This window comes from Ranitomeya imitator, chromosome 2 (genome assembly GCF_032444005.1).
Source record: "Ranitomeya imitator isolate aRanImi1 chromosome 2, aRanImi1.pri, whole genome shotgun sequence".
Lineage (NCBI taxonomy): Eukaryota > Metazoa > Chordata > Amphibia > Anura > Dendrobatidae > Ranitomeya > Ranitomeya imitator.
Window position 1 is genome coordinate 37824617 of NC_091283.1, and position 144179 is coordinate 37968795.

The 144179-nt window shown below is 44.4% G+C and overlaps 3 long non-coding RNA genes across 3 annotated transcripts; 2 read left to right on the top strand and 1 right to left on the bottom strand.

Annotated features, from left to right (window-relative positions):
- Positions 1-12363: 12363 nt before the first annotated feature.
- On the top strand, positions 12364-43114 carry LOC138667148 (uncharacterized). The gene is made up of 3 exons (XR_011318615.1): positions 12364-12424; positions 17116-17214; positions 42792-43114. It is a non-coding gene; the product is annotated as an uncharacterized lncRNA (long non-coding RNA).
- Positions 43115-55263: 12149 nt separating this feature from the next.
- On the bottom strand, positions 55264-55977 carry LOC138667150 (uncharacterized). Its single transcript, XR_011318616.1, has 3 exons — positions 55823-55977; positions 55487-55597; positions 55264-55305 (listed from the first exon to the last, which is right to left on the bottom strand). It is a non-coding gene; the product is annotated as an uncharacterized lncRNA (long non-coding RNA).
- Positions 55978-58098: 2121 nt separating this feature from the next.
- Positions 58099-58822, top strand: LOC138667151 (uncharacterized). Its single transcript, XR_011318617.1, has 3 exons — positions 58099-58253; positions 58489-58599; positions 58781-58822. It is a non-coding gene; the product is annotated as an uncharacterized lncRNA (long non-coding RNA).
- Positions 58823-144179: the final 85357 nt, after the last annotated feature.

A 144179-nucleotide genomic window follows, 5' to 3' on the forward strand; every position in this document is an offset into this window, starting at 1 on the left:
TTTAAGTGTATTTTTTATGGGATTTTTAATAATTTTTGTACTGTTGTGCTTGATTGGTATGTACAACAAAGATTGAGATTAAAAATTGATTAGATTCTATAGATTTTTTTTACTGCTCTACTTGTTGGTAATAGGTTTGACATGGTATCTTTGTTGTCTGTATGATACTGATATGGGTTCATATTTCCATTTATTGGTTCTCATTGACCCTAATCCTCCCTACTGTCGGTAAAACTACAACATTGTCACTAAAAAGGCATGTCACAATACACATTACACATTACAACAATACATGTGTCTTCAAGGGGGAACGTGGCCAGCATGTCTATCTTTTCGAATCTTCATATCGCAAAGACTTCAGGATTCTCAGTCACTTAGCTGGCATCAGGAAACCCTTTAGGTTTTGGGACAAATCCAAGAGGCAAAAATGCAACGTGTGCACACAGTCTTAGTCAAATTGTTGTGTCTTGCTTTACCTGTTGATTAAAGTGCTCTTGTTCTTGAGTTCCTATTTTGTTCAACTCCTAAATTTGATCCTGGCCTTGGACTTGTCCCTCGCTGTCAATCTACGTCATCCTTTAGAATTTTTATACACCTAGCTCTGATTCCTAGATCTGTTCCTGACCACTCTCCCATCTCATCCTCTGACCTGATGCATTCTGATAGACCTCCTGGTACCAACCTTCCATCTCTGTTCCTCACTCTGAAGCTCCATCAGCAATACCAATTCTAATCTCTGATTATTTTGAGGTCCATAACCAGGTAGCGCACACATCTCTTTATGATCTGGGAATTTTAAGACTCCACAACCCAATCTATCCAGTGGAAAAAGGATTGTACCTTAGAGAGTCCACAGACTGCCGCGACCCAAGAAACTATTCTCCCACAAAGTGACGCCACACATGAATATTTAACTATAACTTGTTTATTTTATGAAATAATTTGTTCATATAAATTCAATCTTTTTCTTTTGGCTTAAAGTTAGGGTCGCAGCTTAAAACCGGCAAACTTTGCCAACCAATCGGGTGTAGGGAGATTGTCTGCCTTCCGGTCTCCCGGTGCAGGTATCCTCACAACCATAATCTCCACCCATTCCGCCACGGAGTAGCCCGTGAATCGAGCTACGACCCACCCAAAGAATGGAGCGCCTGAACCACCCCTTCCCGAAGACCATCCAGGAAGATATCTAAGCCGGCGTCATTAAGACGGACCCCATCCGGTAGGAGAAAACCTGAATTATCCCCCTCTAATCGGTGGTGCCTCACCACCACACCACTCTTAAACCTGATGAAGCGAGATATCCGCTGGTTTAAAGTGCGTTGAGATCTTTCCATGGCGCTCAGCTCCCTGGCGCCTCGCCAAACCAATCTAGGAATCACCTCCGACCAAACTAAACGCATTGCTGGAAAGAAACCTGGAAATTTGTCCAAATCAGCTCTCATCAGGGTCAACAGTTCAGCGAGAGGAAAAGAAGCCAGGTCGTTCCTTCCGGCATGAATAACCACCACTGTCGGGGAAGACGCGACTCTTGCGATACGCACAACTTCCGGAAGGACTTGGGACCAGGTAAGCCCCCTCGTTCCACACCAAATAACTTCCATTCCTGTAAGACCAAGCGATCGACCTCCTGGGCGTAATTCCGCACGCCGTGCTGCCCAATATAAGTAAGAATGACCCACAAGCCATATGCTGGGCCGCATACCATCTGAAACCAACAAAACAAAAAGTATTGTTAAGCAAGGCGAAATGCAAGCTAGGAAAAAGAAAACGTAAGCAAACCGCATAAAAGTATTATCTTGACAAAAACTCTTACAGGACTAATTCGGGCCTGATATATCTGGTGAAACAGCGGGACCTCCATCTACCAACCCTCTGAATATCTGCTTCGAAAAGACCCGCCCTGGAGGCTTCAGTCGCTGCGCCGATCCTAAACGAATGGGTACCGAAATCTGCCGCGGGCAGACCTAAGAATGACACAGCGTGTCTAAGGACCGCCAAAAACTGGCACGAAAAAAGGGGGGAGCCGTTTTCGTTGATGAACAATTGTGACCCGCTGCTCCTGACCTGCATGAAACTTTTGATCAATGCTAAAGGGCAAATCGCCCCCCCGATGGCAAAGAGAGGGAACCAAGTGCCCCTGCCTTCCTGATCGGTTTTGGATCTGCGCACCCTCACCCTCAACCCGTCGTCGCAGATCACTATGTTGTCCAGCTGCAGGCTGCCTGCCCTGCGACGGGACGAGGGGAGTATCTCGCTGACCCGCATGGCCCCGAAAAAAGCCAGTCCGAAAGCCGCCGAGATCAAGGTGGCTTTGTAAACGGAGTCACAAACATTAACCGAAGCCTTAACCAAACTGGACAGTAGATGGAAGGAAATAGGCCTCCTTTGGTCGTTCCGCACGCTTGCCCGAAGCCAGCCTTTTAGTACTTGCCCGATCAAAAAATGCTTGGTTGAATCGGGCCACCCGCGTAGTTTAAATTGGAAAGCAACGCCCGATAAGCGATTACGAGCCACTGCTCCCGAAACCCCGTAGGCCTGCAATTGCGCCAGGAAAGCCAAAGTGACCTGAAGCCTCAGGGAGTCTGAATTACCTACCGGTTTCTCAGCTGCCAAGCTGCACCACTCATCCCATGCCTTACCGTATGCTCTCCAGGTGGACGGAGCGATGGAAGACCTTATCAGGGGAATTAATTCTCCGGGACATCCCAAACCGAAGGAGGGCATTCCAGGATTCGCTGTTGTTCCCTCAGCTGCCGGCCACACCACACCTGTGAATCAGATCGATGTTTGACATTCGTAAAACAGTCATTCATACTGTTATAGGCGCTCGCCTTTATCCATGTGTTGGACTCCAAGCATTTTAACACCGTAAAACCGATGACCTTTATGACAGGTAAAGAGGAAGATGACAGGAAATTAATGGCATGTATAGCCTTGTCCGTCCTGAGCTGCAGTCGGATACGCTTGTTGCATAAAAACTGTCCCCAAAGTTCCATGGCTGCCGCCAGGGGGAACAACTCAACTAGGACCGGGTCCTGGGGCCATGCTCTGGCAACCCAAGATTCAGGCCATGTACCCACGCACGCCTGGTCCCCAAAACTGATGCTGAAGCCTGCTGAGTCCGCCGCTCCAAAACTTAGGCCCAGGCTGTCACTGTCGCATTCCTCCTCCTGAAAACACGTTTTGCCGTTGTAGGAAATTAGAAAACGCTGCCATATGATCAGATCCCTGCGCAGTTGAGCAGTGATCCTAATCCTGTGGTGAGGTTGCCTCACGCCTCTCGTGGCCAGAATGAACCTGCGAGAAAAGATTCTGCCCATCGGCATTATTTTACAGGCGAAATTCAGTGATCCGAGAACAGATTGCATTTGAACTAGGGAAACCTTACCGACCGATAAGCACCCCGCGATTACGTCTAACAGCTTTGCGATCTTGTCTTGGGGCAGCCTGAATTCCATGGCGACAAAGTCAATTTCGATCCCAAGGAAGGTGATTACGGGGACAGGACCGACCGCTTTTTCCGGAGACAAGGGGACGCCGAAAAGGGACATGACATCCTTAAATTGGGCCAGGGCCTGAGAACACGATTCCGAATTGGCCAGGCCCACGAGCAAAAAATCGTCGAGGTAGTGCGTAATCGATGGCAAACGCGTTACCTTGCGAGTGACCCATTCCAGAAATGTGCTAAACATTTCGAAATAATGGCAGGAAATTGAGCATCCCATAGGGAGGCATGTGTCGTAGTAGTATCGGCCCTCGAACATGGCTCCTAACAAGTGGTAGCAGTCCGGGTGAACCGGGAGCAGCCGGAAAGCGGATTCGATATCTGATTTGGCCATAAGGGCACCCGGCCCAGCTTTTCTGACCATTTCGATGGCTCTGTCGAAAGGTATATACGGTACCGCGGTGTCGTCTCCCGGGATGCCGTCGTTCACCGATCTGCCTTTTGGGTAGGACAAATGGTGGATCAGCCGGTATTTTCACGATTCTTTCTTGGGAACTATGCCCAAAGGGGAAACCCGTAAGTTAAAAAAGGGGAGGGTGTCGAATGGGCCCCGGAAGCGTCCTGCTTGAATTTCCTTATTCAATTTTTCGTACAGGATGACTGGGAAGTCCCTGGCAGATTTTAAATTGGGGGATGACTGGGGTTTGTTCGAAAAAACGAAAGGGATGAAAAAACCAAAAGAAAAACCAAAACTGAGTTGTGCCGCAGCCGGTTTATTGGGGTATCTGGCCAGCCACGGTTCCATGTTTTTTACGCTCACCGGTGTCAGATGGTTCACCCCCTGTGGGTATCTTGTTGCTATTCGCTTTTTGAGGGGGTCTGGAGCATTTTGATGCAGAGTGAGTTCCCCCACACACGGAACATTCGTGCTTGTATTTGCACAAGCCGTAGAATTTGCAGTGGCCCTCATTGAACAGCCAACAAGTGCCAGGTCTTCGTATAACTGCCGACCCTGTACTGCTGGCCGGGCCGGCGGGTGACCCGGGATAGGGCTGCAAGGTTTTCTGAGCCATCATCAATCGCAACCATGAATCGGTGGCTTTGACCTCCCACCCCAAGTGTGGGTTAATGGCTAGCCGGCGGCGGAAATCTTCATCATATTTCCACCATGCCGAACCGCCATGAGACTTGTATGAATTGTAGATGCTGTCTAAATAAATGAAGAGCTCGGAACAGCGTTCCGGGTGCTTCTCTCCCATCACGCACCCTAGAACCGCGAAAGCCTGCAGCCAATTGTTAATAGTTTTGGCTACTTTCGGCTTCCTGTCGTACACTTTTTTGCCTACCCGTCTCTCCTTATCCACCAAGTGCTGCTCGGTGGATACGAGGGACCAAATGTCGATGAACTCGTTAGCCCAAATTTGTTCCTTCACGCTAATGTCTAGATGTGACCCTAGGGGTGGAACACCGCAAAAAAGTCCATCTTTGTAAATGTCCGGGCGGGGAGGGGGGAGGGATGGTCTAGGTGGCGCCGCCGGTTGCAGCAACCTGGGATTTACAAAAATCCTGCCACCGCCCGCGCCAAACGGGATCGCGTCCGCTAAATTCACCGTCTTACCCCTATCACCGCCCCAAGCCCCCGTAAAGGCATACTCACCGGGTTGCATACTAGGTTCCGGGCGACTCTGCTCTTGAGTTCCGTGGGTGGTAGCACTTCGCCACTCCCCCTGGGATGCGGACCTGTGTCGTGATGAATCGTGTTGGCGAGACCGGCTGGATGAACTATCCGACGAGGATGGAGATCGCCACCTTGATGACCTAGACCGCCTGCTGCGACGGCTTGATCTGGACCTATGGGAATGCCCCCTGCTACCGTAGTGCTCCCTACGCCTTTTTCGGCGTCGGCGACAGTGTCCGGATGACGACGAAGAGGAGAGGCTGCGCGCGGAGCGGTTACACCCTGTGTAGGAGGTCCAACACTGGTTGCCACCAGCGATACGACTGCTGAGGCGTTCTGATGTTCTCCTGCTCCTGCTGCTAACTGTGATGGAACTACTTGCCCCCAGGAATTAGTGAAGGGGGTGTAGTAAAAATCAATGGGCATGAGGGGAAAGGGGATTCCACTCTAACCCCTGTGTGCCCAGCTACAGTTTGCTGCCCGGGTACTGAGGCAGAACGTATCTGATGTTGGGCTGTTATTAACGCCTCCCATCCCCTCCCTGTATTATTGCTACTTTCTCCCAATGATTGTGGAGTCGGGGAAACTATCTCCTGTGATTCTTCTACCCCCTCAGCTGCCTGCGAAGACGCAGATGACCCCTGAACCCCCCCATATTAGCAGCAGTTAAAGGACCTGACCCAGCTATGGTGCCCGGCGGCTGATGCTGTGCACCCCCTCTGTTATGATTAGGTAATTCAGAACCACAATGGACCTTGAAGTTCAGAGCACACAAGTGACCTGACAAAACCCACAAAACATAGGACGAGCTCTGAGACGTGGAAACTCTGCTGACCGCAATCCCTAATCCTATCATACCACACTAGAGGTAGCCGTGGAGCGCTCCTGACCAGACCTAGGCGCCTCAGGCACAGCCTGAGAAACTAGCTAGCCCTGAAGGAAGAAAAATAAGCCTACCTTGCCTCAGAGAAATTCCCCAAAGGAAAAGGCAGCCCCCCACATATAATGACTGTGAGTAAGATGAAAATACAAACACAGAGATGAAATAGATTTAACAAAGTGAGGCCCGACTTACTGAATAGATCGAGGATAGGGAAGAGAGCTTTGCGGTCAACACAAAATCCTACAAACAACCACGCAGAGGGGCAAAAAGACCCTCCGCACCGACTAACGGTACGGAGGTGCTCCCTCTGCGTCTCAGAGCTTCCAGCAAGCAAGCAAAACCCAAAAAGCAAGCTGGACAGAAAAAATAGCAACAAAATAAAACACAAGCAGAACTTAGCTTATGCTGAGCAGACGGCCACAGGAACGATCCAGGAGGAAGCAAGACCAATACTAGAACATTGACTGGAGGCCAGGAGCAAAGCACTAGGTGGAGTTAAATAGAGCAGCACCTAACGACTTCACCACATCACCTGAGGAAGGAAACTCAGAAGCCGCAGTACCACTTGTGACCACAGGAGGGAGCTCTGCCACAGAATTCACAACAGTACCCCCCCTTGAGGAGGGGTCACCGAACCCTCACCAGAGCCCCCAGGCCGACTAGGATGAGCCACATGAAAGGCACGAACAAGATCGGCAGCATGGACATCAGAGGCAAAGACCCAGGAATTATCTTCCTGACCATAACCCTTCCACTTAACCAGATACTGGAGTTTCCGTCTCGAAACACGAGAATTCAAAATCTTCTCCACAATATACTCCAACTCCCCCTCCACCAAAACCGGGGCAGGAGGATCAACAGATGGAACCATAGGTGGCACGTATCTCCGCAACAACGACCTATGGAATACGTTATGGATGGAAAAAGAATCTGGAAGGGTCAAACGAAAAGACACAGGATTAAGAACCTCAGAAATCCTATACGGACCAATGAAACGAGGCTTAAATTTAGGAGAGGAAACCTTCATAGGAATATGACGAGATGACAACCAAACCAAATCCCCAACACGAAGTCGGCGACCCACACAGCGTCTGCGATTAGCGAAACGTTGAGCCTTCTCCTGGGACAAGGTCAAATTGTCCACTACATGAGTCCAAATCTGCTATAACCTGTCCACCACCGTATCCACACCAGGGCAGTCCGAAGACTCAACCTGCCCTGAAGAGAAACGAGGATGGAACCCAGAGTTGCAGAAAAACGGCGAAACCAAGGTAGCCGAGCTGGCCCGATTATTAAGGGCGAACTCAGCCAAAGGCAAGAAGGACACCCAATCATCCTGATCAGCAGAAACAAAGCATCTCAGATATGTTTCCAAGGTCTGATTGGTTCGTTCGGTCTGGCCATTAGTCTGAGGATGGAAAGCCGAGGAAAAAGACAAATCAATGCCCATCCTAGCACAAAAAGCTCGCCAAAACCTCGAAACAAACTGGGAACCTCTGTCAGAAACGATGTTCTCTGGAATGCCATGTAAACGAACCACATGCTGGAAGAACAATGGCACCAAATCAGAGGAGGAAGGTAATTTAGACAAGGGTACCAAATGGACCATCTTAGAGAAGCGATCACAAACCACCCAAATGACTGACATCTTTTGAGAGACAGGGAGATCCGAAATAAAATCCATAGAGATATGTGTCCAAGGCCTCTTCGGGACCGGCAAGGGCAAAAGCAACCCACTGGCACGAGAACAGCAGGGCTTAGCCCGAGCACAAGTCCCACAGGACTGCACAAAAGAACGCACATCCCGCGACAGAGACGGCCACCAAAAGGATCTAGCCACTAAATCTCTGGTACCAAAGATTCAAGGATGACCAGCCAACACCGAACAATGAACCTCAGAGATAACTTTATTCGTCCACCTATCAGGGACAAACAGTTTCTCCGCTGGGCAACGATCAGGTTTAGTAGCCTGAAATTTTTGCAGCACCCGCCGCAAATCAGGGGAGATGGCAGACAAAATTACTCCCTCTTTGAGAATACCCGCCGGCTCAGACAAACCCGGAGAGTCGGGCACAAAACTCCTAGACAGGGCATCCGCCTTCACATTTTTAGAGCCCGGAAGGTACGAAACCACAAAGTCAAAACGGGAGAAAAACAGCGACCAACGAGCCTGTCTAGGATTCAACCGTTTGGCAGACTCGAGATAAGTCAAGTTCTTGTGATCAGTCAAGACCACCACGCGATGCTTAGCTCCTTCAAGCCAATGACGCCACTCCTCGAATGCCCACTTCATGGCCAGCAACTCTCGATTGCCAACATCATAATTTCGCTCAGCAGGCGAAAACTTCCTGGAAAAGAAGGCGCATGGTTTCATCACCGAGCAATCAGTACTTCTCTGCGACAAAACAGCCCCCGCTCCAATTTCAGAAGCATCAACCTCGACCTGGAACGGAAGCGAAACATCTGGTTGACACAACACATGGGCAGAAGAAAAACGACGCTTTAACTCTTGAAAAGCTTCCACAGCAGCAGAAGACCAATTGACCACATCAGCACCCTTCTTGGTCAAATCGGTCAATGGTTTAGCAATACTAGAAAAATTACAGATGAAGCGACGATAAAAATTAGCAAAGCCCAGGAACTTTTTCAGACTCTTCAGAGATGTCGGCTGAGTCCAATCATAGATGGCCTGGACCTTAACAGGGTCCATCTCGATAGTAGAAGGGGAAAAAATGAACCCCAAAAATGAAACCTTCTGAACACCAAAGAGACACTTTGATCCCTTCACAAACAAAGAATTAGCACGCAGGACCTGGAACACCATTCTGACCTGCTTCACATGAGACTCCCAATCATCCGAGAAGACCAAAATATCATCCAAGTATACAATCAGGAATTTATCCAGGTACTCTCGGAAGATGTCATGCATAAAGGACTGAAACACCGATGGAGCATTGGCAAGTCCGAAAGGCATAACTAGGTACTCAAAATGGCCCTCGGGCGTATTAAATGCAGTTTTCCATTCATCGCCCCGCTTAATACGCACAAGATTATACGCACCACGAAGATCTATCTTGGTGAACCAACTAGCCCCCTTGATCCGAGCAAACAAATCAGATAGCAGCGGCAAGGGGTACTGAAATTTGACCGTGATTTTATTTAGAAGGCGGTAATCTATACAAGGTCTCAGCGAACCATCCTTCTTGGCCACAAAAAAAAACCCCGCTCCCAATGGCGACGATGACGGGCGAATATGACCCTTCTCCAAGGATTCCTTCACGTAACTCCGCATAGCGGCGTGCTCAGGTACAGATAAATTAAACAGTCGACCTTTAGGAAACTTACTACCAGGAATCAAATCGATAGCACAATCACAATCCCTATGCGGAGGTAGGGCATTGGACTTGGGCTCATCAAATACATCCCGGTAATCAGACAAGAACTCTGGGACCTCAGAAGGGGTGGATGATGAAATAGACAGAAATGGGACATCACCATGTACCCCCTGACAACCCCAGCTGGACACAGACATTGATTTCCAATCTAATACTGGGTTATGGACTTGTAGCCATGGCAACCCCAACATGACCACATCATGCAGATTATGCAACACCAGAAAGCGAATATCCTCCTGATGTGCAGGAGCCATGCACATGGTCAGCTGGGTCCAGTACTGAGGCTTATTCTTGGCCAAAGGCGTAGCATCAATTCCTCTCAATGGAATAGGACACTGCAAGGGCTCCAAGAAAAACCCACAACGCCTAGCATACTCCAAGTCCATCAAATTCAGGGCAGCGCCTGAATCCACAAATGCCATGACAGAATAAGATGACAAAGAGCAGATCAAAGTAACGGACAAAAGAAATTTTGACTGTACCGTACCAATGGTGGCAGACCTAGCGAACCGCTTAGTGCGCTTAGGACAATCGGAGATAGCATGAGTGGAATCACCACAGTAGAAACACAGCCCATTCTGACGTCTGTGTTTTTGCCGTTCAACTCTGGTCAAAGTCCTATCACACTGCATAGGCTCAGGTTTATGCTCGGATAATACCGCCTAATGGTGCACAGATTTACGCTCACGCAAGCGTCGACCGATCTGAATGGCTAAAGACATAGACTCATTCAGACCAGCAGGCATGGGAAATCCCACCATGACATCCTTAAGGGCTTCAGAGAGACCCTTTCTGAAGATAGCTGCCAGCGCTCCTTCATTCCATTGAGTGAGCACGGACCACTTTCTAAACTTCTGACAATAAATCTCTATCTCATCCTGACCCTGACACAGAGCCAGCAAATTTTTCTCTGCCTGATCCACCGAATTAGGTTCATCGTACAGCAATCCGAGCGCCAGGAAAAACGCATCAGTATTACATAATGCAGGATCTCCTGGCACAAGGGAAAATGCCCAGTCTTGAGGGTCGCCAGACTCGCCACGTAATAAAGAAATAATGATCTTAACTTGTTGAACTGGGTCACCAGAGGAGCGAGGTTTCAAAGCCAGAAACAGTTTACAATTATTTTTAAAACTCAGAAATTTTGCTCTATCTCCAGAAAACAAATCAGGAATAGGAATTCTTGGTTCTAACATAGAATTCTGAACCACAAAATCTTGAATATTTTGTACTCTTGCAGTGAGATGATCCACACATGAAGACAGACCTTTAATGTCCATCACTACACCTGTGTCCTGAACTACCCAAATGTCTAGGGGAAAAAAAAGGCAAAACACAGTGCAAAGAAAAAAAAAAAGGTCTCAGAACTTCTTTTTTCCCTCTATTGAGAAGCATTAGTACTTTGGGCCTCCAGTACTGTCATGATTAGGTAATTCAGAACCACAATGGACCTTGAAGTTCAGAGCACACAAGTGACCTGACAAAACTCACAAAACATAGGACGAGCTCTGAGACGTGGAAACTCTGCTGACCGCAATCCCTAATCCTATCATACCACACTAGAGGTAGCCGTGGAGCGCTCCTGACCAGACCTAGGCGCCTCGGGCACAGCCTGAGAAACTAGCTAGCCCTGAAGGAAGAAAAATAAGCCTACCTTACCTCAGAGAAATTCCCCAAAGGAAAAGGCAGCCCCCCACATATAATGACTGTGAGTAAGATGAAAATACAAACACAGAGATGAAATAGATTTAACAAAGTGAGGCCCGACTTACTGAATAGATCGAGGATAGGGAAGAGAGCTTTGCGGTCAACACAAAAACCCACAAACAACCACGCAGAGGGGCAAAAAGACCCTCCGCACCGACTAACGGTACGGAGGTGCTCCCTCTGCGTCTCAGAGCTTCCAGCAAGCAAGCAAAACCCAAAAAGCAAGCTGGACAGAAAAAATAGCAACAAAATAAAACACAAGCAGAACTTAGCTTATGCTGAGCAGACGGCCACAGGAACGATCCAGGAGGAAGCAAGACCAATACTAGAACATTGACTGGAGGCCAGGAGCAAAGCACTAGGTGGAGTTAAATAGAGCAGCACCTAACGACTTCACCACATCACCTGAGGAAGGAAACTCAGAAGCCGCAGTACCACTTGTGACCACAGGAGGGAGCTCTGCCACAGAATTCACAACACCCCTCCCCACGAAACAGTACCCGCCGAGAGAGCGGCGCCGAAAGGTTTCAGGATGGCCCCCTCCTGTGCCTGCCCGACTGCTGCTGCTGAGCCACGCCGTCTGCCGCCCACGTGTGAGGAAGCGCGCGCACTTGCGCCACGCGCGCTCCTTTTTGAATGTAATGGCGTGCTCAGGCGAGCCGGTGGCCGGGAGGCTCTGCCAGATCGCCGCCCGCCCGACGGCATCGCCTGGCTCGCTGCAGGGAGGGAGCCACTTGCAGCCAATAGGGCCGCTAGCCAGTCGCTGCCCTCCCTGCTAATCTTCTCTTTCACCGCCTCCTGGAGCAGATCCATGGTGCCGGCAGCCCCAAACAGGTCCGGGTCCAAGTGAGAGGATCCGGAAACGCAGAGGGGTGCGCCAGCCCCTTTTCAAACGAGGCCACGCCCCCCCCCCCGGCGGCGCGGCCTCCAATCCCCAGCGCCGTCACCCCGTGGGAGACCGGGGAGGAGCCATTTAGAGGCCCGGCAGTCAGGGGACAGCGGGACTGCCGCAGTGTCCCTCATTCTGCAACGTGACCACGCAGTCATCAGACATTTGGTGTATATCTATTCTTGGCTTTTATATGAATGAAGCTTGCAATAGCCTATAACGTTCTTGTTTTACAGATTTTTTCCTCATACTTTACATTTTAGCTATGAGTAAAAAAACTACAATGTCAATAAACTAACATTTTATAGAGCAACAGTCTGTTGTATATAAAGACACAAGTGGTGATGAAGGCATAAGAGGCACTAGAAGAGAAAGCGATGAAAACAATCATCTCACTCGTGTATTCTCCTTATGAGCAGTCAAATGGGTAAGTCAAAATGTACTTATTGTGTGAGGAGGAGATGACACTGCTGTGTGCACTGTGCTGTGTATACATGTCATGGTGTAATAGTGTGAGGACATGACACTGCTGTGTGCTTTGTGCTGTGTATACATGTCATGGTGTAGTAGTGTGAGGAGGAGATGACACTGCTGTGTGCACTGTGCTGTGTATACATGTCATGGTGTAGTAGTATGAGGAGATGACACTGCTGTGTGCACTGTGCTGTGTATACATGTCATGTTGTAGTAGTGTGAGGAGATGACACTGCTGTGTGCACTGTCCTGTGTATACATGTCATGGTGTAGTAGTGTGAGGAGATGACACTGCTGTGTGCACTGTGCTGTGTATTCATGTCACGGTGTTGTGTGAGGAGGAGATGACACTGCTGTGTGCACTGTACTGTGTATACATGTTATGGTATTGTGTGAAGAGGAGATGACACTGCTGTGTGCACTGTGCTGTGTATACATGTCATGGTGTAATAGTGTGAGGACATGACACTGCTGTGTGTATTGTGCTGTGTATACATGTCATGGTGTAATAGTATGAGGAGGAGATGACACTGCTGTGAGCACTGTGCTGTGTATACAGATCATAGTGTAGTAGTGTGAGGAGATGACACTGCTGTGTGCACTGTGCTATGTATACATGACATGGTGTAGTAGTATGAAGAGGAGATGACACTGCTGTGTGCACTGTGCTGTGTATACATGTCATGGTGTAGTAGTATGAGGAGATGACACTGCTGTGTGCACTGTGCTGTGTATACATGTCATGTTTTAGTAGTGTGAGGAGATGACACTGCTGTGTGCACTGTCCTGTGTATACATGTCATGGTGTAGTAGTGTGAGGAGATGACCCTGCTGTGTGCACTGTGCTGTGTATTCATGTCACGGTGTTGTGTGAGGAGGAGATGACACTGCTGTGTGCACTGCACTGTGTATACATGTCATCGTATTGTGTGAAGAGGAGATGACACTGCTGTATGCACTGTGCTATGTATACATGTCATGGTGTAGTAGTGTGAGGAGGAGATGACACTGCTGTGTGCACTGTGCTATGTATACATGTCATGGTGTAATAGTATGAGGAGGAGATGACACTGCTGTGAGCACTGTGCTGTGTATACAGATCATGGTGTAGTAGTGTGAGGAGATGACACTGCTGTGTGCACTGTGCTATGTATACATGACATGGTGTAGTAGTATGAAGAGGAGATGACACTGCTGTGTGCACTGTGCTGTGTATACATGTCATGGTGTAGTAGTATGAGGAGATGACACTGCCGTGTGCACTGTGCTGTGTATACATGTCATGTTGTAGTAGTGTGAGGAGATGACACTGCTGTGTGCACTGTCCTGTGTATAGTGTGCAAAGCAGTCATCAAAGCAAAAGGTGGCTACTTTGAAGAACCTAGAATATAAGACATATGTTCAGTTGTTTCACACTTTTTTGTTAAGTATATAATTCAACATGTGTTAATTCATATCTTTGATGCCTTCAGTGTGAATGTACAATTTTCATAGTCATGAAAATACAGAAAAATCTTTAAATGAGAAGGTGTGTCCAAACTTTTGGTCTGTACTGTATGTTGATGCTGCTGGTTTAGAGGGCATAGCTGACCTGACAGAATCCCTTTAATATGGAGTTGGCCTTTCTGCATATATAACAGCACCTGATCTTCTGGAAAAACCTTTCTACAGGAATTTGGAGGTGTCTGTGGAAATTTTTGCCAATTCATCCAGAAAAACATTTGTGAGATCAGACCCTGATGTTGAGGGGAGGCCGAGCTCACCATCTCCTGATCTTGGATGCGGCTGAGGATGCGGCTGGTCAAATTCTTCCACCAAACTCTACCTTCTATGTCTATATTAACCTTGTGCACTGAGCACAGTCATGAGGAACAGAAAAGAATCTTTCCCAAACTCACAAAGATGGAAGCTACAACTGTCCACAATGTCTTGTGCTGAAGAAATAAGATTTTGCCCCTATCGACATAATGGGAAAAAAGTGAAAGCAAAAGTGTTGGAGGCAAATTGACAGCTGCCAGATGTGAACAAGGGGGACTTAAAGAATGAGAGCGATGGCGCCAAAGAGTATATACCGTACAGTTGCTAAGGTGGGGCCCCGACATGGGATATTCACCACACACGGGGATATGAACACACACACAAAATGCGCCACACACTACCACGTGCTTGAACACATATCACCCTCAGCACACATTTCACCACACATACACCAACCTCGCCACATAAAAGTCGAAACACAAAAGTCGCCGCTCAAAACTCGCCATGCGCAAAACTCGCCACATGCAAAACTAGGCTCACGCAAAACTCGCCACACGTGCAAAACTCACCTCATGGAAAACTCGCCACACGCAAAACTTGCACACGCGGAAAAATTGCCACATGCACAAAAATTGCAACACATGTAAAAGTTGCCTCACACAAAACTTGCACATACTCAAAACACACCACACATAAAACTCGCCACGCGCAAAACTCGCCATGCGCAAAACTTGCTGCACACAACTTGCTACACTAAGGCTACGTTCACATTTGCGTTGTGCGGTGCTGCGTCGGCGACGCAACGCACAACGCAAACCAAAACGCATGCAAAACGCATTGTTTTGTGACGCATGCGTCCTTTTTTGGCATGATTTTGGACACAAAAAAATGCAACTTGCTGCGTCCTCTGCGCTCTGACGCGTGCGCCAAAAAAGACGCATGCATCACAAAACGCAATGCAACGCATGTCCATGCGCCCCCATGTTAAATATAGGGGCGCATGACGCATGCGTCGCCGCGGCTGCGCCCGACGCAGCCCGGCAGAACGCAAATGTGAACGTAGCCTAACCTGTCACATGCAACTCGACACACAAAAAGTTGCTACACGCATGTCGCCACACAAAACTCATCTCACAAAAGTCGCTACATGCATGTTGCCACACGCAACTCAAAACACACAACTTGACACGTGAAACTCGCCCTAAAACACACACAAGTCTGGTATTATCCTTCAAAAATAAAAATCTGATTAATAAGCAGACAAACTACAAGAGCAACAAATGTACCATATAGGAAATACGGCAGCTGTCAGTCACATGACCTGTCTATTATGTGTATGTGTGAGCGAATATATACTGCCAGGGGGAGGGCTTTCTGTTGGCTGGGGATTTATCAGGCTGCCAATTTAGCTTACAAATACTGAGGTAAAAATACTGACCAAATAACGTGTGAACGCGGTCTAATACAGGAGATGACACACAGGTATATACTGTATACAGGGGAGATGACACACACAGGCATATACTATATACAGGAGAGATGAAACACAGGTATATACTATATACAGGAGGAGATGACACACAGGTATATACTATATACAGGAGGAGATGACACACAGGTATATACTATATACAGAAGGAGAGGACTTACAGGTATATACTATATACAAGAGATGACACACAGGTTTATACTATACAGGAGGAGATGACATACAGGTATATACTATATACAGGAGATGACTTACAGGTATATACTACAGTATATACAGGGGGAGATGACTTACAGGTATATACTATATACAGGGGAGATGACACACAGGTATATACTATATACAGGAGGAGATGACACACGTATATATACTATATACAGGAGGAGATTACTTACAGGTATATACTATATACAGGAGCAGATGACATACAGGTATATACTATATACAGGAGGAGATGACATACAGATATGTACTATATACAGGAGGTGATGACATACAGGTACATAATATATACAGGTGAGATGACACACAGGTATATACTATATACAGGAGCAGATAACACACGTATATACTATATACAGGAGGAGATGACATACAGGTATATACTATATAAAAGAGATGACACATAGGTATATAGAGGAGGATATGACATACAGCAGGTATATACTATATACGGGGAGATGATATACAGGTATATACAGGAGATGACATACAGGTATATACTATATATAGGAGATGACATACAGGTATATACTATATACAGAAGAGATGACATACAGGTATATACTATATACAGGAGGAGATGACACATAGGTATATACATTATACAGAGGAGATGACATACAGCAGGTATATACTATTTACAGGGGAGATGACATACAGGTATATACGATATACAGGGGAGATGACATACAAGTACTGTATATACTATCTACAGGAGATGACATACAGGTGCATACTATATATAAGGGAGATGACAAACATGTATATACTGAGGGGAAAATGAGAGGTGTGAGGTGAAAATGAAAGGTGTGAGGTGAAAATGAAAAGGTGTGAGTGCAAAATGAGATGAGTGAGGGAAAATAGTGGAATGATCGGAAAATTACAGATGGGATGTCGAAATGACAAGTGTTAGGGGGGAATGAGAGGAGTGAGGAGCAAAATAAGAGGAGTGAGGGGGAAAATAAGAGGAGTGAGGGGGAAAATGAGAGGCATGATGGGAAAATAAGAGAAGTAAGGTGCTATAACTAACCACAGATATTTACTATGCCCAGGCAATGCCAGGGTCTTAAGCTAGTATGATATAAAAAGACAACAACAAACGGTGGAGCCGCAGTTTCGCTCCTGGTTTATATTATGCATTTTTTTAATTTCATGTAGATATTTTCTCTTTGCAGTTTCTCCCCTGAGGTGCTTTATATGTCAAGACTGTGGCGAACTATGGACAACCACCTGTTCTGAGGGAAAAATCTGCAGATCAGTGTCTTATTCAGTTGGTGAGTACATATAACTAGGGTTGAGCGACTTTTAGTTTTTTAGGGTCGAGTCGGGTTTCGCGAAACCCGACTATCTCAAAAGTCGAATCGAGTGGAATCGGCCGATTATCGCGAAAAGTCGGGGATCGACCGAAACACGAAACCCAATGCAAGTCAATGGGGGAGCATAGGCGGCAGTGAGTGGAGGCCAGGAAAACACCTACACTGCCCATTTTAATGGCAAAAACATCCATTCTTGTTACTGAAGCTTGTCAATCTTAATTTACCTTATAATAATAGTAAGGCATTGGAAATTGGGGGTCATTTGGCTAAAGTTGTGGGGGGTAGGGCTGGTTCAAGTATTTAGTGGGCCCAGGTAATCTGGAGCACCTCAGGGCAGTGGAGCAGGGAGAGGGAAGTATTTAAACTTTGCAAGTGCTGTGATCCTGAGCAAGCAGGGGGGGCCCACTCGTTGGCATTGGCACTGGCACAGGGCCCCTCAAAGTACGGCGGTGTGTTTGCACGGCGGGGGCGCATCCCACCGGCAGCGACACTTTTGCGTACTATGAGGGGCCCTGTGCCAGTGACGTTGCCAACGAGTATCCCCCCCCACCTGATGAAGGAACCTGCACTTTCATCTGCACCTTCCTCTTTGTCCCCGTGTAAGGTGTTATGGTATGCGGGAAGGGGAACCTGACTTTCAGCAGGGTCACATTCTTGGTGTGTAGCGTGCACGGGGAATGTAGCGTTCTGGGTCAATGTACCAGCAGACTCTTCTATCACTGGCTGGGCAATGGGCAGGATGAGGAGGAAACAAAGATATAGACCCAAAGAATAAAGTGGGCTAAATGCAGTTCAAAATTGGTAACAGGACTAACCAGGGGGCATTGCTTTGTTCAGTGGAGTACAACTGTAATGAGAGGCTGACACAGTGAGTAGGCCCAAATCAGTAAGTAGGCTAAATGCAGTTCAAAATTGGTAACAGTAGTTAACAGGTGGCACTGGTTTGTTCAGTGTAGGAGAACATCAAGGAGCGGCAGACACCGTTGGTAGGGCCAACAAAACAAGTAGGCCAAATGCAGTGTTATATTAAAAACAATTTAACTAGAGCCTGAAGATAGAAGCTAGGGAAAGGCAACCTGGAGAACACCTTGGAGCGGAAGACACCGTTTGTAGAACCCAGACCCAACTTGTAGGCCTAATGCAGTGTTGTTTCAACAACTATTTAACGAGAGCCTGAAGATTGAAGCTCAGGAAAGGCAACCAGGAGAACACCTTGGAGCGGCATACACTGGTAGTAGGCCCCAACCCAACTAGTAGCCCCACTGCAGTTGTTCCATTAAAAAACTATTTAACGAGAGCCTGAAGATTGAAGCTCAGGAAAGGCAACCTGGAGAACACCTTGGAGCGGCATACACCGTTAGTAGGCCCCAACCCAACTAGTAGGCCAAATGCAGTTGTTCCATTTAACAACTATTTAACAAGAGCCTGAAGATTGAAGCTCAGGAAAGGCAACCTGGAGAACACCTTGGAGCGGCATACACCGTTAGTAGGCCCCAACCCAACTAGTAGGCCAAATGCAGTTGTTCCATTTAACAACTATTTAACAAGAGCCTGAAGATTGAAGCTCAGGAAAGGCAACCAGGAGAACACCTTGGAGCGGAAGAATCAGTTTGTAGACCACAACGAAACTTGTGGCCCCAATGCAGTTTTATAATTCTGACAAGCTGAAAATCAGCCTTTTTTTTTTTTTTTTTTTAGAGGAGAACAGCTGTATTAAGTGACGCAGACAGACACTGCTAGTAGGCCTTACACCACAAAGTTGGCTCACTGCAGGTTGAAAAAAAGGTACATGGGTACACGGTCGGCATTGGTGTGCTCAGCGGAGGACAAATGGAAGGATGGACCGCAGACAGACTTAGTAGGCCTACAATAAAGAAAGTAGGCTCTATGCACTTTTAACCCCTTCGCGCCACGCGCCGTACTAGTACTGCGCTGCCGGCACTGCATTTGTGCCAGCAGCAGTACTAGTACGGCGCACCGATCACCGCGGTCTCGCGCTGAGCGCCGCGGTGATCGGGTGCGGGTGTCAGCTGTATATGACAGCTGACACCCCGCAGCAATGCCCACGATCAGCGGTAGCGCCGATCACGGGCATTTAACCCCTCTGATGCCGCTGTCAGTAGTGACAGCGGCATAGAGGGGGATCGCGCAGGGACGGGGGCTCCCTGCGCTCTCCCACCGGAGAAACGCGATGAGATCGCGTTGCTCCGGTGACCCGGAAGGAGTCCCCGGATCCAAGATGGCCGCCGGACTCCTTCCGGGTCATGAAATGACCTGGCTAGCCGGCGCTTGCTGAGAGCAGGCGCCGGAAAGCCAGCTAAGCTTGTCTGTCAGATCGTTGATCTGACAGAGTGCTATGCACACTGTCAGATCAACGATCTGATCTAATACAGTGATGTCCCACCCTGGGACAATGGTAGAAAGTAAAAAAAAAAAAAAAATAGAATGTATAAAAAAAATTTAAAAAAATCGCCAAATAAAGAAAAAAAAAAATTTCCCAGTAAATCCATTTATGTAAATTAAAAAAAACAATAAAAGTACACATATTTAGTATCGCCGCGTCCGTAACGACCCGCTCTATAAAACTATCCCACTAGTTAACCCCTTCAGTGAACACCGCAAAAAAAAAAAAAAAAAAACAAGGCAAAAAACATTGCTTTATTATCATACAGGCGAACAAAAAGTGGAATAACACGCGATCAAAATGACGGATATAAATAACCATGGTACCGCTGAAAACGTCATCTTGTCCCGCAAAAAAAAAAGCCGCCATACAGCATCATCAGCAGAAAAATAAAAAAGTTATAGCTCTCAGAATAAAGCGATGCAAAAACAATTATTTTTTTTATATAAAATAGTTTTTATTGTGTAAAAGCGCCAAAACATAAAAAAAGATATAAATGAGGTATCGCTGTAATTGTACTGACCTGAAGAATAAAGCTTCTTTATCAATTTTACCACACGTGGAACGGTATAAACGCCCCCCCTAAAAGAATTTCAGGAATTGCTGGTTTTTGTTCATTCCGCCTCATAAAAATCGGAATAAAAAGCGATCAAAAAATGTCATCTGCCCAAAAATGTTACCAATAAAAATGTCAACTCGTCCCGCAAAAAACAAGACCTCATATGACTCTGTGGGCCAAAATATGGATAAATTATAGCTCTCAAAATGTGGTGATGCAAAAACTATTTTTTGCAATAAAAAGCGTCTTTTAGTGTGTGACAGCTGCCAATCATAAAAATCCACTAAAAAACGCTATAAAAGTAAATCAAACCCCCCTTCATCACCCCCTTAGTTAGGGAAAAATAATAAAATGTAAAAAAAATGTATTTATTTCCATTTTCCCGTTAGGGCTAGGGTTAGGGCTAGGGTTAGGGTTGGGGTTGGGGTTGGGGCTAGGGTTAGGGTTACCATTGGGATTAGGGTTAGGGGTGTTGTTGGATTAGGGTTTCAGTTAGAATTGGGGGGTTTCCACTGTTTCGGCACATCAGGGGTTCTCCAAACGCGACATGGCGTCCGATCTCAATTCCAGCCATTTCTGCTTTGAAAAACTAAAACACTGCTCCTTCCCTTCCGAGTTCTCCTGTGTGCCCAAACAGTGGTTCCCCCCAACATATGGGGTATCAGCATTCTCAGGACAAGTTTGACAACAACTTTTGGGGTCTAATTTGTCCTGTTACCCTTGGGAAAATAAAAACGTGGGGGCTAAAATATCATTTTCGTGGAAAAAAAAATATTTTTTATTTTCACGGCTCTGCGTTATAAACTGTAGTGAAACACTTGTTGGTTCAAAGCTCTCACAACACATCTAGATAAGTTCCTTGGGGGGTCTACTTTCCAATATGGGGTCACTTGTGGGGGGTTTCTACTGTTTAGGTACATCAGGGGCTCTGCAAATGCAACATGACACCTGCAGACCAATCCATCTAAGTCTGCATTTCAAACGGCGCTCCTCCCCTTCCGAGCTCTGCCATGCACTCAAACGGTGGTTCCCCCCAACATATGGTGTATCATCATACTCAGGACAAATTGGACAATAACTTTTGTGGTCCAATTTCTCCTGTTACCCTTGGCGAAAAAAAAAATTGCGGGCTAAAACATCATTTTGTGGAAAGAAAAAATGATTTTTTAATTTTCACACCGCTACATTCTAAACTTTAGTGAAACAATTGGGGGTTAAAAGTGCTCACCACACATCTAGATAAGTTCCTTAGGGGGTCTTCTTTCCAAAATGGGGTCACTTGTGGGGGGTTTCCACTGTTAAGGCACATCAGGGGCTCTCCAAATGCGACATGGGTTCCGATCTCAATTCCAGCCAATTTTGCATTGAAAAGTCAAATGGCACTCCATCCCTTCCGAGCTCTGCCATGCGCTCAAACAGTGGTTTATCCCCATATATGAAGTATCGGCGTACTCAGGACAAATTGTACAACAACTTTTGGGGTCCAATTTATCCTGTCACCTTTGGGGAAAAAAATTGGGGGCAAAAAGATCATTTTTTGTGAAAATTAATAAGAATTTTTTTTTACGGCTCTACATTATAAACTTCTGTGAAGCACGTGGAGGTTCAAAGTGCTCACCACACATCTAAATTAGTTCCTTAGAGGGTCTACTTTCCAAAATGGTGTCACTTGTGGGGGTTTCCACTGTTTAGGCATGTCAGGGGCTCTCCAATCGTGACATGGGCTCCGATCTCAATTCCAGCAAATCTTGCAGTGGAAAGTCAAATGGCACTCCTTCCCTTCCGAGCTCTGCCATGTGCCCAAACAGTGGTTTACCCCCACATATGGGGTATCGGCGTACTCAGTACAAATTGTATAACGACTTTTGTGGTCCAATTTCTCCTGTTACCCTTGGTAAAATGAAACAAATTGGACCTGAAGTAAAAATTTTGTGAAAAAAAAGTTAAATGTTAAATTTTTTTTAAACATTCAAAAAATTCCTGTGAAGCACCTGAAGGGTTAATAAACTTTTTGAATGTGGTTTTGAGTACCTTGAGGGGTGCAGTTTTTAGAATGGTGTCACTTTTGGGCATTTTCTGTCATATAGACCCCTCAAAGTCACTTCAAGTGTGAGGTGGTCCGTAAAAAAAATGGTTGTGCAAATTTTGTTGCAAAAATGAGAAATCGCTGGTCAAATTTTAACCCTTATAACTCCCTAACAAAAAAAAATTATGTTTCCAAAATTGTGCTGATGTACAGCAGACATGTGGGAAATGTTGTTTATTAACTATATTGTGTGATATAACTCTCTAATTTAAGGGCATGAAAACTAAAAGTTTCAAAATTGCTAATATTTCATAATTTCTGACAAATTTTTGTTTTTTTCACAAATAAATGCAAGTCATATCAAAGAAGTTTTACCACTTTCATGAAGTACAATATGTCACGAGAAAACAGTGTCAGAATCACCAGGATCCGTTGAAGCGTTTCAGAGTTATGACCTCATAAAGTGACAGTGGTCAGAATTGTAAAAATTGGCCCTGTCACTTAGGTGAAAACAGGCTTTGGGGTGAAGGGGTTAAATAGGTTCCAGGGGTACACAGGCAGCATTGGTGTGGTCAGCAGAGGACTATTGGAAGGAGGGACCGCAGACAAACTTAGTAGTCCTAAAATAAAAAAAATTAGGTTAAATGCAGTTCGAATTATCTTGCAGGGGTATACAGGCAGCATTGGTTTGTTCAGCGGAGGACGATTGGAAGGAGTGTCTGACACAGTTAGTACTCCCCAAAAATAAATAGATGTTAATGTCTCTCAAAGCAACTAAACGAAAAAACAAAAGGGTGGCATACTTAGGTACAGGGTTGGGTTCCTCTGCTGAGTTTCAGACATAGTAATTTGGCGCCGCTAAGTATTTACTGGTGTAAATATAGGACACTGACCCTGACTATTTTAACTAGCATCATACATGTCAACAAATTGGTATTGTCAGTGCCAGGCATTGAAGGATGTCAGCGCATAGACTAAACATTGGTGGAGCTGTGAGATAATTTTGCAAGTGGTAGAGCACTGTTTGAGCTGGGGGGGGGGGGAAACTCTCTTGTGGCCGGTGGTACAGGCAAAGGGCCCTTCATGTTACAACGGTGTGTCTGACGTTGGTTGCGCGCCACCACCACCAGAGACATTTTATTGTACTATGAGGGACCCAGTGGCAGTGCCGTCGGCCAAAAGCGGGCACACCCACCTCTTCAGACAAACGGCACTCTCACGGGTGCTTGCGCCAAGTGGCGAGACCACGGCCCAGTGGGGGGGAGTTAGCGCATTTAGGGAGGTGTAAACATGTTGTATGCTGGACAAACAGCTGCTGCAAATTAAGAGATTGAAGTGCCGCTTTGCACGAAACGGCCGTCGTCCGATCTTTGTCCACCCCCTTCCCTGCTTTTTGTACAAAGTCCTAATAAAGTGGTGACTATTTTACCTGGGTAAGTGCGCTCCAATTTTTTTCTTGTTTTTTTCTTCATGAACTCTGTATGCTTTTGTTGGATGCAGCACCCCGTTGGTAATGTTAAAGGATATTATCAGCCATACATGCCCATTATATGTGGTCTAAGGTGTTGTGCACTTTGGGGTCAGCTAATCGTGGCAGTGCGGAAGTAGAACTTTCTTTTACTTCAAGACTCCTATATAGTAAGACGAGTCCACAAGCAAGACCTTTTTATAGGAAAGCTAGGTGTCAGCCGGGAAAGGTGGGGCAAAATAATTCAAAATCCATGAGTGGTTCATTTTAATGAAGGTTAGATCATCAACATTTTGGGTAGCCAGACGAGTCCTTTTTTCGGTCAATATTGAACCAGCAGCACTGAATACTCTTTCTGATAGCACACTAGCTGCTGGGCAAGCAAGCTCCTGCATTGCATATCCTGCCAATTCTGGCCAGGTGTCTAATTTGGATGCCCAGTAATCAAATGGGAATGACGGTTGAGGAAGAACATCGATAAGGGATAAAAAATAGTAACCATACTGGACAAATGTTGTCTCCTGTCACTTTGAATTGATGCTGCAGTACCTGTCCTGTCTGCGGTCATAGCAAAATCACTCCACAACCTGGTCAGAAAACCCCTCTGTCCAACGCCACTTCTGATTTGTGCACCTCTAACACCTCTGCCCTGTTGCCCCCTGCAGCTCGTGTGAGAACCATCACCGGCACTGTGTGCTGGGAATGCCTGAATCAAATGGTCTACCAGAGTTGATTGTTTGGTTGCTAATATTTGTTCGAGGTTCTCATGTGGCATGATATTTCGCAATTTGCCTTTATAGCGAGGATCAAGGAGGCAGGCCAAACAGTAATCATCATCGGTCATCATTTTAATAATGCGTGGGTCCCTTTTGAGGATACGTAAGGCATAATCTGCCATGTGGGCCAAAGTTCCAGTTGTGAAATCTGCGGTTGTGCTGGGTTGAGAGGCAGTTTCAGGCAAATCTACGTCACTTGTCTCCCTCAAAAAACCTGAACCCGGCCTTGCAATGCCAACAGTTTCTATTGGCCCCTGAGAAGCATCCTCATTCAAAAAATACTCATCCCCATCATCCTCCTCGTCCTCCTCCTCTTCGCCCGCTATCTCGTCCTGTAGACTGCCCTGACCAGACAATGGCTGACTGTCATCAAGGCTTTCCTCTTCCTCGGCTGCAGACGCCTGCTCCTTTATGTGCGTCAAACTTTGCATCAGCAGACGCATTAGGGGGATGCTCATGCTTATTATGGCATTGTCTGCACTAACCAGCCGTGTGCATTCCTCAAAACACTGAAGGACTTGACACATGTCTTGTACCTTCGACCACTGCACACCTGACAACTCCATGTCTGCCATCCTACTGCCTGCCCGTGTATGTGTATCCTCCCACAAATACATAACAGCACGCCTCTGTTCGCACAGTCTCTGAAGCATGTGCAGTGTTGAGTTCCACCTTGTTGCAACGTCTATGATTAGGCGATGCTGGGGAAGGTTCAAAGACCGCTGATGGTTCTGCATACGGCTGGAGTGTACAGGCGAACGGCGGATATGCGTGCAAAGTCTGCGCACTTTGAGGAGCAGGTCGGGTAACTCCGGATAACTTTTCAGGAAGCACTGCACCACCAGGTTTAAGGTGTGAGCCAGGCAAGGAATGTGTTTCAGTTGTGAAAGGGCTATGGCAGCCATAAAATTCCTTCCGTTATCACTCACTACCTTGCCTGCCTCAAGATGTACAGTGCCCAGCCATGACTGAGTTTCTTTCTGCAAGAACTCGGACAGAACTTCCGCGGTGTGTCTGTTGTTGCCCAAACACTTCATTGCCAATACAGCCTGCTGACGCTTGCAACTAGCTGTCCCATAATGGGACACCTCGAGTGCAACAGTGGCAGCTGCGGATGGAGTGGTCGTGCGACTGCGGTCTGTGGACGAGCTCTCGCTTCTGCAGGAGGACGAGGAGGAGGAGGAGGGGGGGCGAACGCCTACAGCCAACTGTTTCCTAGACCGCGGGCTAGGCAGAACTGTCCCAATATTGCTGTCCCCTGTGGACCCTGCATCCACCACATTAACCCAGTGTGCTGTGATGGACACGTAACGTCCCTGGCCATGCCTACTGGTCCATGCATCTGTTGTCAGGTGCACCTTTGTACTCACAAATTGCCTGAGTGCATGGACGATGCGGTCTTTTACATGCTGGTGGAGGGCTGGGATAGCTTTTCTCAAAAAGAAGTGTCGACTGGGTAGCTCATAGCTTGGTACAGCGTAGTCCATCAGGGCTTTGAAAGCTTCGCTTTCAACTAACCGGTAGGGCATCATCTCTAACGAGATTAGTCTAGCTATGTGTGCGTTCAAACCCTGTGTACGCGGATGCGAGGATGAGTACTTCCTTTTCCTAACGAGAGTCTCATGTAGGGTGAGCTGGACTGGAGAGCTGCAGATCGTGGAACTAGCGGCGGTGCCGGTGGACATGGCAGACTGAGAGAGGGTTGGAGATGGTATTCTTGCTGGTGCCCTACATGCAGTGTTTCCTACCACGAACCTGGTGATTCCCTGGCTGCTTTGGCCTGGCGACGAAACCTGCACATTTACTGCAGGTGGTGCGGTAAACGGTGGGCTTACATTGACGGAAGGGATCTAGTGTTGCTGACTAGCTTCATTGGCCGAGGGTGCTACAACCTTAAGGGACGTTTGGTAGTTAGTCCAGGCTTGCAAATGCATGGTGGTTAAATGTCTACGCATGCAACTTGTATTTAGACTTTTAAGATTCTGACCTCTGCTTAAGGTAGTTGAACATTTTTGACAGATGACTGCGCTGATCATTTGGATGTTGTTTAAAAAAATGCCAGACTGCACTCTTTCTACTATCGGATACCTTTTCAGGCATTGCACACTGAGCTTCTTTAAACGGATGGCCACGCTGTCCTACAACTGGTTTTGCCACGCGTTTTTGGCCAGATACGGGCCCGGCAGATGGAACCTGTTGCGATGTTGATGCCTGCTGCGGCCCCTCCTCCTCCTCTGCTTCAGAACTACTGCCGCCTGCACCCTGTTCCCCCAATGGCTGCCAATCGGGGTCAACAACTGGGTCATCTATGACCTCCTCTTCTATCTCGTGTGCAACTTCGTCTGTGTCACCGTGTAAGCCGGTGGTATAGCGTTTGTAACGGGGCACCATAGTCTCATCAGGGTCTGATTCTGGATCAGTACACTGCGAGGGCAATGTGGTGGTCTGAGTCAAAGGAACAGCATAGTAGTCTGGCTGTGGCTGTGCATCTGTGCACTCCATGTCCGATTCAACTTGTAATGGGCATGGCCTGTTAACTGTTTCACTTTCTATCCCAGGAACGGTATGTGTAAAGAGCTCCATGGAGTAACCCGTTGTGTTGCCTGACGCATCCTTCTCTGTTGTTTTTGCTGAACACAATGGAGCGACTTGTCCCTGACTGTGAACATCCACTAACGACGCGCTGCTTTTACATTAACCAGTTTTAGAAGAGGAGGCAAAAGAGCTAGAGGCTGAGTCAGCAAGGAAAGCCAAAACTTGTTCTTGCTGCTCCGGGTTTAAAAGCGCTTTTCCTACTCCCAGAAAAGGGAGCGTTCGAGGCCTTGTGTAGCCAGATGACGAACCTGGCTCAACAACTCGAGACTTAGGTGCTATATTGCTTTTCCCATGACCACCTGATGCTCCACCACCACTACCATCATTACCAGCTGGCAATGACCGCCCACGGCCACGACCTCTTCCACCAGACTTCCTCATTGTTTGAAAAACGTAACCAAACTAACGGTATTTGTTACTGTAAAACCAGTTACAAGGTGAGCTCAAACTTCTGTTGGATTTATATATCCCTTTACAGGTGGGTGAGACTGCAGGGAAAATCAGGCCCAATGTATAACAGTACACAGCTTCAGTGGCAGACAGATATGCAACTAACAGGACTGACGCTGATATTGAAGAAATGTGGCCCACTCTTATACAGTATATGTTCTGTGGCACAAAATTAGAGACAGATGCCACACACAGCACTGGCACTGAGGCAGAATTGCCAATCTTAATCTCCCACTATTTGTTTTTTTTTTTCCAGGGAGAATTTAAAAGAAATCTGGCCCAGTGTTACACACTAGGTTTTCTGTGGCACAAAATTTGAGACAGGTGGCACACACAGGACTGGCACCGAAGCAGTAATGCCAATCTTAATCTCCCACTATTTTTTTTTCCAGTCAGAATTTAAAAGAAATCTGGCCCAGTATTACACACTAGGTTTAATGTGGCACAAAATTAGAGACAGGTGGCACACACAGCACTGGCACCGAAGCAGAAATGCCAATCTTAATCTCCCACTATTTTTTTTTTCCAGGGAGAATTTAAAAGAAATCTGGCCCAGTATTACACACTAGGTTTAATGTGGCACAAATTTAGAGACAGGTGGCACACACAGGAATGGCACCGAAGCAGTAATGCCAATCTTAATCTCCCACTATTTTTTTTTTCCGGGAGAATTTGAAAGAAATTTGGCCCAGTGTTACACACTAGGTTTAATGTGGCACAAAATTAGAGACAGGTGGCACACACAGGACTGGCACCGAAGCAGAAATGCCAATCTTAATCTCCCACTATGTTTTTTTTTCCTGGGAGAATTTAAAAAAAATCTGGCCCAGTATTACACACTAGGGTTTCTGTGGCACAAAATTAGAGACAGATGCCACACACAGCACTGGCACCGAAGCAGAAATGCCAATCTTAATCTCCCACTAATTTTTTTTTTATTTATGTGAGAATTGGCAAGAAATCAGGCCCACTGTTAGGCCGGCTTCACACTTGCGAGTTTTACGGACGTAAGAGCGCAGAAACTACGTCCGTAAAACTCGCAAAACATACGGCACAATTATTCTCTATGCCCCTGCTCCTATCTGCCGTATTAAACTGATCAGTATTATACGGCTTTCTACGGCCGTAGAAAATCGCAGCATGCTGCGTTTGTCACCGTATTGCGCAAATTAAACGTCAATGAAAGTCTATGGAAGCCCCAAAAATACGGATTACACACGGACCAGCAGTGTGACTTGCGAGAAATACGCAGCGGTGTTAGCGAGAAAAGCCGGCAATTCATTGCGGTGTACAGTAAAATCACACTGACAGCTTCCAGTAGAATAGGTAGAATAAATGTGTACACATAGAATAGGTATATATATATATATATATATATATATGTCAGTGAGACACATATATATATATATATATATATATATATTAATATTTCTTCCAGCGCTAGACAGCTTTAAAGCCGGTAATTCAATTACCGGCTTTTGCTTTCTCCTTCCTAAACCCGACATGATATGAGACCTGGTTTACATACAGTAAACCATCTCATATCCCCATTTTTTTGCATACTCCACACTACTAATGTTAGTAGTGTGTCTATGCAAAATTTGGCCGTTCTAGCTAGTAAATTAAGGGGTTAAATGGCGGAAAAAATTGGCGTGGGCTCCCGCACAATTTTCTCCGCCAGAGTAGTAAAGCCAGTGACTGAGGGCAGATATTAATAGCCTGGAGAGGGTCCACGGTTATTGCCCCCCCCGGCTAAAAACACCTGCCCCCAGCCACCCCAGAAAAGGCACATCTGGAAGATGCGCCTATTCTGGCACTTGGCCACTCTCTTCCCATTCCCGTGTAGCGGTGGGATATGGGGTAATGAAGGGTTAATGCCACCTTGCTATTGTAAGGTGACATTAAGCCAAATTAACAATGGAGAGGCGTCAATTATGACACCTATCCATTATTAATCCAATACTAGGAAAGGGTTAAAAAAATACACAAACACATTATTAACCCCTTAGTGACAGAGCCAATTTGGTACTTAATGACCGAGCCAATTTTTGCAATTCTGACCACTGTCACTTTATGAGGTTATAACTCTGGAACGCTTCAACGGATCCCGCTGATTCTGAGATTGTTTTTTCGTGACATATTGTACTTCATGTTAGTGGTAACATTTCTTCGATATTACTTGCGATTATTTATGAAAAAAACGGAAATATGGCGAAAATTTTTAAAATTTTGCAATTTTCAAACTTTGTATTTTTATGCCCTTAAATCAGAGAGATATGTCACGAAAAATAGTTAATAAATAACATTTCCCACATGTCTACTTTACATCAGCACAATTTTGGAAACAACATTTTTTATTGTTAGGGAGTTATAAGGGTTAAAAGTTGACCAGCAATTTCTCATTTTTACAACACCATTTTTTTTTAGGGACCACATCACATTTGAAGTCATTTTGAGGGGTCTATATGATAGAAAATAATGAAGTGTGACACCATTCTAAAAACTACACCCCTCAAGGTTCTCAAAACCACATTCAAGAAGTTTATTAACCCTTTACGTGCTTCACAGGAACTGAAACAATGTGGAAGGAAAAAATGAACTTTTAACTTTTTTTTGCAAACATCTTAATTCAGAACCATTTTTTTTATTTTCACAAGTGTAAAAACAGAAATGTAACCATAAATTTTGTTATGCAATTTCTCCTGAATACGCCAATACCCCATATGTGGGGGTAAACCACTGTTAGGGCGCACCGCAGAACTTAGAAGTGAAGGAGCGCCGTTTGACTTTTTCAATGCAGAATTGGCTGGAATTGAGATCGGACGCCATGTCACGTTTAGAGAGCCCCTGATGTGCCTAAACAGTGGAAACCCCCCCCAAGTGACACCATTTTGGAAACTAGACCCCTTAAGGAACTTATCTAGATGTGTGGCGAGCACTTTGAACCCCCAAGTGCTTCACAGAAGTTTATAACGTAGAGCCGTGAAAATAAAAAAATCGCTTTTGTTTACACAAAAATGATCTTTTTGCCCACAAATTCTTATTTTCACAAGGGTAACAGGAGAAATTAGACCACAAAAGTTGTTGTGCGATTTCTCCTGAATACGTCGATACCCCATATGTGAGGGTAAACCACTGTTTGGGCGCACCGCAGAGCTTGGAAGTGAAGGAGCGCCGTTTTACTTTTTCAATGTAGAATTGGCTGGAATTGAGATTGGACGCCATGTCGCGTTTGGAGAGCCCCTGATGTGCCTAAACAGTGGAAACCCCCCACAAGTGACACCATTTTGGAAACTAGACCCCTTAAGGAACTTATCTAGATGTGTGGCGAGCACTTTGAACCCCCATGTGCTTCACAGAAGTTTATAACGTAGAGCCGTGAAAAAAAAAAAATCGCATTTTTTCTACAAAAATGATCTTTTTGCCCACAAATTTTTATTTTCACAAGGGTAACAGGAGAAATTAGACCACAAAAGTTGTTCTGCAATTTCTCCTGAGTACGCTGATACCCAATATGTGGGGGTAAACCACTGTTAGGGTGCACCGCAGAGCTTGGAAGAGAAGGAGTGCCGTTTTACTTTTTCAATGTAGAATTGGCTGGAATTGAGATCGGACGCCATGTCGCGTTTGGAGAGCCCCTGATGTGCCTAAACAGTAGAAATCCCCCACAAGTGACCCCATTTTGGAAACTAGACCCCCCATGGAACTTATCTAGATGTGTGGTGAGAACCTTGAATGCCCAAGTGCTTCACAGAAGTTTATAATGCAGAGCCGTGAAAATAAAAAATATTTTTTTTTTCCACAAAAAAGATATTGTAGCCCCCAAGTTTTTATTTTTACAAGGGTAACAAGAGAAATTGGACCCCAAAAGTTGTTGTTCAATTTGTCTTGAGTATGCTGGTACCCCATATGTGGGGGTAAACCACTGTTTGGGCGCACGGCAGAGCTCGGAAGGAAGGAGCGCCGTTTTGGAATGCAGACTTTGATAGAATGGTCTGCGGGTATTATGTTGCATTTGCAGAGCCCCTGATGTACCTAACCAGTAGAAACCCTCCACAAGTGACCCCATTTTGGAAACTAGACCCCCCAAGGAACTTATCTAGATGTGTGGTGAGAACTTTGAATGCCCAAGTGCTTCACAGAAGTTTAGAATGCAGAGTCGTGAAAATAAAAAATATTTTTTTTTTCACAAAAAAGATTTTGTAGCCCCCAAGTTTTTATTTTCACAAGGGTAACAGGAGAAATTGGACTGGAATAGTTGTTGTCCAATTTATCCCGAGTACGCTGATGTGCCATATGTGGGGGTAAACCACTGTTTGGGCGCACGGCAGAGCTCGGAAGGGAAGGAGCGCCTTTTTGGAATGCAGACTTTGATAGAATGGTCTGTGGGCATTATGTTGCGATTGCAGAGCCCCTGATATACCTAAACTGTAGTAACCCCCCACAAGTGACCCCATTTTGGAAACTAGACCCCCCAAGGAACTTATCTAGATGTGTGGTGAGAACTTTGAATGCCCAAGTGCTTCACAGAAGTTTAGAATGCAGAGTCGTGAAAATAAAAAATATTTTTTTTTCACAAAAAAGATTTTGTAGCCCCCAAGTTTTTATTTTCACAAGGGTAACAAGAGAAATTGGACCCCAGAAGTTGTTGTCCAATTTATCCCGAGTACGCTGATGCCCCATATGTGGGGGTAACCCACTGTTTGGGCGCACGGCAGAGCTCAGAAGGGAGGGAGCACCATTTGACTTTTTGAGCGCAAAATTGGCTGTCGTGTTTGGAGACCCCCTGATGTACCTAAACAGTGGAAACCCCCCAATTCTAGCTCCAACCCCTAACCCTAATCCCAACCTGATCCATAATCCTAATCATTAACCCTAACCATAATCACAACCCTTACCCCAAAACAACCCTAATGTCAACCCTAACCATAACCCTAATCAAAACCCTAAATCCAACACACCCCAATCCTAATCTCAACCCTAACCTCAAACCTAACCCTAATCCCAATACACCCCTAATCACAACCCTAACCTTAACCCTAATCCCAAACCTAACCCTAATCCCAAGCGTAACCCTAATGCCAACCCTAACCCTAATACCAACCCTAATCCAAACCCTAAACCTAATCCCAGCTCTAACCCTAACTTTAGCCCCAACCCTAGCCCTAACTTTAGCCCCAACCCTAACCCTAGCCCTAAGGCTACTTTCACACTTGCGTTGTTTGGCATTCCGTCGCAATCCGTCGTTTTGGACAAGAAACGGATCCTGCAAATGTGCCCGCAGGATGCGTTTTTTGCCCATAGTATTGCCGACGGATCGTGACGGATGGCCACACGTCGCGTCCGTCGTGCACTGGATCAGTTGTGTTTTGGCGGAGCGTCGGCACAAAAAAACGTTCAATGAAACGTTTTTTTGTACGTCGCATCCGCCATTTCTGACCGCGCATGCGTGACCGTAACTCCGCCCCCTCCTCCCCAGGACATAGATTGGGCAGCGGATGCGTTGAAAAACTACAGCTGCTGCCCACGTTGTGCACAATTTTCACAACGTGCGTCGGTATGTCGGGCCGACGCATTGCGACGGCCCCGTACCGACGTAAGTGTGAAAGAAGCCTAACCCTAAATTTAGCCCCAACCCTAACCCTAAATTTAGCCCCAACCCTAACCCTAAATTTAGCCCCAACCCTACCCCTAACCTAACCCTACCCCTAACCCTAACCTAACCCTACCCCTAACCTAACCCTAGCCGTAACCCTACCCCTAACCCTAACCTAACCCTACCCTAACCCTAGCCGTAACCCTACCCCTAACCTAACCCTAGCCCTAACCCTACCCCTACCCTAACCCTACCCCTAACCCTAACCCTACCCCTACCCCTAACCCTAGCCCTAACCCTAACCCTACCCTACCCCTAACCCTACCCCTAACCCTAACCCTACCCCTAACCCTAACCCTACCCTACCCCTACCCCTAACCCTACCCCTAACCCTACCCCTAACCCTAACCCTACCCCTAACCCTAACCCTAATTTTAGCCCTAACCGCTGTTCTCCTGCCGGCCGGCAGATGGAGACAGATGGCGGGCGCACTGGGCATGCGTCCGCCATGTTCTTCTGCCGGCGGCCAGGAGGAGCAGCAAGAGGATCCAGGGACCTAGGTGAGTATGCTAGGGTCCCCGAATCCCCCTATTTCTCTGTCCTCTGATGTGCAATCACATCAGAGGACAGAGAATTACACTTTACTTTTTTTTTTTTTTTTGCGGTCGCCGGTAAACAGTTAATTACCGGCGATCGCAAAACAGGGGTCGCTAAAACCGACCCCCGATCATGCTCTTTGGGGTCTCGGCTACCCCAGGCAGCCGAGACCCCAAAGATTCTCCCGGTGCCGGCCGGCGGGCGCACTGCGCATGCGCCTGCCATTTTGAAGATGGCGGCGCCCACCGGGAGACACGAGGAGCATCGGGGGAGCTAGGTGAGTATTGGGGGGCCACCTGGGACCCCTTTTCTCTGTCCTCCGATGTGCGATCACATCGGAGGACAGAGAAATTAAAAAGAGATCGCTTTTTTTTTTTTTTTTTTGCGATCGCCGGTAAACGGTTAATTACCGGCGATCGCAAATGCGGGGAGGGTTAAAAACCCCCCGAATCATGTTCTCTGGGGTCTCGGCTACCCTCGGCAGCCGAGACCCCGGAGAAAATCGGCCTGTGGGGGGCGCTATACACTTTTTCCACAGCGTCGTTAATTAACGGCGCTGTGGTTTAAGTACCCTTAGCGGCCGCCGTTAAAAGGCGTATCGGCGGTCGCTAAGGGGTTAAACATTATTTTAATGAAATAAAAACAAAGGTTGTTTTAATATTTTATTGAACGCCCAATCCAATCACTGAAGACCCTCGTTCTGTAACAAAAAAAACATAATAAACCAACAATATCCTTACCTTCCGCAGATCTGTAAAGTCCAACGATGTAAATCCATCTGAAGGGGTTAAAATATTTTGCAGCCACGAGCTTTGCTAATGCAACATTGCTCATGTCTGTAAAACCCCGGGGAATGAAGGTAAAGTAGGTCATTGACCTATATTTACCTGCATTTGCGGTGAGGCGCCCTCTGCTGGCTGTTCCTAGATCGTGGGAACTTTCCTAGAAAGCTCCCAGGCTCGAGTTCATATGACAACCAGCAGAGGGCGCCTCTTATGATCTCGAGCCACTAACTGACATTAGTAGTGTGGAATATGCAAAAAAATGGTGATATGAGATGGTTTACTGTATGTAAACTATGTCTCATATCATGTCGGGTTTAGGAAGGAGAAAGCAAAAGCCGGTAATTGAATTACCGGCTTTCTGCTATATCGCGCTGGATGAAATATTAATATATATACATATATGTGTCTACTGACATATATATATATATATAGACAGTATATATATATATTTTTTTTTTTTAACACATGGATCCCTTGTATATCCGTATGTCGGTTTTGCAAGCCTGCGATAAAAACACGCAGTACGGATGACATGCGGATTACATACGGAGGATGCCATGCGCAAAAAACGCTGAAACACCCTGCCTACGGAGGAGCTACGGACCACTATTTTTTGGAACTTTTCAGCGTATTACGGCCGTAATATACGGACCGTATTTTCATACGCTGAGTGTGAAGCCGGCCTTAGACTGTATGTTTTCTGTGCCAGAAAAATGAGACACAGATGCCACACACAGGACTGCCACTGATGCAGATTTGTCAATTTTAATCTGCACCCTTTTTTTTTTTCTTCAGGGAGACTAGTGAATAAATCTGGGCCACTGTATTAGAGTATATTTTCTGTGGCAGAAAGTGGCTTGAAGAGATATAATGAAAAAAAAAAAAAAAGGAACTGTCCTTCAATTACTATCTCCCTGCAGTAATCTCAGCCAGGTATGGCAGGCAGCAATAAGGAGTGGACTGATGCACAAATTAAATAAAAAGTGTGGACAAACCAAAAAGATAGCTGTGCAGAAAGGAAGGAACAAGAGGATTTGTGCTTTGAAAAAAGCAGTTGGTTTGCACAGCGGCGTACACACAGCAATGCAGCTATCAGGGAGCCTTCTAGGGCAGCCCAATGAGCTACAGCGCTGAGGGGGAAAAATGTAGCTTCCACTGTCCCTGCACACCGAAGGTGGTGTTGGGCAGTGGAAATCGCTACAGCACAAGCGGTTTGGTGGTTAATGGACCCTGCCTAACGCTATCCCTGCTTCTGACGAAGCGGCAGCAACCTCTCCCTAAGCTCAGATCAGCAGCAGTAAGATGGCGGTCGGCGGGAACGCCCCTTTATAGCCCCTGTGACTCCGCAGACAGCAAGCCAATCACTGCAATGCCCTTCTCTAAGATGGTGAGGACTGAGACCTATGTCATCACGCTGCCCACACTGTGCATCCACCTTCATTGGCTGAGAAATGGCGCTTTTCGCGTCATTGAAACGCGACTTTGACGCGAAAGTCTCGTACCGCATGGCCGACCCCGCACAGGGGTCGGGTCGGGTTTCATGAAACCCGACTGTGCCAAAAGTCGGCGACTTATGAAAATGAACGACCCGTTTCGCTCAACCCTACATATAACAAAAACCCCATATCATATTTCATACTACACCTCTTTACATGCCCCTTATTAAATCAAATGAGGAGTCCCCTGCTCTGGACCCCCAACCTCTATGAGCTACTGCATATATAGTTAAGAGAACCTGTTAGTGCATTTTTACATATGGAATTTGTGATTGTGTGGATGATTGTCTGTTGTGAATTCTGTGGCTGAGTTCACTTCTGTGGTCACAAGTGGTATTGCAGTCTCTGGGCTTCCTTCCTCAGGTGTTTTGGTGAGCTCGTTGGCTGCCTTGCTATTTAGCTCCACCTGAGTCTGTCTTCCTTGCTCCTTGTCAATGTTCCAGTGTTGGATCTGAGCTACTGCATCTTTCCTTGGGCCTGCTGCTCTGCTAGATAAGTGCTTCTAGTTTGTTTTCTGTTTTTTCTGTCCAGCTTGCTATTAACTTTTGCTGGAAGCTCTGAGAAGCAAAGGGGTGCACCGCCGTGCTGTTAGTTCGGCACGGTGGGTCTTTTTGCCCCTTTGCGTGGTTTTCGTTTAGGGTTTTTGTAGACTGCATAGTTCTCTTTGCTATCCTCGCTCTGTCTAGAATATCGGGCCTCACTTTGCTGAATCTATTTCATTCCTACGTTTGTCTTTTCATCTTGCTAACAGTCATTATATGTGGGGGGCTGCCTATTCCTTTGGGGTATTTCTCTGAGGTAAGTCAGGCTTGTATTTCTATCTTCAGGCTAGTCAGCTCCTCAGGCAGTGCCGAGTTGCATAGGTAGTGATAGGCGCAATCCACTGCTGCTTATAGTTGTGTGAGGATAGATCAGGTACTGCAGTCTACAGAGATTCCACGTCTCAGAGCTCGTCCTATTGTTTTTGGTTATTGCCAGATCTCTGTATGTGCGCTGATTACTGCACGCTGTGTTGCCTGATTGCCAGCCATAACAGTACAAGGAGCCACGCCAATGATTCCCAATAGAGGGAAAAAAGAAATCCTGACAGCATTTTTTTTTCTTAGCTCTGTCTTCAGTCTTTTTTTTCCCCTAGACATTTGAGTGCTTCAGGACACAGCTGTGGACATGGATATTCAGGCTCTGTGCTCCTCAATGGATAATCTCGTTGTAAATGTACAAAAGATTCAAGATACTATTGATCAGAAATCGATGCTAGAACCAAGAATTCCGATTCCTGATTTGTTTTTTGGTGACAGAACTAAGTTCCTGAGCTTCAGAAATAATTGTAAGCTATTTTTGGCCTTGAAACCTCATTCTTCTGGTAATCCTATTCAACAGGTTTTGATTATTATTTCTTTTTTGCGCGGCGACCCACAGGACTGGGCGTTTTCTCTTGCACCAGGAGATTCTGCATTGAGTAATGTTGATGCATTTTTCCAGGCGCTGGGATTGCTTTACGATGAGCCTAATTCAGTGGATCAGGCTGAGAAAAATCTGCTGGCTTTATGCCAGGGTCAGGATGATGTAGAAGTATATTGTCAGAAATTTAGGAAGTGGTCAGTACTCACTCTGTGGAATGAATCTGCACTAGCGGCTTTGTTCAGAAAGGGTCTCTCTGAAGCTCTTAAGGATGTAATGGTGGGATTTCCTATGCCTGCTGGTTTGAATGAGTCTATGTCCTTGGCCATTCAGATCGGTCGTCGCTTGCGCGAGCGTAAATCTGTGCACCATCTGGCGGTATTGTCTGAGAGTAAACCTGAGCCTATGCAGTGCGACAGGACTATGACTAAAGTAGAACGGCAAGAACACAGACGTCTGAACAGACTGTGTTTCTATTGTGGTGATTCTACTCATGCTATTTCTAATTGTCCTAAACGCACTAGGCGGTTCGATAGCTCTGCCGTTATTGGTACTGTACAGTCCAAATTCCTTTTGTCCATTACCTTAATGTGCTCTTTGTCATCGTATTCTGTCATGGCGTTTGTGGATTCAGGCGCTGCCCTGAATCTGATGGATTTGGATTATGCTAAACGTTGTGGATTTTTCTTGGAGCCTTTGCGGTGTCCTATTCCGTTGAGAGGAATTGATTCTACACCTTTGGCCAAGAATAAGCCTCAGTACTGGGCCCAGCTGACCATGTGCATGGCTCCTGCACATCAGGAAGTTATTCGCTTTCTGGTACTGCATAATTTGCATGATGTGGTCGTGTTGGGGTTGCCATGGCTACAAACCCATAATCCAGTATTGGATTGGAACTCTATGTCGGTAACCAGCTGGGGTTGTCAGGGAGTACATGGTGATGTTCCATTTTTGTCTATTTCGTCATCCATTCCTTCTGACATCCCAGAGTTCTTGTCGGACTTTCAGGATGTATTTGAAGAGTCCAAGTCTGATGCCCTACCTCCGCATAGGAATTGTGATTGTGCTATCGATTTGATTCCTGGTAGTAAATTCCCTAAGGGTCGTTTATTTAATTTGTCCGTACCTGAACACACCGCTATGCGCAGTTATGTGAAGGAGTCCCTGGAGAAGGGACATATTCGCCTATCGTCGTCACCATTGGGAGCAGGGTTCTTTTTTGTAGCCAAGAAGGATGGTTCGCTAAGACCGTGTATTGATTACCGCCTTCTTAATAAGATCACTGTTAAGTTTCAGTATCCCTTGCCATTGATTTCTGACTTGTTTGCTCGGATTAAGGGGGCTAGTTGGTTTACTAAGATTGATCTTCGTGGTGCGTATAATCTGGTGAGAATCAGGCAGGGAGATGAATGGAAAATGGCATTTAATACGCCCGAGGGTCATTTTGAGTATCTGGTGATGCCGTTCGGACTTGCCAATGCTCCATCTGTTTTTCAGTCTTTTATGCATGACATTTTCCGTGAGTATCTGGATAAATTCTTGATTGTTTACTTGGATGACATTTTGATCTTCTCAGATGATTGGGAGTCTCATGTGAAGCAAGTCAGAATGGTTTTCCAGGTACTGCGTGCTAATTCCTTGTTCGTGAAGGGATCAAAGTGTCTCTTCGGTGTGCAGAAAGTTTCATTTTTGGGGTTCATCTTTTCCCCTTCTACTATCGAGATGGATCCGGTTAAGGTTCAGGCCATCCAGGATTGGACTCAGCCGACATCTCTAAAAAGTCTGCAGAAATTCCTGGGCTTTGCTAATTTTTATCGTCGCTTCATCTGTAATTTTTCTAGCATTGCCAGACCATTGACCGATTTGACCAAGAAGGGTGCTGATTTGGTTAATTGGTCTTCTGCTGCCGTGGAAGCTTTTCAGGAGTTGAAGCGTCGTTTTTGCTGTGCCCCTGTGTTGTGTCAACCTGATGTTTCTCTTCCGTTCCAGGTCGAGGTTGATGCTTCTGAGATTGGTGCAGGGGCAGTTTTGTCACAGAGAGGTTCTGGTTGCTCAGTGTTCAAACCATGTGCTTTCTTTTCCAGGAAATTTTCTGCTACTGAGCGTAATTATGATGTGGGCAACCGAGAGTTGCTGGCCATGAAGTGGGCATTCGAGGAGTGGCGTCATTGGCTTGAGGGTGCTAAGCATCGCGTGGTGGTTTTGACTGATCATAAGAACCTTACTTATCTTGAGTCTGCCAAGCGCTTGAATCCTAGACAGGCCCGTTGGTCGTTATTTTTTGCTCGTTTTGATTTTGTGATTTCATACCTTCCGGGCTCTAAAAATGTGAAGGCGGATGCTCTGTCTAGGAGTTTTGTGCCCGACTCTCCGGGGTTATCTGAGCCGGCGAGTATCCTCAAGGAAGGAGTCATTGTGTCTGCCATCTCCCCTGATTTGCGGAGAGTGTTGCAGAAATTTCAGGCTAATAAACCTGATCGTTGTCCGGCCGAGAAACTGTTCGTCCCTGATAGGTGGACTAGTAAAGTTATCTCTGAACTTCATTGTTCGGTGCTGGCCGGTCATCCAGGAATCTTTGGTACCAGGGAGTTGGTTGCTAGATCCTTCTGGTGGCCATCTCTGTCACGGGATGTGCGTGCTTTTGTGCAGTCCTGTGGAATTTGTGCTAGGGCTAAGCCCTGCTGTTCACGTGCCAGTGGGTTGCTTTTGCCCTTGCCGGTCCCGAAGAGGCCTTGGACACATATTTCGATGGATTTCATTTCTGACCTTCCCGTTTCTCAAAAAATGTCGGTCATTTGGGTGGTCTGTGATCGCTTTTCTAAAATGGTCCATCTGGTGCCCTTGGTTAAATTGCCTTCCTCCTCTGATTTGGTGCCTTTGTTCTTCCAGCATGTGGTTCGTTTACATGGCATTCCTGAGAATATTGTTTCTGACAGAGGTTCCCAGTTTGTCTCGAGGTTCTGGCGAGCCTTTTGTGGTAGGATGGGCATTGACCTATCTTTCTCCTCGGCCTTCCATCCTCAGACTAATGGCCAGACCGAACGAACCAATCAGGCCTTGGAAACATATCTGAGATGTTTTGTTTCCGCTGACCAGGATGATTGGGTGTCATTTTTGCCGTTGGCTGAGTTCGCCCTTAATAATCGGGCCAGCTCGGCTACCTTGGTCTCTCCATTTTTCTGCAATTCTGGGTTCCATCCTCGTTTCTCTTCAGGACAGGTTGAGTCTTCGGACTGTCCTGGTGTGGATCCTGTGGTGGACAGGTTGCAGCAGATCTGGACTCAGGTAGTGGACAATTTGACCTTGTCCCAGGAGAAGGCTCAGCTTTTCGCTAATCGCAGACGCCGTGTGGGACCCCGACTTCGTGTTGGGGATCTGGTTTGGTTATCTTCTCGTCATATTCCTATGAAGGTTTCCTCTCCTAAATTTAAACCTCGTTTTATTGGTCCGTATAGGATTTCTGAGATTCTCAATCCGGTGTCTTTTCGTCTGATCCTCCCAGACTCCTTTTCCATACATAATGTATTCCATAGGTCGTTGTTGAGGAGATACGTGGCACCTATGGTTCCATCTGTGGAGCCTCCTGCCCCTGTTTTGGTGGAGGGGGAATTGGAGTATATTGTGGAGAAGATTTTGGATTCTCGTGTCTCTAGACGGAAACTCCAGTATCTGGTCAAATGGAAGGGTTATGCTCAGGAAGATAATTCCTGGGTTTTTGCCTCTGATGTCCATGCCCCAGATCTTGTTCGTGCCTTTCATGTGGCTCATCCTGGTCGGCCTGGGGGTTCTGGTGAGGGTTCGGTGACCCCTCCTCAAGGGGGGGGGTACTGTTGTGAATTCTGTGGCTGAGTTCACTTCTGTGGTCACAAGTGGTATTGCAGTCTCTGGGCTTCCTCCCTCAGGTGTTTTGGTGAGCTCGTTGGCTGCCTTGCTATTTAGCTCCACCTGAGTCTGTCTTCCTTGCTCCTTGTCAATGTTCCAGTGTTGGATCTGAGCTACTGCATCTTTCCTTGGGCCTGCTGCTCTGCTAGATAAGTGCTTCTAGTTTGTTTTCTGTTTTTTCTGTCCAGCTTGCTATTAACTTTTGCTGGAAGCTCTGAGAAGCAAAGGGGTGCACCGCCGTGCTGTTAGTTCGGCACGGTGGGTCTTTTTGCCCCTTTGCGTGGTTTTCGTTTAGGGTTTTTGTAGACTGCATAGTTCTCTTTGCTATCCTCGCTCTGTCTAGAATATCGGGCCTCACTTTGCTGAATCTATTTCATTCCTACGTTTGTCTTTTCATCTTGCTAACAGTCATTATATGTGGGGGGCTGCCTATTCCTTTGGGGTATTTCTCTGAGGTAAGTCAGGCTTGTATTTCTATCTTCAGGCTAGTCAGCTCCTCAGGCAGTGCCGAGTTGCATAGGTAGTCATAGGCGCAATCCACTGCTGCTTATAGTTGTGTGAGGATAGATCAGGTACTGCAGTCTACAGAGATTCCACGTCTCAGAGCTCGTCCTATTGTTTTTGGTTATTGCCAGATCTCTGTATGTGCGCTGATTACTGCACGCTGTGTTGCCTGATTGCCAGCCATAACAATTGTCCCCAATAAAAATGACAGCTTTTTTTGTAGAGCTCCGATGTGCCAGTCATGAGAAATGTAGTGTAGATTCCAGACGTAAATTGTGCTGCAAGTGCACTGAGGGTGTGTCAGTGCACCTGGACTGCTTCTTCCAAGTGCACTGACACGCCCCAAGTGCACTTCCAGCCTGATTTACATATGGCTTGTACACTAGATTTTTCATAACTGGCACATCGGAGCTTTACCAAAAAGGTATCATTTTAATTGAGGGACAATCATCTGCACAACCACTACTTCCACACGTAAAATTACATTGGTAGATTCCCATTAATCCCATTTCCAGTTGTCCATATATTAAATGAACACATTCATCTCAATGATGCCGCATAAAGTGCCCCGCATCACTCTCGAGAATGGGGTTCTGAAATTTTGTGTTAAAATGGTGCAGCGGCTGAGCAAACAGGTCACCACTCCATTCATTGTCTACAGGATTGCCGGAGCTAACTAACGTATCACAGTCTCATAGACAATAAATGTATATGCAAAGCAAATTCAGAGCCACCTTTTCAGGATCAGTGGTGGTCCCAGTGGACGGACCCCCCCTTCCCAGGATGAGAAAGTAATTACCTACCCTATGCCTAGCTGATAACCTGTTGAGCTGGGACTAACCCCTCTTTATTATTGCATCTCTGCAGTGGATTTCTAGATCTGTATCCAAAAAACAGATCACAACCACGATCATGGATGATGGTTTTAAGTGAATTAAATATTTACTATAAATTCCATAAATCAGCGTCTGACAGTGTGTGTTCTCTCTTTTGCAGTTGGTGTTGAATCTGTAGTAAAAGGTTGCTATAATAAATAATAAATGTGATGAACGCCCTTCTTATATACCAGATGGTACTTCATATGAGTCAAGCTGCTGTGATTCGAATCTGTGCAACTCTGCCATCACTATCAAGATGTCCTTCGTTGCTGCCGGCGTCCTGGTCCTGGTGTCTCTATATGCTTCCAAGTTTTGACCTGGATGAGTCGGATGAGCTGATTCACCAGCTACTATTGCACCCAACGCCTTCTTCTGCGACGTACTGACATACATATGCCAGACATGTATATTCGTATTACCTATGCTTATCCAATAAAATAAATTCTGTATGGTATTTTGTTTTTGCTATTGCATATACAGTGCCTTGCGAAAGTATTCGGCTCCCTGGAACTTTTCAACCTTTTCCCACATATCATGCTTCAAACATAAAGATACCAAATGTAAATTTTTGGTGAAGAATCAACAACAAGTGGAACACAATTGTGAAGTTGAACGAAATTTATTGGTTATTTAAAATTTTTGTGGAAATTCAAAAACTGAAAAGTGGGGCGTGCAATATTATTCAGCCCCTTTAACTTAATACTTTGTTGCGCCACCTTTTGCTGCGATTACAGCTGCAAGTCGCTTGGGGTATGTCTCTATCAGTTTTGTACATTGAGAGACTGAAATTCTTGCCCATTCTTCCTGTGGGTTGCAAAAGTCTTATGAATACAATGTACAAGCCGTCGATAAACCGTTGATCTTTGCAGGTTTTTATTGTTAAAGTGGCGTGATGATGTGCCCTTCATAGTTGCCATCCCAAAAAATGAGAACATCATCAATGTACCTTACCCAAAACAGAATGTGACTGGTGTAGTATGATAAATCATCACAAAATACAAGTGTATCTTCCCACTACCCTGAAAGAAGATTTGCATAAGTGGGGGCACAAGTCGTGCCCATAGCGGTACCTTTAGGGGAAGTTAGTGGTTCTTGTTTTTTAATAGCATGTATGATGGCAGGCCTATATTTATGCATGTAGGATTGGGATCAGAATATACTGTGGTGGTCCGCAGCGATCAATTACCTTCCTGTGTTTGGGGATTATTTTGACTGGGAAACTCTTATAAAAAATATATTAATCTTTTCTATACATCGCACTATGTTTTTTAATTTTTTAGTACACTTCTTCCAAACTATTATTTGATAGAATAAAAGTTAATTTTTAGTCTAGATCTTTAGTTTAGGGGTTCTTTATGCCTTTAGTAATACGTAATTATGTAATGAATTACCTCTACGCTGACTGAGGAGCAGTGATCTCTTTCTACACTCACAGCTGAAAAACACACTAATGTCTTACTCCAGGTTCAGACAATTGAATTTCATGGTCCATATACAGATCACAATGCCAGTATTATCGTGGGTCTAATGACTTGAACTTCCAGCCTCATTGGCTTATATGAAGATGGAAGGTTGGGTCAGTAGACCCTAAGTCAATTTGGACACTGTGGTCTGTATTCAGACTGTGAATGTACCCAGCCTTAAAGGAACCCTGACACATGCAGAAACATGTTTTACCTACACATATAGGAGTAATTTGCAGGCAGATAGCAGGCTTGCAGGAGTAGCGGCTACAGTGAATAAATGAAGTTATGTCCTCACTGCAGCCGGTCGTTTCTAGCCATAGCTTGCTATAATCACTCCCTGGCACTTTGATTGACATCCTACTCTGAACATACACATGACAAACCCACACCGTAGAGCAGCCCATCAATCAACGTGCCAGGGAATGATTACTGCGCATTCACTATTTAGTGAGCAGTAGCAAGCAGCTGCAGGGAGAATAAAACTTCATTTTCTCAATCTGCAGTGTAGTGCACAATCAATGTAAGCCTATGCGAGCCACAGACTTGTTGTGCACCTCTGTTGTGCAGAACTGCAGCGTTTCTGCACCCTTAGACTTGCATTGAGTCGGGCACATCCGCAGCAAAACCGCAGATGTAAAAAAGATCTGCAGTTTTGCTGCGGATGTGGGTCCAAGAAACGCTGCAGTTCAGGAGGAGGGAAGTGTGTGGGCGGTGACTGTGCATGTATGTGTGTGTGGGCGAGGTCTGTGGGCTGTTCGGATGTGTGCAGTGCTGTGCGGGACTGTTCGGGTGTGTGTGGGGCTGTTCGGGTGTGTGTGGGACTGTTCGGGTGTGTGCGGGGCTGTTCGGGTGTGTGCGGGGCTGTGCAGGTGTACGGGATTTTATCTCTTGCAGAAGCACACATGTAGTGTATGCAATATTTTGCCCTTGCGGCTTCTACTATATAGGTAAAACTTTTCGCCCGCTTTTTGTGCGCATACGGGAACATTTTAACTCTGTACGAACCGGCAAAGGGGTCCCTCGTCTCATTCATCATGTCAGACAGTTTCACAATGCCGATATTAAGTTGCTTTCGTTTGCAGGTTTAGAAAGAGTTTCACTGCCACCTGGTGGCGGAGACTTGAATAGGACTCTTCTGAGAAAAGAAGCGATGTGGATCATACGCACAAATGCACAAGGACCGTTGGGACTTAATGAGAAGATCGACATGTCGGTCTTCTTGTGAGAGTTTTTTTCCTGCCGTTATTGCAATTACTGTTTATACTGTTTTATGAGTCGTCTGTATCCTTGTTTTATTTATATTATACACTTTGTTTGCTATATTGTCCAGTAGGGGGGGGGCTGCGGGTTGCGGCCGGGGCGCGTCCGAGGGTGAGTATATGCCTATTAGGAATATGCTCGCCCTCAGACGCGCCCTGGTTGTGGCCCGCAGCCTTCCTTCCTGGGAGCCGGCGCTTGGGGGGCCTTTCGGTGGCGTCGCGGCTTCTGATTGGTCGCGTGAGCGGTCACATGGGCGTCGCGCGGCCGGTCGGAGGCCGTGGCATCGTCGGGGGGTCCTTCGGGCGCTGATTCTTGGGAGGGAGGGCTCCCGGTTGCAGCCGGGGCGCGTCCGAGGGTGAGTATAGCAATATTTTTTGTTTTTATTCTTTATTTTACACTTAAATCTGAATTCCAATACCAATTCCCGATATCTTAAACATATCGGGAATCGGTATCGGAATTCCGATTCCAGATTCAGAAGATCGCCGACTTCATGGCCGACCCCACACAGGGGTCGGGTCGGGTTTCATGAAACCCGACTTTGCCAAAAGTCGGCGACTTCTGAAAATGGCCGACCCGTTTCGCTCAACCCTAGTTATTAGCCCTCTGTGTCTGTACTGTTACATACTAAGGCTGATAACTGGTTCATGCAGCATTACATGAACACCCGATCCTTACACTATGGCCGGTCCGAACAACTAAAGCAATTGTTACCATCCACCTCTCGTGTCTCCCCTTTTCCTCATAGTTTGTAAGCTTGCGAGCAGGGCCCTCACTCCTCTTGGTATCTGTTTTGAACTGTATTTCTGTTATGCTGTAATGTCTATTGTCTGTACAAGTCCCCTCTATAATTTGTAAAGTGCTGCGGAATATGTTGGCGCTATATAAATAAAAATTATTATTATATAATATGTTAGGTGTTTCACAGTTGGTTCAATGGGAGGTGTCAGGTGTGGTGTCAGAGGTGGGGAGGTGTTAGGGCTGCTTTATTAGTTGCCTCACTTCCCCCCTCTGACATCGGGATCTGTGGAAGCGCATGTGGCGCGAAACAGCTGTCATCCTCCAGACATCATGTTCTCCCTGTCCATGTCCAAATAAAGACTTTTTACAGCATTGGGTTTGGTGAGTGCTAACCACTTTTTTTCTTTTGCTTTTGAATTTTATATCTTTTTGGTTGAGCACCCCTTATGCCCATGCATTGAGTAGGAGGTATAGGGGCTGGTACAGCATATTATAGCACGCCAATAGGTGATAGCGTATGACAGCAGTGCGGGTATACTTTGTTTCTTCTTTTTTTGGACTTGATAGCTATAGATACATATATGAATAGATAGATGTATGCATCTATAGATCTATCTATATGTAGATCTGTCTATCCATCTCATCTATCATCTACTATCTGTGTGTAAGGCCAGTCTCACACGTCCAAATAATTCCGGTACCGGAGAAATCGGTACCGGAATTATCCGTGTCCGTGTGCCGGTGCGTTTCTGTGGCACATCAGTGTGGCACACGTGTGCCGCCCGTGTGCCCACTGGGTACCACACGCACCGTGCCGGAGACAGCGCTAAAGTTTAGCGCTGTCCCCGGCATCGTGCTGAAGCCCCATTCATATGTTCCCTGCAGCAGCGTTTGCTGTAGAGAAGATATGAATATTAGTGTGTAAAATGCCTTTCCAGGTCCCCTGTTGTGAATTCTGTGGCAGAGCTCCCTCCTGTGGTCACAAGTGGTACTTCGGCTGATTCTCTCTGTGAGCTTCTGTTGGTGGAGGGAAGTGGTACTGCGGCTTCTGAGTTTCCTCCATCAGGTGATCTGGTGAGGTCGTTAGGTGCTTCTCTACTTAACTCCACCTAATGCTTTGATCCTGGCTTCCTGTCAATGTTCCAGTGTTGGACTTGCTTTTCCCTGGATCATTCCTGTGGCCTGCTGCTCTGCATAGCTAAGTTCTTCTTTGCTATTTGTTTGCTATTTTTTCTGTCCAGCTTGTCTATTTTGTTGCTGGATGCTCTGGGACGCAAGGGTGTACCTCCGTGCCCTTAGTTCGGTACGGAGGGTCTTTTTGCCCCCTTTGCGTGGTGTTCTTTAGGGTTTTGTGTAGACCGCAAAGTTACCTTTTCTATCCTCGATCTGTTAAGAAAGTCGGGCCTCACTTTGATGAATCTATTTCATCTCTACGTTTGTCTTTTCATCTTAACTCACAGTCATTATATGTGGGGGGCTGCCTTTTCCTTTGGGGTATTTCTCTGAGGCAAGGTAGGCTTATTTTCTATCTTCAGGCTAGTTAGTTTCTCAGGCTGTGCCGAGTTGCCTAGGCAGAGTTAGGCGCAATCCACGGCTGCCTCTAGTGTTGTTTGGAGAGGATTAGGGATTGCGGTCTGCAGAGTTCCCACGTCTCAGAGCTCGTTCTATGATTTTGGGTTATTGTCAGATCACTGTATGTGCTCTGACCGCTATGTCCATTGTAGTACTGAATTGCCTTTCATAACAGTACAGGAAGCCAAAAGTACTAATGATTCTCAATAGAGGGAAAAAAGAAGTTCTGAGACCATTTTTTTTTCTTTGCACTGTGTTTTGCCTTTTTTTTCCCCTAGACATTTGGGTGGTTCAGTACACAGGTGTAGCGATGGACATTAGAAGTCTGTCTTCATTTGTGGATCAGCTCTCGGCAAGAGTACAAAAGATTTAAGACACTATTGATCAGAAAGCTATGTTGGAACCAAGAATTCCTATTCCTGATTTGTTTTTTGGAGATATAACTAAGTTTCTGAGTTTCAAAAATAATTGTAAATTATTTCTGGCCTTGAAACCTCGCTCCTCTGGTGATCCACTTCAACAGGTTTTGATTGTTATTTCTTTTTTGCGCGGCGACCCTCAGGACTGGGCATTTTCTCTTGCGCCAGGAGATCCTGCATTGAGTAATATCGATGCGTTTTTCCTGGCGCTCGGATTGCTGTACGATGAACCTAATTCAGTGGATCAGGCAGAGAAAAATTTGCTGGCTCTGTGTCAGGGTCAGGATGAGATAGAGGTATATTGTCAGAAATTTAGAAAGTGGTCCGTGCTCACTCAATGGAATGAATCTGCGCTGGCAGCTATGTTCAGAAAAGGTCTCTCTGAAGCCCTTAAGGATGTCATGGTGGGATTTCCTATGCCTGCTGGTTTGAATGAGTCTATGTCTTTGGCCATTCAGATCGGTTGACGCTTGCGTGAGCGTAAATCTGTGCACCATTTGGCGGTATTACCTGAGCTTAAACCTGAGCCTATGCAGTGCGATAGGACTTTGACCAGAGTTAAACGGCAAGAACACAGGTGTCTGAATGGGCTGTGTTTCTACTGTGGTGATTCCACTCATGCTATCTCTGATTGTCCTAAGCGCACTAAGCGGTTCGCTAGGTCTGCCACCATTGGTACGGTACAGTCAAAATTTCTTCTGTCCGTTACCTTGATCTGCTCTTTGTCATCGTATTCTGTCATGGCATTTGTGGATTCAGGCGCTGCCCTGAATTTGATGGACTTGGAGTATGCTAAGCGTTGTGGGTTTCTCTTAGAGCCCTTGCAGTGTCCTATTCCATTGAGAGGAATTGATGCTACGCCTTTGGCCAAGAATAAGCCTCAATACTGGACCCAGCTGACCATGTGCATGGCTCCTGCACATCAGGAGGTTATTCGCTTTCTGGTGTTGCATAATCTGCATGATGTGGTCGTGTTGGGGTTGCCATGGCTACAAGCCCATAATCCAGTATTAGATTGGAAATCCATGTCGGTGTCCAGCTGGGGTTGTCAGGGGGTACATGGTGATGTTCCATTTCTGTCAATTTCGTCATCCACCCCTTCTGAGGTTCCAGAGTTCTTGTCTGATTACCGGGATGTATTTGATGAGCCCAAGTCCGATGCCCTACCTCTGCATAGGGATTGTGATTGTGCTATCAATTTGATTCCTGGTAGTAAATTCCCAAAAGGTCGACTGTTTAATTTATCCGTGCCTGCGCAGTTATGTGAAGGAATCCCTGGAGAAGGGGCATATTCGCCCGTCATCGTCGCCATTAGGAGCAGGGTTCTTTTTTGTAGCCAAGAAGGATGGTTCGCTGAGACCTTGTATAGATTACCGCCTTCTAAATAAGATCACGGTTAAATTTCAGTACCCCTTGCCATTGTTATCTGATTTGTTTGCTCGGATTAAGGGGGCTAGTTGGTTCACCAAGATAGATCTTCGTGGTGCGTATAATCTGGTGCGAATCAGGCGAGGAGATGAATGGAAAACTGCATTTAATATGCCCGAGGGTCATTTTGAGTATCTAGTGATGCCATTCGGACTTTCCAATGCTCCATCAGTGTTTCAGTCCTTTATGCATGACATCTTCCGAGAGTACCTGGATAAATTCCTGATTGTGTACTTGGATGACATTTTGATCTTCTCGGATGATTGGGAGTCTCATGTGAAGCAGGTCAGAACAGTTTTTCAGGTCCTGCGTGCTAATTCTTTGTTTGTGAAGGGATCAAAGTGTCTCTTTGGTGTGCAGAAGGTTTCATTTTTGGGGTTCATCTTTTCCCCTTCTACTATCGAGATGGATCCTGTTAAGGTCCAAGCCATCCATGATTGGACTCAGCCGACATCTCTGAAAAGTCTGCAAAAGTTCCTGGGCTTTGCTAATTTTAATCGTCGCTTCATCTGCAATTTTTCTAGTATTGCCAAACCATTGACCGATTTGACCAAGAAGGGTGCTGATTTGGTCAATTGGTCTTCTGCTGCTGTGGAAGCTTTTCAAGACTTGAAGCGTCGTTTCTCTTCTGCCCCTGTGTTGTGTCAACCAGATGTTTCTCTTCCGTTCCAGGTCGAGGTTGATGCTTCTGAGATTGGAGCAGGGGCTGTTTTGTCGCAGAGAGGTTCTGATTGCTCAGTGATGAAACCATGCGCTTTTTTTTCCAGGAAGTTTTCGCCTGCTGAGCGAAATTATGATGTGGGCAACCGAGAGTTGCTGGGCATTCGAGGAGTGGCGTCATTGGCTTGAAGGAGCTAAGCATCGCGTGGTGGTATTGACTGATCATAAGAACTTGACTTATCTTGAGTCTGCTAAGCGGTTGAATCCTAGACAGGCTCGTTGGTCGCTGTTTTTTGCCCGTTTTGACTTTGTGATTTCGTACCAGTAGTGTAGCATCCATATGTTTCGTCAAACTCAATCTGACAGGTGCCCCGCCCCTATCAAAGTGTATCAAAGTGTGTAACCCCTCCCCTCCTCCTGTCAGCCAGCTGTCCCTGAGGCTGGCTGATTTCCCCTTTTGATATCGTTTGATATACTTTAATTTGTTGTAGTTTTGATATTATTCCTCGTATTTTGTTTTTATACGTAGTCCGAGTTTGATTCTGTAAGCTGTGTTTTGAGAACTTATATAACACATGTTTATAATTATAGCCTAGTCGTGTATTTATTTTACACGTGGTTTATAACACCTTTCTCATTTGTTTTATATTAGATTTTATACGTAGCCCGAGTTTGATTCTGCAAGCTGTGTTTTATTCAGTGTATTCATATAGTGGAGAACTTAAAGCTGTCTATTTGTTTTTGTAAATGGTGAACACTAACTAAATGGTGAACATTACATAAATGTTTAGGTTAACTGCGGTTCAGAGGTTTATAACACCTAGGTCAATTGTTGTTGTATTTGCGTACCCAATAAATGTTTATTTTCACAAGCAGAAGAGGCAGCTTTTCTGTTTGTACATGTATTGTACCTGAAGGTTATTGCGGGTCATGAGCCCAGGCATTGGTTTTTATAACGCCGAATGTTTGATATTTGCTTTCTCTTTTTTGTGTCCTGAAGATGGCATCTGAGAAGTTATTTAGATGTTATCTGTGGGGCATTGTAAGCTGTGTTTATTCACAGTGTAGCAGATTTTCTCCTTGTGGCTGCTTTATATACACAATATATATATATATATATATATATATATATATATATAATATGCCACAATGTTACAACACAAGCAAGTAAGAAGCGGTATTTTATACGAATATAAATTTTATTTCTCACAATAAAACAACAGCTCAAATTTTAAGTTAGCTAACAGCATGATGCTGACAAATGCATCTTTGCGGTATCTGATAATGACACGATGAACATTAATTCTGCATTATTTTATCACATGATGAAAATAGCCATTTTATATTGAATTACTGCAGATCGCCGGCATGACTGAGTGTAATATTGCACTCAATACTGTGCAAAGGGTCTGAATACTTATGTCCGTGTGATATTTCAGTTTTTCTTTTTAATAAATTCGCAAAAAAAAATCTACATTTCTGTTTTGTTCAGACATGATGGCGTGCAGAGTGTACATTAATATATATATCTCAGAATGCAACTGAATAGTAATGCTAATTAGTCCATATAAATAGAAAATTATGTAGAAACCCAAAGTTTTGATAAGTGTATGAAAATACACCAATATTAACTATTTTCGCCCGCATTTTATATAAAATCTGCATAAAAAAATCTTCTTGGCTGCACCAAAACACGTAAGAAACAAATGTACAACTTTTAGCGCTACTGCATCCGCAGATATTATTCCAGCGTTCTTTAATTCTACATTATTTTATCACACATTAATTTCACAACTTTTATATGATATTTATAACACATTCTCATTTATAAGGGATTTATAACACAATATTGTAAAATCATTTATTGGTTCGCGGCCTTACTAATATCCTTTGAAAATAAATTCAGCATTATTATTCCATGCTGTGACATTTTTATTCTGCAGCAACCTGTTTAGTAAAAATTCAGCATTCTTTTTATATCTTTGGTTTATATTATATTAGCTTTTTGTCATAGGTCAGGGATTTTTTGCACTTTATTAATATGCGGTTATTAGTCATTTAGGACTTATGTTATCATGTTTTTGCACTTTATTAATATGCTGACCACATAGGTCAGGGATTTTTGCACTTTATTAATATGCGGGCCACATAGGTCAGTGATTTTTGCACTTTATTAATATGCTGTACACATATAGTATTTTTGATATCTCAAAAGGGTGTGACACATTCACATATATTATTCCAGCTTTCTTTAATTCTACATTATTTTAGCACATATTAATTTTACAGGGGCCTGTGCTGTCTATAATTTGACTCCTTTTTATTCAAAGACATCTAACATATACAGACTTTTAATGTTTTTGTGTAAAATCGCGGGCAGACAGGCACGAACACACACACACACACACACACACACACACACACACACACAACACAGAACCCACACACAACAAACACACAGAACCCACACACACAACACATACAACACACAAGAAATAGACATTTAGGACTTATTTATGATTAATATGCGATTATTAGTCATTTAGGACTTATGTTATCATGTTTTTGCACTTTATTAATATGCTGACCACATAGGTCAGGCACGAACACACACACACAACACAGAACTCACACACAACAAACACACATAACATACAAAACACACACACAACACATACAACACATACGACAAACATACACACACACACAACATACAGAACACATACAACACATGCGACACACACACACAAACAACACACACACAACAAATACACATGATTTTTTGCACTTTATTAATATGCGGGCCACATAGGTCAGTGATTTTTGCACTTCATAGGTCAGGGATTTTTTTTTTTGCACTTTATTAATATGTGGTTATTAGTCATTTAGGACTTATGTTATCATGTTTTTGCACTTTATTAATATGCTGACCACATAGGTCAGGGATTTTTGCACTTTATTAATATGCGGTCCACATAGGTCAGTGATTTTTGCACTTTATTAATATGGTGTACACATATAGTATTTTTGATATCTCAAAAGGGTGTGACACATTCCCATATATTATTCCAGCTTTCTTTAATTCTACATTATTTTAGCACATATTAATTTTACAGGGGCCTGTGCTGTCTATAATTTGACTCCTTTTTATTCAAAGACATCTAACATATACAGACTTTTAATGTTTTTGTGTAAAATCGCGGGCAGACAGGCACGAACACACACACACACACACACAACACATACAACACACACAAGAAATAGACATTTAGGACTTATTTATGATTAATATGCGATTATTAGTCATTTAGGACTTATGTTATCATGTTTTTGCACTTTATTAATATGCGGTTATTAGTCATTTAGGACTTATGTTATCATGTTTTTGCACTTTATTAGCATAATCAATTACTTATCACGGCCACTAGATGGCATAATATCATATTAATTATACATTGGGGTATACTTTTGAAAACTTACAAATTCATTGGAAATTTTTAAACCATTATTGCTTAGGCAAATACAGAATATAAAAAGTAAAAACATTAAATAGTACAAAAATGTTTTATTGTCAGAACTAATTGGAAATAAAGAACACATTTTAAGCTAACCGCACTCACTTTACACAATCAGAAAAAAGGAAACACACTTTAAGTTAGCTAACAGCATGATGCCGACAAATGCATCTTTGCGGAATCTGAACACAACACATACAACACACACGACAAGCATACACACACAACATACAGAGCACATACAACACATGCGACACACACAACAAACACACATAACATACAAAACACACACATCACATACAAAACACACACATCACATACAACACACACGACAAGCATACACACACAACATACAGAACACATACAACACATGCGACACACACACAACACACACAACAAATACACATGATTTTTTGCACTTTATTAATATGCTGTTCACATATAGTATTTTTGATATCTCTTATTTCCCTGGTGTAAAATCTCGTTGATGGCTTACAAAGACATTTCAATACTATAAAAATTCTTACAGAATATAAAAATGGTTTACTGGCAGTACTATACTGCGACTGGCTTATTTTTGTACAAATTCAGGCTGTTTGCTGATCCCCTTTCTGTATTTGCAAACCGTGCAATATATCTTTATAGAAATAACACTTCTGCACCCACGGGCGCTTCTCAGCCAACCAGGCATCCGGTACGCATCAGGCACTGTGAAATAATGCAAAAATACAGCTGTGTGCGGCTGGCTGCAGCAACATTTTGCTATTATAAGTTTATGGTTTGTAAAGAACACGCATCACATACAGAACTCACACACACAACACACAACACGCACATATGAAAAATGACAATCATTGTATGTGATTTAAAAGACTTTAGTTAGATTTATCAGGGGTGATTTAGTTTGAAAGCACGCAGTTCCGCGGTAATGGCAGGTGTTGGACATGCATTTAACAGTCTTTCATATGTATCGCAGAAAGATTTTAGTCCCATCTGTGCGAGTTTGCTTTGAGCGTACTGCGCAGACATGTCAGTAAACATTTTGACATGGGCAGCATCCCACGAAGGACGACATGTGTAAGGTGTATGTACAGCAACTTTCTGCTTTCTATCTACACGGCGCCGGGATACGGTGCGTTTCTTTAGAGGTAATACAGGGGCAAAAACGCTAGAAGAGCCTGCAAGAGCAGTATCTGCAGATTGCACAGTCTGGCACACAGGTATATTGAGGGGGTCTATGGGTGACCACATACCCTCGGAGAGCTGTTCAATTTCTCTGTTTTCAGGAGTAACTTGTGGTATGGCGTCTGGGCTATTGGAGGGCCGTGTTATGCGGGTCCTAGCGTTCTGCGCTGCCCGTTTCTCTCTTGAAACGCGCGTATATTTCTGATGTGAAATCTTGGGGCTTGGATTCCCGGGTTGTTTTGGTGCCGCGGAGCATTCATCACGATCCACAACACAGATGGGCGAAAGAGATGTTGCGCGCACCGCCGTATTAGCTCTTTGCGGTTGATTCTCTGCAGCGACGTAATTACGCCGGTGCAAAACTCGTTGCTGAAGAGGCGACGTATCTAAAAGAAAAGATACAAGTGGCGGTTAGCCGCGAAACGGATCAAAATTGGAAAAGCTAAACGGCGACGCATAGCTATGATACTGCGTAATATTTGAAAAGTTAACGGGGTCAGCTACCCATGAAATCATTGTAACAATATTTACATAAACATGTATAGAGCAGACCAGATATATACTTACAAGTATGAAGCGGGAATTGTTCCACAACAGCTCCTGATTTAACGGGCGGCGCAATGCTCAAACTCGCAGAGGCGGGAATATTCTCTTTTTCAAGCTGTATTTTCCGGGCAACTAGATTAGCGGGTGTAAGTAAAAATATAACGATTAGCGAACATAGAATTGATTTTCTACACAAAACTGCAGCATTGAGACGTTATATATATATATATATATATATATATATATATATATTTTTTTTTTTCAAAAATGAATTTTCTGACAGTTAGCTAGCAGCTGTAAGTAAATAAGAGCATTACACAAAAGTGAGAATCGCCTGTATTCCAGGTGAACAGATACCTTTTCTATTCTTGAAACACCTGCGTAACGAGCTGCCGCGTCTTTTAGGCGCATCGGGTGGCGATGAAATTGCAGGGTTCTTGACATCTATGATCTCCACGTCGGAACCCAGCGTATCGCATGGTTCGGGAACACACCAGTTTTCAGGCATATCGTGCGATGTCTCAGTGTCAGTATCTGTATGTGAAATTGCGCGTAGTTCGTGTTTACATACAAAGGATTAAAGCAACTGACGTAGTATAATATAGTTTTACGGCATAAACATATTTGCGGTGTAAATTAATATAGCAAGACTTATGCCGCTATATATTAATAATTCAGTATTATATTGGTGGCTACCGCTATTATCTATTGTATTACACAGATTAGAATGTAGAATGTTAGCCCGCAAGGCCTGGGTCCTCTGTATCAGTCTGTCATTGTTAGTTTGTTTACTGTATGTGCTATTTGTAACGTGTATGTAACCCCGTCTCATGTACAGCACCATGGAATCAGTGGTGCTATATAAATAAATAATAATAATAATAATATATATATTTAGCTTTCTTACATGTGATACATGAAAGATAAATATCTTTGTACCGTGTTACAATGAAATTTCTCCCTATCTAAAAGCAAAAAGGCGCGCCTAATTACCCATGATGAGGTGAAGAGCAGGGCCATTATCGGTTAGCGGCTCCACGGCTTCAATGCGCTCATAATTCTGCGTTATGAAATTATTGCGCCAATCGGGCGACATACACGGCTCTTAAATAAGAAAGAATGCGTGAATATATAATTAATATAAATTACTTATAATATAATGACTCAATCAGAATGAGTCAATACTCTGCACATTATACGCGTATAATACTGAGTTAATACATGCATTAATTGCATGTATGGTTGTGTTCTGGGTGTTAACAGAAGGCGTTCGGTGGGTCGTAACTGGGTGTGTTTCTGGGTGTTAACAGCTGAGTTGTTTTCTGACACTCAGGATAAATACAGCTGGCTGTACCACTATAGTACAGCAGACATTCACCAGAAGCCAGACTAGACTAAAAGAAGAACTATTCTAAATGTAAGTATATAAGACAGTTGGCTTATTATTCGCAATTGCTTAATTATATTTAACTATGCATCTCTAAAACCATAATTAAGGATGTTATTTGTTTAATAAGTTAGTGTTATACTGTCAGCTAGATGCATTGGCGGGGGCATAACCACCATTGCTATCTGACATGTGTTAGCAATTAGTCACGGGTGCCGTATAATGCGGATTCCCTGTAGGTGTGGTCACGGTGGGTGGTAATTTCTCTTTAAATACATGAATAGTTCCTCCAAGCTTGAGAAGCAGAATCTTAAACAACGTTTTTCTGGGCCTCTGAACAGCGGCGCTACTCTCTGAAAAAGTAAGTGTTACTGTTTTATTTGCGGCATAATATTATCATTGCCTGTAACGCATATTTTTGTAACGTAGTTTTAAACTGTATTTATTGGCGGAGCAGTTATAGATAAAACTTTTCCCCTATTTATTTAAGATGGACGCCCAATACCCTCGCGATCAATGCAGCCCCCTTCTTGCAAGCACACAACTAGGTATTATACGCGTATAATGTGCAGAGTATTGACTCATTCTGATTGAGTCATTATATTATAAGTAATTTATATTAATTATATATTCACGCATTCTTTCTTATTTAAGAGCCGTGTATGTCGCCCGATTGGCGCAATAATTTCATAACGCAGAATTATGAGCGCATTGAAGCCGTGGAGCCGCTAACCGATAATGGCCCTGCTCTTCACCTCATCATGGGTAATTAGGCGCGCCTTTTTGCTTTTAGATAGGGAGAAATTTCATTGTAACACGGTACAAAGATATTTATCTTTCATGTATCACATGTAAGAAAGCTAAATATATATATTATTATTATTATTATTTATTTATATAGCACCACTGATTCCATGGTGCTGTACATGAGACGGGGTTACATACACGTTACAAATAGCACATACAGTAAACAAACTAACAATGACGGACTGATACAGAGGACACAGGCCTTGCGGGCTAACATTCTACATTCTAATCTGTGTAATACAATAGATAATAGCGGTAGCCACCAATATAATACTGAATTATTAATATATAGCGGCATAAGTCTTGCTATATTAATTTACACCGCAAATATGTTTATGCCGTAAAACTATATTATACTACGTCAGTTGCTTTAATCCTTTGTATGTAAACACGAACTACGCGCAATTTCTCATACAGATACTGACACTGAGACATCGCACGATATGCCTGAAAACTGGTGTGTTCCCGAACCATGCGATACGCTGGGTTCCGACGTGGAGATCATAGATGTCAAGAACCCTGCAATTTCATCGCCACCCGATGCGCCTAAAAGACGCGGCAGCTCGTTACGCAGGTGTTTCAAGAATAGAAAAGGTATCTGTTCACCTGGAATACAGGCGATTCTCACTTTTGTGTAATGCTCTTATTTACTTACAGCTGCTAGCTAACTGTCAGAAAATTCATTTTTGAAAAAAAAAAAAAAATATATATATATATATATATATGTATATATATATATATATATAACGTCTCAATGCTGCAGTTTTGTGTAGAAAATCAATTCTATGTTCGCTAATCGTTATATTTTTACTTACACCCGCTAATCTAGTTGCCCGGAAAATACAGCTTGAAAAAGAGAATATTCCCGCCTCTGCGAGTTTGAGCATTGCGCCGCCCGTTAAATCAGGAGCTGTTGTGGAACAATTCCCGCTTCATACTTGTAAGTATATATCTGGTCTGCTCTATACATGTTTATGTAAATATTGTTACAATGATTTCATGGGTAGCTGACCCCGTTAACTTTTCAAATATTACGCAGTATCATAGCTATGCGTCGCCGTTTAGCTTTTCCAATTTTGATCCGTTTCGCGGCTAACCGCCACTTGTATCTTTTCTTTTAGATACGTCGCCTCTTCAGCAACGAGTTTTGCACCGGCGTAATTACGTCGCTGCAGAGAATCAACCGCAAAGAGCTAATACGGCGGTGCGCGCAACATTTCTTTCGCCCATCTGTGTTGTGGATCGTGATGAATGCTCCGCGGCACCAAAACAACCCGGGAATCCAAGCCCCAAGATTTCACATCAGAAATATACGCGCGTTTCAAGAGAGAAACGGGCAGCGCAGAACGCTAGGACCCGCATAACACGGCCCTCCAATAGCCCAGACGCCATACCACAAGTTACTCCTGAAAACAGAGAAATTGAACAGCTCTCCGAGGGTATGTGGTCACCCATAGACCCCCTCAATATACCTGTGTGCCAGACTGTGCAATCTGCAGATACTGCTCTTGCAGGCTCTTCTAGCGTTTTTGCCCCTGTATTACCTCTAAAGAAACGCACCGTATCCCGGCGCCGTGTAGATAGAAAGCAGAAAGTTGCTGTACATACACCTTACACATGTCGTCCTTCGTGGGATGCTGCCCATGTCAAAATGTTTACTGACATGTCTGCGCAGTACGCTCAAAGCAAACTCGCACAGATGGGACTAAAATCTTTCTGCGATACATATGAAAGACTGTTAAATGCATGTCCAACACCTGCCATTACCGCGGAACTGCGTGCTTTCAAACTAAATCACCCCTGATAAATCTAACTAAAGTCTTTTAAATCACATACAATGATTGTCATTTTTCATATGTGCGTGTTGTGTGTTGTGTGTGTGTGTGTGTGTGAGTTCTGTATGTGATGCGTGTTCTTTACAAACCATAAACTTATAATAGCAAAATGTTGCTGCAGCCAGCCGCACACAGCTGTATTTTTGCATTATTTCACAGTGCCTGATGCGTACCGGATGCCTGGTTGGCTGAGAAGCGCCCGTGGGTGCAGAAGTGTTATTTCTATAAAGATATATTGCACGGTTTGCAAATACAGAAAGGGGATCAGCAAACAGCCTGAATTTGTACAAAAATAAGCCAGTCGCAGTATAGTACTGCCAGTAAACCATTTTTATATTCTGTAAGAATTTTTATAGTATTGAAATGTCTTTGTAAGCCATCAACGAGATTTTACACCAGGGAAATAAGAGATATCAAAAATACTATATGTGAACAGCATATTAATAAAGTGCAAAAAATCATGTGTATTTGTTGTGTGTGTTGTGTGTGTGTCGCATGTGTTGTATGTGTTCTGTATGTTGTGTGTGTATGCTTGTCGTGTGTGTTGTATGTGATGTGTGTGTTTTGTATGTTATGTGTGTTGTATGTGATGTGTGTGTTTTGTATGTTATGTGTGTTTGTTGTGTGTGTCGCATGTGTTGTATGTGCTCTGTATGTTGTGTGTGTATGCTTGTCGTGTGTGTTGTATGTGTTGTGTTCAGATTCCGCAAAGATGCATTTGTCGGCATCATGCTGTTAGCTAACTTAAAGTGTGTTTCCTTTTTTCTGATTGTGTAAAGTGAGTGCGGTTAGCTTAAAATGTGTTCTTTATTTCCAATTAGTTCTGACAATAAAACATTTTTGTACTATTTAATGTTTTTACTTTTTATATTCTGTATTTGCCTAAGCAATAATGGTTTAAAAATTTCCAATGAATTTGTAAGTTTTCAAAAGTATACCCCAATGTATAATTAATATGATATTATGCCATCTAGTGGCCGTGATAAGTAATTGATTATGCTAATAAAGTGCAAAAACATGATAACATAAGTCCTAAATGACTAATAATCGCATATTAATCATAAATAAGTCCTAAATGTCTATTTCTTGTGTGTGTTGTATGTGTTGTGTGTGTGTGTGTGTGTGTGTTCGTGCCTGTCTGCCCGCGATTTTACACAAAAACATTAAAAGTCTGTATATGTTAGATGTCTTTGAATAAAAAGGAGTCAAATTATAGACAGCACAGGCCCCTGTAAAATTAATATGTGCTAAAATAATGTAGAATTAAAGAAAGCTGGAATAATATATGGGAATGTGTCACACCCTTTTGAGATATCAAAAATACTATATGTGTACACCATATTAATAAAGTGGAAAAATCACTGACCTATGTGGACCGCATATTAATAAAGTGCAAAAATCCCTGACCTATGTGGTCAGCATATTAATAAAGTGCAAAAACATGATAACATAAGTCCTAAATGACTAATAACCGCATATTAATAAAGTGCAAAAAAAAAAATCCCTGACCTATGAAGTGCAAAAATCACTGACCTATGTGGCCCGCATATTAATAAAGTGCAAAAAATCATGTGTATTTGTTGTGTGTGTGTTGTTTGTGTGTGTGTGTCGCATGTGTTGTATGTGTTCTGTATGTTGTGTGTGTGTGTATGTTTGTCGTGTGTGTTGTATGTGTTGTGTGTGTGTTTTGTATGTTATGTGTGTTTGTTGTGTGTGAGTTCTGTGTTGTGTGTGTGTGTTCGTGCCTGACCTATGTGGTCAGCATATTAATAAAGTGCAAAAACATGATAACATAAGTCCTAAATGACTAATAATCGCATATTAATCATAAATAAGTCCTAAATGTCTATTTCTTGTGTGTTGTATGTGTTGTGTGTGTGGGTTCTGTGTGTTTGTTGTGTGTGGGTTCTGTGTTGTGTGTGTGTGTGTGTGTGTGTTCGTGCCTGTCTGCCCGCGATTTTACACAAAAACATTAAAAGTCTGTATATGTTAGATGTCTTTGAATAAAAAGGAGTCAAATTATAGACAGCACAGGCCCCTGTAAAATTAATATGTGCTAAAATAATGTAGAATTAAAGAAAGCTGGAATAATATATGTGAATGTGTCACACCCTTTTGAGATATCAAAAATACTATATGTGTACAGCATATTAATAAAGTGCAAAAATCACTGACCTATGTGGCCCGCATATTAATAAAGTGCAAAAATCCCTGACCTATGTGGTCAGCATATTAATAAAGTGCAAAAACATGATAACATAAGTCCTAAATGACTAATAACCACATATTAATAAAGTGCAAAAAATCCCTGACCTATGACAAAAAGCTAATATAATATAAACCAAAGATATAAAAAGAATGCTGAATTTTTACTAAACAGGTTGCTGCAGAATAAAAATGTCACAGCATGGAATAATAATGCTGAATTTATTTTCAAAGGATATTAGTAAGGCCGCGAACCAATAAATGATTTTACAATATTGTGTTATAAATCCCTTATAAATGAGAATGTGTTATAAATATCATATAAAAGTTGTGAAATTAATGTGTGATAAAATAATGTAGAATGAAAGAACGCTGGAATAATATCTGCGGATGCGGCAGCGCTAAAAGTTGTACATTTGTTTCTTACGTGTTTTGGTGCAGCCAAGAAGATTTTTTTATGCAGATTTTATATAAAATGCGGGCGAAAATAGTTAATATTGGTGTATTTTCATACACTTATCAAAACTTTGGGTTTCTACATAATTTTCTATTTATATGGACTAATTAGCATTACTATTCAGTTGCATTCTGAGATATATATATTAATGTACACTCTGCACGCCATCATGCCTGAACAAAACAGAAATGTAGATTTTTTTTGCGAATTTATTAAAAAGAAAAACTGAAATATCACACGGACATAAGTATTCAGACCCTTTGCACAGTATTGAGTGCAATATTACACTCAGTCATGCCGGCGATCTGCAGTAATTCAATATAAAATGGCTATTTTCATCATGTGATAAAATAATGCAGAATTAATGTTCATCGTGTCATTATCAGATACCGCAAAGATGCATTTGTCAGCATCATGCTGTTAGCTAACTTAAAATTTGAGCTGTTGTTTTATTGTGAGAAATAAAATTTATATTCGTATAAAATACCGCTTCTTACTTGCTTGTGTTGTAACATTGTGGCATATTATATATATATATATATATATATATATATATATATATATATATATATTGTGTATATAAAGCAGCCACAAGGAGAAAATCTGCTACACTGTGAATAAACACAGCTTACAATGCCCCACAGATAACATCTAAATAACTTCTCAGATGCCATCTTCAGGACACAAAAAAGAGAAAGCAAATATCAAACATTCGGCGTTATAAAAACCAATGCCTGGGCACATGACCCGCAATAACCTTCATGTACAATACATGTACAAACAGAAAAGCTGCCTCTTCTGCTTGTGAAAATAAACATTTATTGGATACGCAAATACAACAACAATTGACCAAGGTGTTATAAACCTCTGAACCGCAGTTAACCTAAACATTTAGGTAATGTTCACCATTTAGTTAGTGTTCACCATTTACAAAAACAAATAGACAGCTTTAAGTTCTCCACTATATGAATACACTGAATAAAACACAGCTTGCAGAATCAAACTCGGGCTACGTATAAAATCTAATATAAAACAAATGAGAAAGGTGTTATAAACCACGTGTAAAATAAATACACGACTAGGCTATAATTATAAACATGTGTTATATAAGTTCTCAAAACACAGCTTACAGAATCAAACTCGGACTACGTATAAAAACAAAATACGAGGAATAATATCAAAACTACAACAAATTAAAGTATATCAAACGATATCAAAAGGGGAAATCAGCCAGCCTCAGGGACAGCTGGCTGACAGGAGGAGGGGAGGGGTTACACACTTTGATACACTTTGATAGGGGCGGGGCACCTGTCAGATTGAGTTTGACGAAACATATGGATGCTACACTACTCGTACCTTCCGGGCTCTAAAAATGTGAAGGCGGATGCTCTGTCTAGGAGTTTTGTGCCCGACTCTCCGGGTTTGTCTGAGCCGGCGGGTATCCTCAAGGAAGGAGTAATTGTGTCTGCCATCTCCCCTGATTTGCGGCGGGTGCTGCAAAAATTTCAGGCTAATAAACCTGATCGTTGTCCAGCGGAGAGACTATTTGTCCCTGATAGGTGGACCAATAAAGTTATCTCTGAGGTTCATTGTTCGGTGTTGGCTGGTCATCCTGGAATCTTTGGTACCAGAGAATTGGTGGCTAGATCCTTTTGGTGGCCGTCTCTGTCGCGGGATGTGCGTGTTTTTGTGCAGTCCTGTGGGATTTGTGCTCGGGCTAAGCCCTGCTGTTCTCGTGCCAGTGGGTTGCTTTTGCCCTTGCCGGTCCCGAAGAGGCCTTGGACACATATCTCTATGGATTTTATTTCCCGTTTCTCAAAAGATGTCAGTCATTTGGGTGGTCTGTGATCGCTTTTCTAAGATGGTCCATCTGGTACCCTTGTCTAAATTGCCTTCCTCCTCTGATTTGGTGCCATTGTTCTTCCAGCATGTGGTTCGTTTACATGGCATTCCAGAGAATATCGTTTCTGACAGAGGTTCCCAGTTTGTTTCAAGGTTTTGGCGAGCCTTTTGTGGTAGGATGGGCATTGACTTGTCTTTTTTCTCAGCTTTCCATCCTCAGACTAATGGCCAGACCGAACGAACCAATCAGACCTTGGAAACATATCTGAGATGCTTTGTTTCTGCCGATCAGGATGACTGGGTGTCCTTTTTGCCTTTCGCTGAGTTCGCCCTTAATAATTGGGCCAGCTCGGCTACCTTGGTTTCGCCATTTTTCTGCAATTCTGGGTTCCATCCTCGTTTCTCTTCAGGACAGGTTGAGTCTTCAGACTGTCCTGATGTGGATACTGTGGTGGACAGGTTGCAGCAGATTTGGACTCATGTAGTGGACAATTTGACCTGGTCCCAGGAGAAGGCTCAACGTTTCGCTAATCGCAGACGCCGTGTGGGTCCCCGACTTCGTGTTGGGGATCTGGTTTGGTTATCTTCTCGTCATATTCCTATGAAGGTTTCCTCTCCTAAGTTTAAACCTCGTTTCATTGGTCCGTATAGGATTTCTGAGGTTCTTAATCCTGTGTCTTTTCGTCTGACCCTTCCAGATTCTTTTTCCATACATAACGTATTCCATAGGTCATTGTTGCGGAGATACGTGGCACCTATGGTTCCATCTGTTGATCCTCCTGCCCCGGTTTTGGTGGAGGGGGAATTGGAGTATATTGTGGAGAAGATTTTGGATTCTCGTGTTTCTAGACGGAAACTCCAGTATCTGGTTAAATGGAAGGGTTATGCTCAGGAAGATAATTCCTGGGTTTTTGCCTCTGATGTCCATGCTCCCGATCTTGTTCGTGCCTTTCATGTGGCTCATCCTGGTTGGCCTGGGGGCTCTGGTGAGGGTTCGGTGACCCCTCCTCAAGGGGGGGGTACTGTTGTGAATTCTGTGGCAGAGCTCCCTCCTGTGGTCACAAGTGGTACTTCGGCTGATTCTCTCTGTGAGCTTCTGTTGGTGGAGGGAAGTGGTACTGCGGCTTCTGAGTTTCCTCCCTCAGGTGATCTGGTGAGGTCGTTAGGTGCTTCTCTACTTAACTCCACCTAATGCTTTGATCCTGGCTTCCTGTCAATGTTCCAGTGTTGGACTTGCTTTTCCCTGGATCATTCCTGTGGCCTGCTGCTCTGCATAGCTAAGTTCTTCTTTGCTATTTGTTTGCTATTTTTTCTGTCCAGCTTGTCTATTTTGTTGCTGGAAGCTCTGGGACGCAAGGGTGTACCTCCGTGCCCTTAGTTCGGTACGGAGGGTCTTTTTGCCCCCTTTGCGTGGTTCTCTTTAGGGTTTTGTGTAGACCGCAAAGTTACCTTTTCTATCCTCGATCTGTTAAGAAAGTCGGGCCTCACTTTGCTGAATCTATTTCATCTCTACGTTTGTCTTTTCATCTTAACTCACAGTCATTATATGTGGGGGGCTGCCTTTTCCTTTGGGGTATTTCTCTGAGGCAAGGTAGGCTTATTTTCTATCTTCAGGCTAGTTAGTTTCTCAGGCTGTGCCGAGTTGCATAGGCAGAGTTAGGCGCAATCCACGGCTGCCTCTAGTGTTGTTTGGAGAGGATTAGGGATTGCGGTCTGCAGAGTTCCCACGTCTCAGAGCTCGTTCTATGATTTTGGGTTATTGTCAGATCACTGTATGTGCTCTGACCGCTATGTCCATTGTAGTACTGAATTGCCTTTCATAACAGTCCCCATTGACTTTAATGGGTCCGTGTAATCCATGCGCTCCCACGAACACTGACATGTCTCCGTGCTTGGCACACGGAGACACGGTCCACAAAAAATCAATGACATCTGAAAAGATGCATTGATTTTTATGTGTCTACGTGTGTCAGTGGCTCCGGTATGTGAGGAAACTGTCACCTCACGTATCGGAGCCACTGACGTGTGAAACCGGCCTAATGGAGTGTGGCTTGGACAAATGTAAAAGAGGAGGTTGGAGAATAATGACATCACAAATCTTTTTTTTTGTTCAATAATACATCTTTATTTAGCTTTCAAATATGCATACAAAAACGCACAAAAACACATAAAAAACGCTCAAAACTGCACCAAAAGCGAATAAAAAAATGCATCGAAACCGCGCAAAAACCGCACCAAAAACTGCATCAAAACTGCGCAAAACACCAAAAACCACACAAAAAAACGCATAACAACTGCACCAGAAACTGCATCAAAAAGGTGCAAAAAACGCACCAAAAACTGCATCAAAACCATGCAAAAAACATACCAAAAACCAAACCAAAAACTGCATTAAGAAAACACATCAAAAACTGAATTAAAACCGCGCAAAAAACTGTACCAAAACCATGCAAAAAACGTACTAAGAACTGCATAAAAAACGTATCAAAACTGCACCAAAAACTGAATCAAAACCCCACAAAAAACGCACCAAAAACTGCATCAAAACCGCACAAAAAACGCACCAAAAACTGCATCAAAAATGCTTCAAAACCGCTCAAAAAACGCACCAAAAACCAGACCAAAAACTAAAACGCTATGTGCACATGTTGCGGATCCGCAGCGGATCTGCAGCTGCGGGTCCGCAGCAGCTTTCCATTCGTTTACAGTACAATATAAACCTATGGAAAACGCAATCCGCAGTGCCCATGCTGAGGAAAAAAACGCGAGGAAACTCTGTGGTTTACATTCCACAGCATGTAAATTCTTTGTGCGGATTCCACAGCGGATTCCACAGAGTCTGGAAACTGACGTGACATCGGCGGAAATTAGCGGCGGCTGCAGCCTGAGGGTCATGTGACCGGGACTCAGCCGCTGGCATAGCGCCCCTCACAGGCTAAAACGCCAACATAAGGTATTTACAAAATTCATTAGGGGCCCCGGGGGGATACATTGGGGGGTTAATTGAAAGTAGTGGACAACCCCTTTAATGAAAGTGTGAGACATTTAGATCTAGAGAGCAGACTCTCAGTCAGTAGATGTCTCACACTGATAACGCCTCACTACTCACCCCTCCACTCCTCACTATCACTTATCCGCTCCTCACCACACACACCTCCACTCCTCACTATCACCCCTCTGCTCCTCACTATCACCCATCCGCTCCTCACCACACACACCTCCACTCCTCACTATCACCCTTCCACTCCTCACTACTCACCCCTCTGCTTCTCACCACTCACCCCTCTGCTCCTCACTATCACCCATCTGCTCCTCACCAGATACCCCTCCGCTCCACACTATCACCCCTACGCTACTCACCACTCCGCTCCTCACTATCACCCCTCTGCTCCTCATTGTCACCCATCCATTCTTCACCACTCACCACTCCGCTCCTCACTATCACCCCTCTGCTCCTCATTGTCACCCATCCGCTCCTCACCACTCTCTCCTCCGCTCCTCTCTATCACCCAATTGCTCCATGCCGCATTTTCTGATCACCCCCCTCCCCCCGCAAGCTCATGAAAGGTCATGATGTCACGACATGCCCTTTGACCTTGTGCATGTTCAGGAGATCTAAGCTTCTGTGTCAGCAACAGGAAGATAGGATGGAGACCGGTCTAGTGAGAGGTGAGCAGTGAAGTGAGTATAAGGATTTTTTTAAAACTAATACATGGGCCTTTATATTTCAGAAAAATGTCATTTATCTGGATCTGTGAGAAAGGAAATTACAAAGAATACATATTTTAGCAAATGCAGGTTTATGTAAGAATTTGAATAGGTTTCAATTCCATTCCAATATATTTGCTCATCTCTGCGTAGCACTATCATTAGGCTAGCATTAGATGTGGAAGATCAGCAGGTAAAAAACACACATCTATTTTTACCGTGTTTCCGCGGTGTAAACTCACCAAAAACACATGTAATGTGCACCTCATGACTGTATCAATAAAGTTTTGTCAAATACCAGGAAGTGTCAAAAACAAACCATCTTTATTTAAAACATGAGACAAAAATGTGATAACAGCACACTCAAAAGAAGATTTCTGAAATCTCAAAGCGCTTGCCTGAATTGTGTGTATTTATGTTAAGAAATGCTCTACGCTGCACGGTTTTTATATTTTATACAATTTGCCTTTTTTGTTTGTTTTTTTCTGTTGTTCCAATACACAAAGGTAATAAATGTGTATAACAAAATATGTGTAACTGCAATAATTTTCTGGGTGAAATACTTAATCTTCTGGAACAATTTCAAGAGTGCTAACACTTTTGGCCATGAGTGTATATTATCACATCACCGTCCTTCACAACTCCCTTTTCCCTATTTGTTTGGATTTACTCTCCAAGCTCATTCTTTTTTTTGAATTTTTTTTAAATGTCCGTCCATTGATTACACCATCTCTCTGCTCTTAGTTGTGATTACAATGCAAAACAAAACAGTGGATTTGGTCAAACTATTTGACCAGGTCAGATTTAAGAAAACCTGACATGTGCTTTTATTTTGGGGGATATCTGTAGGATGGAAGTGGGATGGATCTCTCCCTCCACTCCGAGTCTTGGGAGTGGCCCATGTCCACGATTCCCATTTAATCTTTCAGTCAAGGTTTTGGGCGTGTCAGTTTTAGGTTTGCAATCATCAGAGCAGGGGCTCTGTGTAGGACAGGTCTGTGTAAGATTAAACACAGGCCAGAGCCAGAGAAAGCAAAAGATTCACCCAAGAGTGATATGGTGGTGCAGTCGCCCACGGTAACAACTGATACAAACGTTCTGGCTGCGAACCGGAGGGTAAAGTTTAGAGTTTATTTTCATAAGTTGGCTAAATAAAGACATTTAAGTTGAGCTACCTTAGGTCACTGCCTCACTACTGAACGGACGTGAAAGCTGCTGCCTTACTATATATATATATATATATATATATATATATATATATATATATATATGTTAAACCCTGCCTAATGCAAAGACCTGGTAGTCTGGAATATAATACATAATCTTTTATTTTATCTTTATCTTAGCCATGAAATGATATCATATCTACAAGATTATTTTAATTATTTTATTTCTTTCACTGAGAACCTATCAATTTTCTTTCAGCTGTCTATCCCAGTATGTCCGCCTCTGCCTCTACTACATTCTTTCACACCACCTATCTCTCCTCACATCCTAAGTAGGAAACCCAAGGAGCATACTTTCTCCAAGGAAACCCTTTGGGTTTGATACCTGCTGTATAAATCCATAGACATGTGGCTCCCCCTAGTGGTGGCTATAGCTAACTACAATTATACAATTTATCACCTATATAGTTGATGCCAATAAATGCTGTTCTAAAGATCTCTGTTAGGTCACGTTCACACTTTCAGTATTTGGTCAGAATTTTACCTTAGTATTTCTAAGCCAAAACCAGGAGAGAAATAATCAGAGGAAAAGTATAATAGAAACATATGCACCACTTCTGTATTTATCACCCACTCCTGGGTTTGGCTACAAAAACTGATGTAAAATACTGACCAAATACTGATAGTGTGAATGTGCTCTAACGCTATATTTCTGGCAAGGAATTGGTTTCCCCTAATTTTTTAACTAGTTGCAGTACCCATACTTCATTTCAGTCTCTGCAGCATTACGCTTTTCTGCTTTTCTATAGAAATCAATTCACACGATGGTCACTGCTGCGGCTCTTTATGGAGCCAAGATGTTAGTGATCCATTATGAAATAGATCCTGGCAGATCCTAATTAAGGACGTCAGGTTTCTAGTATTTGAAGCTGAGAACAGATCTGCAGACTCTCCTATTTTTGCCATCAAACACCAGAACCACAAAGGAACAGAACGCACCGCCAATTTCAATGGAGCCTAAAATCGTTGTCCATATCGATAATGATCCTGAAAAAAAGGTTTAGGGATGAAAATTCAGAGGAGCTTTGCCTGAAAACAGAAATAAGTAAATTCTTAAAAATTTAAAAGTAGTTGAAGGATAAGAAAAAAAACAGAAGGGAAATTTTATGGAGTTTCGAAAGATTGCAGTTCTCACTATTGGCCACTAGATGTCAGCACAACAAACATAAGACAGAGATCAGCTATTTAAAGACTTTTTTTCATAGAAATTAAAGGGCCGGACAGGTTTAGAAAAAGAAAAATCTGAACATTTTCTGGAGCAAATTTCAGTTTGGAAAAATGTTACAGTAATGTTTTGACTACTGTGGGTTTTTTTTATGGCATATGTCAATTATTCCCATTTTCAATGGCCAAACTAAAGCACAGAGGTGCAGGTACAGTAAACTGGTGATTGCATTTTTTTCATAGGAACAGACCTAAAATTATTTTCCTAATGAGCCGTGGCTGCAGGACGCATTCATGTACATCTGTTTGGTCTTTATTATGTATTTAGATTTTCTAGAAAGGATGAAACATTCTTCCCCGCCGCAAGCAGTGCACTAATGGCATGTTCACACCGGTCAGATATGCTGAAGATTCTAGTACTAGGGTCCTGGATGAGATTTTATGGGAGGTCGGGTCGACCCTCTTAGAAGGGGTTTTTCAGGACAACTGACCAGAGATTAGGGTAATCTCGATTGCTACCACTAGATGGCATCCAAGATCACATGTCAGGTACCTTATATTCACAAGACAGAGCGCCCCCTTAATAAATCAGGACCCTACTCACATCCTGCACTCACAACTCCTAGAGTATCACTCTTTTCTTTCTGAATTTCCAGGTTTAAATCGTCAGAAGTCAAACTGGAAAATAGCCATAAAGTATCTCAATGCAACTAATAAACTATACGCAAAAGTACCAGTGTCTGTGCTACACAAATGGTAGCACAGACAATATAAAAAAGTTCAGGATAATAAAAACACTGTTGCCATTCTTCCGAAAGAAAAAAACAACGCCCCCTTTGGGTAAAGGTTATGCGTGGTATTGCAGCGCCTCTCTAGGACTAAGCTGCAATACCTCACATGACCTGTAGACAAGTGTGGCGCAAGAGAGCAAACATGTTTTTTTTTTCCTCCTGATCTTGGACAACGACTGTAAAGTAGAACTGTCCTTTCAGGAGAACTTGCAGCAGCATGTCTGTGTCCGTCTCTACTCCTCTTTCCTCTTCTTCATAGAACTGCATGTAAAAGTCTGAGCTCGCTGAAGACAGATTTAATCTGTGACTTGAGATTATTGAGAATGAAGAGAAAGAAGCCAATTTCTCTGATAAGATACATCGCAAAGTTTCTTATTTTCACTTATATTATTGATTTATGGGGGGGAAAAAATTAAGATAACCGTTACTCTTTAAATGTAGTTGAAAAAGTTGGTGACCCTGGTGATGGTGTGCGACAATGCGCTTCGTGGGAGATATGTCCTGTTTTCTTACAAGCCCAGCGAGTTTTGTCATCAGTGATGAATGCACAAACAGTTAACACACTGAGCTGCTGAGTGAAATGCTGAGGATCAGTGATGAATGCACAAACAGTTAACACACTGAGCTGCTGAGTGAAATGCTGAGGAGTGTGGAGTCGTCCATGTCTTCCAGCCGGAGAGTGATCTCACTTGTGCTATAAGGCCGGCGTCACACTAGGCGTAAGTAAATACGGTCCGTTTTTTATGGCCGTAATACACAGTAATTGTCCCAAACCACTGTTCCGTATTCAATGCGAGGATGCGATTTTTACGCACAAATTTATCCGTGTGTCATCCGTATGGCTTCCGTATGGCGATTTTTTTCTCGCAGGCTTGCAAAATAGACATATCATGGATCCATCGGCTCAAATATTCTTAAAAACATATGTACAGTCTATATATATATATATATATATATATATATATATATGTCAGTGAGACTCACACATATATATATATATATATATATATATATATATATTGCGCTGTATGATATATTAATTATATATATATATATTAATATATCATACAGCGCGATATACCAGAAAAGCCGGTAATTCAATTACCGGCTTTTGCTATCTCCTTCACGAACCCGACAGGATATGAGACATGGATTACATACAGTAAACCATGTCATATCCCTTCTTTTATTACATATTCCTGACTACTAATGTAACAAGTGTCTCTGTGTCAAATTTGGTGGCTCAAGCTATTAAATTAAAGGGTTAAATCCCGGAAAAAAATTGGCGTGGGCTCCCGCGCAATTTTCTCCGCCAGAGTGGGAAAGCCAGTGACTGAGGGCAGATATTAATAGCCTGGAGAGGGTCCACGGTTATTGCCCCCCCCTGGCTAAAAACATCTGCCCCCAGCCACCCCAGAAAAGGCACATCTGGAAGATGCGCCTATTCTGGCACTTGGCCACTCTCTTCTCATTCCCGTGTAGCGGTGGGATATGGGGTAATGAAGGGTTAATGTCACCTTGCTATTGTAAGGTGACATTAAGCCAAATTAATAATGGAGAGGCGTCAATTATGACACCTATCCATTATTAATCCAATACTAGGAAAGGGTTAAAAAAAACACACATTATTACAAAATATTTTAATGAAATAAAGACACATGGTGTTTTAATATTTTATTATACTCTTAAGGTACTTTCACACTAGCGTTTTTTGTAAATCCGTCACAATGCGTCGTTTTGCAGAAAAAACGCATCCTGCAAAAGTGCTTGCAGGATGCGTTTTTTCCCCATACACTTCTATTGGCGACGCATTTGCGACGGATTTGCACACTTCGCATCCGTCTTGCGACGGATGCGTCGTGCTTTGGCGGGCCGTCGGGAAAAAAAACCCCTACATGTAACGTTTTTTTCTCCCGACGGACCGCTTTTTCTGACCGCGCATGCGCGGCCGGAACTCCGCCCCCACCTCCCCGCCAGTGGCGTAGGAAGGGGGGTGCGGGGGGGGCGGTCCGCCCCGGGCGGCACAATGCGGGGGGCGGCCGGCGCTGCAGGAGGAAGGAAAAAAAAAAAAAAGACGCCCCTTTAAATCTTCGGGCGGCGCCGTCCGCCGCCACGACCAGGCTCCCCCCGCCCCTGGGCCCCCGCCCCCCGCTCTATACTCACCTCTCCTGGTTCCTGCGGCGCCGGCAGCTACAGCGTCCTCTGACTCTGCGACGTCTCAGAGCAGAGGGCGCGATGACGTCACTACTGTGCGCGCCGCTCTGCCTCTCTGTCCTGAGCGTCGCAGAGCCGGAGAGACGCTGACTGCACCGGACCTGCGCTAGGAACGGGAGAGGTGAGGATTTTACTTTTTTTTTTTTCTTTATGTCTGACTGTCTGGGGGCAATGCTGGAGACCATTGGGCAGATTGCTGGACACACCGGGGCAATACTGGAGACCATGGGGCAGATTGCTGGACACACTGGGGCAATACTGGAGACCATGGGGCAGATTGCTGGACACACTGGGGCAATACTGGAGACCATGGGGCAGAATGCTGGACACACCGGGGCAATACTGGAGACCATGGGGCAGATTGCTGGACACACTGGGGCAATACTGGAGACCATGGGGCAGAATGCTGGACACACCGGGGCAATACTGGAGACCATGGGGCAGATTGCTGGACACACTGGGGCAATACTGGAGACCATGGGGCAGAATGCTGGACACACCGGGGCAATACTGGAGACCATGGGGCAGATTGCTGGACACACTGGGGCAATACTGAAGACCATGGGGCAGAATGCTGGACACACTGGGGCAATACTGGAGACCATGGGGCAGAATGCTGGACACACTGGGGCAATACAGGAGACCATGGGGCAGATTGCTGGACACACTGGGGCAGATTGCTGGACACACTGGGGGTAATATGCTGGACACACTGGGGGTAATATGCTGGACACAATGGGGGTAATATGCTGGACACACTGGGGCAGATTGCTGGACAACATGGGGGTAATATGCTGGACACACTGGGGCAGATTGCTGGACACACTGGGGGCAGGACTTGGGGCATGATTGGAGACATGGGGCATGATTGGAGACACGGGGCAGGATTGGATCATGGGGCAGGACGGATACGATGGAGGCTGGTGGGGCAGGATGGGGAGATCATATGGGGCAGGATGGGGAGATCATATGGTGTAGAATGGATAGTCATGAGGGCAGGATACGAGAACATATGGCTGGAGCCAGGAATGAGATAAACGGGGCCAGGGTGGGGAATAGTGTTACCATAGGGGCTAATTAAGGGATATTATTACTGCAGTGATGTATTTATTTTATTTTTTGAGTATACTGTTTTAAATGGGGGGGCGGTACTGTTATTGTGCAGAGTGACACTATATCGCCTTTTTGTCTTCATGTGGTGTAATGTAGAAGTTGTGAAAAATTAAGTAATGTGTTCTGCAAGCGGAGCTCGAGATAACTGTGTTATTTCCTGCAGAAACGAGTCCTGGCTGGAAGGAATGATGGCGGTCTGTGCTGGATGAAAGATGAAGGACTTCACCTAGAGACGTCACTGGTGAGTCAGTGTTACCTATACACTGACACTATACACTGTATACTATATACAGCGGTCCTGTGTACAATGTCACCAGTGATCTCTGTATTACCTCTACACAGACACTGCATACTAAGTACAGATCTCCTGTGAATACTGGCACTTATGGTGATAGTATTGTGTTGTTGTTTTTTTATTACTGATCAGTATTGTAGTATTCAGTCACTATGTGGTGGTAATATGTGGTCTGGAAATGGTGTTGTGGTATTTGTCCCTTGTATGTAGTATTATTCGGTCACTATGTGGTCTGGTCACGGTGTGGTGGTATTAAGTCACAGGTTTGGCATGTGGGGGTGACACCATTAGGCCCAGTTTAAGTTCTACAAAACAGGAAAACCATTTTTGGTAACCTTTTGTGTGTATTGAGCCGGGGGAGGGGGGGGGGGGCGCCAAACTCGGGAACAGCCCCGGGCGGCAAAAGCTCTAGCTACGCCTCTGCTCCCCGCACCTTACAATGGGGCAGCGGATGCGCCGGAAAAATGCATCCGCTGCACCCATTGTGAAAAGTGTTAAACGCTAGCATCGGAATCTCTCCCCGACGCATTGCGACGGGGAGATTCCGACGCTAGTGTGAAAGAAGCCTTAATCCACCTGAAGACCCTTGTCACCTGAAATAAAGTGAAAACAAAACAAACAACAATATTCCATACCTTCTGTCGTTACAGTCTTGTCCCACGCTGTAAATCCATCTGAAGGGGTTAAATCATTTTACACCCAATGCAGGGGAATGTACTGTAGTTACCTCGAGTCGCGGTGATACGCCCTCTGCTGGGTGAACTCATATGAACTCGAGCATGGGAAAGTATTCCGAAAAGTTCCCACGCTCGAGTTCATATGAGTTCATCCAGCAGAGGGCAGTCAGGAGCACAGCTGCATCAGCAGAGCTCCTGGGTGTAAAATGATTTAACCCCTTCAGTTGGATTTACAGCGTGGGACAAGACTGTAACGACGGAAGGTATGGAATATTGTTGTTTGTTTTTCTTCACTTTGTTTCAGGTGACAAGGGTCTTCAGGTGGCTTAAGAGTATAATAAAATATTAAAACACCATGTGTCTTTATTTCATTAAAATACTTTTTAATAATGTGTCTGTGTGTGTTTTATTAACCATTTTGAACTATTGGATTAATAATGGAAAGGTGTCATAATTGACGCCTCTCCATTATTAATCTGGCTTAATGTCACCTTACAATAGCAAGGTGACATTAACCCTTTATTACCCCATATCCCACCGCTACACGGGAATGGGAAGAGAGTGGCCAAGTGCCAGAATAGGCGCATCTTCCAGATGTGCCTTTTCTGGGGTGGCTGGGGGCAGATGTTTTTAGCCAGGGGGGGCCAATAACCCTCTCCAGGCTATTAATATCTGCCCTCATTCACTGGCTTTCCCACTCTGGTGGAGAAAATTGCGCGGGAGCCCACGCCATTTTTTTCCGGGATTTAACCCTTTAATTTAATAGCTAGACAGCCCAAATTTGACACAAAGACACTTCTTACATTAGTAAAGAGGAATATGTAATAAAAGAAGGGATATGAAATGGTTTACTGTATGTAAATCATGTCTCATATCATGTCGGGTTTGTGAAGGAGAAAGCAAAAGACGGTAATTGAATTACCGGCTTTTCTGCTATTTAGCTCTGTATTAAATATAAATATAAATATACAGTATGTGTCTCACTGACATATATATATATATATATATATATATATATATACACCCCTATACTATGTGTAGACATTTATCTTAGCTATTCTATTGTAAGCTGTTAGTGTGATTTTACTGTACACCGCACTGAATTGCCGGCTTTTCTCTAGGACACCGCTGCGTATTTCTTGCAAGTCACACTGTTGGTCCGTGTGTGATCCGTAATTTTCTTGCCCCCATAGACTTTCATTGGCGGATTTTTTGCGCAATACGCTGACAAACGCAGCATTGTGCGATTTTCTACGCCCGTAACATACTGTATATTACAGATGCATAATATACGGCAGATAGGAGCTGCGCCATAGAGAATCATTGGGCCGTGTGCAATCCGTATTTTCTGGACGTATTTTCTGCACTCATACGTCCATAAAACTCGCTAGTGTGACGCCGGCCTAAGAGTTGATAAAGATTTGGAAGTAGGCAGAAGTAAGTAGGAAGCCCAGATAAATAACTCACAAGTGGTATAACTTTAGGGGTATTTGCGCACATCTCGTACTTGTAGCAGATTTTTCTGAGTGTTCGCTGTAAATTTGTGCATTTTTGCAGCCTTTGAATGGCTGACAAAACGCTGCAAAAATCGGTGAAAGAACTGACGTGCTGCAGACTTGAAAAAACACCTTGAGGGTTTGTGCACACGTTCCGGATTTTTCAAGTTTTTTGCTTGTTTTTTCGGTGGTTTTCCCTGGCAAAAAACGCTTAAGAAACGCATACATTAAGCATCCCATCATTTTTAATGCATTTCGCAATTTTTGTGCACAGGTTGCGCATTTTTCCGCGATAAAAACGCATTGCGGATATATACGCAGCATGTTCATTAATTTTGTGGATTTTTTTGCGGATTTCCACCTATTTAATGCATTGGGTAGCTCCGGAAAAAAAATGTAAAAAATCCGCACAAAAAATGCACCAAAAATGCGCACAAAACGTGCAAAAAACGCATACGGATTTCCTGCGGAAAAAGTCCGTTTTTTTGTCAGGAGATTTCTGCACATGTTCCTGACGTGTGCACATACCCTAAGGGTAAATAAGGAAAAAAAATAAGCAGTGCATGCGTGAGATTTCAGAAATCTTATTTACTTTACCAGTACTGTAAAATGCTGCGTTTTTTCCATAGCCAAAGTGTGCGGGAAAAAAACACTGCAAAAATGCAACATGTGAACAAGCCCTAACAGTTTGTAGGTATCCCGTCAATCATCAGATTCTTTGCAGTATTTTCCTGCTCAGTGTCGCTCCTTTACGTCTCCGATGCAGGGAACAGCAACAAAGCCCCATTCACTTCTCTGGAGGAGTGTGGCCATAAATGTAGCTGTGCAGACATGTAGATGTCATGTCACAGGGACGTCATGTCACAGGGACATCGGCCTTATTATTCTCAGTGTCTGGGAGAGTCATTGAGGTGTGACCCAGATCTATCAATATGTTAAAGGGTGGTCCGAAGCCCTTAATCTCTATCTATTTAGTGCCATAATCTAAACTATTTTCTAATTTACTTGCATTAGAAATTCCCTATCCTTTCCTAACTATGCTAGGTGACTGCTTTTCTTTTTTTGCCTACTTCGTTTTTGATGACACTTTATTTGAGAATCCCAGTGCATGCTGGGATACTCAAATGAAATGCCGTCAGGGGACAGAGGCTGCAGTCACTGCTGCAGTCCCTTCCTGAAACAAAGCATCATCAGTGACAATTGTATCAGGGGCTGAGCTAGTCCCTGCGCAATGTGCACTGTGCAATGTGCACAATTACAGTGCACTCTCTTGGCAGAAGAGCACGCTGTTAGTGTGTGTTGTAAGACAGCGCCGCCCTCGCAAGTGACATTGCTGATGTCTGCACACTGGACATTCTGACTCTGCTTTGTTGCCGGTTCATTACTGCTGATCTTAGCTAGACAGAGAGCGCACTGTCATTGTGCACATCACACAGTGCGCAAGGACTAGCCCAGCCCTTGACTGCGACTTTACTTCCTGATAACGCTTTGTTTCTGTATCCCAGCATGTACTGGGATTCTCAAAGTGTCATCAAAAAGGAAATAGGAAAAAAAAAGCAGATAGATATCTATGGCATTAAATAGATAGGGATTGAGGAGAAAAATTCCTTTTGGACTTCGCACCACACCTTTAAAGCTTTTCTAAGCAATACTCCACAACATACAATACTTTGAATCCCCCTATATTCTCCACTTAGAAATATTTTCCTCCTTCCTGACCCTATATACAGTGGGGCAAAAAAGTATTTAGTCAGTCAGCAATAGTGCAAGTTCCACCACTTAAAAAGATGAGAGGCGTCTGTAATTTACATCATAGGTAGACCTCAACTATGGGAGACAAACTGAGAAAAAAAATCCAGAAAATCACATTGTCTGTTTTTTTTACAATTTATTTGCATATTATGGTGGAAAATAAGTATTTGGTCAGAAACAAAATTTCATCTCAATACTTTGTAATATATCCTTTGTTGGCAATGACAGAGGTCAAACGTTTTCTGTAAGTCTTCACAAGGTTGCCACACACTGTTGTTGGTATGTTGGCCCATTCCTCCATGCAGATCTCCTCTAGAGCAGTGATGTTTTTGGCTTTTCTCTTGGCAACACAGACTTTCAACTCCCTCCAAAGGTTTTCTATAGGGTTGAGATCTGGAGACTGGCTAGGCCACTCCAGGACCTTGAAATGCTTCTTACGAAGCCACTCCTTCGTTGCCCTGGCGGTGTGCTTTGGATCATTGTCATGTTGAAAGACCCAGCCACGTTTCATCTTCAATGCCCTTGCTGATGGAAGGAGGTTTGCACTCAAAATCTCACGATACATGGCCCCATTCATTCTTTCATGTACCCGGATCAGTCGTCCTGGCCCCTTTGCAGAGAAACAGACCCAAAGCATGATGTTTCCACCACCATGCTTTACAGTAGGTATGGTGTTTGATGGATGCAACTCAGTATTCTTTTTCCTCCAAACACAACAAGTTGTGTTTCTACCAAACAGTTCCAGTTTGGTTTCATCAGACCATAGGACATTCTCCCAAAACTCCTCTGGATCATCCAAATGCTCTCTAGCAAACTTCAGACGGGCCCGGACATGTACTGGCTTAAGCAGTGGGACACTTCTGGCACTGCAGGATCTGAGTCCATGGTGGCGTAGTGTGTTACTTATGGTAGGCCTTGTTACATTGATCCCAGCTCTCTGCAGTTCATTCACTAGGTCCCCCCGCGTGGTTGTGGGATTTTTGCTCACCGTTCTAGTGATCATTCTGACCCCACGGGGTGGGATTTTGCGTGGAGCCCCAGATCGAGGGAGATTATCAGTGGTCTTGTATGTCTTCCATTTTCTAATTATTGCCCCCACTGTTGATTTCTTCACTCCAAGCTGGTTGGCTATTGCAGATTCAGTCTTCCCAGCCTGGTGCAGGGCTACAATTTTGTTTCTGGTGTCCTTTGACAGCTCTTTGGTCTTCACCATAGTGGAGTTTGGAGTCAGACTGTTTGAGGGTGTGCACAGGTGTCTTTTTATACTGATAACAAGTTTAAACAGGTGCCATTACTACAGGCAATGAATGGAGGAAAGAGGAGACTCTTAAAGAAGAAGTTACAGGTCTGTGAGAGCCAGAAATCTTGATTGTTTGTTTCTGACCAAATACTTATTTTCCACCATAATATGCAAATAAATTGTTAAAAAAACAGACAATGTGATTTTCTGGATTTTTTTTTCTCAGTTTGTCTCCCATAGTTGAGGTCTACCTATGATGTAAATTACAGACGCCTCTTATCTTTTTAAGTGGTGGAACTTGCACTATTGCTGACTGACTAAATACTTTTTTGCCCCACTGTATATATATATATATATATAGTCTCGTAATGCAAGTGATAACATAGCAGGATTTACAGCATGGTGACATCAATGCTTCCCTAGGACAAAAAAATTCAGGCGTTGATAACCGTGTCATATTACGGTATTTAACTTTTCTATAACACTAGAGAAGATTGAAACAAATTTGCATTTTTCGTTTCCTTATAGACAAGCACCTAAATTAAAGTTGCAAATAAGAAAATATGGCCCTTTATATGGCTTCACAATCTATAATATAACGCCGGGAGCGTCACTCTGTCCGAAGCCTTTATAGACTGCGCAGGCGCAAGCGCAAGTAAATACGGTCCGTTTTTTATGGCCGTAATACACAGTAATTGTCCCAAACCACTGTTCCGTATTCAATGCGAGGATGCGATTTTTACGCACAAATTTATCCGTGTGTCATCCGTATGGCTTCCGTATGGCGGTTTTTTTCTCGCAGGCTTGCAAAATAGACATATCATGGATCCATCGGCTCAAATATTCTTAAAAACATATGTACAGTCTATATATATATATATATATATATATGTCAGTGAGACTCACACATATATATATATATATATATATATATATATCGCGCTGTATGATATATTAATAATATATATATATATTAATATATCATACAGCGCGATATACCAGAAAAGCCGGTAATTCAATTGCCGGCTTTTCCTATCTCCTTCACGAACCCGACAGGATATGAGACATGGATTACATACAGTAAACCATCTCATATCCCTTCTTTTATTACATATTCCTGACTACTAATGTAACAAGTGTCTCTGTGTCAAATTTGGTGGCTCAAGCTATTAAATTAAAGGGTTAAATCCCGGAAAAAAATTGGCGTGGGCTCCCGCGCAATTTTCTCCGCCAGAGTGGGAAAGCCAGTGACTGAGGGCAGATATTAATAGCCTGGAGAGGGTCCACGGTTATTGCCCCCCCCTGGCTAAAAACATCTGCCCCCAGCCACCCCAGAAAAGGCACATCTGGAAGATGCGCCTATTCTGGCACTTAGCCGCTCTCTTCTCATTCCCGTGTAGCGGTGGGATATGGGGTAATGAAGGGTTAATGTCACCTTGCTATTGTAAGGTGACATTAAGCCAAATTAATAATGGAGAGGCGTCAATTATGACACCTATCCATTAATAATCCAATACTAGTAAAGGGTTAAAAAAAACACACATTATTACAAAATATTTTAATGAAATAAAGACACATGGTGTTTTAATATTTTATTATACTCTTAAGGTACTTTCACACTAGCGTTTTTTGTAAATCCGTCACAATGCGTCGTTTTGCAGAAAAAACGCATCCTGCAAAAGTGCTTGCAGGATGCGTTTTTTCCCCATACACTTCTATTGGCGACGCATTTGCGACGGATTTGCACACTTCGCATCCGTCTTGCGACGGATGCGTCGTGCTTTGGCGGGCCGTCGGGAAAAAAAACCCCTACATGTAACGTTTTTTTCTCCCGACGGACCGCTTTTTCTGACCGCGCATGCGCGGCCGGAACTCCGCCCCCACCTCCCCGCACCTTACAATGGGGCAGCGGATGCGCCGGAAAAATGCATCCGCTGCACCCATTGTGCAAAGCGTTAAACGCTAGCGTCGGAATCTCTCCCCGACGCATTGCGACAGGGAGATTCTGACGCTAGTGTGAAAGAAGCCTTAATCCACCTGAAGACCCTTGTCACCTGAAATAAAGTGAAAACAAAACAAACAACAATATTCCATACCTTCTGTCGTTACAGTCTTGTCCCACGCTGTAAATCCATCTGAAGGGGTTAAATCATTTTACACCCAATGCAGGGGAATGTACTGTAGTTACCTCGAGTCGCGGTGATACGCCCTCTGCTGGGTGAACTCATATGAACTCGAGCATGGGAAAGTATCCTGAAAAGTTCCCACGCTCGAGTTCATATGAGTTCATCCAGCAGAGGGCAGTCAGGAGCACAGCTGCATCAGCAGAGCTCCTGGGTGTAAAATGATTTAACCCCTTCAGTTGGATTTACAGCGTGGGACAAGACTGTAACGACGGAAGGTATGGAATATTGTTGTTTGTTTTTTTTCACTTTGTTTCAGGTGACAAGGGTCTTCAGGTGGCTTAAGAGTATAATAAAATATTAAAACACCATGTGTCTTTATTTCATTAAAATACTTTTTAATAATGTGTCTGTGTGTGTTTTATTAACCATTTTGAACTATTGGATTAATAATGGAAAGGTGTCATAATTGACGCCTCTCCATTATTAATCTGGCTTAATGTCACCTTACAATAGCAAGGTGACATTAACCCTTTATTACCCCATATCCCACCGCTACACGGGAATGGGAAGAGAGTGGCCAAGTGCCAGAATAGGCGCATCTTCCAGATGTGCCTTTTCTGGGGTGGCTGGGGGCAGATGTTTTTAGCCAGGGGGGGCCAATAACCCTCTCCAGGCTATTAATATCTGCCCTCATTCACTGGCTTTCCCACTCTGGTGGAAAAAATTGCGCGGGAGCCCACGCCATTTTTTTCCGGGATTTAACCCTTTAATTTAATAGCTAGACAGCCCAAATTTGACACAAAGACACTTCTTACATTAGTAAAGAGGAATATGTAATAAAAGAAGGGATATGAAATGGTTTACTGTATGTAAATCATGTCTCATATCATGTCGGGTTTGTGAAGGAGAAAGCAAAAGACGGTAATTGAATTACCGGCTTTTCTGCTATTTAGCTCTGTATTAAATATAAATATAAATATACAGTATGTGTCTCACTGACATATATATATATATATATATATATATATATACACCCCTATACTATGTGTAGACATTTATCTTAGCTATTCTATTGTAAGCTGTTAGTGTGATTTTACTGTACACCGCACTGAATTGCCGGCTTTTCTCTAGGACACCGCTGCGTATTTCTTGCAAGTCACAATGTTGGTCCGTGTGTGATCCGTAATTTTCTTGCCCCCATAGACTTTCATTGGCGGATTTTTTGCGCAATACGCTGACAAACGCAGCATTGTGCGATTTTCGACGCCCGTAACATACTGTATATTACAGATGCATAATATACGGCAGATAGGAGCTGCGCCATAGAGAATCATTGGGCCGTGTGCAATCCGTATTTTCTGGACGTATTTTCTGCACTCATACGTCCATAAAACTCGCTAGTGTGACGCCGGCCTAAGAGTTGATAAAGATTTGGAAATAGGCAGAAGTAAGTAGGAAGCCCAGATAAATAACTCACAAGTGGTATAACTTTAGGGGTATTTGCGCACATCTCGTACTTGTAGCAGATTTTTCTGAGTGTTCGCTGTAAATTTGTGCATTTTTGCAGCCTTTGAATGGCTGACAAAACGCTGCAAAAATCGGTGAAAGAACTGACGTGCTGCAGACTTGAAAAAACACCTTGAGGGTTTGTGCACACGTTCCGGATTTTTCAAGTTTTTTGCTTGTTTTTTCGGTGGTTTCCCTGGCAAAAAACGCTTAAGAAACGCATACATTAAGCATCCCATCATTTTTAATGCATTTCGCAATTTTTGTGCACAGGTTGCGCATTTTTCCGTGATAAAAACGCATTGCGGATATATACGCAGCATGTTCATTAATTTTGTGGATTTTTTTGCGGATTTCCACCTATTTAATGCATTGGGTAGCTCCGGAAAAAAAATGTAAAAAATCCGCACAAAAAATGCACCAAAAATGCGCACAAAACGTGCAAAAAACGCATACGGATTTCCTGCGGAAAAAGTCCGTTTTTTTGTCAGGAGATTTCTGCACATATTCCTGACGTGTGCACATACCCTAAGGGTAAATAAGGAAAAAAAATAAGCAGTGCATGCGTGAGATTTCAGAAATCTTATTTACTTTACCAGTACTGTAAAATGCTGCGTTTTTTCCATAGCCAAAGTGTGCGCGAAAAAAACACTGCAAACATGCAACATGTGAACAAGCCCTAACAGTTTGTAGGTATCCCGTCAATCATCAGATTCTTTGCAGTATTTTCCTGCTCAGTGTCGCTCCTTTACGTCTCCGATGCAGGGAACAGCAACAAAGCCCCATTCACTTCTCTGGAGGAGTGTGGCCATAAATGTAGCTGTGCAGACATGTAGATGTCATGTCACAGGGACGTCATGTCACAGGGACATCGGCCTTATTATTCTCAGTGTCTGGGAGAGTCATTGAGGTGTGACCCAGATCTATCAATATGTTAAAGGGTGGTCCGAAGCCCTTAATCTCTATCTATTTAGTGCCATAATCTAAACTATTTTCTAATTTACTTGCATTAGAAATTCCCTATCCTTTCCTAACTATGCTAGGTGACTGCTTTTCTTTTTTTGCCTACTTCGTTTTTGATGACACTTTATTTGAGAATCCCAGTGCATGCTGGGATACTCAAATGAAATGCCGTCAGGGGACAGAGGCTGCAGTCACTGCTGCAGTCCCTTCCTGAAACAAAGCATCATCAGTGACAATTGTATCAGGGGCTGAGCTAGTCCCTGCGCAATGTGCACTGTGCAATGTGCACAATGACAGTGCACTCTCTTGGCAGAAGAGCACGCTGTTAGTGTGTGTTGTAAGACAGCGCCGCCCTCGCAAGTGACATTGCTGATGTCTGCACACTGGACATTCTGACTCTGCTTTGTTGCCGGTTCATTACTGCTGATCTTAGCTAGACAGAGAGCGCACTGTCATTGTGCACATCACACAGTGCGCAAGGACTAGCCCAGCCCTTGACTGCGACTTTACTTCCTGATAACGCTTTGTTTCTGTATCCCAGCATGTACTGGGATTCTCAAAGTGTCATCAAAAAGGAAATAGGAAAAAAAAAGCAGATAGATATCTATGGCATTAAATAGATAGGGATTGAGGAGAAAAATTCCTTTTGGACTTCGCACCACACCTTTAAAGCTTTTCTAAGCAATACTCCACAACATACAATACTTTGAATCCCCCTATATTCTCCACTTAGAAATATTTTCCTCCTTCCTGACCCTATATACAGTGGGGCAAAAAAGTATTTAGTCAGTCAGCAATAGTGCAAGTTCCACCACTTAAAAAGATGAGAGGCGTCTGTAATTTACATCATAGGTAGACCTCAACTATGGGAGACAAACTGAGAAAAAAAATCCAGAAAATCACATTGTCTGTTTTTTTTACAATTTATTTGCATATTATGGTGGAAAATAAGTATTTGGTCAGAAACAAAATTTCATCTCAATACTTTGTAATATATCCTTTGTTGGCAATGACAGAGGTCAAACGTTTTCTGTAAGTCTTCACAAGGTTGCCACACACTGTTGTTGGTATGTTGGCCCATTCCTCCATGCAGATCTCCTCTAGAGCAGTGATGTTTTTGGCTTTTCGCTTGGCAACACAGACTTTCAACTCCCTCCAAAGGTTTTCTATAGGGTTGAGATCTGGAGACTGGCTAGGCCACTCCAGGACCTTGAAATGCTTCTTACGAAGCCACTCCTTCGTTGCCCTGGCGGTGTGCTTTGGATCATTGTCATGTTGAAAGACCCAGCCACGTTTCATCTTCAATGCCCTTGCTGATGGAAGGAGGTTTGCACTCAAAATCTCACGATACATGGCCCCATTCATTCTTTCATGTACCCGGATCAGTCGTCCTGGCCCCTTTGCAGAGAAACAGACCCAAAGCATGATGTTTCCACCACCATGCTTTACAGTAGGTATGGTGTTTGATGGATGCAACTCAGTATTCTTTTTCCTCCAAACACAACAAGTTGTGTTTCTACCAAACAGTTCCAGTTTGGTTTCATCAGACCATAGGACATTCTCCCAAAACTCCTCTGGATCATCCAAATGCTCTCTAGCAAACTTCAGACGGGCCCGGACATGTACTGGCTTAAGCAGTGGGACACTTCTGGCACTGCAGGATCTGAGTCCATGGTGGTGTAGTGTGTTACTTATGGTAGGCCTTGTTACATTGGTCCCAGCTCTCTGCAGTTCATTCACTAGGTCCCCCCGCGTGGTTGTGGGATTTTTGCTCACCGTTCTAGTGATCATTCTGACCCCACGGGGTGGGATTTTGCGTGGAGCCCCAGATCGAGGGAGATTATCAGTGGTCTTGTATGTCTTCCATTTTCTAATTATTGCCCCCACTGTTGATTTCTTCACTCCAAGCTGGTTGGCTATTGCAGATTCAGTCTTCCCAGCCTGGTGCAGGGCTACAATTTTGTTTCTGGTGTCCTTTGACAGCTCTTTGGTCTTCACCATAGTGGAGTTTGGAGTCAGACTGTTTGAGGGTGTGCACAGGTGTCTTTTTATACTGATAACAAGTTTAAACAGGTGCCATTACTACAGGTAATGAGTGGAGGAAAGAGGAGACTCTTAAAGAAGAAGTTACAGGTCTGTGAGAGCCAGAAATCTTGATTGTTTGTTTCTGACCAAATACTTATTTTCCACCATAATATGCAAATAAATTGTTAAAAAAACAGACAATGTGATTTTCTGGATTTTTTTTTCTCAGTTTGTCTCCCATAGTTGAGGTCTACCTATGATGTAAATTACAGACGCCTCTTATCTTTTTAAGTGGTGGAACTTGCACTATTGCTGACTGACTAAATACTTTTTTGCCCCACTGTATATATATATATATATATATAGTCTCGTAATGCAAGTGATAACATAGCAGGATTTACAGCATGGTGACATCAATGCTTCCCTAGGACAAAAAAATTCAGGCGTTGATAACCGTGTCATATTACGGTATTTAACTTTTCTATAAAACTAGAGAAGATTGAAACAAATTTGCATTTTTCGTTTCCTTATAGACAAGCACCTAAATTAAAGTTGCAAATAAGAAAATATGGCCCTTTATATGGCTTCACAATCTATAATATAACGCCGGGAGCGTCACTCTGTCCGAAGCCTTTATAGACTGCGCAGGCGCAAGCGCAAGTAAATACGGTCCGTTTTTTATGGCCGTAATACACAGTAATTGTCCCAAACCACTGTTCCGTATTCAATGCGAGGATGCGATTTTTACGCACAAATTTATCCGTGTGTCATCCGTATGGCTTCCGTATGGCGGTTTTTTTCTCGCAGGCTTGCAAAATAGACATATCATGGATCCATCGGCTCAAATATTCTTAAAAACATATGTACAGTCTATATATATATATATATATATATATATATATATATATATATATGTCAGTGAGACTCACACACATATATATATATATATATATATATATATATCGCGCTGTATGATATATTAATAATATATATATATATTAATATATCATACAGCGCGATATACCAGAAAAGCCGGTAATTCAATTGCCGGCTTTTCCTATCTCCTTCACGAACCCGACAGGATATGAGACATGGATTACATACAGTAAACCATCTCATATCCCTTCTTTTATTACATATTCCTGACTACTAATGTAACAAGTGTCTCTGTGTCAAATTTGGTGGCTCAAGCTATTAAATTAAAGGGTTAAATCCCGGAAAAAAATTGGCGTGGGCTCCCGCGCAATTTTCTCCGCCAGAGTGGGAAAGCCAGTGACTGAGGGCAGATATTAATAGCCTGGAGAGGGTCCACGGTTATTGCCCCCCCCTGGCTAAAAACATCTGCCCCCAGCCACCCCAGAAAAGGCACATCTGGAAGATGCGCCTATTCTGGCACTTAGCTGCTCTCTTCTCATTCCCGTGTAGCGGTGGGATATGGGGTAATGAAGGGTTAATGTCACCTTGCTATTGTAAGGTGACATTAAGCCAAATTAATAATGGAGAGGCGTCAATTATGACACCTATCCATTATTAATCCAATACTAGTAAAGGGTTAAAAAAAACACACATTATTACAAAATATTTTAATGAAATAAAGACACATGGTGTTTTAATATTTTATTATACTCTTAAGGTACTTTCACACTAGCGTTTTTTGTAAATCCGTCACAATGCGTCGTTTTGCAGAAAAAACGCATCCTGCAAAAGTGCTTGCAGGATGCGTTTTTTCCCCATACACTTCTATTGGCGACGCATTTGCGACGGATTTGCACACTTCGCATCCGTCTTGCGACGGATGCGTCGTGCTTTGGCGGGCCGTCGGGAAAAAAAACCCCTACATGTAACGTTTTTTTCTCCCGACGGACCGCTTTTTCTGACCGCGCATGCGCGGCCGGAACTCCGCCCCCACCTCCCCGCACCTTACAATGGGGCAGCGGATGCGCCGGAAAAATGCATCCGCTGCACCCATTGTGCAAAGCGTTAAACGCTAGCGTCGGAATCTCTCCCCGACGCATTGCGACAGGGAGATTCTGACGCTAGTGTGAAAGAAGCCTTAATCCACCTGAAGACCCTTGTCACCTGAAATAAAGTGAAAACAAAACAAACAACAATATTCCATACCTTCTGTCGTTACAGTCTTGTCCCACGCTGTAAATCCATCTGAAGGGGTTAAATCATTTTACACCCAATGCAGGGGAATGTACTGTAGTTACCTCGAGTCGCGGTGATACGCCCTCTGCTGGGTGAACTCATATGAACTCGAGCATGGGAAAGTATCCTGAAAAGTTCCCACGCTCGAGTTCATATGAGTTCATCCAGCAGAGGGCAGTCAGGAGCACAGCTGCATCAGCAGAGCTCCTGGGTGTAAAATGATTTAACCCCTTCAGTTGGATTTACAGCGTGGGACAAGACTGTAACGACGGAAGGTATGGAATATTGTTGTTTGTTTTTTTTCACTTTGTTTCAGGTGACAAGGGTCTTCAGGTGGCTTAAGAGTATAATAAAATATTAAAACACCATGTGTCTTTATTTCATTAAAATACTTTTTAATAATGTGTCTGTGTGTGTTTTATTAACCATTTTGAACTATTGGATTAATAATGGAAAGGTGTCATAATTGACGCCTCTCCATTATTAATCTGGCTTAATGTCACCTTACAATAGCAAGGTGACATTAACCCTTTATTACCCCATATCCCACCGCTACACGGGAATGGGAAGAGAGTGGCCAAGTGCCAGAATAGGCGCATCTTCCAGATGTGCCTTTTCTGGGGTGGCTGGGGGCAGATGTTTTTAGCCAGGGGGGGCCAATAACCCTCTCCAGGCTATTAATATCTGCCCTCATTCACTGGCTTTCCCACTCTGGTGGAAAAAATTGCGCGGGAGCCCACGCCATTTTTTTCCGGGATTTAACCCTTTAATTTAATAGCTAGACAGCCCAAATTTGACACAAAGACACTTCTTACATTAGTAAAGAGGAATATGTAATAAAAGAAGGGATATGAAATGGTTTACTGTATGTAAATCATGTCTCATATCATGTCGGGTTTGTGAAGGAGAAAGCAAAAGACGGTAATTGAATTACCGGCTTTTCTGCTATTTAGCTCTGTATTAAATATAAATATAAATATACAGTATGTGTCTCACTGACATATATATATATATATATATATATATATATATATATACACCCCTATACTATGTGTAGACATTTATCTTAGCTATTCTATTGTAAGCTGTTAGTGTGATTTTACTGTACACCGCACTGAATTGCCGGCTTTTCTCTAGGACACCGCTGCGTATTTCTTGCAAGTCACAATGTTGGTCCGTGTGTGATCCGTAATTTTCTTGCCCCCATAGACTTTCATTGGCGGATTTTTTGCGCAATACGCTGACAAACGCAGCATTGTGCGATTTTCTACGCCCGTAACATACTGTATATTACAGATGCATAATATACGGCAGATAGGAGCTGCGCCATAGAGAATCATTGGGCCGTGTGCAATCCGTATTTTCTGGACGTATTTTCTGCACTCATACGTCCATAAAACTCGCTAGTGTGACGCCGGCCTAAGAGTTGATAAAGATTTGGAAATAGGCAGAAGTAAGTAGGAAGCCCAGATAAATAACTCACAAGTGGTATAACTTTAGGGGTATTTGCGCACATCTCGTACTTGTAGCAGATTTTTCTGAGTGTTCGCTGTAAATTTGTGCATTTTTGCAGCCTTTGAATGGCTGACAAAACGCTGCAAAAATCGGTGAAAGAACTGACGTGCTGCAGACTTGAAAAAACACCTTGAGGGTTTGTGCACACGTTCCGGATTTTTCAAGTTTTTTGCTTGTTTTTTCGGTGGTTTCCCTGGCAAAAAACGCTTAAGAAACGCATACATTAAGCATCCCATCATTTTTAATGCATTTCGCAATTTTTGTGCACAGGTTGCGCATTTTTCCGTGATAAAAACGCATTGCGGATATATACGCAGCATGTTCATTAATTTTGTGGATTTTTTTGCGGATTTCCACCTATTTAATGCATTGGGTAGCTCCGGAAAAAAAATGTAAAAAATCCGCACAAAAAATGCACCAAAAATGCGCACAAAACGTGCAAAAAACGCATACGGATTTCCTGCGGAAAAAGTCCGTTTTTTTGTCAGGAGATTTCTGCACATATTCCTGACGTGTGCACATACCCTAAGGGTAAATAAGGAAAAAAAATAAGCAGTGCATGCGTGAGATTTCAGAAATCTTATTTACTTTACCAGTACTGTAAAATGCTGCGTTTTTTCCATAGCCAAAGTGTGCGCGAAAAAAACACTGCAAACATGCAACATGTGAACAAGCCCTAACAGTTTGTAGGTATCCCGTCAATCATCAGACTCTTTGCAGTATTTTCCTGCTCAGTGTCGCTCCTTTACGTCTCCGATGCAGGGAACAGCAACAAAGCCCCATTCACTTCTCTGGAGGAGTGTGGCCATAAATGTAGCTGTGCAGACATGTAGATGTCATGTCACAGGGACGTCATGTCACAGGGACATCGGCCTTATTATTCTCAGTGTCTGGGAGAGTCATTGAGGTGTGACCCAGATCTATCAATATGTTAAAGGGTGGTCCGAAGCCCTTAATCTCTATCTATTTAGTGCCATAATCTAAACTATTTTCTAATTTACTTGCATTAGAAATTCCCTATCCTTTCCTAACTATGCTAGGTGACTGCTTTTCTTTTTTTGCCTACTTCGTTTTTGATGACACTTTATTTGAGAATCCCAGTGCATGCTGGGATACTCAAATGAAATGCTGTCAGGGGACAGAGGCTGCAGTCACTGCTGCAGTCCCTTCCTGAAACAAAGCATCATCAGTGACAATTGTATCAGGGGCTGAGCTAGTCCCTGCGCAATGTGCACTGTGCAATGTGCACGATGACAGTGCACTCTCTTGGCAGAAGAGCACGCTGTTAGTGTGTGTTGTAAGACAGCGCCGCCCTCGCAAGTGACATTGCTGATGTCTGCACACTGGACATTCTGACTCTGCTTTGTTGCCGGTTCATTACTGCTGATCTTAGCTAGACAGAGAGCGCACTGTCATTGTGCACATCACACAGTGCGCAAGGACTAGCCCAGCCCTTGACTGCGACTTTACTTCCTGATAACGCTTTGTTTCTGTATCCCAGCATGTACTGGGATTCTCAAAGTGTCATCAAAAAGGAAATAGGAAAAAAAAAGCAGATAGATATCTATGGCATTAAATAGATAGGGATTGAGGAGAAAAATTCCTTTTGGACTTCGCACCACACCTTTAAAGCTTTTCTAAGCAATACTCCACAACATACAATACTTTGACTCCCCCTATATTCTCCACCTAGAAATCTTTTCCTCCTTACTGACCCTATATATATAGTCTCGTAATGCAAGTGATAACATAGCAGGATTTACAGCATGGTGACATCAATGCTTCCCTAGAACAAAAAAATTCAGGCGTTGATAACCGTGTCATATTACGGTATTTAACTTTTCTATAAAACTAGAGAAGATTGAAACAAATTTGCATTTTTCGTTTCCTTATAGACAAGCACCTAAATTAAAGTTGCATATAAGAAAATATGGCCCTTTATATGGCTACACAATATAATATAATGCTATATATATGATTATACCTGCAATTCTATCCAAGGAGGAAAGATTAAGGCTGCACCGAGAGGTGGGACAGATTTCAGAGTTAAATCAGAACTTTGGCCAGTTTGAATAATGTGAAGGCTCGGGTCAGACCCCCCAATGTAGCTTGAGATGAGGGTGGTCTGACTTTTATTAGTTGTAAGTAAATTAGGGCTTCAAATGGCAAATGGCGCATCACCGCGCTCTGCAGCAGCTGAAAAGGCTTTGTCAGGATAATACCAGTGAACGTCGTCTCATGGCAGCAATTAGGCTTAATCCTGCTGTTATTGCGGCTCTTTCATAAGGGATCTTTCTTTAGCAAATATGTTAGCCCTAGAAATCAACTCATATTCGGAAATTCATTTTCTGTTCAATTCAGCCCAAAAAAGTATGGGGGGACCAAATCAATTTGAAAAAAAATCAAAGGTTCTCCAAAGCCTTAAAAAAAAAATCAATCTCTTTTTAAAAAGCTCCTTTTACTGACTCTTTTAATTTACTCCTCCGATTGCTTCTGATCCACTGATTCCGGAACAGTTTTTCTTTTCCTTCTGTGCCCCTCTGTTCCAAAGTTATGCCTCCTGGTAATAATAGTGCAAACTTTACCTTCAACATCTGGGCGGAACTCCTCTGTGGGCTTTTGCTTTTTCTCCTCTGTTAATGGCCAATCAAAACACGACCACGCCCCCATAGAGAATTTCTGTGGTATTTGCCCAGGATGTTGAATCGAAAATTTGCATCTTTATTTTCAGGTGGCACAATTTTGGAACAGAGGGACACAGAAGAAAAAAAAACTGTTCAAGAGTAAGTGGAGCTGCAGCAATTAGAAGAGGTTCTCAGTTTAAATTTTAAAAATTCAGTGAAAGGTCCCCTTTAATCTTTTTAAGTCAACAACAACCTTAAAAATGGCAAAGAGACATCAACATATATGGTTATGGGTAAAAAGATGGTAAAATGATAGCAAATGGACATAACAAGCAGCCTGTTTAATAACATACTTTAACCCCTTAAGCCCCGAGGGTGGTTTGCACGTTAATGACCGGGCCAATTTTTACAATTCTGACCACTGTCCCTTTATGAGGTTATAACTCTGGAACGCTTCAACGAATCTTGGCGATTCTGACATTGTTTTCTCGTGACATATTGTACTTCATTTTAGTGGTAACATTTATTCGATATGACTTGCGTTTATTTGTGAAAAAAACGGAAATTTGGCGAAAATTTAGAAAATTTCGCAATTTTCCAACTTTAAATTTTTATGCCCTTAAATCACAGAGATATGTCAAAATACTTAATAAGTAACATTTCCCACATGTCTACTTTACATCAGCACAATTTTGGAACCAAAATTTTTTTTTGTTAGGGAGTTATAAGGATTAAAAGTTGACCAGCAATTTCTCATTTTTACAACACCATTTTTTTTAGGGACCACATCTCATTTGAAGTCATTTTGAGGGGTCTATATGATAGAAAATACCCAAGTGTGACACTATTCTAAAAACTGCACCCCTCAAGGTGCTCAAAACCACATTTAAGAAGTTTATTAACCCTTCAGGGGTTTCACAGGAATTTTTGGAATGTTTAAATAAAAATGAATATTTAACTTTTTTTCACACAAAATTTATTTCAGCTCCAATTTGTTTTATTTTACCAAGGGTAATAGGATAAAATGGATGCCAAACGTTGTTGTACAATCTGTACTGAGTACGCTGATACCCCATATGTGGGGGTAAACCACTGTTTGGGCGCATGGCAGAGCTCGGAAGGAAAGGAGCGCCATTTGACTTTTCAATGCAAAATTGACAGGAATTGAGATGGGACGCCATGTTGCGTTTGGAGAGCCCCTCATGTGCCTAAACATTGAAACCCCCCACAAGTGACACCATTTTGGAAAGTAGACACCCTAAGGAACTTATCTAGATGTGTGGTGACCACTTTGACCCACCAATTGCTTCACAGAAGTTTATAATGCAGAGCCGTAAAAATAAAAAATCATATTTTTTCACAAAAATGATCTTTTCGCCCCCAATTTTTTATTTTCCCAAAAGTAAGAGAAGAAATTGGACCTCAAAAATTGTTGTCCAATTTGTCCTGAGTACGCTGATACCCCATATATGGGTGTAAACCATTGTTTGGGCGTATGGCAGAGCTTGGAAGGGAAGGAGCGCCATTTGACTTTTCAATGCAAAATTGACTGGAATTGAGATGAGATGCCATGTTGCGTTTGGAGAGCCCCTGATGTGCCTAAACATTGAAATCCCCACAAGTGACACCATTTTGGAAAGTAGACCCCTTAAGGAACTTATCTAGAGGTGTGGTGAGCACTTTGACCCAACAAGTGCTTCACAGAAGTTTATAATGCAGAGCCGTAAAAATAAAAAATCATATTTTTTCACAAAAATGATCTTTTCGCCACCAAGTTTTTATTTTCCCAAGGGTAAGAGAAGAAATTAGACCACAAAAGTTGTTGTGCAATTTGTCCTGAGTACGCTGATACCCCATATGTGGGGGTAAACCACTGTTTGGGCGCATGACAGAGCTCGGAAGGGAAGGAGCGCCATTTGACTTTTCAATGCAAAATTGACTGGAATTGAGATGGGACGCCATGTTGCGTTTGGAGAGCCCCTGATGTGCCTAAACATTGGAACCCCTCACAAGTGACACCATTTTGAAAAGTAGACCCCTTAAGGAACTTACCTAGATGTGTGGTGAGCACTTTGACCCAACAAGTGCTTCACAGAAGTTTATAATGCAGAGCCGTAAAAATAAAAAATCTTATTTTTTCACAAAAATGATCTTTTCGCCCCCAATTTTTTATTTTCCCAAGGGTAAGAGAAGAAATTAGACCACAAAAGTTGTTGTGCAATTTGTCCTGAGTGCGACGATACCCCATATGTGGGGGTAAACTACTTTTTGGGCGCATAGCAGAGCTCGGAAGGGAAGGAGCGCCATTTGACTTTTCAATGCAAAATTGACTGGAATTAAGATGGGACGCCATGTTGGTTTGGAGAGCCCCTGATGTGCCTAAACATTAAAACCCCCCACAAGTGACACCATTTTGGAAACTAGACCCCCTAAGGAACTTATCTAGATGTGTTTTGAGAGCTTTGAACCTCCAAGTGTTTCACTACAGTTTATAATGCAGAGCCGTTAAAATAAAAAAAAATTTTTTCGCAAAAATTATTTTTTAGCCCCCAGTTTTGTATTTTCACAAGGGTAACAGAATAAATTGGACCCCAAAAGTTGTTGTCCAATTTGTCCTGAGTACGCTGATACCCAATATGTGGGGGGGAACCACTGTTTGGGCGCATGGCAGAGCTCGGAAGGGAAGGAGCGCCATTTGGAATGCAGACTTAGATGGATTGGTCTGCAGGAGTCACGTTGCATTTGCAGAGCCCCTGATGTACCCAAACAGTACAAACCCCCCACAAGTGACCCCATATTAGAAACTAGACCTCCCAAGGAACTTATCTAACATAGTAACATAGTAACATAGTTAGTAAGGCCGAAAAAAGACATTTGTCCATCCAGTTCAGCCTATATTCCATCATAATAAATCCCCAGATCTACGTCCTTCTACAGAACCTAATAATTGTATGATACAATATTGTTCTGCTCCAGGAAGACATCCAGGCCTCTCTTGAACCCCTCGACTGAGTTCGCCATCACCACCTCCTCAGGCAAGCAATTCCAGATTCTCACTGCCCTAACAGTAAAGAATCCTCTTCTATGTTGGTGGAAAAACCTTCTCTCCTCCAGACGCAAAGAATGCCCCCTTGTGCCCGTCACCTTCCTTGGTATAAACAGATCCTCAGCGAGATATTTGTATCGTCCCCTTATATACTTATACATGGTTATTAGATCGCCCCTCAGTCGTCTTTTTTCTAGACTAAATAATCCTAATTTCGCTAATCTATCTGGGTATTGTAGTTCTCCCATCCCCTTTATTAATTTTGTTGCCCTCCTTTGTACTCTCTCTAGTTCCATTATATCCTTCCTGAGCACCGGTGCCCAAAACTGGACACAGTACTCCATATGCGGTCTAACTAGGGATTTGTACAGAGACAGTATAATGCTCTCATCATGATGTGTTGTGAGAACTTTGAACCCCTAAGTGTTTCACTACAGTTTATAACGCAGAGCCGTGAAAATAAAAATTCTTTTTTTTTTTTCACAAAAATGATTTTTTGGCCCCCAGCTTTGTATTTTTACAAGGGTAACAGAATAAATTGGACCCCAAAAGTTGTTGTCCAATTTGTCCTGAGTACGCTGATTCCCAATATGTGGGGGGGAACCACTGTTTGGGCGCATGGCAGAGCTCGGAAGGGAAGGAGCGCCATTTGGAATGCAGACTTAGATGGAATGGTCTGCAGGAGTCACGTTGCATTTGCAGAGCCCCTGATGTACCCAAACAGTACAAACCCCCCACAAGTGACCTCATATTGGAAACTAGACCTTATCTAGATGTGTTGTGAAAACTTTGAACCCCCTAGTGTTTCACTACAGTTTACAACGCAGAGCCGTGAAAATAAAAAATCCTTTTTTTTTCCCACAAAAATGATTTTTAGCCCCCCAAATTTTTATTTTCCCAAGGATAACAAGAGAACTTGGACCCAAAAAGTTGTTGTCCAATTTGTCTCGAGTACGATGATACCCCATATGTTGGGGTAAACCCCTGTTTGGGCGCACGGGAGAGCTCGGAAGTGAAGGAGCACTGTTTTACTTTTTCAATGCAGAATTGGCTGGAATTGAGATCGGACGCCATGTCGCATTTGGAGAGCCCCTGATGTGCCGAAACAGTGGAAACCCCCCAATTATAACTGAAACCCTAATCCAAATGCACCCCTAACCCTAATCCCAACTGTAACCCTAACCACACACCTAACCCTGACACACCCCTAATTCTAATCCCAACCCTAATCCCAACCGTAAATGTAATCCAAACCCTAACCCTAGCCCTAACCCTAGCCCTAACCCTAACCCTAGCCCTAACCCAACCCTAACCCTAATGGGAAAATGGAAATAAATACATTTTTTTTAAATTTTATTATTTTTCCCTAAGGCTAGGTTCACATTGCGTTAGGGAAATCCGTTTAGCGCTAGCGGATTGCGCTAACGCAATGTCTTTTTAGGTGTCGTGTTTAGTGGTCGCGTTAACGTCCCCGCTCTGGAAGATCGGGGATCGGACCTCGGGCGCGCCGCGGACGCTGCAAGCAGCGTACGAGGCGCGCCACAAAAGAACGGCACCTTGCTAGCGCGAAAATGGCACGCTCTAGCGATGCGCTACACCCGAAAATCACATTGTTGTCAATGGGTGTGCTAACGGACCCGTTGCACGGCGTTAATTGTGACATTTTCGCCGTGCAACGCTGTCCGTTAGCGTTAACCCATTAACGCAATGTGAACCTAGCCTAACTAAGGGGGTGATGAAGGGGGGTTTGATTTACTTTTATAGCGTTTTTTATATCGGATTTTTATGATTGGCAGCCGTCACACACTAAAAGACGCTTTTTATAGCAAAAAAGTTTTTGCATCTCCACATTTTGAGACCTATAATTTTTCCATATTTTGGTCCACAGAGTCATGTGAGGTCTTGTTTTTTGCGGGACGAGTTGACGTTTCTATCGGTTACATTTTCGGACACGTGACAGTTTTTGATCGCTTTTTATTCCGATTTTTTGTGAGGCAGAATGACCAAAAACCAGCTATTCATGAATTTCTTTTGGGGGAGGCGTTTATACCGTTCCGCGTTTGGTAAAATTGATGAAGCAGTTTTATTCTTCGGGTCAGTACGATTACAGGGATACCTCATTTATATCTTTTTTTTTATGTTTTGGCGCTTTTATACGATAAAAGCTATTTTATAGAAAAAATAATTATTTTGGCATCGCTTTATTCTGAGGACTATAACTTTTTTATTTTTTTGGTTATGATGCTATATGGCAGCTCGTTTATTGCGGGACAAGATGAAGTTTTCAGAGATACCATGGTTATTTATATCCGTCTTTTTGATCGCGTGTTATTCCACTTTTTGTTCAGCATTATGATAATAAAGCGTTGTTTTTTGGCTCGTTTTTTTTTTTTTTCTTACGGTGTTCACTGAAGGGGTTAACTAGTGGGCCAGTTTTATAGGTCGGGTCGTTACGGACGCGGCGATACTAAATATGTGTACTTTTATTGTTTTTTTGTTTTTTTTTTAGATAAAGAAATGTATTTATGGGAATAATATATATATTTTTTTCTTCTTTATTTAGGAATTTTTTTTTTTTTTTTTTTTTACACGTGTGGAAATTTTTTTTTTTTACTTTTTCACTTTGTCCCAGGGGGGGACATCACAGATCACCGATCTGACAGTGTGCACAGCACTCTGTTAGATCGGTGATCTGACATACAGCCGGGCAGGATTAGAGCTGCAGCTGCAGCCTGATCCTGACCCGGAAGTGCTCCCTGCAGGACCCGGATGCAGCCCGGTGGCCATTTTGGATCCGGGGACTGCAGGGAGAAGACGTTCGGTACACGGTGAGCACATCACCGTGTACCGATCGTCTCAGGGAAGCACGCAGGGAGCCCCCTCCCTGCGCGATGCTTCCCTGCACCGCCGGCACATCGCGATCATCTTTGATCGCGGTGTGCCGGGGGTTAATGTGCCGGGAGCGGTCCGTGACCGCTCCTGGCACATAGTGCCGGATGTCAGCTGCGATAGGCAGCTGACACCGGGCCGCGATCGGCCGCGCTCCCCCCGTGAGCGTGGCCGATCGCATATGACGTACTATCCCGTCACTGGGAATTAAGTCCCAGGTCACCTGGACGGGATAGTACGTCATATGGGATTAAGGGGTTAAAACATTAAAAAAAAGTCCAAAAATTATCCCTTTTAGGGGCAGATATTTGCAAGTGTTTATACACAAACAGTGGTATAGAAAGAAGAAATGACTTCACAACAAGCAATGCAAAAAGTATCCCGTTTTGGGGAGTAGCAACCAGTTTGATACTTAAACTGTGAAGGACAAATTACTTTTTAGGTGTCTAAAAATTATCCCTTTTTTTTAGATCAACAATTTCTTTAGCTTTTGGAAAGGAAAGTAACAATGGCTGATGGGAACAGTTCAATGTTTTTTATGTTTACCTGTGCAGGATAGATTTCCAGCAGCAGCAGTACGTTATGGACCATGATAAAGAGGCATGAGATATCCAGCTTCGCAGTGGCAGACAGGCAGGAGATGTCTGGCCGTGTAGAGTCAGTAGAGGTGGCAACATTACAGTATAAAACAAGATGGAGAAGCCAAAGAGAGGCTTCCCGGTTAGACATATCAAACACAGGCATCTACTAGGTAATAGCCCCGACAAACTGGTCAAACCTTAGCTGCTACTGTGCTGCCCAACTCAAGCCCACCAATATGGGTCAACATAGATGATGTCTGTCATGATATGGTATGAAATATCATATAAGTAGTTTCTCTTGCTAGCAGGCTGTGGGCTAAAAAGCCCCCCTTCCCTTTCTCTCAGCCAAGAGCTGTCTTTTCCAAGGTATGGGGGAAGAAGAGTTTATTACCTCTAGCTCGGAGAGCAAAGGTATTTACGACCGGCATCCCTGCAGTGGAAAGTGACCGGCTAGAACTGGATTCTAAGTCTCTAGGATCCATGGAAGTTCTTTGTTCTGTTTTTGTATAATATTACGCAAACCGTTTAAGTTAAGAACACGAAAATATATATTCTTAATCTCCCTCGGTGGATCTACCCATCACTCTAAACACGGGCTTCTAACTCCATCTGGTAAAGAAGTAGGGATTTCTCTGTAAATATGTATCCCAGATAGGACATATTTGATCTCATTAGAATGCCCACGTTAATCCGAGATGAATGCTGGGTTTGTTATGACTCTGACATGTTTTGTAGCGAAGTTATAGAAAGTAGATAAATTTAAGATTGAAGTACTCAGAATGTAGAGACAGGAGGGTCTGGATAAGCCAGCCTTTCTGTGATGTCACAGCCTTAAGGTTTTAAGTGTCTGGCAGGCTCTCAGCAGTCGGTTCTCTTCTTGTCTTTTCCTGGAGAGCCCTGAGCACGTCCAATGAGCTGGGACGTATGGAAGCTCCACTAGCCTGGTTGCCTGCAATGCTTTGAACACATGTAAGTGTTATTCTCATGTAATCCTTGCTTTTTTTATAATTACCCTGTACATATTTGCAATTGTCTCATTTGTAAAATCTTTGTAAAACATTTTGATAAAGCACTGCCTAAATTTTGTGGGGTATATTATTTCATGCCAGTTCTTTCTCCATGCTCTAAAAACGTACCCTAAGGATTCTGAAGGGAATTACGCTACTGTTTTGGGTTAACTTCGGACCCGTTTAATCGAAGCTGGTGGTGGCGATACCGTGTGCAGGCTTTTGGGTGATGTTGTAGCGACTGCGGCGTTGATAATTATTGTTCCTGCCTGAGTGGGAGTAGTTTATCGCGTCGCTGCAGCGTGCCCAATAGCCAGTACATAGCAGGCAGCCTGCCTGGCAACCAATTACCCAGGGTGCAGTACCTAATCTGACCTGAGAGTAAAGGGGGGCGCCAGAGAGCTGCAAGTGTTAAGTGGAACTGTAAGCGGGATATACATAAATCCCTGCAGTTCGTGGTATATTGAAAGCAGTGGGATACCTAGAATAAGCCCCTGCTGTAAACTAAGAGGTCAATAGCCTTGTGTGTGTTTTTTCATCACATTGTGGAGTGGAGGGATAACTAAGATAAGCCCCCTTGCACATGTGATAGCCGTCTGTTGGCCTAAAGTCACCCCGACCCGTGACGTAGGTGTGACGGTCACGGTGTGAATCGTGACAATGTCCTCCAAACCAACCTTGCAGTAAAGAAATGTGGGGAGAGGGGTGTAGCTCTAGATCAGTGTTCCCCAACTCCAGTCCTCAAGAGCCACCAACAGGTCGTGTTTTCAGGATTTCCTTAGCATGGCCCAGATGATGGAATTGTTGCTTGTCTAGATGATGGAATTCGCACCTGGGCAATACTAAGGAAATCCTGAAAACATGACCTGTTGGTGGCTCTTGAGGACCGAACTTGGGGAACACTGCTCTAGATGGTCGAGGATGTGCAGTCACACCCTGGTCCTGGTGCTTGAGAAGGTTGTAAAAGTCTACTCTGCATATAAGAAGAGTCCATATGGTTGGTTAATAGTTGCTAATGGTAATATTAGTAACCTAGAGATGTTTAGTCTGGGAAAACCACAAATCCAACTCAAGAAAACCCTCAATTCAGATGGGACTGCGCCTTTTCAGACTTTCAGAACAGCCTTGAATTTGCCAGTCCAAGAATTTTTTTTTTTTTTTTCAAAAAATTTTGGCAAAAATTTGGGCTGTTAAGAATTTGTGTGGATACGAAGGACTTGCTACAAATTTTGCATTCAGTTCCAGGGGCTTCCAGCTACATCACAATAAGGGGCCATATTCCTTGTCCTCTATTCATCGATAAAGAGAAAACAAAATTCTTGGCTCACAAGTTTCCTCCTGAGGCTCATAAGCAATCCCATTTTATGGCAAATTTTCAGAACTATTTGCATATTGTTGCCGCAATAAAAAGATATGTTTACCATAAAACATTTACTTCACTTTTTGGATTTTTCCATAAATGTAAGCACCGTGGCCATACACAAGGGGCATAAACAAATGTTTAAATACCCATAAAAGTGAATGCAGAAAGTCAACTCTCCATCTACAGGGGCCACGAGACTGTTTCCTTCTTGAGAGGTGTTGGACCATCACCTACATCTTCATTCAGCAACCCCTCCCCCCCCAAAAAAAAAAAAAAAATAAAATTCTAACTTTACAGGGCTTGCGTATAATCAAAAAGCCATGGCTTGTTAAACAGTGCCACATCCGCCAACAAGCTGTTTGTGGTATTGCAGCTCATCCCCATTCACTTTATTGAATATGGAATATCAATGAAGTGGGATTATCAAACCTAACCTGTGGACAGGTGCAGTATAGTTTTTGAAGAAAAGCATCCACCTCTTTTCAATACAGCAATATGTCTTTAAGATGATTGGTTTATATTTTATCTTGGATCAAGTTCATAAAAAGGTAAAATTGGAAAGTGTTTAAAAAAACAAGAAACTCTGCAATTTAAAAGCGCACCGTTCCCAGCAAACAGGAAGCCAGAAGTCAGAGGAGCAGTGCACTCCTGTAGACGCAACTTGAGAAAATCATTTTAAGTTACTAATAGACTATAATTCTCAAACTTGCACTAAAGATCCTTATTCTGCACATTTCCCTTTTGTTGGGAGGAAAAACAAAGTTCTTATAGGTAATAAAACTTTAGCAATATGTAAGATTGTGAGTGTCTGCGGGATATAAAAGATCCAGGAAATGTTGAAACGTGAGGAGACACAACGGCAACCATGAGTATCATCATCTTACTAGTGCTCATCATTCTAATAAACAGCCAGACAGGTAAGTGTGTACTGTGCTGTGTATACATGTCATGGTGTAGTGAGGAGGAGATGACACTGCTGTGTGCACTGTGCTGTGTATACATGTCATGGTGTAGTAGCAGTGTGAGGAGGAGATGACACTGCTGTGTGCACTGTGCTGTGTATACATGTCATGGTGTAGTAGTAGTGTGAGGAGGAGATGACACTGCTGTGTGCACTGTGCTGTGTATACATGTCATGGTGTAGTAGTGTGAGGAGGAGATGACACTGCTGTGTGCAGTGTGCTGTGTATACATGTCATGGTGTAGTAGTGTGAGGAGATTACACTGCTGTGTGCACTGTGCTGCGCATGCAAGTCATGGAGTAGTAGTGTGAGATGACACTGCTGTGTGCACTGTACTTTATATACATGTCATGGTGTAGTAGTGTGAGGAAGAGACGATACTGCTGTGTGCACTGTGCTGTGTATACATGTCGTGCTGTAGTAGTGTGAGGAGGAGACAACACTGCCGTGTGCACTGTGCTGCGTATACATGTCATGGTGTAGTAGTGTGAAGAGAAGATGACACTGCTGTGTGCACTATGTTGCATATACATGTCACGATGTAGTAGTGTGAGGAGATGACACTGCTGTGTGCACTGTGCTGTGTATACATGTCATGGTGTAGTAGTGTGAGGAGATGACACTGCTGTGTGCACTGTGCTGTGTATACATGTCATGGTGTAGTAGTGTGATGAGGAGATGACACTGCTGTGTGCACTGTGGTGTATGAACACGTCATGGTGTAGTAGTGTGAAGTGGAGATAACACGGCTTTGTGCACTGTGCTGTGTATACATGTCATGGTGTAGTAGTGTGACGAGATGACACTGATGTGTGCATTGTGCTGTGTATACATGTCATGGTGTAGTAGTAGTGTGAGGAGGAGATGACACTGCTGTGTGCACTGTGCTGTGTATACATGTCATGGTGTAGTAGTGTGAGGAGATGACACTGATGTGTGCATTGTGCTGTGTATACATGTCATGGTGTAGTAGTGTGATGAGGAGATGACACTGCTGTGTGCACTGTGCTGTGTATACATGTCATGGTTTAGTAGTGTGAGGAGGAGATGACACTGCTGTGTGCACTGTGCTGTGTATACATGTCATGGTGTAGTGTGAGGAGATGACACTGCTGTGTGCATTGTGCTGTGTATACATGTCATGGTGTAGTAGTGTGAGGAGGAGATGACACTGCTGTATGCACTGTGCTGTGTATATGCAGCGCCCCAGGGTCCTGGTCATTGCAGTAATGTCATTCTCCTCTAGGGGGGAGTGATGTTACGTTTGGAGACAGCAAAGGAGATCCCACTACGAGGTAACACCAACACACAACACATGTCATTCTCGAGTCCACCAGGGTGAGCTATGCCCCTATTTATTAGGGCACTCTTCACAATTGGGTAAAACTGGTGGTCTAGATAGAAAGAGAGGCAGAAACTAGCTGGGCTTCAGCTCAGAGGCAGCTGCTAGCTGAGCTCTGCTCAGTTAGTTGGTCCCTGACAGGGGTGGGATCCTTTCAGAGGCCCAGACAGAAGGCCACGGAGCTGCGCCTGCCCCACGTGTGGCAGCTTCCAGAAAGAGACACGAACAGAGAACTGTGTTGTAAAGCTTGAGGAGAAGTCATAGCAAAAGGAGAGGAAGCCAGGAGTTCTGCCCTGCACAGGCTGCCTCCTTCTGAGGCGCAGGATCCGGTAGCCGGAACACTGAGGGAGCAACAGTCCTTTTGCCTTGCTCCAGAGACCGGCAGGACAGCTAATTCCACGTTACCTGCCTGCCCTATACCCAGGAGACAAGGTGGGACCCACGAGAGGCTGGGGTGTGATAGAGTCCCTGTAAAAAGCCTCATGCCACCGGTCATACGGGTTTTTCCTATCCTATCTGGGGGACAGAGAGAGACACAACATCTATAACACCAACAACAGTTGTGAGGACCTTATGAGAAGCTCAGCAGTAAGGGACTACAACACCCAGGCGTTAGAGGAAGGCTACTGATTTCTGCCTGGATAAGGGGACTCTGGATTTGCCTCCAAACCGGCCGGACTCTGCCTGCCCTGTGATCTGGTGCCCTGGACTGCGGATGCTGAAGTCTTCAGGTAAAGAGACTGCAACCTTGTGTCCTCGTTCTTCACTGCGCCTCACACCATCCACCATCTACACACCGGGAAGCCCTGGGGATACACTTCACCTGTGGGAAGGTATACCATCTAGCTGCCATAACATCACCCCAGCGGACCCCTTAAAGCAGCGTCGGTCACCCTGAACGAATACCACAGGTGGCGTCACGAACATTTCCCCTTTAAAGACCTATCCCCTTTTTACAACGAACCTCCCGAGGGCCACGGACTGGGTCAGCCACCGTGACATCCCCCTTGAGAACCGAAGGACCCGGTACCGAGTACCCCACTGCCCTACGGGGGCGATCCATATACATGTCATGGTGTAGTAGTGTGAGGAGGAGGTGACACTGCTGTGTGCACTGTGCTGTGTATACATGTCCTCGTGTAGTAGTGTGAGGAGGAGATGACACTGCTATGTGCATGTCATGTTTGTGGTATTGTACTAGTGGTGACATGTTATCTCTTGTAGGGGACACTCTGAACTGTTATGAATGTGCGGAGGAATGTAGCAAGTTGCAGCAAGTCACCTGCAGAACTCCCTATGAGGTTTGTCAGAAATGGTCTGCACTTGGTGGTAAGTACGGTATATATTGTAGATAGTGTAGATACAGCTGCATGTGACATTTGTTACAAGTGTAAAGTGCGTGAGAGCGGTAGCCATGACCGAGCTGCTGTCCGGTTTCGCTCTGCCACTTTACTGGAAAATTGTGTCCCAGTATGCTGTAGGGTGTTGGGTGCATCAGATTCACTTGTAGGCCGCAGGCCACCGCTACCTCCAGGCTTCCATACTCAGGAACCGCCACACACAATTCAGGGGACATCGAGTTCTTTACAAGAGGCAAACATTTACTGGTCAGTTCAAGTTCACCATGCAGTGACATGTGGGATAGGGCACACCACTTCATGTTTCTTCATTCCTTAGTACAGTACCTCTTGAGCTTTGACACTTGTTCGTCCTGGACTATCCATAAGCTCCCTCAGCCTCAAGGATTTCCTGTCCACTTCAGCAGTGCCACCTGCCCCCAAGTAATTCCAGGTCCACCGACCTCGAGATGTCAGAAGCCCAGGCCCTCTCCTGGACTGAGCCCTAGGCTCCAGATGTTACAGGAATGTCTACAAGGGATCTCAGTACGGCCTACCACAGCCTTGAACAATTGGACCATGCTGTCCCTAGCAGCCCACTGCACCTGAACGTGACCTTGACGCTGCACTTCTCTGACATCTATATCACACCCAGTACCAAGAATTGCCCACCTTTCATTAACACTAATTCCCACCCACTGGGCTAGTTCTTTAATTAACTATTTCCTATTATACAGTCTCAACCTATTGTTCTAATCCTATTTCCTTTACCTTTGATAAACCACTTACTACATAGACCGTATTTATCTTATTTCTAGTCTAATCCTGTGCTTATCCTGCACTAGGAACTACTCACATTATACACTAACACCATATATGCTGTACATTACCATAACACATCATACCAGACGCACATCACTATTCACATTACATGCAATGAATCATGCAATTAAACTCCTCCTAGATGGACACTTAGGAGAAATAGTAGATTGGGATCGTCCATTACTGAGTGTGCTGGAGGCCCTAGCTCAGTGGTCCCCAACTCCAGGCCTCGAGGGCCGCCAACAGTGCAGGTTTTCAGGATTTCCTTAGTATTGCACAGGGGTTGGAATCATCACCTGTGCAAATGATCACATTACCACCGATGCAATACTAAAGAAATCCTGAAAACCTGCACTGTTGGCGGCCCTCGAGGCCTGGAGTTGGGGACCCCTGCCCTAGCTGTTCAGTGAACAGGTGAAATTTGGCTTTTTACTTCTGAGAATGCATTTTTTTTTCTTAAGTGGCTGCATCATTTAATTTATGAGACCACCTAAGAGGTGAAAGAGATCATGAGCTCAGGTGTATTCAGTCTCTGCCCACCCTGCCCGATTGTTGGTTGTAGATTGTACTGAGCAGTTTGAGATCTCAGCAGCAGTGAGGAGGGACACTGAGGAGCTGTCAATCAGGTTTAGTGGAAATTCAGCAGCAGCGGGGAGGAGGGACACTGAGGAGCTGTCAATCCGGTTTAGTGGAAATTCAGCAGCAGTGGGGAGGAGGGACACAGAGGAGCTGTCAATAAGGTTGAGCGGAAATTCAGCAGCAGCGGGGAGGAGGGACACTGAGGAGCTGTCAGTAAGGTTTAGTAGAAATTCAGCAGCAGCAGGGAGGAAAGACATTGAGGATCTGTCAATTAGGTTTAGTGGAAATTCAGCAGCAGCAGGGAGGAGGTACACTGATTAACAGCTAATCAGGTTTAGTGGAAATTCAACAGCAGCAGGGAGGAAGGACCCTGATTAGCTGTCAATCAGGTTTAGTGGAAATTTAACAGCAGCAGGGAGGAGGGACACTGAGGAGCTGTCAATCAGGTTTAGTGGAAATTCAGCAGCAGTGAGGAAAGACACTGAGGATCTGTCAATTAGGTTTAGTGGAAATTCAGCAGCAGCAGGGAGGAGGGACACTGAGGATCTGTCAATCAGGTTTAGTGGAAATTCAGCAGCAGCGGGGAGGAGGGACACTGAGAAGCTGTCAATCAGGTTTAGTGGAAATTTAGCAGCAGCAGGGAAGAGGGACACTGAGGAGCTGTCAATCAGGTTTAGTGGAAATTCAGCAGCATCAGGGAGGAGGGACACTGAGGAGCTGTCTGTCAGGTTTAGTGGAAATTCAGCAGCAGCACGGAGGAGGGACACTGAGGAGCTGTCAATCAGGTTTAGTGGAAATTCAGCAGCAGGGAGGAAAGACACTGAGGATCTGTCAATTTGTTGTGAATTCTGTGGCTGAATTCACTCCTGTGGTCACAAGTGGTATTGCGGCCTCTGGGCTTCCTCCCTCAGGTGTTTTGGTGAGCTCGTTGGCTGCCTTGCTATTTAACTCCACCTGAGTCTGTCTTCCTTGCTCCTTGTCAATGTTCCAGTGTTGGATCTGAGCTACTGCATCTTTCCTGTGGCCTGCTGCTCTGCTAGATAAGTGTTACTTTGTTTTTGTTTCCGTTTTTTCTGTCCAGCTGTGCTATTCTCTTTTGCTGGAAGCTCTGAGACGCAAAGGGTGCACCGCCGTGCCGTTAGTTCGGCACGGTGGGTCTTTTTGCCCCCCTTTGCGTGGTTCTGCTTTAGGGTTTTTTGTAGACTGCATAGTTCTCTTTGCTATCCTCGCTCTGTCTAGAATATCGGGCCTCACTTTGCTGAATCTATTTCATTCCTACGTTTTGTCTTTTCATCTTGCTAACAGTCATTATATGTGGGGGGCTGCCTATTCCTTTGGGGTATTTCTCTGAGGCAAGTCAGGCTTGTATTTCTATCTTCAGGCTAGTCAGCTCCTCAGGCAGTGCCGAGTTGCATAGGTAGTGTTAGGCGCAATCCACTGCTGCTTTTAGTTGTGTGAGGATAGGTTCAGGTATTGCAGTCTGCAGAGATTCCACGTCTCAGAGCTTGTTCTTTTGTTTTTGGGTTATTGCCATATCACTGTATGTGCGCTGATTACTGCACACTGTGTTGCCTGATAGCACAGCATAACAGTACAAGGAGCCAAACCAATGATTCTCAATAGAGGGAAAAAAGAAGTCCTGACATCATTTTTTTTTCCTCAGCTCTGTCTTCAGTTTTTTTTTTTTTTTTTTTTTTCCCCCTAGACATTAGAGTGCTTCAGGACACAGCTGTGAACATGGATATTCAGGCTCTGTGCTCCTCAATGGATAATCTCGTTATAAATGTACAAAAGATTCAAGATACAATTGATCAGAAATCTATGCTAGAACCAAGAATTCCTATTCCTGATTTGTTTTTTGGTGACAGAACTAAGTTCCTGAGCTTCAAAAATAATTGTAAGCTATTTCTGGCCTTGAAACCTCATTCTTCTGGTAATCCTATTCAACAGGTTTTGATTATTATTTCTTTTTTGCGCGGCGACCCACAGGACTGGGCGTTTTCTCTTGCGCCAGGAGACCCTGCATTGAGTAATGTTGATGCGTTTTTCCAGGCGCTTGGATTGCTTTACGATGAGCCTAATTCAGTGGATCAGGCTGAGAAAAATTTGCTGGCTTTATGCCAGGGTCAGGATGATGTAGAAGTATATTGTCAGAAATTTAGGAAGTGGTCAGTACTCACTCTGTGGAATGAATCTGCACTGGCGGCTTGGTTCAGAAAGGGTCTCTCTGAAGCTCTTAAGGATGTCATGGTGAGATTTCCTATGCCTGCTGGTTTGAATGAGTCTATGTCCTTGGCCATTCAGATCGGTCGTCGCTTGCGCGAGCGTAAATCTGTGCACCATCTGGCGGTATTGTCTGAGAGTAAACCTGAGCCTATGCAGTGCGACAGGACTATGACTAAAGTTGAACGGCAAGAACACAGACGTCTGAACAGGCTGTGTTTCTACTGTGGTGATTCCACTCATGCTATTTCTAATTGTCCTAAGCGCACTAGGCGGTTTGATAGCTCTGCCGTCATTGGTACTGTACAGTCCAAATTCCTTCTGTCCATTACCTTGATATGCTCTTTGTCATCGTATTCTGTCATGGCGTTTGTGGATTCAGGCGCTGCCCTGAATCTGATGGATTTGGATTATGCTAAACGTTGTGGATTTTTCTTGGAGCCTTTGCGGTGTCCTATTCCGTTGAGAGGAATTGATGCTACACCTTTGGCCAAGAATAAGCCTCAGTACTGGGCCCAGCTGACCATGTGCATGGCTCCTGCACATCAGGAAGTTATTCGCTTTCTGGTACTGCATAATCTGCATGATGTGGTCGTGTTGGGGTTGCCATGGCTACAAACCCATAATCCAGTATTAGATTGGAACTCTATGTCGGTAACCAGCTGGGGTTGTCAGGGGGTACATGGTGATGTTCCATTTTTGTCTATTTCGTCATCCATTCCTTCTGACATCCCAGAGTTCTTGTCTGACTTTCAGGATGTATTTGAAGAGCCCAAGTCTGATGCCCTACCTCCGCATAGGAATTGTGATTGTGCTATCAATTTGATTCCTGGTAGTAAATTCCCTAAGGGTCGTTTATTTAATTTGTCCGTGCCTGAACACACCGCTATGCGCAGTTATGTGAAAGAATCCCTGGAGAAGGGACATATTCGCCCATCGTCATCACCATTGGGAGCAGGGTTCTTTTTTGTAGCCAAAAAGGATGGTTCGCTAAGACCGTGTATTGATTACCGCCTTCTTAATAAGATCACTGTTAAGTTTCAGTATCCCTTGCCATTGATATCTGACTTGTTTGCTCGGATTAAGGGGGCTAGTTGGTTTACTAAGATTGATCTTCGTGGTGCGTATAATCTGGTGAGAATCAGGCAGGGAGATGAATGGAAAATGGCATTTAATACGCCCGAGGGTCATTTTGAGTATCTGGTGATGCCGTTCGGACTTGCCAATGCTCCATCTGTTTTTCAGTCTTTTATGCATGACATTTTCCGTGAGTATCTGGATAAATTCCTGATTGTTTACTTGGATGACATTTTGATCTTCTCTGATGATTGGGAGTCTCATGTGAAGCAAGTCAGAATGGTTTTCCAGGTACTGCGTGCCAATTCCTTGTTCGTGAAGGGATCAAAGTGTCTCTTCGGTGTGCAGAAAGTTTCATTTTTGGGGTTCATCTTTTCCCCTTCTACTATCGAGATGGATCCGGTTAAGGTCCAGGCCATCCAGGATTGGACTCAGCCGACATCTCTGAAAAGTCTGCAGAAATTCCTGGGCTTTGCTAATTTTTATCGTCGCTTCATCTGTAATTTTTCTAGCATTGCCAGACCATTGACCGATTTGACCAAGAAGGGTGCTGATTTGGTTAATTGGTCTTCTGCTGCCGTGGAAGCTTTTCAGGAGTTGAAGCGTCGTTTTTGCTGTGCCCCTGTGTTGTGTCAACCAGATGTTTCTCTTCCGTTCCAGGTCGAGGTTGATGCTTCTGAGATTGGAGCAGGGGCGGTTTTGTCACAGAGAGGTTCTGGTTGCTCAGTGTTGAAATCATGTGCTTTCTTTTCCAGGAAATTTTCTGCTGCTGAGCGTAATTATGATGTGGGCAACCGAGAGTTGCTGGCCATGAAGTGGGCATTCGAGGAGTGGCGTCATTGGCTTGAGGGAGCTAAGCATCGCGTGGTGGTATTGACTGATCATAAGAATCTTACTTATCTCGAGTCTGCCAAGCGCTTGAATTCTAGACAGGCCCGTTGGTCGTTATTTTTTGCTCGTTTTGATTTTGTGATTTCGTACCTTCCGGGCTCTAAAAATGTGAAGGCGGATGCTCTGTCTAGGAGTTTTGTGCCCGACTCTCCGGGGTTATCTGAGCCGGCGAGTATCCTCAAGGAAGGAGTCATTGTGTCTGCCATCTCTCCTGATTTGCGGAGAGTGTTGCAGAAATTTCAGGCTAATAAACCTGATCGTTGTCCGGCCGAGAAACTGTTCGTCCCTGATAGGTGGACTAGTAAAGTTATCTCTGAACTTCATTGTTCGGTGCTGGCTGGTCATCCAGGAATCTTTGGTACCAGAGAGTTAGTGGCTAGATCCTTCTGGTGGCCATCTCTGTCACGGGATGTGCGTGCTTTTGTGCAGTCCTGTGGGATTTGTGCTAGGGCTAAGCCCTGCTGTTCACGTGCCAGTGGGTTGCTTTTGCCCTTGCCGGTCCCGAAGAGGCCTTGGACACATATTTCGATGGATTTCATTTCTGACCTTCCCGTTTCTCAAAAGATGTCGGTCATTTGGGTGGTCTGTGATCGCTTTTCGAAAATGGTCCATCTGGTGCCCTTGGTTAAATTGCCTTCCTCCTCTGATTTGGTGCCTTTGTTCTTCCAGCATGTGGTTCGTTTGCATGGCATTCCTGAGAAAATTGTTTCTGACAGAGGTTCCCAGTTTGTCTCGAGGTTCTGGCGAGCCTTTTGTGGTAGGATGGGCATTGACCTATCTTTTTCCTCGGCCTTCCATCCTCAGACTAATGGCCAGACCGAACGAACCAATCAGACCTTGGAAACATATCTGAGATGTTTTGTTTCTGCTGACCAGGATGATTGGGTGTCATTTTTACCGTTGGCTGAGTTCGCCCTTAATAATCGGGCCAGCTCGGCTACCTTGGTCTCTCCATTTTTCTGCAATTCTGGGTTCCATCCTCGTTTCTCTTCAGGACAGGTTGAGTCTTCGGACTGTCCTGGTGTGGATTCTGTGGTGGACAGGTTGCAGCAGATCTGGACTCAGGTAGTGGACAATTTGACCTTGTCCCAGGAGAAGGCTCAGCTTTTCGCTAATCGTAGACGCCGTGTGGGTCCCCGACTTCGTGTTGGGGATCTGGTTTGGTTATCTTCTCGTTATATTCCTATGAAGGTTTCCTCTCCTAAATTTAAACCTCGTTTTATTGGTCCGTATAGGATTTCTGAGATTCTCAATCCGGTGTCTTTTCGTCTGACCCTCCCAGACTCCTTTTCCATACATAATGTATTCCATAGGTCGTTGTTGAGAAGATACGTGGCACCTATGGTTCCATCTGTGGAGCCTCCTGCCCCTGTTTTGGTGGAGGGGGAATTGGAGTATATTGTGGAGAAAATTTTGGATTCTCGTGTCTCTAGACGGAAACTCCAGTATCTGGTCAAATGGAAGGGTTATGCTCAGGAGGATAATTCCTGGGTTTTTGCCTCTGATGTCCATGCCCCAGATCTTGTTCGTGCCTTTCATGTGGCTCATCCTGGTCGGCCTGGGGGTTCTGGTGAGGATTCAGTGACCCCTCCTCAAGGGGGGGGTACTGTTGTGAATTCTGTGGCTGAATTCACTCCTGTGGTCACAAGTGGTATTGCGGCCTCTGGGCTTCCTCCCTCAGGTGTTTTGGTGAGCTCGTTGGCTGCCTTGCTATTTAACTCCACCTGAGTCTGTCTTCCTTGCTCCTTGTCAATGTTCCAGTGTTGGATCTGAGCTACTGCATCTTTCCTGTGGCCTGCTGCTCTGCTAGATAAGTGTTACTTTGTTTTTGTTTCCGTTTTTTCTGTCCAGCTGTGCTATTCTCTTTTGCTGGAAGCTCTGAGACGCAAAGGGTGCACCGCCGTGCCGTTAGTTCGGCACGGTGGGTCTTTTTGCCCCCCTTTGCGTGGTTCTGCTTTAGGGTTTTTTGTAGACTGCATAGTTCTCTTTGCTATCCTCGCTCTGTCTAGAATATCGGGCCTCACTTTGCTGAATCTATTTCATTCCTACGTTTTGTCTTTTCATCTTGCTAACAGTCATTATATGTGGGGGGCTGCCTATTCCTTTGGGGTATTTCTCTGAGGCAAGTCAGGCTTGTATTTCTATCTTCAGGCTAGTCAGCTCCTCAGGCAGTGCCGAGTTGCATAGGTAGTGTTAGGCGCAATCCACTGCTGCTTTTAGTTGTGTGAGGATAGGTTCAGGTATTGCAGTCTGCAGAGATTCCACGTCTCAGAGCTTGTTCTATTGTTTTTGGGTTATTGCCATATCACTGTATGTGCGCTGATTACTGCACACTGTGTTGCCTGATAGCACAGCATAACACAATTAGGTTTAGTGGAAATTCAGCAGCAGCAGGGAGGAGGGACACTGAGGAGCTGTCAATCAGGTTTAGTGGAAAATCATCAGCAGCAGGGAGGAAAGACACTGAGGATCTGTCAATTAGGTTTAGTGGAAATTCAGCAGCAGCAGCAGGGAGGAGGGACACTGAGGAGCTGTCAATCAGGTTTAGTGGAAATTCAGCAGCAGCACGGAGGAGGGACACTGATTGACAGCTAATCAGGTTTAGTGGAAATTCAACAGCTGCACGGAGGAGGGACACTGATTAGCTGTCAATCAGGTTTAGTGGAAATTCAACAGCAGCAGGGAGGAAAGACACTGAGAAGCTGTCAATCAGGTTTAGTGGAAATTCAGCAGCAGTGGGGAAGAGGGACACTGAGGAGCTGTCAATCAGGTTTAGTGGAAATTCAGCAGCATCAGGGAGGAGGGACACTGAGGAGCTGTCTGTCAGGTTTAGTGGAAATTCAGCAGCAGCACGGAGGAGGGACACTGAGGAGCTGTCAATCAGGTTTAGTGGAAATTCAGCAGCAGGGAGGAAAGACACTGAGGATCTGTCAATTAGGTTTAGTGGAAATTCAGCAGCAGCAGGGAGGAGGGACACTGAGGAGCTGTCAATCAGGTTTAGTGGAAATTCAGCAGCAGCAGGGAGGAAAGACACTGAGGATCTGTCAATTAGGTTTAGTGGAAATTCAGCAGCAGCAGGGAGGAGGGACACTGAGGAGCTGTCAATCAGGTTTAGTGGAAATTCAGCAGCAGCAGGGAGGAAAGACACTGAGGATCTGTCAATTAGGTTTAGTGGAAATTCAGCAGCAGCAGGGAGGAGGGACACTGAGGAGCTGTCAATCAGGTTTAGTGGAAATTCAGCAGCAGCAGGGAGGAAAGACACTGAGGATCTGTCAATTAGGTTTAGTGGAAATTCAGCAGCAGCAGGGAGGAGGGACACTGAGGAGCTGTCAATCAGGTTTAGTAGAAATTCAGCAGCAGCAGAGAGGAAAGACACTGAGGATCTGTCAATTATGTTTAGTGGAAATTCAGCAGCAGCAGCAGGGAGGAGGGACACTGAGGAGCTGTCAATCAGGTTTAGTGGAAATTCAGCAGCAGCACGGAGGAGGGACACTGATTGACAGCTAATCAGGTTTAGTGGAAATTCAACAGCTGCACGGAGGAGGGACACTGATTAGCTGTCAATCAGGTTTAGTGGAAATTCAACAGCAGCAGGGAGGAAAGACACTGAGAAGCTGTCAATCAGGTTTAGTGGAAATTCAGCAGCAGTGGGGAAGAGGGACACTGAGGAGCTGTCAATCAGGTTTAGTGGAAATTCAGCAGCATCAGGGAGGAGGGACACTGAGGAGCTGTCTGTCAGGTTTAGTGGAAATTCAGCAGCAGCACGGAGGAGGGACACTGAGGAGCTGTCAATCAGGTTTAGTGGAAATTCAGCAGCAGGGAGGAAAGACACTGAGGATCTGTCAATTAGGTTTAGTGGAAATTCAGCAGCAGCAGGGAGGAGGGACACTGAGGAGCTGTCAATCAGGTTTAGTGGAAATTCAGCAGCAGCAGGGAGGAAAGACACTGAGGATCTGTCAATTAGGTTTAGTGGAAATTCAGCAGCAGCAGGGAGGAGGGACACTGAGGAGCTGTCAATCAGGTTTAGTGGAAATTCAGCAGCAGCAGGGAGGAAAGACACTGAGGATCTGTCAATTAGGTTTAGTGGAAATTCAGCAGCAGCAGGGAGGAGGGACACTGAGGAGCTGTCAATCATGTTTAGTGGAAATTCAGCAGCAGCAGGGAGGAAAGACACTGAGGATCTGTCAATTAGGTTTAGTGGAAATTCAGCAGCAGCAGGGAGGAGGGACACTGAGGAGCTGTCAATCAGGTTTAGTAGAAATTCAGCAGCAGCAGAGAGGAAAGACACTGAGGATCTGTCAATTAGGTTTAGTGGAAATTCAGCAGCAGCAGGGAGGAGGGACACTGAGGAGCTGTCAATCAGGTTTAGTAGAAATTCAGCAGCAGCAGGGAGGAAAGACACTGAGGATCTGTCAATTAGGTTTAGTGGAAATTCAGCAGCAGCAGGGAGGAAAGACACTGAGGATCTGTCAATTAGGTTTAGTGGAAATTCAGCAGCAGCAGGGAGGAGGGACACAGAGGAGCTGTCAATCAAGTTTAGTGGAAATTCAGCAGCAGGGAGGAAAGACACTGAGGATCTGTCAATTAGGTTTAGTGGAAATTCAGCAGCAGCAGGGAGGAGGGACACAGAGGAGCTGTCAATCAAGTTTAGTGGAAATTCAGCAGCAGGGAGGAAAGACACTGAGGATCTGTCAATTAGGTTTAGTGGAAATTCAGCAGCAGCACGGAGGAGGGACACTGAGGAGCTGTCAATCAGGTTTAGTGGAAATTCAGCAGCAGCACGGAGGAGGGACACTGATTGACAGATAATCAGGTTTAGTGGAAATTCAACAGCTGCATGGAGGAGGGACACTGATTAGCTGTCAATCAGGTTTAGTGGAAATTCAACAGCAGCAGGGAGGAGGGACACTGAGGATCTGTCAATCAGGTTTAGTGGAAATTCAGCAGCAGGGAGGAAAGACACTGAGGATCTGTCAATTAGGTTTAGTGGAAATTCAGCAGCAGCAGGGAGGAGGGACACTGAGGAGCTGTCAATCAGGTTTAGTGGAAATTCAGCAGCTGCACAGAGGAGGGACACTGAGGAGCTGTCAATCAGGTTTAGTGGAAATTCAGCAGCAGCACGGAGGAGGGACACTGAGGAGCTGTCAATCAGGTTTAGTGGAAATTCAGCAGCAGCAGGGAGGAAAGACACTGAGGATCTGTCAATTAGGTTTAGTGGAAATTCAGCAGCAGCAGGGAGGAAAGACACTGAGGATCTGTCAATTAGGTTTAGTGGAAATTCAGCAGCAGCAGGGAGGAGGGACACAGAGGAGCTGTCAATCAAGTTTAGTGGAAATTCAGCAGCAGGGAGGAAAGACACTGAGGATCTGTCAATTAGGTTTAGTGGAAATTCAGCAGCAGCAGGGAGGAGGGACACAGAGGAGCTGTCAATCAAGTTTAGTGGAAATTCAGCAGCAGGGAGGAAAGACACTGAGGATCTGTCAATTAGGTTTAGTGGAAATTCAGCAGCAGCACGGAGGAGGGACACTGAGGAGCTGTCAATCAGGTTTAGTGGAAATTCAGCAGCAGCACGGAGGAGGGACACTGATTGACAGATAATCAGGTTTAGTGGAAATTCAACAGCTGCATGGAGGAGGGACACTGATTAGCTGTCAATCAGGTTTAGTGGAAATTCAACAGCAGCAGGGAGGAGGGACACTGAGGATCTGTCAATCAGGTTTAGTGGAAATTCAGCAGCAGGGAGGAAAGACACTGAGGATCTGTCAATTAGGTTTAGTGGAAATTCAGCAGCAGCAGGGAGGAGGGACACTGAGGAGCTGTCAATCAGGTTTAGTGGAAATTCAGCAGCTGCACAGAGGAGGGACACTGAGGAGCTGTCAATCAGGTTTAGTGGAAATTCAGCAGCAGCACGGAGGAGGGACACTGAGGAGCTGTCAATCAGGTTTAGTGGAAATTCAGCAGCAGCAGGGAGGAAAGACACTGAGGATCTGTCAATTAGGTTTAGTGGAAATTCAGCAGCAGCAGGGAGGAGGGACACTGAGGGGCTGTCAATCAGGTTTAGTAGAAATTCAGCAGCAGCAGAGAGGAAAGACACTGAGGATCTGTCAATTAGGTTTAGTGGAAATTCAGCAGCAGCAGGGAGGAGGGACACTGAGGAGCTGTCAATCAGGTTTAGTGGAAATTCAGCAGCAGCACGGAGGAGGGACACTGAGGAGCTGTCAATCAGGTTTAGTGGAAATTCAGCAGCAGCAGGGAGGAAAGACACTGAGGATCTGTCAATTAGGTTTAGTGGAAATTCAGCAGCAGCAGGGAGGAGGGACACTGAGGGGCTGTCAATCAGGTTTAGTAGAAATTCAGCAGCAGCAGAGAGGAAAGACACTGAGGATCTGTCAATTAGGTTTAGTGGAAATTCAGCAGCAGCAGGGAGGAGGGACACTGAGGAGCTGTCAATCAGGTTTAGTAGAAATTCAGCAGCAGCAGAGAGGAAAGACACTGAGGATCTGTCAATTAGGTTTAGTGGAAATTCAGCAGCAGCAGGGAGGAGGGACACTGAGGAGCTGTCTATCAGGTTTAGTGGAAATTCAGCAGCAGCAGGGAGGAGGGACACTGAGGAGCTGTCAATCAGGTTTAGTAGAAATTCAGCAGCAGCAGAGAGGAAAGACACTGAGGATCTGTCAATTAGGTTTAGTGGAAATTCAGCAGCAGCAGGGAGGAGGGACACTGAGGAGCTGTCAATCAGGTTTAGTAGAAATTCAGCAGCAGCAGAGAGGAAAGACACTGAGGATCTGTCAATTAGGTTTAGTGGAAATTCAGCAGCAGCAGGGAGGAGGGACACAGAGGAGCTGTCAATCAGGTTTAGTGGAAATTCAGCAGCAGGGAGGAAAGACACTGAGGATCTGTCAATTAGGTTTAGTGGAAATTCAGCAGCAGCACGGAGGAGGGACACTGAGGGGCTGTCAATCAGGTTTAGTGGAAATTCAGCAGCAGCAGGGAGGAAAGACACTGAGGATCTGTCAATTAGGTTTAGTGGAAATTCAGCAGCAGCAGGGAGGAGGGACACTGAGGAGCTGTCAATCAGGTTTAGTGGAAATTCAGCAGCAGCAGGGAGGAAAGACACTGAGGATCTGTCAATTAGGTTTAGTGGAAATTCAACAGCTGCAGGGAGGAGGGACACTGAAGAGCTGTCAATCAGGTTTAGTGGAAACTCAGCAGCAGCATGGAGGAGGGACACTGAGGAGCTGTCAATCAGGTTTAGTGGAAATTCAGCAGCAGCGGGGAGGAGGGACACTGAGGAACTGTCAATCAGGTTTAGTGGAAATTCAGCAGCAGCAGGGATGAAGGACCCTGAGGAGCTGTAAGTCAGGCTGTTTGGGTGGAGATTGAGATGAAACTTTCAAAACGTATTACTAAGCCATTCTGAAATGGATTTTCATAATAACTACACTAGTCCCATCAAGTCTAAGAGATCTATTTAATAATGTATAAGTAGTTTGTGTTGTGAAACCTGGAGGCAGACCCACTTTATTCTCTTACAAACATCTTGTTGCTTTGATCTATAACTGATGCACCCGACATCTCTGTTGCAGAATATTACCGATGATGCGGACCCAGTAATGAATGCAACCTTCCAGGTTTTAAATGCTGCAAAACCGATCTCTGCAACTCGGCAATCAGCCCCAGGATGTCCAAGCTTCTTGGTGTCACGGCCCTGGTGGTCCTGTGGATGGCAAAGTTCTACTGATCAACATATAAATATGGAGAAGTCCCGGGGTGAGATGTGTTATTGTTAGAGGGTGAAGTTATATTTCCATGTGATTATCTGCTGAAGGACTAAACATCTGTTTTATGGGCAGCATTACTGGAAGTATTGCAGATGCAAAATGGCCGGACAATTCTCTTGTTTTGTGCCGTATTATTACCTTAAAGGTAATCTGTCACAATTTTCATCAAACTAAACTGCTACCATCCCTTTAAGCAGATTTGTAAATGTGCTTGCATATCACCACTGCTGCCTCTGTCATACCACTTACCACTAACACCAATTACTTCACAAGTGTTCCATGTACGACACGTGGTCTCGGACCATCCTCACTGCCTCCTGCCAGCCTGATACTCTGATGCTATAGCTGATTTATTCTCCTGCCCTGAACCGGCAGAAAGTTGACATTTAGATTTGGATGACATGGGGGACGTCATCCAGACCAATCCCGACTGTCCAGCAGTGCCAAAAATGGTGGGTGTCCGGATATGAGTGGGTTCAGCATTTATACATGTCCCGCGCCATATGAAAATAAAGTCATGATACGTTGAAGGGTAACCTGTGATGATACGAGAACGCAGTTAGAAAGTTGTTTAACGACTTGGCACCGGGGTCTAAGAAGCTTAGCTTGGGGAAACTTAATGAAAGGTTCATATAATTAATAGGAACCTAAGTTAGCGTTGGCCAACTCATTACATTATAGTGGCCTCAGGTGTAGCCCTTGACCCAACTATGTCACCCAGACTTATGTCTCCAAGAAACAAGACAGCCTCGTGTCCCAAGAAAGTATATTTCACCATGCCTCCAAGAAACATGCATTCCAGATATTGCATCATGTCATCCTCCCAAGTTCGACCAAGTTCCTGCCAGGAAATGGCACAGCCCCATACCCAGATGAAACATCTCAGTCAGAGGATCTTCAGAAATAGCACAATCTTCCAAGAAACAGACATTTTCTTACCAAGTATTGGAAAAGCCCAATGACCCATTGAAACATCTTTGTAACGGGCTCTCCATAAATGGCCCAGTCTTCTAAGAAATGGTCCAGTTGTGATGGCACCTACTCATTCCCTATTGAAACATGTCAATCACATGCAGTACTTCTCCAATGTATAGCACTTAGCAGCTACCTCTCCTAATGGCGCTGTGCTTGTCTAGCAGGGAAGACATAGTTATCAAGGATTGCTCATCTGACTAATCAGAAATGGGGCCCTATTGGTCTAATGAATGTAGAAGCACCAACCAATGCTACTGAGGGGCCCAGTTATAGCAGACACCTCATTATGAACGGAACATCATCAATGTAAATGTGACATCATCAAACCACCCTGTATCTAAGATCGGCACGGCGCAACCAGCGACAATGGAAGAATAATATTCTGATTAGGTCCGATGTGCTCTGTGTCATCCATCACCTGTAAATGTTTGGCTAAAACACTAATATTCTGTACATTGTGAAGATGCATTGTCCTGCCCTAGAAAAATCATTTCCTTTCATGTTCCTAAAAATCAATGGCAAATACACTTATATGAAATCCAGATACTCGGTGTGTTCAATTATTTTAAAGATACCACATGAAAATGTTACCAAATTAAAGTTTTCTATTGTAATTATAAAAATATTGTGACACTAGTTACTACTCATGGGGTAGGTTGTCAAGAGGTCCGGAGTCAGATACCAAGAGAGTGCGTCATAAAGAAAGGGGTAAGGCAAAGGCATAGTCAGGTAACAGTCTGAGGTCAGAATTCCAGGATGGTAGCGGATCAAGACTAAAGGGTAAAGCAGCGGATGGTCAAAGACAAGGTCCAAGGTCGGGCTGCAAAGATCAAATACAGGAACATAGAGAACAGAGCAGGCACACACTATTTAACCAAAGCTACAAATGGCACTGGAGGCAGAGAGCCAACTAAATAGTAAGGCAATCACTTGAATAGCAGACATGTAAGGGGTCACAGAGACTGTTTTATACCCCAAGCACGTGTTGATTAAACGTTGTTAAATTTTGCTGATTGTATGTTTTATTACCTTATGCTGCTATGTATATTCATGATGTGTATATACTGTTGCATACCGCATACTTAAGATGTGCATTATGTTGTAGCTTAGGAAGAGTGCAGTACCTTAGTTGGTCTACTGGATGGGGACATAGTAGCGCTTAGCACTGTAACTAGTTAATGTTGGAGGGGCCAGCTGTGGATAAGATAGGATTTCCTTGTTTGAGTTCAGTGGAGCCATGGAGCCCAGACAGGCCAGGAGGGCCAGAGAGCCCAGGCATTCCCATAGGACCCTAGAGCCTGAGGCAACACAGTGGGCCCCGCAACGTTCGATGTAAGAAGCCCAGCCATCCAGAGGCAGGGGGCCAGAAGGGCAGCAGTGACAACAGCAGTGGGAACAGAAGCTGTAGCCAAAGCCACAGCAATACAGGGATGCAGGTTGCTCACCATGTGGCAGCTTACTTCATGGGCAGATGCCCTCTTGTCTGGGTCTAAACAGATGAGGGAACACCTGAACGTAGTAAAGCTGAACAGGGAGGATGCTGCGGTACCGGATTGAACGGTAGGACCCGGGCACCCCCTGGAAGCTTAGGGAAGAGTATAGGGAAAGCGAAGGTTGTGAATTGCATGGAACCCTACACTGATGCTGTATCTGATATGGACGTGCTGCGAAAGGAAAGAAGTAAAGTTATTGGTTTACAGTTGAAATTGGACTGTGTCTCTGTTTGTGCACAATCGTATGGCGGGGGCCTTCAGCAACTCAGAAGAGACCCTGAAAGTGTAGCCAAAGGTACGCTGCAAAGGGGACATTGTTTTCATGTGGCGGGAGACCAGGGTGTGCACGAGCCATTAGTCTCAGCCACGATTACGGCCCTGGCGCTCCCTCACAGACACATGGAGGAAGCCCCGGTATGTCCTGGCACTGATTGGACGGCTGAACTGTCACACGACACGCTGACAGATCAGCATACCTGGTCCTAGATGGGACGACTGCACTGCACTCACTTCTTCCAGACACGATAGGCGGAATTGTGACAATTATGCTCCTGTGTGCACTTATTAGTCTTATATACTTTTTATGGCACCTCCTGGTCAGAACGTCCATCTAATGTGTCCAGTGTAGGTGGTCACACATGCTCAGTAACTCGGCCCCACAACTGAGATCCGGTTGCAGTGTGGCTGTAGAGTAATTCCTTCTATTGTACAGATTAGCCAGTATGAATGGGTGCAGTAGAAGTAGCGTCTTCTCACTCTCTCTTGTATGCGCGTAATCCAATGAATATTACTGTTACTGCAATATTATCTGTGACCACCAGATGGCTCTGTTGAAGCAGTGACTAAGAGGAGGCTATATAGAAGAGATGGTATCAGGAAGTGAGTCACTGTGTGGCTGAAGCCCTAAGGGGAGCACAAGTCTAGTTCTACTGAAGAGAAGTATGCTTGAGACACGAGAGCTTCCTAGGCTGCTGCTGTCTTTTATAAATGCTGTATGTGTGGTGTGCATGTTGTGGTGTGACACTCTGGGGATTTGTGGACTCGGTGGGTTGCAATGTGCATCAAAGCCACCATAGTAGTTGACAATAGAAGGGAAAGTTTTCTATTTGCCAACTAACAGGAGAAGATGTCAGCATCAGGAAGGAGCTCAGGGCTGCTGTACGTGGGTGTAATTATTGTGGCACATATCGTGGCAGTGGGACAGTCTGGATGTTGGCTGATGAACGTCTCTTGTGTAGCGTTGGACTGCGTGAGATCTTCAGTCATGTGGGACACCCACCTGCTTTGTGAGACTCTGTCTGGTGTGAGACCCTTCAGTCCTCGAAAGAATTAGGTCATTGAGATTCTGTGGGCAATGTAAGACCTCAGCCCTAATGGGAGATGAAGCTGGATCACGGAACACTGTGTGAGAACTTAGCCTTGAAAGATATTGTGACCAGCGAATAGACAGAGGTTGGTTGCCCTGCGGCTTGTCAATTTAAGCCATATGAACTATTTTTTTTTGTGAGAAGCAGTGTCCATTGCAAGTTAAAACTTGGACTGTGACAGTTTCACCAAGTTTTGGTCTGAGAAGAGAACAGATACGTTCCATGTCTGCATGTTGGATACGGAGCGTGGGTTGGAGCATTTCTGAAATGGATAGTGACCTTGTGGGTTCACGGATCAGTGCAGAGTGAAGAGTGAAGAACAATACAGAATGAGTGCAGTAACTCAGCGAATACCTTTTTCATAGGTTGGGTTGAAGAAAGGGTGTAATCTTCTCAAATACTCACAATGGACAAAAGCCTGTACATAGTCCAGACGCAACTCAACCCTTGGTGGACCAGCCAAGTATTACATGGTCCTGGGCTCTGGTGAAGAACCACTCCAAAAAGGCAACTGTAATATTTAGCTTAGCAAAGTCCAAACTCTTCACTTTTCAGCATATTTTGCAACCATCAAGCTTAGTCTACGTTCACATTTGCATCTTTGGGCGCAGCGTCGTCGACGCAACTCAAAACGCATATACACAACGCAGCGTTTTTTGATGCATGCGTTGTCCTAAAATGCTTTTTCTGTCTAGACACTTCATCAATGGGTTTTTTCTCCAAAGGCGCATGCATTGTACAACGCGGGTCAACCCAGGCACCTGTGCCCTATGCGTTTAACATAGACATTAATGTGGTTTTTTTTACGCATGTACGACGCGTGTGCGTTGCATGCATTTTTGCTTTGAAATGTGGGAAAGGCAAAATGCTACATGTAACATAGTAACATAGTAACATAGTTAGTAAGGCCGAAAAAAGACATTTGTCCATCCAGTTCAGCCTATATTCCATCATAATAAATCCCCAGATCTACGTCCTTCTACAGAACCTAATTGTATGATACAATATTGTTCTGCTCCAGGAAGACATCCAGGCCTCTCTTGAACCCCTCGACTGAGTTCGCCATCACCACCTCCTCAGGCAAGCAATTCCAGATTCTCACTGCCCTAACAGTAAAGAATCCTCTTCTATGTTGGTGGAAAAACCTTCTCTCCTCCAGACGCAAAGAATGCCCCCTTGTGCCCGTCACCTTCCTTGGTATAAACAGATCCTCAGCGAGATATTTGTATTGTCCCCTTATATACTTATACATGGTTATTAGATCGCCCCTCAGTCGTCTTTTTTCTAGACTAAATAATCCTAATTTCGCTAATCTATCTGGGTATTGTAGTTCTCCCATCCCCTTTATTAATTTTGTTGCCCTCCTTTGTACTCTCTCTAGTTCCATTATATCCTTCCTGAGCACCGGTGCCCAAAACTGGACACAGTACTCCATGTGCGGTCTAACTAGGGATTTGTACAGAGGCAGTATAATGCTCTCATCATGTGTATCCAGACCTCTTTTAATGCACCCCATGATCCTGTTTGCCTTGGCAGCTGCTGCCTGGCACTGGCTGCTCCAGGTAAGTTTATCATTAACTAGGATCCCCAAGTCCTTCTCCCTGTCAGATTTACCCAGTGGTTTCCCATTCAGTGTGTAATGGTGATATTGATTCCTTCTTCCCATGTGTATAACCTTACATTTATCATTGTTAAACCTCATCTGCCACCTTTCAGCCCAAGTTTCCAACTTATCCAGATCCATCTGTAGCAGAATACTATCTTCTCTTGTATTAACTGCTTTACATAGTTTTGTATCATCTGCAAATATCGATATTTTACTGTGTAAACCTTCTACCAGATCATTAATGAATATGTTGAAGAGAACAGGTCCCAATACTGACCCCTGCGGTACCCCACTGGTCACAGCGACCCAGTTAGAGACTATACCATTTATAACCACCCTCTGCTTTCTATCACTAAGCCAGTTACTAACCCATTTACACACATTTTCCCCCAGACCAAGCATTCTCATTTTGTGTACCAACCTCTTGTGCGGCACGGTATCAAACGCTTTGGAAAAATCGAGATATACCACGTCCAATGACTCACCGTGGTCCAGCCTATAGGTTACCTCTTCATAAAAACTGATTAGATTGGTTTGACAGGAGCGATTTCTCATAAACCCATGCTGATATGGAGTTAAACAGTTATTCTCATTGAGATAATCCAGAATAACATCCCTCAGAAACCCTTCAAATATTTTACCAACAATAGAGGTTAGACTTACTGGCCTATAATTTCCAGGTTCACTTTTAGAGCCCTTTTTGAATATTGGCACCACATTTGCTATGCGCCAATCCTGCGGAACAGACCCTGTCGCTATAGAGTCCCTAAAAATAAGAAATAATGGTTTATCTATTACATTACTTAGTTCTCTTAGTACTCGTGGGTGTATGCCATCCGGACCCGGAGATTTATCTATTTTAATCTTATTTAGCCGGTTTCGCACCTCTTCTTGGGTTAGATTGGTGACCCTTAATATAGGGTTTTCATTGTTTCTTGGGATTTCACCTAGCATTTCATTTTCCACCGTGAATACCGTGGAGAAGAAGGTGTTTAATATGTTAGCTTTTTCCTCGTCATCTACAACCATTCTTTCCTCACTATTTTTTAAGGGGCCTACATTTTCAGTTTTTATTCTTTTACTATTGATATAGTTGAAGAACAGTTTGGGATTAGTTTTACTCTCCTTAGCAATGTGCTTCTCTGTTTCCTTTTTGGCAGCTTTAATTAGTTTTTTAGATAAAGTATTTTTCTCCCTATAGTTTTTTAGAGCTTCAATGGTGCCATCCTGCTTTAGTATTGCAAATGCTTTCTTTTTACTGTTAATTGCCTGTCTTACTTCTTTGTTTAGCCACATTGGGTTTTTCCTATTTCTAGTCCTTTTATTCCCACAAGGTATAAACCGCTTACACTGCCTATTTAGGATGTTCTTAAACATTTCCCATTTATTATCTGTATTCTTATTTCTGAGGATATTGTCCCAGTCTACCAGATTAAGGGCATCTCTAAGCTGGTCAAACTTTGCCTTCCTAAAGTTCAGTGTTTTTGTGACTCCCTGACAAGTCCCCCTAGTGAAAGACAGGTGAAACTGTACAATATTGTGGTCGCTATTTCCTAGATGCCCGACCACCTGCAGATTTGTTATTCTGTCAGGTCTATTAGATAGTATTAGGTCTAAAAGTGCTGCTCCTCTGGTTGGATTCTGCACCAATTGTGAAAGATAATTTTTCTTGGTTATTAGCAGAAACCTGTTGCCTTTATGGGTTTCACAGGTTTCTGTTTCCCAGTTAATATCCGGGTAGTTAAAGTCCCCCATAACCAGGACCTCATTATGGGTTGCAGCTTCATCTATCTGCTTTAGAAGTAGACTTTCCATGGTTTCTGTTATATTTGGGGGTTTGTAACAGACCCCAATGAGAATTTTGTTACCATTTTTCCCTCCATGAATTTCGACCCATATGGACTCGACATCCTCATTTCCTTCGCTAATATCCTCCCTTAAAGTAGACTTTAGACAAGACTTTACATAGAGACAAACCCCTCCTCCTCTCCGATTTTTACGATCCTTTCTAAACAGACTGTAACCCTGTAAGTTAACTGCCCAGTCATAGCTTTCATCTAACCATGTCTCGGTTATTCCCACTATGTCAAAGTTACCTGTAGATATTTCTGCTTCTAGAAATATGAAATATGTTTACATTTGCGTCTTAGGGCGCAGCGTCGTCGACGGATACCGACGCATGCGTCATGCACCCCTATCTTTAACATGGGGGGCACATGGACATGCGCCGGTATGCGTTGTGAAGCGTTGTACGACGCATGCGTCATTTGGGCGCAGCAGACAGAGCGCAGGCGACGCTACATGCTACAGGAGGGCGTTAAACTAGAAGAAGAGGGGACGGGAAGAAAAACATTAGACTTGAACAAAGAAGATCCAGGAAAACATACTCAGAAGGGAGGTAAGAACATTTCTAAAACAATCCACAGCGAGGAGATTGGAACAAAACAAAATCCTCTAAACTGCATGCTCGCAAACGCCAGAAGCCTGACAAACAAGATGGAAGAACTAGAAGCAGAAATATCTACAGGTAACTTTGACATAGTGGGAATAACCGAGACATGGTTAGATGAAAGCTATGACTGGGCAGTTAACTTACAGGGTTACAGTCTGTTTAGAAAGGATCGTAAAAATCGGAGAGGAGGAGGGGTTTGTCTCTATGTAAAGTCTTGTCTAAAGTCCACTTTAAGGGAGGATATTAGCGAAGGAAATGAGGATGTCGAGTCCATATGGGTCGAAATTCATGGAGGGAAAAATGGTAACAAAATTCTCATTGGGGTCTGTTACAAACCCCCAAATATAACAGAAACCATGGAAAGTCTACTTCTAAAGCAGATAGATGAAGCTGCAACCCATAATGAGGTCCTGGTTATGGGGGACTTTAACTACCCGGATATTAACTGGGAAACAGAAACCTGTGAAACCCATAAAGGCAACAGGTTTCTGCTAATAACCAAGAAAAATTATCTTTCACAATTGGTGCAGAATCCAACCAGAGGAGCAGCACTTTTAGACCTAATACTATCTAATAGACCTGACAGAATAACAAATCTGCAGGTGGTCGGGCATCTAGGAAATAGCGACCACAATATTGTACAGTTTCACCTGTCTTTCACTAGGGGGACTTGTCAGGGAGTCACAAAAACACTGAACTTTAGGAAGGCAAAGTTTGACCAGCTTAGAGATGCCCTTAATCTGGTAGACTGGGACAATATCCTAAGAAATGAGAATACAGATAATAAATGGGAAATGTTTAAGAACATCCTAAATAGGCAGTGTAAGCGGTTTATACCTTGTGGGAATAAAAGGACTAGAAATAGGAAAAACCCAATGTGGCTAAACAAAGAAGTAAGACAGGCAATTAACAGTAAAAAGAAAGCATTTGCACTACTAAAGCAGGATGGCACCATTGAAGCTCTAAAAAACTATAGGGAGATAAATACTTTATCTAAAAAACTAATTAAAGCTGCCAAAAAGGAAACAGAGAAGCACATTGCTAAGGAGAGTAAAACTAATCCCAAACTGTTCTTCAACTATATCAATAGTAAAAGAATAAAAACTGAAAATGTAGGCCCCTTAAAAAATAGTGAGGAAAGAATGGTTGTAGATGACGAGGAAAAAGCTAACATATTAAACACCTTCTTCTCCACGGTATTCACGGTGGAAAATGAAATGCTAGGTGAAATCCCAAGAAACAATGAAAACCCTATATTAAGGGTCACCAATCTAACCCAAGAAGAGGTGCGAAACCGGCTAAATAAGATTAAAATAGATAAATCTCCGGGTCCGGATGGCATACACCCACGAGTACTAAGAGAACTAAGTAATGTAATAGATAAACCATTATTTCTTATTTTTAGGGACTCTATAGCGACAGGGTCTGTTCCGCAGGATTGGCGCATAGCAAATGTGGTGCCAATATTCAAAAAGGGCTCTAAAAGTGAACCTGGAAATTATAGGCCAGTAAGTCTAACCTCTATTGTTGGTAAAATATTTGAAGGGTTTCTGAGGGATGTTATTCTGGATTATCTCAATGAGAATAACTGTTTAACTCCATATCAGCATGGGTTTATGAGAAATCGCTCCTGTCAAACCAATCTAATCAGTTTTTATGAAGAGGTAAGCTATAGGCTGGACCACGGTGAGTCATTGGACGTGGTATATCTCGATTTTTCCAAAGCGTTTGATACCGTGCCGCACAAGAGGTTGGTACACAAAATGAGAATGCTTGGTCTGGGGGAAAATGTGTGTAAATGGGTTAGTAACTGGCTTAGTGATAGAAAGCAGAGGGTGGTTATAAATGGTATAGTCTCTAACTGGGTCGCTGTGACCAGTGGGGTACCGCAGGGGTCGGTATTGGGACCTGTTCTCTTCAACATATTCATTAATGATCTGGTAGAAGGTTTACACAGTAAAATATCGATATTTGCAGATGATACAAAACTATGTAAAGCAGTTAATACAAGAGAAGATAGTATTCTGCTACAGATGGATCTGGATAAGTTGGAAACTTGGGCTGAAAGGTGGCAGATGAGGTTTAACAATGATAAATGTAAGGTTATACACATGGGAAGAAGGAATCAATGTCACCATTACACACTGAATGGGAAACCACTGGGTAAATCTGACAGGGAGAAGGACTTGGGGATCCTAGTTAATGATAAACTTACCTGGAGCAGCCAGTGCCAGGCAGCAGCTGCCAAGGCAAACAGGATCATGGGGTGCATTAAAAGAGGTCTGGATACACATGATGAGAGCATTATACTGCCTCTGTACAAATCCCTAGTTAGACCGCACATGGAGTACTGTGTCCAGTTTTGGGCACCGGTGCTCAGGAAGGATATAATGGAACTAGAGAGAGTACAAAGGAGGGCAACAAAATTAATAAAGGGGATGGGAGAACTACAATACCCAGATAGATTAGCGAAATTAGGATTATTTAGTCTAGAAAAAAGACGACTGAGGGGCGATCTAATAACCATGTATAAGTATATAAGGGGACAATACAAATATCTCGCTGAGGATCTGTTTATACCAAGGAAGGTGACGGGCACAAGGGGGCATTCTTTGCGTCTGGAGGAGAGAAGGTTTTTCCACCAACATAGAAGAGGATTCTTTACTGTTAGGGCAGTGAGAATCTGGAATTGCTTGCCTGAGGAGGTGGTGATGGCGAACTCAGTCGAGGGGTTCAAGAGAGGCCTGGATGTCTTCCTGGAGCAGAACAATATTGTATCATACAATTAGGTTCTGTAGAAGGACGTAAATCTGGGGATTTATTATGATGCAATATAGGCTGAACTGGATGGACAAATGTCTTTTTTCGGCCTTACTAACTATGTTACTATGTTACTATGTAATGAGTAATTATTTTTTTTTACTTTAACCCCTTTACCCCCAAGGGTGGTTTGCACGTTAATGACCGGGCCAATTTTTACATTTCTGACCACTGTCCCTTTATGAGGTTATAACTCTGGAACGCTTCAACAGATCCTGACATTGTTTTCTTGTGACATGTTGTACTTCATGATAGTGGTAAAGTTTATTTGATATTACCTGCGTTTATTTGTGAAAAAAACGGAAATTTGGCGAAAATTTTGAAAATTTTCAAAATCGCGTTGTACCGAGGGTCTCAGGGAAGCCCGCAGGGAGCCCCCTCCCTGCGCGATGCTTCCCTATACCCCCGATACACTGCGATCATGTTTGATTGCAGTGTTTCGGGGGTTAATGCGCCAGGAGCAGTCCATTACCGCTCCTGTCACATAGTGCCGGATGTCAGCTGCGATAGCTGACACATGGCCGCGATCGCCCGTGCTCCCCCGTGAGCGTGGCCGATCTCTATGATGTACTATCCCGTCGGTGGGCATACGGGCCCACCCCACCTCGACGGGATAGTACGTCACATGTCAGAAAGGGGTTAAAGGGTTTTTCATAACTAGACCTGCACTGATCCTGAGAATAGGGCACTGAAATGACCCATTAGGATTGAGCGGTGACTGCTTTTGTAACACCCCAGGGTCCTGGTTGTTACAGTGGCATTGCTTTCCTCATGGGGAGAGTGATGCTACGCTTGGAAGCGAAGGAAGATCTCTTTCATCAGGTAAACACAAGCACACAACATGTTCACACTCCAGGCCAGAAGTGGGAGCCCTGATCCAGATTGTGGGTGGCTCCCCTATATATATATTCTAGTCTGGAGGGAAAGTCAGATTGTGAAAGGACAGCGAAGCAGATAGATCTGTTAAGAAGGAGCTCCCTGTCAGAGGGGGCTAGAGAGAGATCGCCAGAAGGGAGCTTGTCGAGGAACATCAGCTTAGGCGGAGCTGGTAAGAGAGGAGTGCAGCTGAGCAGACATGGGAGTCTGCAGCTCCTGGCAGACAGAGAAGAGAGATAAAGGACTGAGGGGCCGTGCAGCCACGAGGGTGCTGCAGCTCCTGGACAGAGATAACACAGAAAGAAGAACAGATTGTAGTAAGCATGTAGGAGAGCGAAGCACAGAAGAGGGAAGACTGTTATGACCTGGTGGTTAGGAGCACCCGACCTGATAGTTAAACTCATGCAGGACGAGCTCTGGGGTGTGGGAGCTCTGCTGACGCTCCCTAGGTGCCTCGTCACAGCCTAAGCGCTAGCTAGCCCTAGAGAAGAAAATAAAGCCTACCTTGCCTCAGAGAAATTCCCCAAAGGAATAGGCAGCCCCCCACATGTAATGACTGAGTAAAGATGAAAGTCACAAATGCAGAAATGAGATAGGTTTCAGCAAAGGGAGGCACGACTAACTAAATAGACAGAGGATAGGAAAGGAATCTTTGCGGTCAGCACAAAAACCTACAAAAGACCATGCAGAGTGTGCAAAAGGGTCCTCCGCACCGACTCACGGTGCGGGGGTGCCACCCTGCATCCCAGAGCTTCCAGCTAGCAAGACAAAATCAAGATAACCAGCTGGACAAAGAAACAAGAACAATAATAACAATCAGGAACTTAGCATCTGCAGGAGAAGACAGGACACCAGACAGATCCAGGAGCGAACTGAACCAATGCTAAAACATTGACAGCTGGCATGGAGAAACGTTCTGAGTGGAGTTAAATAGAGAAGCCAACCAAAGGATAAATCACGTCACCTGTGTAAGGAACTTCAGAAGCAGCAGCTCCACTCACAGCCACCAGAGGGAGCCCACGGACCGAACTCACCGAAGTACCATTCATGACCACAGGAGGGAGCTCGACAACAGAATTCACAACAGTACCCCCCCCCTTGAGGAGGGGTCACCGAACCCTCACCAGAGCCCCCAGGCCGATCAGGATGAGCCAAATGAAAGGCACGAACTAGATCGGCAGCATGAACATCAGAGGCAAAAACCCAGGAATTATCCTCCTGACCATAACCCTTCCACTTGACCAGGTACTGGAGTTTCCGTCTCGAAACACGAGAATCCAAGATCTTTTCCACCACATACTCCAACTCCCCCTCGACCAACACCGGGGCAGGAGGATCAACGGAGGGAACCATAGGCGCCACGGTTCTCCGCAACAACGACCTATGGAACACATTATGGATGGCAAAAGAAGCTGGAAGGTCCAAACGAAATGACACAGGATTAAGAATTTCAGAAATCTTATATGGCCCAATGAAACGAGGCTTAAACTTAGGAGAGGAAACCTTCATAGGAACATGACGAGATGACAACCAAACCAAATCTCCAACCCGAAGTCGGGGACCAACACAGCGCCGGCGGTTAGCGAAACGTTGAGCCTTCTCCTGGGACAATGTCAAATTGTCCACCACATGAGTCCAAATCTGCTGCAACCTGTCCACCACAGTATCCACACCAGGACAGTCTGAAGGCTCAACCTGCTCTGAAGAGAAACGAGGATGGAAACCAGAATTGCAGAAGAAAGGAGAAACCAAAGTAGCCGAGCTGGCCCGATTATTAAGGGCGAACTCAGCCAAAGGCAAAAAGGACACCCAATCATCCTGATCAGCAGAAACAAAGCATCTCAGATATGTCTCCAAAGTCTGATTAGTTCGTTCGGTTTGGCCATTAGTCTGAGGATGGAAAGCCGAAGAAAAAGACAAATCAATGCCCATCTTAGCACAAAAGGACCGCCAAAACCTCGAAACAAACTGGGAACCCCTGTCCGAGACGATGTTCTCCAGAATGCCATGCAAACGAACCACATGCTGGAAAAACAATGGCACCAAATCAGAGGAGGAAGGCAATATAGACAAGGGTACCAAATGGACCATCTTAGAGAAGCGATCACAAACCACCCAAATGACCGACATCCTTTGAGAAACAGGGAGATCAGAAATAAAATCCATGGAAATATGCATCCAGGGCCTCTTCGGGACCGGCAAGGGCAAAAGCAACCCACTGGCACGAGAACAGCAGGGCTTAGCCCGAGCACAAGTCCCACAGGACTGCACAAAAGAACGCACATCCCGTGACAAAGAAGGCCACCAAAAGGATCTAGCCACCAAATCCCTGGTACCAAAGATTCCAGGATGACCAGCCAACACCGAACAATGAACCTCAGAGATAACTCTACTAGTCCATCTATCAGGGACAAACAGTTTCTCCGTAGGACAACGGTCAGGTCTATCAGCCTGAAACTTCTGCAGCACGCGCCGCAAATCAGGGGAGATGGCAGACAAAATTACCCCCTCTTTAAGAATACCCGCCGGCTCCAGAACACCCGGAGAGTCAGGCACAAAACTCCTTGACAGGGCATCAGCCTTCACATTCTTAGATCCCGGAAGGTATGAAACCACAAAATCAAAACGGGAGAAAAAGAGCGACCATCGAGCCTGTCTAGGATTCAACCGTTTGGCAGACTCGAGATAAGTCAAATTCTTGTGATCCGTCAAGACCACCACGCGATGTTTAGCTCCTTCAAGCCAATGTCGCCACTCCTCGAATGCCCATTTCATGGCCAACAACTCTCGATTGCCAACATCATAATTGCACTCAGCAGGCGAGAATTTTCTAGAAAAGAAGGCACATGGTTTCATCACCGAGCCATCAGAACTTCTTTGCGACAAAACAGCCCCTGCTCCAATCTCAGAACCATCAACCTCGACCTGAAACGGAAGCGAAACATCTGGCTGGCACAGCACAGGGGCAGAAGAAATACGACGCTTCAACTCCTGAAAAGCCTCTACAGCCGCAGAGGACCAATTGACCACATCAGCACCTTTCTTGGTCAAATCAGTCAACGGTTTAGCAACACTAGAAAAATTAGCGATGAAGCGACGGTAAAAATTAGCAAAGTCCAGGAACTTCTGTAGGCTCTTCACAGATGTCGGCTGAGTCCAATCATAAATGGCCTGGACCTTAACAGGGTCCATCTCGATAGTAGAAGGGGAAAAAATGAAACCCAAAAATGAAACCTTCTGAACTCCAAAGAGACACTTAGACCCCTTCACAAACAAGGAATTAGCACAAAGAACCTGGAACACCATTCTGACCTGCTTCACATGAGACTCCCAATCATCCGAAAAGACCAAAATGTCATCCAAATATACAATCATGAATCTATCCAGGTACTCTCGGAAGATGTCATGCATAAAGGACTGAAACACAGATGGAGCATTAGAAAGCCCGAAAGGCATAACCAGGTACTCAAAATGGCCCTCGGGCGTATTAAATGCTGTTTTCCATTCATCGCCCTGTTTAATTCGCACCAGATTATACGCCCCTCGAAGATCTATCTTGGTGAACCAACTAGCCCCCTTAATTCGAGCAAACAGATCAGACATCAGCGGCAAAGGATACTGAAATTTGACTGTGATCTTATTAAGAAGGCGGTAATCAATACAAGGTCTTAAAGAGCCATCCTTCTTGGCCACAAAAAAGAACCCTGCTCCCAATGGTGACGACGACGGGTGAATATGACCCTTCTCCAAGGATTCCTTTATATAACTCCGCATAGCAGCGTGCTCTGGCACAGATAGATTAAACAGTCGGCCCTTAGGAAACTTACTACCGGGAATCAAATTAATAGCACAATCGCAGTCCCTATGAGGAGGTAGGGCACCGGATTTGGGCTCCTCAAATACATCCCGGTAATCTGATAAAAACTCAGGGACTTCAGAAGGAGTGGAAGGTGAAATTGACAACAATGGAACATCACCATGTACCCCTTGATAACCCCAGCTGGACACAGACATAGATTTCCAATCCAACACTGGATTATGGACCTGTAGCCATGGCAACCCCAAAACGACCACATCATGCAGATTATGCAACACCAAAAAGCGAATAACCTCCTGATGTGCAGGAGCCATGCACATGGTCAATTGAGTCCAGTACTGAGGTTTATTCTTGGCCAAAGGCGTAGCATCAATTCCTCTCAATGGAATAGGATACTGCAAGAGCTCCAAGAAAAAACCACAGTGCCTGGCAAACTCCAAGTCCATCAAATTCAGGGCAGCGCCTGAATCCACAAATGCCATAACAGAATATGACGACAGAGAGCAAATCAGAGTAACGGACAAAAGAAATTTTGACTGTACCGTACCAATGGTGGCAGACCTAGCGAACCGCTTAGTGCTCTTAGGACAATCGGAGATAGCATGAGTGGAGTCACCACAGTAAAAACACAGTCCATTCCGACGTCTGTGTTCCTGCCGTTCAGCTCTGGTCAAAGTTCTATCACACTGCATAGGCTCAGGCCTTTTCTCAGAGAACACCGCCAAATGGTGCACAGCTTTGCGCTCACGCAAGCGCCGATCGATCTGAATGGCCAATGACATAGACTCATTCAGACCAGCAGGCGTGGGAAATCCCACCATGACATCCTTAAGGGCTTCAGAAAGACCCTTTCTGAAAATTGCCGCCAGGGCACATTCATTCCACTGAGTAAGCACAAACCACTTTCTAAACTTCTGACAGTACACCTCCGCCTCATCCTGACCCTGACACAAAGCCAGCAAGATTTTCGCTGCCTGATCCACGGAATTTGGTTCATCATAAAGCAATCCAAGCGCCAGAAAAAACGCATCAACATCACGCAATGCCGGATCTCCTGGCGCAAGGGAAAATGCCCAGTCTTGAGGGTCACCACGTAATAAAGAAATAATGATTTTTACTTGTTGAGCGGGGTCACCAGAGGAGCGTGGTTTCAAAGCTAAAAACAGTTTACAATTATTTTTGAAATTCAGAAACTTAGATCTATTTCCAGAAAATAAATCAGGAGTAGGAATTCTAGGCTCTAACATCGGATTCTGAACCACAAAATCTTGAATGTTTTGTACCCTTGCAGTGAGATGAGCCACACAAGAGGACAGACCTTGAATGTCCATCTCTACACCTGTGTCCTGAACCACCCAAAGGTCTAGGGGAAAAGAAAGACAAAACACAGTGCAAAGAAGAAAAAAAATGGTCTCAGAACTTCTCTTATCCCTCTATTGAGATGCATTAATACTTTGGGCCAGCTGTACTGTTATGACCTGGTGGTTAGGAGCACCCGACCTGATAGTTAAACTCATACAGGACGAGCTCTGGGATGTGGGAGCTCTGCTGACGCTCCCTAGGCGCCTCGTCACAGCCTAAGCGCTAGCTAGCCCTAGAGAAGAAAATAAAGCCTACCTTGCCTCAGAGAAATTCACCAAAGGAATAGGCAGCCCCCCACATGTAATGACTGTGAGTAAAGATGAAAGTCACAAACGCAGAAATGAGATAGGTTTCAGCAAAGGGAGGCACGACTAACTAAATAGACAGAGGATAGGAAAGGAATCTTTGCGGTCAGCACAAAAACCTACAAAAGACCACGCAGAGTGTGCAAAAGGGTCCTCCGCACCGACTCACGGTGCGGGGGTGCCACCCTGCATCCCAGAGCTTCCAGCTAGCAAGGCAAAATCAAGATAACCAGCTGGACAAACAAACAAGAACAATAATAACAATCAGGAACTTAGCTTCTGCAGGAGAAGACAGGACACCAGACAGATCCAGGAGCGAACTGAACCAATGCTAAAACATTGACAGCTGGCATGGAGAAACAATCTGAGTGGAGTTAAATAGAGAAGCCAACCAAAGGATAAACCACGTCACCTGTGTAAGGAACTTCAGAAGCAGCAGCTCCACTCACAGCCACCAGAGGGAGCCCACGGACCGAACTCACCGAAGTACCATTCATGACCACAGGAGGGAGCTTGACAACAGAATTCACAACAGAAGACCTGGGGAGAATAGCGGCGACTGAGCTACCTCCCTGTAGAGTGCATGAAACCGGCAGCCGGAAGACCGAGGTTGTGAAGTATTTTACATCTCACAGCAGAAACCGGTGGGACAGCAGATAACAAGTCACCTGTACACCACATACCTGAAGACACAGTAACACATAGAGCCCAGGTCGTGATAGAGATCCTGTAAAAAGGCTCGAGTCACCTGTCATACAGGTATTGTCCTACCTAAAGGGGGACAGAGAGAACACGTGAGGACTTTGTGTGAGGCCTAAGGCAGCAACTGACTACACCACAGTGCTAGAAGGAAGGCTTACGACTCCACCTGGTAAAGGGGACTCTGATCTCGCTTCCAAGCCATCTGGACCCTGCCTGTACCTGTGATCTGGTACCCTGGACTGTGGATACCTGAAGTCTCCAGTATACCAGATAAAGAAACTGCAAACCTGCCACAGGTGGCGTCACAAATAAACTTTATTTCACAAGCCCCTTTAAAGACCTTTCCCTTAACATGGGCGCCCAGGGCCACGGACCATATCGCCGCCGCCGTGACACATCCCTTTAAGTACCAGACCTGGTACCGAGTTCCCCACGCCCCTGTCGGGTTTTCCACTTTTGTGCACCACAGTTCCATTTGCTGTCTTCTGCACTGGAAGATATGGCTGCCTCTGCATATTAAAGGGATATTTCAGAGCCCTGTTCTCTAATTCAGTGGGGATCTTATTAACAATCGGAGCACCAGTGATCACCAAGTGATAACTTATTCTATGGATCAAGCCTTAAATATACTACATTTAGCCTAATTTATAAAGATCACAGGTAACCCCATTACTGTGTTTGGAACTATGAAGAATTTGTGACACTGTTTTGTGAAAATCGAAAGTAAAGTCATGATGCATAACTACACCTTCCAGCAGGTACATGCTATGCTATGAGCTGTAGGTCTCCGACGACTTGATAGCAACAGAGTGTTGATCGCTGCTCTGGAATAAAGGACATGTCCTGTTTCCCAGCTTCCATAAAGCCATTACACTGCATGATTGTGTATTTACTATATTAGTTTTGTTATTTCTATCCAGCAACGTTTTTTATTTTTTTTGCAGCTCTCATTATTGGCCAGAAGGTGTCAGTACAGGCAAGTTATGACCAAACAGAGCTGGCTGCACAAGTGTCAGTTTTTCATATTGACTTTAATGGAGAAAACATTGAAAACTGCAAGTTTTCCACTGGAGCAGTCCCTGACTTTGTGCCCAACGCTCTAGGATCTGGAGTGGTACATGACTCAGGGATCAAGAGGAAAAACATGGAATCTCTGTGTCATGCTTCGCTTCCTCCATCCCATCTCAGTGCCCAACACAGTGTGTCAGTATTACCAGGACTGTTTTTTTTGGGGGGGGCATCCACAGGAGATATACACTGAGTGAAAAAAAGTCAGCTGTGAATTTTGCACCTAATTAGCAGAAAAATCTGATTGCGCTGATTTCCAGTAGGATTCATGCAGTTTTAAAGCAAATTTCGCCTTATGATTTTCAAGGTGTGAAATTTTCAATGGATCTGATGAAAATTTATCTCCCCGTCAAGAAATCCATTATTGTTTTTTTGCAGAGCAAGCTGTAGTTTTTACAGATACCATAGGATTTTTTTAGGGGATTTAAAGTGACCAAAAAACAGCAATTCAGACCCTTTTTTTAATGAACTTTGATGATATTCATCGCTTTACACAATCCCCCCAGGGGTCTTAGACCTGTCATTACTTGTAAAATACACAGAATTATTTATTCAATACTTTAGCTCTGCAGTATATTGTAAATGTAATGATCACCAACATTACAGACAGAGAGGACTTCATTAGGCCCCCGACTACCATGACAGCACCATTTGCACCCTGCGGTCAGATGGTGGGTCTACCCAGTCACTATTAACCATTGAATCTAAGGATTGCAGTAATCCTGGGTGGGTCAAGGATGTTCCCCCACTGGATTGCGAGGCAAGACATATACGACCCCATGCTGCCAGCTATAACATTTGTATGTATGTCACTGAAAACGGCCTGAATGGTATCTGGACTTCAGCTACATCAGTCTCCTCAGGATTCAGACATAGTTGACTTTAATGGTGGAGCAGGGAGCCGACAGGTCCTTTCTCCACCAGTCTCAAGTCACGTGACTTGGCTGAGCATACAGCATATATATGTGTGTGTATATAACACAACTGAGTGTATGTGTACATAGCACAGCTGTGTGTGTGTATATAGAACAGCTGAGTGTGTGTTTATATAGCACAGCTGAGTGTGTGTATATAACACAACACAACTGTGTGTGTATATAGCACAGCTGAGTGTGTGTATATAGCACAACTGAGTGTGTGTGTGTGGCACCCCTGAGGGTCCAGTTACCACAGAGGTACTGCACCTCAGTCAGAGGTGTAGTACCCCACTCACGGGTAAGGTGGTTACTACCCGGTACCCGCACACTAGCATCCAACACCACTCCATGCCAGGGGATCTGGGCGGACCCTATTTAGGGAGGGTCCCATCTCAAGTTAGAGGGGGAAGTAGGTAGAGGGTGTGGGTGTAGGAAGGAGATAAGGGTAAGAGACCTGAGGTAGAGTGACAGTTGGGAGAGTTGGAGAGTTGTTATGGAAACTGGGAGTGAGGCAGGGTTAGGAAGAGGAGTGTGAGAAAAGAAGAGAGTGGGAGGATCTCGAGGGAGAGAGAAGGGGTCCTAGGGGCCAGGGAAGTGAAGAATCCACCCGTGGCGCCCGAATCTACGCTGACTGTAGTCGGGTGGAGTGACCAGGTCGCAGTGGGGACTGGCCACAGACTAGTGGAGAGACTGCAGGACTCAACTTGCGAATCGGTGGCTGTAGTATCTGAATGAGCGACAGCCAAATCTACACACAATCGCTAAAAAGGCAGCCACATAGGGTCAAGGGGACCAGGAGGACGTCGCCGACAAGATCTGAGGCTGCTGGCTTTGGACACTGTGTGGAAGGTGCAGGGGCAGGAGGGTGAGAGCCAGCGCAGAGAGATGACCTGGAAAGGTACACAAGAAGGGGTTCCCGGAAAAGTGCACCCAAACTACCTGAGAGTTGGCTGAACCACCGACCCGGAGGACACAGTACAATAACTTAAAAACTGTGAGTAAAGTGTGAAGACTGCACCCCGCTGTGTCCTCAGAATTATTTACAGGGTCACCTGCCCTGTACTACAACAGTTACCATCATCAAATTAACCTCATATCTGCCGTGGGGCCCTGTTCTACCCATGAGGAGCTGTACCATCTTGGCTGCGTCACCTGTTATGAAGGCAATCCAGTAACACAGTATGCCAGTAATCAGAGCACATACAGTGATCTGACAATAACCCAAAAACAATAGAATGAGCTCTGAGACGTGGAATCTCTGTAGACCGCAATACCTGAACCTATCCTAAACACAACTAAAGGCAGCTGTGGATTGCGCCTGACACTACCTATGCAACTCGGCACAGCCTGAGGAACTGACTAGCCTGAAGATAGAAATACAAGCCTGACTTGCCTCAGAGAAATACCCCAAAGGAAAAGGCAGCCCCCCACATATAATGACTGTTAGCAAGATGAAAAGACAAAACGTAGGGATGAAATAGATTCAGCAAAGTGAGGCCCGATATTCTAGATAGAGCGAGGATAGCAAAGAGAACTTTGCATTCTACAAAAAACCCTAAAGCAAAAAACCACGCAAAGGGGGCAAAAAGACCCACCGTGCCGAACTAACGGCACGGCGGTACACCCTTTGCGTCTCAGAGCTTCCAGCAAAAACAAATAGACAAGCTGGACAGAAAAAACAGCAACAAAAGCAAAGAAGCACTTATCTAAGCAGAGCAGCAGGCCACAGGAAAGATCCAGAAGCTCAGATCCAACACTGGAACATTGACAAGGAGCAAGGAAGACAGAATCAGGTGGAGTTAAATAACAAGGCAGCCAACGAGCTCACCAGAACACCTGAGGGAGGAAGCCCAGAAGCTGCAGTACCACTTGTGACCACAGGAGTGAATTCAGCCACAGAATTCACAACAGTCACCATTGGCCCCCAGTGGACCTGAACCGCAGCGTCGGCCATCTATTGCTGATCACCAAGGGTGGCGTCACGAATCAATCCCATATAATTTTCCCTCTTGCATTTTATATTGCACGCCCAGGGCCACGGAGTTGGGTCACGGCCCGTGACTTCCCCAAAGAACTGTCCGACCTGGTTCCGAGTACCCCACAGCCCTGGTGGGCATCGCATCTGTATATAACACAAGTGAGTGTGTGTGTATATAGCACATCTGAGAGTGTGTGTATATAGCACAGCTGAGTGTGTGTGTATATAGCACAACTGAGAGTGTGTGTATATAGCACAGCTGAGTGTGTGTGTATATAGCACAACTGAGAGTGTGTATATACATAAGCTGTGTGTGTATATAGCACAACTGAGAGTGTGTGTATATAGCACAGCTGAGTGTGTGTGTGTGCAGCGCCCCAGGGTCCTGGTCGTTGCAGTAATATCGTTCTCCTCCAGGGGGGAGTGATGTTACGTTTGGAGGCAATAAAGGAGATCTCTTTACCAGGTATCACAAACATACAACACATTTCATACTCCAGATCACCAGAGGGAGCTATGCTCCTATTTATTAGGACACTCTTCACACTTAGGTAAAACTGGTGGCCTGGATAGGAAGTTAGGCAGTTGCTGGCTGAGCTTCGGCTCAGGTAGATGGTCCCTGACAGGGGTGGAAGCCTGTCAGAGGCCCAGACAGAAGGTCACAAAGCTGCGCCTGCCCCACGTGTGGCAGTTCCTAAGAAAGGACATGAACAGAGATCTGTATTGTAGAGAGGGTGAGAAAGAAGTCATAGCAAAAGGAGTGGATACCAGAAGGGGTTCTGTCCTGCACCGGCTGCCTCCTTCTGAGGCGCAGGATCCCGGTAGCCGAAACACCGAGGGAGCAACAGTCCTTTATGCCTTGCTCCAAAGACCGGCAGCACAGCTAATTGCAAGTTACTGATCCACCCTATACCCAGGAGGCAAGGTGGCACCCACGAGAGGCCGGGGCATGATAGAGTCCCTGTAAAAAGCCTCAAGCCACCGGTCATACGGGTTTGTCCTATCCATCTGGGGGACAGAGAGAGATAACATCGATAACATCTAGTCATCTACAACATCTGTGAGGACCTTATGAGAGGCTCAGCAATAAGGTACTACAGCACCCAGGCGCTAGAGGAAGGCTACTGATTTCCACCTGGATAAGGGGACTCTGGATTTGCCTCCAAACCGGCCAGACTCTTTCTGCCATGTGATCCGGTGCTCTGGACTGTGGATGCTGAAGCCTTCAGTAAAGGTAAAGAGACTGCAACCTTGTGTCCTCGTTCTTCACTGCACCTCACACCATCGACCATCTTACACACTGGGAAGCCCTGGGGACATATTTCACCTGTGGGAAGGTATACCATCTAGCTGCCATAACATCACCCCAGTGGATCACTAAGCATCGGTCACCCTGACCAAATACTACAGGTGGCATCACGAACATTATCCCTTTAAAGACCTTTCCCTTTTACACGGACGTCCCGAGGGCCACGGACCGGGTCAGCCACCGTGACATCCCCCTTGAGAACCGAAGGACATGGTACCGAGTTCCCCTAGCCCTTGGGGGCGATCCATCTTTATATAGCACAACTGAGAGTGTGTGTATATAGCACAGCTGAGTGTGTGTATATAGCACAACTGAGAGTGTGTATATAGCTGGCATGATCCGTTCCAGGGTTTATTAGTGTCTGCCCTTTTTTGGAAGGATCATATCAAGGGTTAACTTTGCTCTGCCTCATTTTGGGTTCGGGTTTGCTATTTAGCTCCCATGAATCTTGCTGGCAGTGTCAGTTATAGTTCTGTCTTCGGCTTGTGAACCTGACTCTGGAAACCCATGGCTTGTCCTGCTGTGAACCCTGACTTGTCCTGTGTCTGTTATCCCCCTCTGTCTGCCCTTTCCCTGCGTTTGTCTGTTCTGATTCATTCTCTGATTCTGATCTCCTGGCTTGGCTATTGACTCTGTCTTGATTTGTCCCTATTGTACCGTATTTTGCTCGCCCTGGTTTACTGATCTCTTGCTACGTCCTGACTATCCTTTCTGTTTTAATCCTTTTTGTACTGACGTGTTATCTTGTGTCCTGACTCGGCTTCTTCTGACTACTCTCTTGCCACCAGGTGGCATCTGTTCAGCTGCTCAGTGTGTGCAGTCTCGCATCCCTATTAAACTCCCCATGGTGAAGGTTGCGCTGTATTGCACTGCAGCTTCATGACAATAGCACAGCTGACTGTGTTTATATAGCACAGCTAAGAGTGTGTGTATATAGCCCAGCTGACTGTGTGTATACAGCACAGCTGAGTGTGTTTGTGTGTATATATTGCAGAGGTAAGTGTGTGTCTATATAACAGAGTTGAGTATGTGTTTTGATGTACTAGAGATGTGTGTGTTGATGTAGAAGGTCTGTGTGTGTATGTGTACGTTTACTGGGTCTGTGTTGGGGGAGCGTCATACTGTATAGGGGGCACCGTGTGAGCCATGATGAGGGTACCATGCTGTGTGGGAACACAAATGAGCTTCATTAGGAGAATATATTTGTGTGGATGCTTGTAAATGACTAGGTGAAGTTCGGGAAGTGGCAAAGTGAAGAATAACAATTGCTGCAGCATCACAGTTTGTGTTCTTCATTTCTTATTTTTCAAAGTTGGGAGGTGAAGTAAAACCCTGAGGGAATTATTTCAAAACCAGAAAAGAGGAGTTGTTTTAATAGAAACCAATCAGAATATTGCTTGTTAAGAATGTCTATTACCATTGAGTGCTGAGATCTGATTGGTTGCTACAGGAACTACTCCACTTTTATCTTGATCTGGTTTTGATTAATTTCTTGATTTTTTTTTAGAGATTTTAATTTATAAAAGCTTGGAAATTGCAGAGTTTTCTGTTAAAGATTACCAATGAATAGACCAGAGATGTTTCATGAAACTTCCGATACAACATCTGCAAAATCTGTAGCTGGCCTCCACCTGACCATGTACCAAAGGGGCCTTTGGGCCTCCTTAGCCTCCCTGGTGTTCAGTCAGGGTTGCCAAAAGTCCCTGGTATTTGCCAGGACTTTTTGGGATACAATCCTGGCACATTCGGGACTGCCTTGAGTTGAGAAGGGCTGGGGTTTATGTAAAGTGGGCAGTTCAGCTCGGTTTGGGAATTGGGACCATTCCTGGGTGAACTCCATCTTCTGCCAGTAACAATGTTGTTCAAGTGTCACTTTTGCCAATGCTCCCTCGACCTGGACTTTATTATGGGATATAACCCGTCCTTGATCATTTTACCCTTAATTACACAAAATCAGGGGCATGTAAACCAAATATGTGATTCCCTGTTTATATGGTGGACGTCCTTGGTAGTGAAGCTTTAGGCAACTACCCAGGTTGCCCGACATAACATATCAGCCAGAAAGAAACTGTTGTCCTCAAGTGAACATCTATCCAGGCACCATCTTCTGGTGTTTGTTTTAGATATGATCAGGCCGTTCACTAGGAAAACCAATCTCTTGTATCACAAGAATAATGTGGGAAATGATAGGTGATACTATGGATGGTTTATAGATGATGATAAGGTGTTATTGTGCCCGAACGTGCAATAGTATCACTGAAAGAGAGACATTAATACTGGCCATTGTCTACAAGAATGTTGTGGTTAAGATGATTGTCTATGTGATATAATGCCATCCCTACCTGGAAAGATATTGTCAGGATGCCAGGCAGTGACATTACTAGTGTCTCAAGCACCAGAGGGAAGTGCCCCAGGTTCTTTGTCTGTTACCCCAAGTATCATAAAGAAGTACATAAAATCTAGCTTGAAAATTGTCCACAGCCACCACTACATGGGTGCCGTGTACAAAACCCACAAGCTATGTGAAAGTGCGGCAGTTGCCCAAAACAACAATCAGGTTTTACTCATGACAGCCCTAGAAACGTTCCTGCCAATAGTTCCTCAAAAATACAGGAACGATGTTCGCCATTGTAGAAGGATGCAAATAT